Raw genomic sequence first — 143,866 nt, forward strand, 5'->3', positions numbered from 1 at the left:
CATTAGGGTGTGAGACAGAGGCCTGCTGAACATCTGAGCTCAGAACTCCAGCCCCCATCTCCCCTGGCAGATTAGGGGTGGTGATGCAAAGCAAATAGGCAGAGCTTACACCTGCTTGGGATAATCATTCTCCATCTTCCAGGGGTGTTTGCAGACTTTTGCTTCCCCACCCAGCAGAAAACTGACGTGCTCCTTCCTTGCAGCCTTTGGAACCTCCTTTGGGTAAAATGGGACAAAAAATACTACAGTAGGTAAAATAGCAGATAATGGATGATTTCCCTTCACCATTTAACACCAGGATCACTGGTGTGTTATTCTTTCACCACGATGGTCTGTCTTGTGCCATGCCAAGCACATGTGTGCTGTGTTAGTTAGTGGGGCAGATCCTCTGCTGGGGGAGCTGGTGTGGGCTCTACAGTTCCTGGGGACTTTAACTGCAGAACAGGGCTGGTCCCATCCCCTGGGATGAATTTCCTGCATTAGGTGTGCTCCTGTGGGGACATTTTCCAGTTTGTTTTCACCTGAGAGGAACCAGCTGGTGCAATGTGAGAGTTTTCCACGATGGGAGGTGATGGATCTAGGGGGTGATGGGGGGTTCAGTTTGGTGAGTGCAGAAGGGAGGTCCTGGCTTACAGACTGGTGCAAACATGGAAAGCAGGTCACCATAGCACTGCACTGCCCTTTTCCAACCCTCTCCCCTTTTTCCACACCTTCTCCTTTCCAATTTAGACATTTCATTTGGGGCAGCATCCTTCCTTGACTTGCTGCTATGGCCACTCACCAAAATATCTCTCTGAGGGATAACCACAGGCAGAGAGGACCCCAAAAAAAACTTCTCTTGCCTCCCAAGAGCAGTGTTTGAGGGAAAAGCCAAGCAGCTGTGCTTACAGGATCTCCCAGAGACCCCTAAAAGCTGATGATCAGTCATGTCATAATTGTCAACAATGGCACTGGAGACACGCCAACAGCCTCACACTGCTGCTGCTTCTGTGGCTGAGAGGAATTGCTCCACGAGTGCAGGTCTGAGAACCAAACTTGACATCAAGGGATGTTTATTGAGAGGATGTATAAATCCTGGACTGTATTGTTGCCAGATTGCACAGCAGCCTGGAAGGGCAAAGTAATGGAAGAGAAGAGGCTGCAGTGACACCACATTAATATTTGGTATTTCTGCTCTGTGCACTCACAGTTATTATGCTGTTAAGGCATTCAGGAGCCCAGTGGAGAGCCTGGTGTGCAGGTTTGGCAGAGGTGTTGGGCAGGCCCTGCTGGGAGAGGAGCAGTGATGGATTCACCTTGGCTGGGGTACCTCACCCCACAAAGGCTCTTCCCTGCTCCAGACACACAGCACAGAGAAAAGTTTCCAAAAGTGTGATTTGGAGCTCCTTGTGCTCCTTCCTGCACAGCCATCTGTCCTGGTTAACATGCACCCAATAATGTACCTGCCAGAATAAATCACAGCAAATGATACTTTTCCATGTGGGTGTCACAAATTTCAGAGCTCAGGGCTCTGGGATTGTTTCAGGCCGATGGAGGGGACCAGCTCCTTGTGAAATTTGTTGACCCTCAGACAGCTATAACTCCTAGCAACCTTCACTGTGAAAGGAATCAAAATACAAATCAACACCATAAAAAGTGGCACATGAGAACCATGTCCTTTCTGCCTGTGTTTGTAATTCCTTCTCAATGGCTCCATTAGAACTCGTATCAGCAAACCCATGCAGATCTCTGCACGAGCTGTTAATGATTATAGACTGTTGTTTACCTTATCAGGGAATCTGTCAATAGGCCTAGTTAATGAGTTGGGTTTTTTTCTTGTCATGGGCATTTTATTTAACAGTTTATTAACTCTCGATCCAATTCACTGGAGGTCTTGGCAGAATTCTAGAAGATATATTATGCATATGCTCATGCTTTCTTCTCTATTTAGACAATTCCTAGTCCAGAATTATTACATCAATTTCCCAGCACTGCAGATACAACTCTGACCACTCCAATTATCTGTCTGCTCCACACTACAGCAGCCATAACTTGGAGCCATCATAAAGAACTTTATTAATTTAGCTCCAGCTGAGTGCCAACCATTCCACTGCAGTGCAACAGAAAGCAATCTGCCCACGGAAGAAACCCTGCCCTGGTGGTCTCTTGGCTTTCCTAAAAGGACTTTTTAAAATTTGTGAGGATGAGCAGTGGCTCCAGTGCAGAATCTGCATGGAAGCTTCCCTGGATCCCTGCAAGAACAAAGGAGTATTTCAGGTGAGAAGCTGCTCTTTCTGAGCCTCACAAGTCAGGTTTGCTGGGACTGCAGCAGCACTGAGGCTCTTTTCCCCCTCATTTCCAAGGGCTGGGGTTTGTTTGTTTTTTTGCACTTATTGGTGTGTGCTGTTTCCTCTGAGTGAGCCTTTGCTGGAAACTCTGAGAGCAATCACTGAATATAAACCTCCAAATTCACTGCTAACCATACTCTCCCCAAGAATGCTCACAATCTTAATATCCTCAGCATCAGATACACCTGATCTTCAGGCAAAATTTGGTTGAATTTCAACAGTCACCTGGGATGTCCAAGAGCCTGGCAGGAAGGAGCAGAGGTGCAGCAAAAAGAAATGCTCAGAATAGATGAAGCTGAGCTCTAATGGTCAGTGTGTCATGGAGGAGTCACCTGCAGAGAGCCTGGGGATCACAGAGCAGGACTGAGCAGAGGGAAGGGAAGGGAGGAAAAGCTCCTGAAAGGGATAAAATGAAGAACCCTCCCAGGACAGCAAGGAGTGAGGGAGGCACAGCTCTCATAGGGGCTGCAGCTCCTGGCTGTGTGTGACCTCCAGCATGATCCTCATCCTCAGAGCATCCTCTGCCTCCTTCACATGACAGGAACGTTCCCAGGGGTTTCCTCAGCCAGGAGAGATTGGTCTGGGATGCAAAGGGATTGCTTTGCCTGCAGAAAGAATGCTATTTCTCAATGACAGGAATAGATTCTGTACTTCCCAGGGTACTGAAGCAAAACAAAATTCCCTGAGCTCATGGCAAGTCCAGGTGCTGCAGCAAACCCAGCCACTGAAGCAGGTGAGGTTCTGCTGCCTCTTTGGAAATGTTAGTTGTCATGGGCATTATGGTACAATTCCAGCCACCTCCTGTCTTCTTGAATTGCTGCTGTCACATACCTGTAACCCCAAACTCAGAGCCTGCCTCTGAATTACAGGAAACAGCTGCCAAAACTGGCAGCTTAAATACCATCCCTCCATCAGCTGGGCACCAGCCAGGGGTGAATGCCAAGGAAAAGCTCCTGCAGGGCCAGGCAGGAGCTCCACAGCCAGGGCAGAGCTCTGGGGATCTCCTGGATCACCCAGGCAGGGTGCAGGGCCCAGAACAGGGAACTGGGACTAACTGGGAGCAGCTTTGGTTTCCTTCACTGCTTTGGGAAGCCACACATAAACCCCTGACAGCCAGTGGAACACAGGACCAAAATCTGTGATTAGATTTTCTGCTGAATGTGGGGAGAGAAGGAAAAAAAAAAGCAATTTCTGTGCAGTGCTCCCAGAAGAGCCAAAAGTGACCTTGCAGAGCCTGGCCAGTGCCCAGGTGAAGGCCACACTCCATTTCACAGGAATATCAAACATGTTTGGCAGGCAGGTCTTTTCCTGGACTGAGAGTGAGCTGTTGCACTTCATGGATGGTTACTAGTGCAGATGTCTGGGGTTATGAGAGAGCAAAGACAGATTCCTGATCTTTAGGCAAGGCACAATGGAGAATGGAGGAAAACAGAGCTTTTCTCAGGTGCAATAAGGAACAAATGTGAAGCAACTGTTTGAAAATTGCTTTGAAGCCACTTAAGTCAACGAGAGGTTTGATTTCCCACTCATTCCAGTAAGCTTTTAATCAGGCCAATAAAGGGGAGACAGAAACAGACTGGTGGAAATTAGAGTGGTGTAATCAAAACACGTGTATCTGTTTGGAAATGGGACATAAAATGGACTTTTCCCTTTACACCATGTTTAATGCTTGTGCTTCTGAAGATATTTATTTAGAAAAACAATCAGATTCTCGTTGGCAGAGAACATAATAATCTAATAAGTTTTGCAGACTTATATGGAATGGTAGCTATAAAAGACACCACCTATAAATTAAGGTTCAAAAGATGAGACAGAAACAGAATATTAAATAACAGCACCTTTCCCTAAGTTGAGTTAACTGTTCCAGCAAAATTTATTGCCAATCTGGCTACAACATCTGCAGAACTAAAGGAATTGTTAGAGAAAAATGAAACTTGTCTTTCTGCCAAAGTTTGGAGAGGCTTAAACAGAAATTAATATCCATAAGAAATCCTGGAACATTTTTGAAAAATTATCTGCCTGGCAATTCCTGCTGCTTTTCAGAGAAATAAAAGCATTTTAAAAGGCATCTTTCACAGTGCAGCACAAACTTGCTCCACAGAAATGACGGTGCTTTGATACAACTGCTTTCAAATGTCGTCCCTGTGGAAAGGTAAATTTATGCTAATCACTCTTATTTCTATCAAAACAAGTCTGATGCATTCTCTGCAGAAACAGACACCAGGCTCCTGTATCCTCACAAATCGTGGCACGTGGTGGGGTATGGATGGCAGTGCAGGAGCCCATCTGTAGGAGCAGGTTCAAGGTGACACCTGGGGACAGGGCTCTCCTCTGGGTCATAAATCCTCTCTCTGGTGTGTGCTCTGGAGGAGAGCTGCAAAGGCCTAAAAACCAATCAACACTCACCCATTCCTGCCTATAAAATATCCAGCTGCTTATAGTTAAACATGCTAACAGCCCTTCCTTTCAAATTCTGGAATCCTCCAGTTCCTTTTAATGACTAGATTGGAAGAGATTAATGGCACCAAGAATTCAGTCACTTGGTGACATGCTGCCTCTCTTTTTATCACTGAAATCTGATGCCTACAGCCTCTATTATATGTGATAATAGACCATGGAAAAGGAGACAATCTATACTGTTAGATTTTTAAATCTGAATTCTCTCTCCTCTCAGGGCACCTCTCAGTGAACTGGGCTCTCTGGGCCATTAGCAGGAGGTACATGTTGGATTCCCAAGCAACACTACTGCTGAGGGACATGCCCAAATTTCTGGCTGGAGGTGCAGTGCCAGCACTGTCTGCATTTTTGGAAAACCTGGGTTTAAAATGGCAAGGCCAGAGAAAAACATCAGCTGTAACAGAGCAACCTTCAGTACCAACTGAGATCCCAGTGCTGGGCAAGGGCAGGGGCTGAAATTATGAATTCATCACCTAGAAAAATAAATTTTGATTAACCAGTAATTGGTGGAGGACAGAAACCAGGATTAAATCAATTCATGGATGGCAAAGAAGAAGCATTTGGATAGCACGAACTTGTCCAACATACAGAGCACTCTTCACTCCTGTCCAACCAAACTGGGAGAAATTCTTTCACAGCACTCCAGGATCGTCAGGACTGTGAACAATGATTTCTGTTCATAATGCTTTGGTTGTTATGACACCTTCTGGCTGTGCATTTCAGATAATTACAGTAATTACTTTACCCACAGCATCTTTAGCTCTGGTAAAGGCACCACCATCCCATTATTCATCAACATTTCTGCACAGGCCAAATTTGAGTTCCCCTGTGCCCACAAGGATCAACATGTTTGGATTTTCCTTCCCAACAGAGCATCAGGGATAGATCCAAGGTGCTTCTTGACTCTGGGATTTCAAACTTGCACAGTCCCCATGTGTAAATAAGCCCCTCATGCATATTTGATTGCTGCCTTGGGTGGCAATATCCCTGTCTTTAATGTATGTGCACATTGTGCAGTTGCTGTGGGAACTGTAACTTTGAGGTTCCACAATTTAAAAAACAAAATAGAAAGAATGTATTTATAGCCTTTATTTATTTGGCTTATGAATCAACATGTTAATATTGATGCAATGGAAGAAGAAAGGAAAACAAACTTCTAAACAGAAAGAGCAACATCAAACACTGATCTGTTTGTTTTTCTCTTCTGCAAAGTTCCCATAACAGCAAAATTGCAGCAGCAGAAAGGGAGAGAATTGTAAACCAGTTCAAAAGAGGAGAAAGCAGCTGCAGAGAGGTGAGCAGCTCAATTAAGCTCTTAGAGATGAAGTTTTAGCAGTCCCAGAGGACACTGCCTGCAGATGCTGTGACACATCCCAGGATTTGCCATCCCCAGTGCCCCCAGGAGCCCCAAAGCTGCTCAGGGGATCACAGCACTGCTTCCCACTCATCACTCAGGTCTGAGTGCTCACAGAATGGGGGATCTGGGTTTGTTTGTAGGTTTGGGATTGTCTGAGCTCCCTGAGGGGTTTGTCTGTCCCAGCCCAGCAGTGCCCTCGCTGCCCATGGCAGAGCCACTGGTGCTGCTCAGCTGAGTTCACATCACAGCAGTGCAGTGCAGGAAACAGGAAAGTGCCCTCCCAGGTGGCCCTGAGGGGTCTGTCCTGCCTGGGACTGAGAGATCTCCTGTGGTGAAGCCAGAAGAGCAAAGCACTTCAGTGAATTTATCACACCAGGGAATTTCAGGGAAGGATCCAGCTCAATCCCTCTCTGTGTCTCAGGGCCAGGCCACTTCAGCACTTCCCTCCCAGATGTCCTTCACCTGCATTCCCACCATGGGAGTTATGGCCACAGAAAATGCCTGAAGGAAGGGAAAATCTTTCCACTCTTGTTTCACAGAGGGCTGGGATTGTGCCAGAGACAAGGGTCTGGGCAGAGGAATGGGGAATCAGCTCTGGTGAGGGCATGAAGTGGAAGGAGTATCCATGATTGACCCACAAGTAACCAAGGGCCATCAAGCCCTGGCCACTCTGGCTAATTGTTGTAACCAATTAACGAGTTGGAGTCCACTCAGTGAAGCCCAAACTGCCCCATACAGCTCATGGCAGGAGCATGAACATCTGCATGCTGTCTGAACATCTGCCTGAAGGTCGAGAGACGGCCATGGCAAAAGAATTGGTTTTCTTCTCTGAGATACTCCTGTGATACATAAACAAATATTCTGCTTTCCACTGATTCAGCAAAGTCACAAAGGAGATTCCTAACTTAGAATATTAAGGGATGTTTTTTGTCCAGAAGAAGGTTCTGCCATAAAGGTAAATTTGTTTGAAATGCTCAGCAGTTCAAAGCAACAGTCATGCCTGAGACACGAATATTTCCTTCTGTGGTGGCACAGTTCAGCACAGAGGAGCTGGCAGAAGGAATTGTGTTGTAACACAAGCCCATCCTGTGCTTCCCTGTGTGATTACAGCTCATTTGGGCAGGGTAGTTTTCTCTGGCAATGAAGCCTTAATAGCAGCCTGATGTTTCTGAAGGCTGACCCTGTGCTATTTGTACCCACCTCATCTCCAGATGCAGGTCCTTATCAATAAAGCCACTTAGAGGGGACATTACAACTTAATTCTGTGATTTATGATTTGGATTCTGCTGGTAAACAAACTCCTTCCACTGCAGAGGGACAATGCTGGAGCCAAAGAAAGGGGCAAGAGTACACTGGCCCCTTCATCTGCTGATTATTAAGTTTTCTGGGATGTAATTATTTTTTTTCTTCTCCGATCTGTGTGGTCTGGTATCTATTTAATCTGCAGCGTGTAACTACATTTTATAAAAGGTGAAAAATGAGGGATCTGATGCATTCCTACAGGCTGGAAGAGAGGTGTGGAGCTGAGTCCCAGCACAGGGCTGAGTTAGACATGAGCATTATTGCCACAGTGTGGATGGATTTCATGGCATGGCACAAATCAGCCAGTTAGGATTGCAATTAGCATCCCTGACTAATCCTGCCCGTGCTGGGAGGCTGCAGCACACGAGCTCCTCACCAAAGGGGATGGTTTTGTTCCTCTGCTGTTCCACTTTAATACCAGTTGACAACTGCAGCAATGAGGGATAGGACTGAAAATCAAGTTTTCCTTTAAATGAGAGGTGAAGGGTTGATTAAACAGGTTTCAGCAGAGGGTGAGGTCTTGATTCTCCTGTATTACATGAAATTCTATATTCAAATTCACAATATGCATCAACTCCTACAGGTTTTCTTTAAAATGAATGAAGCACCAAAGTTGTTCTGAACTTCATAAAGGACTTTGTCACACAGCTTTGTTCTCATGGTCTCTGACAGCACAGCTCTTAAAAGTCTCATAAAAATGAAGTTATTATTAACTGTGTAAACACATCCTCCCCACCAACATATTCTTCTATGACAAAGCCTTTTTATATTCTCTTAACAGAATAAAGAGATTTTTTATTTAAAAAAATAATACCTGTAAGCAATTAATGTGCTAAGATTTAATGATGAAAATAATCTTCAAATTAAGTCTTCAAATGTGACTAAAACATAATTTTAAAAACCCCAAGGAACAAGAAAAAAATTGATATGGGCACTATGTTTTGGTACAACATCCAGAAACAAGGGATTTCTTTCTCTTTTTAATGATTTTCTTTATGCCAGTAGAGGGCACAACTGTTTAAATCACATTTATTTCATACACAGTGGGCCATAATAGAGGCAATTTAAAAATTCATAGGAAAAAAAAAATCCCATCTATTCCCAATAATGAAAATTTTGTGGCATTTTCCTGTGTTATCCAGGAACTGCTAATAGCAAAAAGAATGTTATTTAAATGATTTTGCATTCTACAACTGCAAGAGTATTTAAGTGTTTCTGTAGAGTTCACTATCAGAAAGCAAATTTTTGGGCAATGGGATTAAGAGAATGAAAGATAATGAGATGGAAGTGCATGAATAGAATAAAACCAGTGTTAATTTATACCCAAACACTCATTAATTTGCTGCTTTTAAATAATAGGAGTTGGAATGTTTGTGACTTTTTAATCAAATTTTATATAAAAACTTAGTAAACTTTCTGTACAAATCACCTCTGCAATGGGAAACAAAATCTTGGGGTAATTTTTCATTGTATTATTCCACCTGACATCCATATAAAGGGAATTAGAGAGGCTTGGGATAAACCATGGGCTAGAAAATGACAAAACAGCAGTTCTACTTTTCATGCATAGCTTAGGATCCTTTCATCCCAGAGTTTATTTCTGGAAAGGCTTTGAAAAATCCTCAAGTCAATAGATTAATAGCTTACCTGGAATTGCAAAGGAAAAATTAATTAACAGAAAGAGCACCCAGTGGGACAAAGTTTAATAAAACACAGAAAAAACAGTAACTTGTTTTCTTCCACTTTCTGGCCAACATCACTAAATTTTTGGAGCCAGCTCCGTGCAGGGTTTCAATGAGTAGAAAACCTGATATTTGATTGATTCTAATGCTGAAATTAGAGATGTTATCTTCCAGCCAACCAGCACTCTGCTGTCAAGGAAAGTTTGACAGAATTATTGGAGAACGTGGAGAATTGCCAGCCAGGGATGGAATTGGTGTTTGGGAGAGGGGCAGGAGAAGGATCAGCCAGGAAAATAACATATTATCAACTTGAATGCTCTTAGAATCTTCCTTTTATTTTAACATTCTCCAAGTGTTTTAAAGTCTGCTTTCAGTGTGTGGATGTTCACAAGTGCCCTCACGCTGAGCTGCAGGGATGTTCTGGCTGGAGGTCACTGCCATGCTGTTTTCCTTATTTTTCCTGCTCAAAGACATTTGCACAGGGTCATTTGTATTCATTACTGATGCAGAGTTTTCCCATCAGGCTATTTATAGATCTCAAAATTATTAATATTTGATTTAGGGATGGATTCTTAACCTGGGCAGGAATTAAGGCGTGTGTTTTCATGGAGACAAATGTAAATAGTGGCTGAAATACTTCACCAAATCCAACTCCTGGGGCCCTTTTTTTGCCTTGTTTATCTCTCAGGTAGGCTGGTTTTCATTTTGTTTCTTTCCAGGTCACTGTTATTTATGCTCCTTGTTTTATCTGGCTGCATCTGATCCTGCTGGCAAAGGATTAAATGCATTTACCTTTTCTTCCCCTCAGACATGTTTGGGATGCCTGAGCTAACTCATGAATGAAACTGCATAATGCCAGAGCCTGAACCTACTTTATTATATTAACATTTAAAGTGTCAGATTATTTTTAAAGTTCTGCAGAATTACTCCTTGGCTGCATGGAAGGTGCTGTGTAAGGAAAGGCTGAAGGGATGAAGGCAGTTCCTGGTGTTTGGCTGCCATGAATTCCCCAGCTAGAGGGAAAGCTTTGGAAAAGACTAAAATCCTGCATCACATTTGCAAGCAAACATTGTCCCATTATAGAAATCACTTTAAAAATATGAGTTAAGCTCTTTGGTGTAGAATGAAAAATCCCTGTGAGGCTAAGAAGGGAAGGAGGAGCTCTTTCCTCCTCTCCTCCTTGGCATGACAGTGCCAGTGATCACATTTCTGAGCATTTTCAGGAGGATTTCTTTGCTGGTCAAATATTTACCAACTACATTTTACTGGCAGTGACTGCCTATGCTTTGGTTTGTGTCTTCACCCCCTGAATAAAAAATTCAGAGTGGTTTTTTGGATTCATTTATCCTCATGGGCTCACCTCTTCAAAAGTCAGTTTGAGCCCAGAAGTGGAGTAATTTCTTCCCCAGAGAGAGACTCCTGCCCTGTGAGAGCTCCTCAACACTCTAAACAAAATATCTCATTTCTTTATTAAACTAAGCTGAGCTCTTGGTGGAATTAAATCCTCTCATTTAGAAAATGCTCCATATTTAGCAAACTTGAATAGTACATCAGGCAATTTGTTGGAACAAAGGATGGCAGGGGTGGTGGGAATAGAATTTTGTGTTTAATTGGATTTGATTAGGAAAGTTACACAGCCCATCACTCAGCTTCTAGGACAGCCATAAAATGTCTTTGCCTTCCACTGAATTGCTGGCCAGGCCTCCAGGCATCAGGCTGGCTCCTGCTGAACACTTCAGCTCAAGGTTGCCAGTTAATGGGTAATGATAAGAACTGATCCCTTGCATTTTAATGGCTGTGACAAAATCAGGCAGAAGTACTGCAAAAATAACTTGAAATATAGGGGAGTGATGGTATTTTAATGCCTGGTAGCTGCAGATGTTCAAATTACTGTAATGCTATTAAAATGAGTAGCTATTAATACACAAATATTTCAACGACGCACAAAAGCAGAGTCAAAAAAACCAACCCTGAAATAATGACAAAACTGAAATTGCCTGTTTCTTGGAATTAGCCTTCAATCACTCCTTTCTGATGGGCAAAAGGCTGCACATCTGACAGCACCACTCTCATTGCTCTCCTTCCCAGAGTTCATAGATTGCTTTAATGCCTCCATCTACCTATATGTGAAACCATTTCCCCATTTTAATTTTCTTTCTCTGTGATTTCAAGATATTGTATATCAGTTTGCACTCGCTGGGCACTTAACCTTCCTATTATCATTTTCTTCCTGTGTGATGCTCTCCAGCACAATTGCACATAATCCACTTTCTTTGATGGGTTTTGGAATAGTCACAGGTCCTGCCTGCATTAAGGACATTTGCATCCCCAGAACACCACTGGGGTTATTACAGAGGTGTAAACCCTTAAATGCAGACTCTGTCAGGGCAAAGTGAGGCTTCCAGTGCTGCACTTTAATCCAGCTACAGAATTAATTTCCTTAATACAAACAGGGTCTCTCATTAAGCCTCCCCCTTCTGGCCCTTCCCTCCTGCTGCTCCCAACACCAGTTGCACTCTCCATTTATTAGCACAAGCAGCAGCTCCTGGAGACAATGAAATGGGAATTTTTAAGATGCTTGGTGATTTAATCAATTGGGTTCAATGCCAAAAGTGCTACCATTGAATTCAGTGAAATTGAACCAGAGCTGTGCTGGCTGCTCCTGAGAACAGAATTATTTTAAGGTAACACCTCCCAGACCCGGGGAGAGCAGGATTATCCAAAGTGGGGGCAAAATCCAGCTGGCCATGGGCACGAGGAGCATGGCTGATGTTGGGGTCAGTGTTGGTGACCTTGGGCCAGGCAAGGGAGTGAAAGCAGCTGATCCTGCACCACCACTCCAAGAAACCTCCCCTTGACTTGTGATACAGATATTAAAAAAAAAAAAAAAAACAAAAAAAAACCCAGGTTTTCCAGCTGACCTCAATCTTGAAAGAAATGCACAACCTCTGTGCCTGCAGATCAAGGCCTCAGATTAGTTGGTATCAGTGTCAGCTTAAGGAAGGAAGCATCACTTAAAAATTAGGAAGATTAAATTGACTTTAAGCACTTCTCTTTAAATAAGAATCCCGTAAGTATAACCAGAAAGAGTCGATTTTCTCCTCATTTAACTGCATCCAAAGCTTCCTACATTTTGTCCATAAATTTTTGCCACTGACACTATTATGCCTGAAAGTGTGATTGGGAAAGGTGAGCTGCTCTAACCTTTGCACCTGGAAGAATTGAAAACTAAATTTTCAACAGGTTTTACATTTACTTTTAATATTCTACTTTCTATGGCTGTTTCAGTTAATTGAAACTGATAGTGATTGTCAGTGGTAAGACCAGACTAATGGTCCATTGAGCCCCATTGGCAAGATTCCACTTTGGCAATGTCCTAGAGATGGGTTACAAACCTAGTTCAGATTAACTTGAGGTGAGTTACTTGGTATTTCTGCCAATGGTAAGAGAAACTCTTCAAAAGCTAAAGCAGTGGGGAGAAAAGCACTGATTTTTTTTTTTTTTTTTTCTGGAGGAATTTACAGTGTATCTGAGTCTGCTCGTTGCTGGTGGCTAAATTCTCATCTAAAATTTGAAAAAAACAAGGTTTGTCAAAGCAGGACACAAAAGTTTTATGGGCAATCCACGTGGTGAAAACATGAATGTGGAAAAATTGCTTGGAAGTGGACACAGCAACTACAGCAGAGAGCAGTGAGAGGGTGTAGTTTATAGGAGGAAGAGCTCAGTTGATAGTTTAGGTCCACCCCAGCTGCCATCAGGATGGACAGGGGTAAGCCAGGTCTTCAAACAAACCACTAATTGGGAAGTTTAAATATGATATTTATATACCTGCTTACACCTGTGCAGGGCTTTTTGCCCACTTTGATTCTTAGGAAGAATTAATTAGACATCACTAGAGTAGAAGCATTGCTGCTCTTCACATGTAATTTCAGAGAGCTGCAGACAGTGATGTCTGAATGACAAGTGGGAATGAAAAAAACAAAACATCATGAGCTGGAAGGAGCGTGAGGCTGGAAATTCAGCTGTTATCATGGAAGGTGAATTTTGCAGTGGGTTCAGAAGCCTTGGGTGGCAGAAGGGCAGCACAGGCTCAGGGGCTGTGGGAAAACCTTCCAGGCAACCTCAGAGAATTCACTGTCTGCCAGTTGCTTCCCTTCAGTAAGAATATGGTGATGCTGCAGTGTTTTCTGAAATGAATACAGGAAAAGCACTTACAGACACACTATTTCTGCATGCCTGGTTTTGCTGGAAAATAAGTGAGGGGAAGAGTGGGTTTTGTCCTTTTAAACTTGTCATCTTAAAGATCAGTCATCTTTTCAACCTCACAATCTCATAAAGTGCCTGTCTGACAAAGTTAAAATAAAAGCATCTTTTATGTGGCCTAACTTGATACCTATGATAGGAATCTGAAGTCCTTAACAGAAAGAGGAGTTCACAGCCACTGTGCTCTACCTGAGCTGGGGTTTGCTGGGGAACTAAGGCTTGAGCCCAGCACTAGCTAAGGTTTTGTGCAATAATAAATGGAAATCAGTGTTATCTTCCAGGCAAAAGCCCAAAGTGGAGTTTCAGAGATGTGGTGGAGTTATACTGTGCTACACCAGCTCCAAAGAGGCTGAGAGCACCTTCCTGCTCCGTGCCAGGGCTGAGCTGGACCTTGCTGGTGCAAATCTCAGTGCTCAGCTCATGGGAACTCATTAAATCCCTGTAATTCTATCATCTCTAAGAGTCCTATTTGATCACTCTCTGCCAATTAAAAATGCATCTTGTTTTCCTGAGATAATTTATTTTTTGACATCCTTCCTCAGACCAGTGCCACATTTCATTACAGAAGTGGCTACACTTCTGTGCTGGACATTTCTTAATTATAGACCTGCACATGCATTGAAAAGTAAAAAATCTCTTCAGGTCAGGGCTCCTACACCAAGTCTGGGTCAACAGATGCTGTGTCAAGTCTGTGCCATCTCCAGAGGAGATGTCATTGTTCCTCAGCCAGCACATTTCAATAATTCATGACACTACTGGACAGAAAGGGAAACAGAGGTGGCAGTGACTTAAATCTTATTTGCTGAAGAAGCAAATTGTTTTCCTCATGTCCTTCTTCCTTCTGCCATGAAAGCAAAGCGTCACCAGCCTGTCCAGAACTCCTCTGTGTACAAAAGGACAGCCAGCAAATTCTTCCTCCCTTCTGGGAATGTCCCAGCACAGGAGGGACCTGGAGCTGCTGCAGAGCCCAGAGGAGGCTCCAGGATGGGCAGAGGATGGAGCAGCTCTGCTGGGAGGAAAGGCTGGCACAGCTGGGATTGTTCACTGCACAGGAGAAGCTTTGGGGTGAGCTCAGGGTGACCTTGGAAGGGACACAGGAAAGATGGAGAGAGAGAATTGACAAGGGATGGAGGGACAGGACACAGGGAATGGCTTCACACTGACAGAGAGTGGGTTTAGGTGAGATATTTGGAATAAATCCTTCCCTGGGAGGGTGGGCAGCCCTGGCACAGGTGCCCAGAGCAGCTGTGGCTGCCCCTGGATCCCTGGAATGTCCAAGGACATTGGGGTTTGGAGCAGCCTGGGACAGTGGAAGGTGTCCCTGCCATGGATGGATGTGGAACTGGATGGGATGGAAGGTCCCTTTCCACCCAAACCATTCTGTGGTGCTGTGATTGACTCGTCATCCCTGGCAAACTTCAACTGAGGCACAGGGAGCTAATGCACAGTTTATTATAACACATTCCCTGTGCTTTGGGATGCTGAAAGGTTTCAGGAAATTTAGTACTACCTGCCGCAGAAAAGAAAATTAAAAAAAAAAAAAAAAAAAAAAAAAAAAAAAAAAAAAAAAAGAAGGACTTAAAGGAATTCTGCTAAGCCCTAATTACACCACACAACTCTAACGCTGTGATCAGCCAGAGCCAGATCCAATAAAACCTCCATCCGGCTCCTGCACAGCGACCTACACGAACCTGACTCTTTTCCAGGGCTGCCAGCCCAGAAGCGATGGAGTTTTTATTTAACCAATAACGCCTCAACTTCCCCCTCCCAGCAGCGCTTCCACCCCGAGGGGAGGGTCCAGCGCCGCTCTCGGGGGAGCGGCAGCCAGCCGAGCATCCCCGGCGCCGGCGGGCCGGCTGTGTCCGGAGGGGCTGGGGCGGGCTGTACCGGGCTGTACCGGGCTGGGCAGGGCTGTACCGGGCTGTACCGGGCTGTACCGGGTTGTACCGAGCTGTACCGGGCTGTACCGGGCTGTACCGGGCTGTACCGGGCTGGGGCGGGCTGTACCGAGCTGTACCGGGCTGGGCAGGGCTGTACCGGGCTGTACCGAGCTGTACCGGGCTGTACTGGGCTGTACCGGGCTGTACCGGGCTGGGCAGGGCTGGGCAGGGCTGTACCGAGCTGTACCGAGCTGTACCGGGCTGTACCGGGCTGTACCGAGCTGTACCGGGCTGTACCGGGCTGTACCGGGCTGGGCAGGGCTGTACCGGGCTGTACCGAGCTGTACCGGGCTGTACCGAGCTGTACCGGGCTGGGCAGGGCTGTACCGAGCTGTACCGAGCTGGGCAGGGCTGTACCGAGCGGGGCAGGGCTGTACCGAGCTGTACCGGGCTGTACCGGGCTGTACCGAGCTGTACCGGGCTGTACCGGGTTGTACAGGACTGTACCGGGCTGGGCAGGACTGTACCGGGCTGGGCAGGGCTGTGCCGGGCTGTACCGAGCTGTACCGGGCTGTACCGAGCTGTACCGGGCTGGGCAGGGCTGTACCGGGCTGTACCGAGCTGTACCGAGCTGTACCGGGCTGTACCGAGCTGGGCTGGGCTGGGCAGGACTGTACCGAGCTGGGCAGGGCTGTACCGGGTTGTACAGGGCTGTACCGGGCTGGGCAGGACTGTACCGGGCTGGGCAGGGCTGTGCCGGGCTGTACCGGGCTGTACCGAGCTGTACCGGGCTGGGCAGGGCTGTACCGGGCTGGGCAGGGCTGTACCGGGCTGTACTGAGCTGTAGCGGGCTGTACCGGGCTGGGCAGGGCTGTGCCGGGCTGTACTGAGCTGTAGCGGGCTGTACCGGGCTGGGCAGGGCTGTGCCGGGCTGTACCGAGCTGTAGCGGGCTGTACCGGGCTGGGCTGTACCGGGCTGTACCGGGCTGGGCTGGGCTGTACCGAGCTGTGCCGAGCTGTAGCGGGCTGTACCGGGCTGGGCAGGGCTGTACCGGGCTGGGCTGGGCTGGGCAGGGCTGTACCGAGCTGGGCTGGGCTGTACCGGGCTGGGCTGTACCGGGCTGGGCTGTACCGGGCACAGCCCCGGAGCCGTGAGCGGCGGTGGGCGGGAGATCGCGCCAGGCCCGCCCCGCCGCCGGGAGCGCGGCCAGCGCCGCTCCACAAGAGGCGCCGGGAGCCGCAGGATTACAGCGCCGGCTCCGCGGGGAAGGACAGCGCTCCGGGGCCGGAGCCGCTCGGCTGCAGGTGGGCAACTTCGGGGAACAAAGTTGGGCAGCGGCGGAGAGGAGAGCGCCGAGCCCCTGCATCCCTCGGGGGGATGGAGAGGGGGAGCCGGGCTGGGGCAGCGAGCGCCGGGGGCACGGAGGATGGAGAGAGGGAGCCGGGCTGGGGCAGCGAGCACCGGGAACACGGAGGATGGAGAGAGGGAGCCGGGCTGGGGCAGCGGGCACCAGGGACACGGAGGATGGAGCGGAGGAGCCGGGCTGGGGCAGCGGGCACCGGGGACACGGAGGATGGAGCGGGAGAGCCGGGCTGGGGCAGCGGGCACCGGGGACACGGAGGATGGAGAGAGGGAACCGGGCTGGGGCAGCGAGTACCGGGGACACGGAGGATGGAGCGGAGGAGCCGGGCTGGGGCAGCGGGCACCGGGGACACGGAGGATGGAGCGGAGGAGCCGGGCTGGGGCAGCGAGCACCAGGGACACGGAGGATGGAGAGAGGGAGCCGGGCTGGGGCAGCGAGCACCGGGGACACAGAGGATGGAGAGAGGGAGCCGGGCTGGGGCAGCGGGCACCGGGGACACGGAGATGGCTCCGGGGAGGGTCCCTGCCCGTTCGGGGGATGCAGCCCCGGTACGCGCCGCTGCCCGCCTGGGTGATGCTGGCTGGTGGCATTTTTGGGGCTCCTCTCGTGCAGGCAGGGAGCTGCTGTGCCCCCCAGTCCGCCTGTCCCCGGGGCGAGGGCTCTGCAGCCCTCGAGCGCTGGGGATGCTCCCGGTCCGGCGGCACCGGAGCGTGCGGCTGCTGCCGGGCAGAGCGTTTGCACGGGGTTCGGGCTTTTCCTTCCCCCTAGAATTGTTCTGAGTCTGGAGTTACTCAAGTTTTAAAGCTGGGCGGCTCTGGCTTTGATTTTAATTAAGTGCTAATAGTCTGAAATGCGGGCAGGCGCGTACGGAGCTCGCCCCCGGCTCTGGTGTCGGGGATCCGGCGTGTTGGTTTGAACAACCCCCGCACCTCGCCAGTGAACGCTCATTAAAAAGCTTTTTTCTTTTCCTCTCGAATGACAATTTGGCTCTTTCTGCACGTCCCTCGCTCGGGGTTGCCCGAGTCCTGGCGACCGCGGGACTTTGCCGTGATCCGGGGCAGAGCAGGGCGAGCTGGCCACCAAGTCTCGGCGGTGGCTCGGTGCTCGGCACAGCCGCTGCTCCGCTCCCGCAGCAGCCTCTGCTGCTCCTCTCTGCCTCCTCTCTTGCAACTTCATGGTTCGTACCTGGCTGGGTGAGAGCCGCTGGTGTCCCCAGCATGCTGATGTGTCACTTGGCTGGCAATCCATCGTGGTGCCCGGCCGGGATTAACCCAAATCCGGCACCGTTCTGTTGGGGAGGGAGATCAGTTCCTCCCGATGGGGAATGATCCAGCAATAGCCTTGGGTGGGAACTGGGTAGTCAGGATTACCTAAGTGGTGCCACTGACACACGCACAGAATAAATACTGATAGCTGTCCTCAACCTGGGGGTTTTATACAAGAAGGAAGAATGTCACTATTTTTATTGCGAGTGCAAAAATCAAAACCAGGACAGGAAACTCTCCAAAGTATTGACTGCTGTGTTTTGCAAGAGAAACTTGAACTCTAGCTTAAACTGCACACCAGGCTTGTTCAGTGAGGTATTTTTTAAATGTACATGGGAAATGATGAACAAAATACTAAAATCAGGAGTGGAAATCACTGAACTTGTAAGCACTGAAAGTGTGTTACTACCCCATGTGGAATTGTTCCAGAAAGTTGTTTATTATGCAAGAGCCTTCCCATAGTAATCTGGCAAATGCATTTCTGGAAGCGTTTGAGGTAGTGATTGGTGGAGGTGTTTAACTCTTGCCAAAATGCTGCCGATGGGCTGTTGGGGCTGCAGCTCAAGGCACAGGGCGCTGTGAGCTCTGTCCTGCCTCGCTCTCCTGCCCCTCAGCATCCCCCAGCATCCTCCTGCATCTCTGCCAGCCTTGCCCTGCACTGCCGGGGTGGATGAGCTGCAGGTTTGGAGCTGGCAGCAGTGATGTTTTCTGGGAATAAAGCAGTGGGAGGTGCTGCTCGGAGCACACGGTCTGCGAGCTGCCAGTGGGGCTTTTCCAGAGTGGATTTTGGGGATGGCACCTCAGTGAATACAACAGGTAGGGGCTGTCTAGCTGATCTGAAGCTTGGTTTTTCTGTGTTAAGGAAGTTAAACCCCTGGATTTTGGGGGGTTTGGAGCTGCTGTGGGGTGATGACAAGCTCCTGTAGCTCTGTCACTCAGCTCCAATGCCAAGTTGGGATCTGGTGCAGGAATCCGAGCATGCATCCAGCTGGCTGCACACCCTGCAGATCCTGGAGCTGGCTGTGGTACATGGACCTACCTAAAGAACTTGTTCTTTAAATTCCTAAAGATCACGTCACCGTAGCTAAGGAGCAATGCCATATTTTCCTGTCACTTTCCTATAATGCTTCTCTTGGAGTTTCCACCCACAGACAAATGTTTCCAACCACTTCTGCAGAGGCGGTGGTTTTGTTGTTTGTTTTTTTCTGAGCTAGCCTCACTGTCTTTGATGTTGTTTATGTTTATGTTCTTGTGGTGTTTCTTGTGGGAATTTTCCCATTGAAATACCACAAGAACATCTTAATGTTGTTGTGATACAGTAACAGGAGATTTCTGCAAATAGACTCAATCTTTTTACTGTTCTTCCTGGAAGAGGCTGAGTCTTACAAGTGACATAAGCCAGTGGTTTTATATGTGTGGAAGTGATTGTCAGGATTTACTTTGATACCAGAAGACACAGATTAACTGCAGTCTGCAAACAGGATTTTTTTTTTTTTTTTTTTTTTTTTTTTTTTTTGTGTATTCACAGTGGTGTGAGCAGTGTCTGAGGAGGCAGCAAGCCTGCAGGGACAGGGAACTTATTAGTGATGAGGGATGATGGGGCTGAGTGTGAGCATCCCTCCTGACTTTGGATAACTTGGGAAATAATTATAAGCCTGGTCTTGGCTTAGTGGAAAATCAAGGCAAATGGGAAGTTTTTTCATCTATGAAGTAATTTTTCATCCTTCTTGGAGCTAGGTCTCTCTTGCTGTGCTGTCAGATCCACAACCTCCCAGTTCATGTTGGGAAACCAGGGAGCAGTGGATGAGTCCCCTGGGATGCATGCACACATTGAAGTTGAGCCCTACTGGAGATACAATGGTGAGAAATGACTTTTTCAAGGGACTTGTGTGTTGCAAGCATTGCTTAAGTTCCTGTTGTGCATGGGTGATGTCAAGATGGGTTAAATGGCAGGATACTCTGAAATTCACTTTTGTTTGAAGAAGCTTAGGATCTTAATACTTTGTTTCTTCCAAACTGAGTGAGCCACAGGAACTGGCTCTGGAAATGGACTCACCTTGGTGCTCGGTTGCTGCTGTCCTTAAAATGCATCTGCAGTGACAGCAGTTCTTTTTTCAGGGGTTTTAATTTGTTTGTTTTGTTTTTCAGCTCTACAGCTGAAGTTTCCCTCTCTCAGCCAAGCCAGGGGTGGTTCAGTCAGTGATTATTCCAGCCTTGGACAATCCCAGCTGCAGCTCATGCTCTTCTGGAGAAACTCATTTAATGGGAACAGCCAGGATTGGAAACCTGGACATGCATTTTAGTGTTTTCTTAATCCTGACTGCATGCAGGAGGAACTTTATCTGTGTTTGACTGAATGATGAAGTGCTTAAAATCCAGTCTGCAGAGCAGGCAGGGTGGGGGGCTCCCAGAAAATGAGATGTGGGCTGTAGAAGGCTTTGGAGTGAGAGGTAACAGAAAGAGAAAAGCAGGGATGATCAGACTTGTCTGGGGGGTTCTTTTTGTCTGCCAATCTTGGTTGCTGGAAAATACAAATAATGCATTTCTGAGCTGCAGTTGGATTGTGATGGCAGGGAGTGAATAGGTGTGAGCAGGAAGGAGCTGAAAAGAAACCTTTGTGCAGTGAAATTTGGCTTAGGAGAGAGTGCCACCAACCTCCCTGAGCCTGGGAGCCTCAGCTCCCTGTGTCTCTGCTTTCCTGATCCCAGCCCATTGGATGAGTCCAGAGTGGCTGCACTGGTTCAGCTGTTACAGATTAGTCCCTCCACACGGGGTTTCAATGAAGAAAACTAAATAAAGCAGTTTTCAACCCTGGTAAGTCACTTGTATGGTGCACAAAGGGAGCTGTGGAGGCCTGAGCTGTTCTGAGTCAGGGGTGCTGGGCACAGCTCTGCAAGGGGCACAGGTATGGGCAGGTCTCCCACCTGTTCCTATGGATCTGTTCCTGTATCCTGTTCCTTTGGTTTTGAGGTATGAGGTTGAGGAAAGACTTGCTTGTACATTCAGTTTTTAACAGAGAAGTGAGAACTCTTGAATTTCACTGTAGTTCTGAAACACTGGTTTGAGCCTTGTTGAAAATTTATGGTTAAATCCAGATTCCTTTTCACCAACATTGAGAGTAGTAATGAGCTACCCTGGTATTAACTATTCTAAAAATGCTCCTCTCACTATTCTTTTTTTTGTGACTGACTCTTAAAAAAAAAATATAAAAAAATCCTACTGCTTTTTTAGCACTGCTGAAATCACAGTGCCATGTTCCTGATGTGGGAAGCATATTTCACTTCAATAGGCCTTGACAATTCTGAAGAGTATTACTGCTCAACATGTTCAGGCCTTTTGTGAAATGTAAAATATAATAAATTACAGCTGTTTGTGCCTGTAAACCTCTCGTTGGAGTAAACTGGTGGGGAAAATCAACTGGTTTTCCACAGTCTGGCTCAATGTGAAGCATGTCCAGCATCCCTCTAGCTTGTGCTGAGGTCAGGACAGTAATTTCCAGCATACTGCAGTGCTTGACTACATAAGGAGCAATTCCTGTCTAATCCAATCCAGGGTGGATCAGTAAATGATAAATTCTGTTTAGCTTGCAAGCATACAGATTTTCATAGTTCATTTGCAGAAGGATCACGCATCTCTGCATGGGAAGACATTCCATTTGTTGAAGCTGGCATCTCTCAGCAGTCCTGTAGGATGTGCAAGATGAAGAATACTGTTCTAATGACTTATTACTGTGGAGTATTTTATAGGGAGAGACCAGCAAATTCTGGCTGGTGCAGAAACCACTGTTTATTTCCCTGGATAGTGCAAAAAGTTTTGATTTTATCCTGCCTTCTTAAAGCTCAGTGCAGTCACCTGGATGTGTCTGTCCCACCTGTCCATCTGTCCTGCTGCTTGAGGATGGTTGGTTTCCAAACCCATGAAAGCAGGGTCTGTTTTTGGCAGAGATAACTGCTCCAGCATCTCATAAAAATCAAGTGATAGCCCTTGGTGTAGTCCTGGGTGATGAAGTTTTCACACCAAAATCTCATTACTAAAATATCAGCATTCCTGTGGTGATTCTTCCTCTGTTTAATAGGAAGTTTTTGGTGCCTGCTGCTGTGAGTGTGGTGCAGGTTGTTGTGTGGGCAGAGAGTGGGAGGAGAGCTCTCTGCAGCACCCTGGGTTATTTATTTAACATCTCAGCCCAGTGTGTTGGTGCAGGCTGTAAATGACAATAAAAAGAAAAGGCTGTATATGCATGTTTGCTTTGCCTGGGTCATTTATAAAGCAGGAAATAATTGGGAACATTTCTGCCAGGTCACTGCTTGACCACCAGCACCTCTTTATCTTTGAAGTTTGTGTGCCCAAGGAGCAGACTGCTGGACAATTAAATAATAACAGTGACCTTTTTTTTCACTTTTTAAAAACAAATGCTCTAAAGAAACAGGATGAAGGAGCATTAGCAGCTACCCAGACATAGGTGTTTACCTTTCCACTGTTAAGATCAGTAGAAACCCAGGTTTCTGTGGTTTGCAGTCCCTCAGCTGCCTCAGTTGAGCATTTAAGTGAATGTTTTTAGAAGTGTGCACCTCCTTTGGATGAAGATTTATTGATGCTGCAGAGCTGTTACATCTGTGTGTGTGCCAGTGGTGTATGAAAAGCATCTATTTGCACACTGAGCTTTCCATCCCATAGAAAACAATTTGTTGTTTTAGACTCCAGATCTCATTATTAATCCAAAAAGAAGGAAGATGTGCCTTGGCTTGCTTGCTATAATGTCTTCCTGCTGAAAGTGCTAGAAGTTGGCTGGCTGAATTCCTGTTGGAAACCTCAGTGTTGTGTGTTGGAGTTGAATTCCAGTTTACCTGGACCTGTCTCAGCCCAGAGCTGCATTTGCAGCCCCAGGAGTTCTGTGCCATCACTGCCTGCCTGCAGGGGAAATGCACTTAAATGGGTTTTATCCTTCCAGACAAATGAGGGGCAGCAGCTGCTCAGTGTAACCCTTTCCCATTCCTGGCCATGGACTTGTTTCTTTTCTGCTCTTGGCTAGGCAAGAGTTAGCTTTCATCCTAGAAGGAGGTAAACTAATGTAAACCTGAGTTATTTTCCTCTTCCCACCCATTTTTGGGGGGGCTGCATTCTCAAACAGCATTATTCCTTTCATTGATTGTGTCACAATTTTCCTGGTGTAAAAATCCTGTTGAAATTATAGTGGAAAAAGCAATGAAGCCTTACAGAGGACTGGCAAACTACTTGTAGAATCAGATGCAGTTTTTGAAGTGGTTGCATACACATGGTCATTTTCCTTTTGGTTGTGGAGCTTAATCTGTTTATAGATCTTGCAGTTTTTCAATTTCTCACTATAATTTTTGTAGCTATTTGATTTTGAATCTCACATTGACTATTTTTGCTATTGCATTGCTGAAGAAAATAAAAATTGCTATGGCCCTGGCAAAAAGCAGTGTTTCTAATGCTTTAAAAGCTGTAGTTTATAGTCTCCTTGAGCATCCCTTTTTGTCAATAAGCTGAAAATGTAAACACAAGAGGTGCTACATCTAACAGTGCAGTTCTTCTGTGACTGTTAAATGAAGAAGTAGAGTTTTGTGTATAAGAGATTGTGGATTTTGTTTGGCATTTTTTTTTCTCTGTAGCAGCTTCTTCCCTGCCACAGAACTGTGGTTCACACACTAAAATCCCAAGATTAAAAAGTTCCAGTATTTCATCGGGTGTGCTTGGAGACTGGAAAGTTGTCCTGCAGATCTGTCCTCCTACAAAACAGCTGGAATAAGATGGCCCTTGAGGAAATGCCCCATCCTCTTCAGAACAGCCCTGGCAGCCCTTGTGGTGTTTGCTGAGCCCTGACCTGTTGTGTGACACCTCTGCAGGTGGTGCTGGTGGCATTTGTGCCTCTGCAGAAGGCACTGAGCTGAAAGAAAGGACTTCTCCAAGCTTTTTTCCATGTTTTCTTCAACACCTGCCAAGAGGACTGTAGTCTCTCTCCTGTTTGCTACTCATTCAATTCTTTGGGTGGAATTTAACCAAGCCTGTTGTTAGTCATTGAGGCTTTGACCTTGTCCTTGTGCTGTCCCATAAATGCCCTTGGTGAGGCCCATTGTGGGTTGGTAGGTTGATTTCCAGGTTTAATTCCAGGTTTATTTCCAAGTTTATTTCCAGGTGAAGAATCTGAACACCCCTGTAGGTGTGTTTGGTGACTGGAATGGCTGCAGTGTTTATATTCCTTTCTAAAGCTCTTCTCCTTTCCAAAGTGCCACCACAAAGCAGCTTCTTCATGGTCAGGCTCCACTTAGAGATGTGAAATAATCTCTGGCTCAGAAGCTGAGAACTGTGCCATGCAAGGAAAACCAACATGGAACTCATCTCCTCTACTAAACAGGACCTGACTTTTCCTGGGCAGATATATTTTTGGGAGAGGACTTGGGATTTTTGCTTTTTCCTGGATCAGAGGGCAGGATGACTCCTGAGGTGTCTGTCCCAAGTGTAACTTAACCTGAGCACTGTTTGCCATCCCTTGCTGGATGTTCTCCAGAGTTAAGAAAGTTGCATAAGCTCTTTATCTGGAGCTAAGCAGCTTAAGGAAGTTGCAAAGCTCCAGCACCTCGTGTTTCCATCAGCTGAGCTCTTTTAACACAGTTCTCTCCTCCCCAGCCTCTGAGCATCCTGATGTTACAGGTTTTGATAACCTGCACAGGTAACTGCTTGTGCCTCTGTGTCACCCTGAAAGGACAAAAAGCTCCCAGACCTTGGCATAGTTGGGGATGCAGAATGAAAACACAGCAGTAAAATGTGTGAAACAGAAAACAGTGCTGAGGTTTGGGATTAAATCTGGAGTTTTCTCCAGTCTGTCATCGTTGTGAAGTGGACTCTTGATTGCTTAATGCAGAATAGGCATCAGTTCTGAGTCACTGAATCCCTTTAATTCCTCACCTGGTACCTGCTGCTCTTTTGAGAACCTTGGGCATTGTCACAGTAGGAGTATCCAGCCTGAAAAAAATTGTATATATATATATATATATATCTCAAATTTATAAATCCCTACTGACACAGACATACTTACCTTCAGTGTCTGAGGATGTTCTCTGTCCAGCAGAAAATAGTCCAGAGTGACATTTTTAAGAGAACCAGGCTTGGAATTTTTATTTGGAGCATACAACAACACTCTGAACATAAAAATGACAATTTTTTTCCCTTGCAGTCAACCTAGCAAAACAAGCAGAAGAAAAAATTTTCCTCTGTCCTGATGCCCCTTTTCAATATTGTAACAAAGGCCATTTTCTCCCAGCCCTTGGCTCCCTGCAGCAGGCAGAGAGGAGTCAGCAGTTCCTCATATTTTCAGAAAAAAATTGAAGTGCATTATTCCCCAGAATAAGCACAGCAGACAGTTAAGTGCCTGTAATTCTGATGCAAATTTCTTTTAATTCTAGATTGGTAAAGATCCACATTTTTCTTTTCCAAAAGGCTCAGCAGCTTGTCCAATAAGCCTAATTAAAGGTGGTAATGGACATTCCATTCTCAGATTGATTTATTCCTGTGGAAAGTGATTTGAGCTGGTTAAATGGCACCTGGAAAAGGGACTGAGATACAAGCCAGGATGGCAGCAGAGAGCTGGTGTGGCTTTCTTACTTTCACAAAAGAAATGTTAATGTTGCACTGATGGAAAACCCATTTACTCTTTCCTTTTGTAAAGTTTAACTCATAGTGAACTTAGAGAATCCCAGAATGGTTTGGGTTGGAAAGGGACCTTAAAGCTCATCCAAGCCTCAATGTCCAGCCTGGCCTTGGACACTTCCAGTTCTGAGTACATTGATTTTTTATTTTTCTGGTTCCTTGCAAACCATCCTGAGGGATGCATTATTCTGATAAATTCAATGAATTCTCTTTGCATTGTGTGATTTCTAAAGAAATCTAGCCCTTTGTTTCACTGGGGTATGTTTTAGTACCCAAGACTTTTATGATTAACAGGGGTTGGTGCTTGCAGAAACAAAATCCCAGCAAGGCTTTATCATCAGTTGGCAAATCTCTGTGATTGTGTTCTTCCTCTCCAGGATTCCAGTATATGGAGATCCAATTAATATTATAGCAAAGTGAAACAAGTCTTGAAAATCTCCTTTAATATTAAGCTTTGAAAACTCTGCTTCTCTGATTCATTGTGGTCAGGTGAATTTAATGGTCTGCTTAGTCAAAAAAAAAAAAAAAAAGTTAAAGGTTCTGAAAGCCTTTGTAAAATTAAAATTCTTTTTTATGAGTTAAAACACACATTGCAGGCACAGCTTCAAGTACTCTTGTGCAAGGCTTTTTTGCAGATGAGTTTATACTTTGTTGTTGCATTAATGGAACCACTCCAAGCCAGGCACAATGTGTTCTTCAAGGCTCTGATTTTCACCTTCACTCTCCAGTGCAGTGAAGGATGCAGAAGTGTCCCAAATATCTTATCAGCTCCAGCCTCTTCCAGGCCTTGTGGAAAAGATGTGGCTACTCAAATTCTACATTCAGCTTAGAATAACTTTTCCCTGTGAGGAAGATGAGAACCCATCAATATATCATGTGTTGACACACACAAATATCCATTCTTCAGAGAGAATCTTTCCTCCTGGTGATGGTAACTCCAGAAGAACGAAATGCAGAAGATTTGGATTCTCTGGGAACATCTGGAAAGAGTTAAGGGATGCTGCCCCTGCATCTGGGAGGTTTAGGAAGAAGTATTAGGTAGGAGTGTCCTTTAGCACAGAAAAATGCAGATTTAGTGGTGGATTGGTTTCTGTAGCACATCTCCAGTCTCTGTTTATAAAGGACCTCTGGTGCCTTCTGGCCTGTCCCTTCCTTTCCTGGCTCAGAGCACAGAACTCTGTTAAACCACATGAACAGTGCCCACTCTGCTTTAAATCAAGGTGCTGGTGGATCTTGCTAAGGGAACAAAGCAGCTCTGTGTGCCTGGAGCCCACTGCAGAAGGGCTGAGCTCTCTGCTTCAGTGGCTTTATTGGTTTTTAAAGAATTATGAATTCAGTTTGAGGTCATTTCTGGAAAAGCACTTTCTCTTGGTCTGCACTACACGATTAATGGCGAGAGCAACGCCAAGTGCATTAAGACATGAAGTGAACCTTGGAGATCTGGAAGAAAAACAGCATCTCCTCAGGCCTGGGGCTTGCTGCTGCTTTCCTGCTCGACATGGTGCAAGAGAACTGTGATATTTGGGAAGTGGAGCTTTTTGGTTAGTAAAGCTCCCAGAGTAATTTGCTGGAGTTGTACCTCAGACTCACTTTGGTGCCACAATTAAGCTCACAATGTTATCATCATCATGGAATGAAGCTCCTGAACCTGACCATGTAAATTTGTGCTTGTTTCTCCATCCCCTTCCATGGGCTGTCTCTGCATCACCTTCTGCAGATTTATTTTCCTGCCAGGACATTTTGTGTCTTGGTACTTTCAATACTTTACAAACCAATTAACCTCTCTCCCCATCTTCTCTTCCTTCCGTGTTTTTCAGACCTTTGTCAGACAGACATTTCCTAATTTGAATTTAGTTTCTAAGTCAAGAAATTGATTTTTTTTTTTTTTTTTTTTTTAGTTCTTTAGATACTCTTAGGTTCATCACCACTGAATGTTATCTCAGTGGAGCTCTCTGCTCCTTCCAGTTTTGTTTGGGTTTTTGGTGGTTTTTGTTTTTTTTAAACCAAAGCTGTCAAACTTGCCCAGCAAAGCCAGTGGAGTCTTTATCACATCTAACCTTGTACTGATATTTAAAGAGATCTTGTTAGGTAATTTAAATACTTGGTAGTTTGGTTTTTTTTTCCCTGAAAGTGAAGCCTCATTGCATGGGGAAGATAAAAGAAGTGTTCCACAGTTGTTTGGCTAAAAAATCTGATTCTTTCTTTTTGCATTTGGTGGATCAGCCACATTTGCATGTATCAATCCTGGGATGGGCTGTAACATTCACCTTTTAGTGTCAGTGGAAGAAAACTCAGTGGAATTTAACCTCTAATTTCTGCTTTTTCCAAATGATGGTCTTTAGGCTGAGACTCATTTTCCTGAAGACACAAGGACCAAAGATACCCAAATAATAATAACTATAATATCTAGATTATACAGAAGTGAGATGAACTTTCCTCTCTATCACAGGGGTCTGGACACTGGCCTCCTCCAGCAGTGAGTTAATGAAGCAAATGTGTATCTAAAGTAATGCTGGAATTAAGTGGATTAATGAAGGGGAGCAGGGATGTGGGCAGTAAAACACAGAGAAAGTAAGGAGTGGGAGGATGTGGTGAAGTTTGTTAAAATGAAAATAATAGTTGAAAATAATATATTCTATGTTATTAATAATAACTATAAAATGAGTTGATTCTCTTGCTCTCCTGTCATGTGCACACAAATCAGCCAAACTCATCCCCTGAGCATCTCTAATGGTTTTCTCAGGGTCTCCTGTGGGTTTTGTTCTGCCTCCTGGTTGGGTGTTTTTTTCTCTTACAATCTCATTTTTTGATTGATATCTGTGCTACTGGTTTGAAATATGGCTGAAATGCAGTATTCGAGTTCTCAGGCAACATCTCATCGTTTCCTTTGTGAAAAAGAAAAGAAACTTTTTCATAAAAAATATTTGAGCATTTTATTCCTATTCATAAGAGAGGAAGCTCTCTCAGACTGAAGAACTTTTCAAGTGAAACTTCATAGACATCAATGCAGATTAAGCTGCCTTGGTCTCAAATAAGAAGTAGAAGGGGGGGGGGAAAAAACCTGCTGAAATGGGTTCAGCTCTAAGCATTCAGCTGTGACTTTGAGCTTTTCTTTCCTTTCACATCAGTGCTCCATGCTGCTGGGGATTATTTTCCTGCATGTGACTTGGAGGGAGATAATCACAGACAGGATGGATTAAGGGTACCTGTGGCCATATCTCCCAAAGCTCAGTTCCTTGCTGAAATTGGTGAATATTTCTATCAAGCTCCTCCATTCCCCCATATATATATATATATATATATATATATATATATATATGTTTGAAAATAATAAGAAAGAGCTGGCAAAGCTGTATATGGAATATGAATTTCACGTTTTTTCCTTTATTCCTTTTGTTTGCTTTCCCTGCTTGAAGCATCTATCCCATTTTTTTCTCTTCTTGGGAATTAATTGTTCTTTTGTGATTAAATACAGATAAAACATCTCCTTACCTGTTGCATGTAAACAAATGTGGTGTTGGAGCATCAATTTTATGTCAGCTTTGGTTTCACTGATGTTGGTCAGGAAGAAACAAATGTGTAATATAATAATAAAATATCAAATTCACACCATGTATGAGACCCTTTTAGAGGACAATCATTTGCCACTGTGTCATGTAATGCATTTGTTTGTTTGAGTTTTTGATGGATTAAGCTCTCTAATGTTAAAAACCCCAAATAAAAACCAACCCAGCAATCAGATATCTGCAGGGCAGTGGGGAAATGCTGTCCTGGCTTGCTCTGAGTAAATTGGCCAGAAAAGTCTGCATTAAAATGCATTATTAAAGAGTTTAAAATCTGCAATCTTGGAGGATTTTCCCATTTAAAAGCCAAATTGAGGCCAGGGCTTTGTGGGAAGCCCCAGTGCTGTGGTGGCATTTTGGGGGGAGAGGTGCAGATTCTCATCCTCACATCTGTTAGGAATTTTTTAATTTCTGTTGGGACAAAGAAATACCTGTACTGCTTTTCTGGAAAATTCCTGCCTAATGCAGTACACAGTCATGATTTAAGGTTGGATTGGGTGTGCACAGATGTGGTGGTGCATAGGGGATTTCTTCCTGTATTGGGCTGGTCATAGGACAAAAACTTCATTTAAATGGAATAAATTTTCTTACAGACATTTGGGCATTCTTGAGACTTGGAAGGAGGAAGGAGAGGGTGAGAAGGAGGAGGTTTTTCTGCCATTCTCTCTTTAGTATGCACCATTAAACAAACATATATATCAATATCTCTCTGTAAATACATGTACATATGTGTAGGTAGCAACACATTTTACTGTTTAACCTAAAAAGTCTCTGGAGTTTTTCAGTCCCAAAGTGTCTGACTGTTTAATTTGCCAGCTCTAAAGGCATTCAGCACAGAATGATTTTTCTCACATGTTGCAGTTTAAACTGCCAGTGTAAGGGAAGTTTAGTGGGTTGGAAATGTTGTTTCTGTCTGCTCTGATGGAGTTTGAGTCTCTCCTGCAGTGAGAGGACCAGGCAGGTGCAGTGCTCGTCTTGATGAGGATTTTTGGGACTAAGAGCAACAACAGGGAGCTCTGAAAATCAAAGTAACTTCTTAGAGAACTTAAACACAGGGCCCTGCTGATGTAAATTTCGGTTCATTTGGATGTTGGGAGTATTTTTGTGTTGAATTTTAGATTCTTTTAAGTTGCAGAGTAACATTGTCAGCACTTCTTAAGTGCAGTGTCTATGCCACTGTTTTGTGGCGTTTAATGGGCTGTCTGTGGTTGGTTTTTATTGTTTCAGTTTTAGATCTTTGTGTTGGGAGAGAGTTGGGGACAGGCTTCAGGTTTGTGTTGGATTTTTTATTCTGTTTATTCAAGTGCTTGCTGTCCTGTTGTCACTTTGCTGCTTGGATGCAGCAAAAATTTCACTTTCTGGGATTTGAAGCCCATTTCAGGTGTAGGATCTTGTCTTATCCTGTGATTTTGAGTAGAGACATGAGAGAGAACAGCACATTCTGTTAAAAATATTTGAGGTAGATGGTTTTACCATGAGCTGTAGCATCACTGGAAATTCAGCAGGCTCTAAATTTTTGATGAAGAGGGAACTGCTGACAAATTGCTGCAGGTGACCCTTGGAGCCAGGGCAGCCAGCATGGATCAGCATTCCTGGAGATCCTGCAGGATCTGGGTGTGAATTCTGGCTGGGACACCACCAGAGGCACAGATCAACTTTGTTCTGGCCAAGGAATATCAAAGTGGAATTATGTATGCAGTGGAAAGTGATGAGTTTTTATTGGGGCAGCCGTGCAGGATGAAAGAGGCTTTTGAAGTTGTGATTTGTAGGGGATGGAAGTGAAGGGGCTTGGAGAGAAATGCTGATGGTTGTGCCTCACCACAGATAAAGGAATGGATCATTAAAGTGTCCTGGGCTGGTCCCAGCAGGAAAGGGGGGATTGTCCCCTCTCAGGTGAGACCCACCTGCAGAGCTGCCCCAGCACAGGAGGGACCTGGAGCTGCTGCAGAGCCCAGAGGAGGCTCCAGGATGGGCAGAGGATGGAGCAGCTCTGCTGGGAGGAAAGGCTGGCACAGCTGGGATTGTTCACTGCACAGGAGAAGCTTTGGGGTGAGCTCAGGGTGACCTTGGAAGGGACACAGGAAAGATGGAGAGAGAGAATTGACAAGGGATGGAGGGACAGGACACAGGGAATGGCTTCACACTGACAGAGAGTGGGTTTAGGTGAGATATTTGGAATAAATCCTTCCCAGGGAGGGTGGGCAGCCCTGGCACAGGTGCCCAGAGCAGCTGTGGCTGCCCCTGGATCCCTGGAGTGTCCAGGCCAGGTTGGACACTGGGGCTGGAGCCCCTGGGACAGTGGGAGGTGTCCCTGGATGATCTTTTAGCTCCCTTCCAGCCCAAACCATCCTGATTCCTGGTCACCCTTCCTTTCAGGGACTGAGAACTGACTCAGCAGCAGCATCTCCTCCATCCCAAGGCTCTCTGTGCTCATGGCAGTGAGTCCTGGCAGCCCTGGAGAGTTTGGAACACAAATCCAGACATCAGAGTCACTCCTCTTATGGAAATACAGAAATAACAATCAGGTCTCACCCTTTCCCCCCACTGCAGCTACACAAGCCAGAGTTCAGCCAACTTCATATTTGATTTTTTGAAAATTCCAGCAGCTCTGATTTATTTATAATAATTCTCAAGCCCTACATTATTTTAAAGTAATTTGTGACATGCTGTCATGTGGGTTCACAGAATTCCTGACCTCTGGAAACACCTGTCTTGAGACGCCTGGTTGAAGGTGAGGACCCATAAATGTTGTCAGAAAAGTGTCTGGAATTGTAGGTCACAGGGGGAAAGCTTCAGGCATACAAATTACAACAACAGGGGCCTGAAAATAACAGAGGAAATACTTGACTTGTGACAGGTCACTCTTCTGGAAAAAAAAAAAAGAGTTTTTCAAGTTGGTTATTGATTTAAAATATTGTTATTCCAAGAAAGGAAGAATTAATGGGCAGAGCACAGGTTATGTCATCAGGGGTGCATTGCAGTTTTAACATTTTTGTTAGTCAGCATGGCTTTAAATGCACAAGGTTGTACTGTGATGGGTTGGGAAGGCATTTAATAATTACTGAAGTACAGAGAAATGTATCTGTCCAGAGTAATAATGGAAATATTTAAAGTAGCAGCTGAAGTTGGCTTTTGGCAGTGAGTGCTGAATATGAATATCTGCTTTTCAATTTTATTAACACTTGTACGGAATCTCAAACATTTCTTTGTGCTAAATATGCAAAATTCTGGGATACCACAGGTAAAGAATTCTTCCCAAGACACTGCAGCCTGAAAATATTTGGTTTTTAACATCCTTTCCTCCTATGTGTTTGGGGAGTTCAGTTTTGGCACTGAGTGGAGGTTTTGCTTGGAGCCTGGGAGTGAGTTTGGTGTTAGGCAGGGCACACAAAGATTTCCACAGAAGTTTGATGTGTGGATGTTTCACCAAGTAATGCTAAAAAAGGCAGTATAATTCTGATTTAATGTAACAGCTGCATTTTGAATTTGAAAAACTAACCTGCTCTAGCAGTGCAACACTTGCACTGCACCAACACCAAAAATAGTTTGCAGGAACTGCACATGGAATGAGATTTGGGGCCCTGGGGTGGGAATTGGTGCTCAGCGTGTGTTGGGTGTTGAGTTGTTTCAGAGTTACTAATTTTAAATTGTATTTTCTAACTGATTCAATGGCAAGAGTTTAAAGAGGGTCTGGTAAACACTTCCTGGCAAACTTTGGGAAGAGTGCAGGGCTCCCATGGGTGTCCCAGGGTTGACAGAGCTGAGCTGTCTCCACAGGGGCTGCAGAGTCAAAACCTCTGGCCAGATGTAAAGTGGTTGATGCACAGAGCTGTGGAAGGTGATGGTGATAAAACAGAGCAGGATTCCTGAGGACTTTAGGATAAATGTCACTCCTTAATGATTCTTTTTGCAGCTCTGCTGCTGTTGTTGAGATGGAATAACTCCCTGTGCTAAAGGCTGAGCTGGGCTAAAGGTTTTGGTTACAGCTCTGAGATGGCAGAAGTGCAGGTGGGGAGTTCAGAAAATATTTGCAGAAGATATTTGCAGGTACCTTTGGCACTTTAGAGTTGGATTCAGAAAACCCTGCTGGTGTGGGCAGGGGCTGGACTGTTCTGAGGAATGAGAGATAAAAGCAGATGTTCTGTGGCAGTGTGTGGAGGGATGAGGATGTGGGGACAGTGGCATTCATCACTACAAATGCTCTTTGCTGCAGTGGGAGAAGGAGGGGCTCAGATGAGCTCAGGGATGTTGTGCAGAGCAGAACCAGCTGTGTGAGATGTTCCAGGGAGTTTGGGTCAGGTGCAGAGGATGGAGGGCTGGGGAGGCAGGGGACCGTGCCTGAGAGTCAATAAATGCAGCCAGACAGGAGAGGTTGTAATAAAACTCTCCACAGAACAGTTGCTGCTTCTTCCATATTAAGCTGTTGTAAATTAATTTTGTATAAAATGATGCTTTTAACTAGGCCTCTGCTAATGGCACACTGGAGAGAGCTTTAGTCCTGCTTGGCAATGGAGAAGTGTGTGTGGCAGTTCCTGGCTGGGCTCTGCTGCAGCCGGGTCAGAGGATGTGCTGCTGTCAGTGCCCCTGCAGGCACAGCTGAGGATGCTGAGGAAGGGCCAGGGGCACCCACAGGTTCCTCCTGGGGTGCAGCTCCTGGCGAGTGATGCTGCCATGGGGCAGGGATCTAATGAGACCCCACAGGAGTTGGAGCAATCACATTTTTCCTTGGAGCACCATTCTAAGCTTGTCTCAGGAACAGGCCACAGCATTGCTTAGCAGGATTTTTAACTCTCCTCTTTGTCTTGCTGCTGGAGCTTTTAACTGGTCAATCCTTTTTTATTTACAGCCTTTCAGGTGTAGTGGATGCATTTGTGTTTCTTTCAGAAGTGCTGCCACTGTTGGCTCTGTGCTGGTCAATATTGCCTCTGTGTTTTGTTTTCCAAAGCATTTCCCATCTCTAAAAAGAAATTACTCTGATATCTTACTCTCTACATCTGCCTGGTGCATGATGTCAAATTGAATTAACTCTTTCCTTCAACTTCTAAATTCTCTTCTTAAACTGGCACAATTTCTGCTTCAGTGCAACCAATAACTGATCCCAGTTTGATTTCAGTGAATTATGAGTGGCCAGCTGTGGCATTGGACAGTCTGACCTTGCCTGGATATTTGTAGGTACCTTTGGCATTTTTGATTTGGATTCATCTCAACACAGACAGATCCAAGTGAACTGGGCTGTGTTGGTATCAGAGCAAGATCTGAAGATCACCTGGCATTAGAGGAAGACTGGCTTGATAAATCAGGTACAAATGGAGAATACCACAAGAGTTTTCTTTCCTTTGGGTTTTCAAACATTTTAGCATTTTTATAGTTATTTTTAGATTGACCATGGAGAGGTAAGTGTGGAGTTCCCATGCAAAACTGGAATGTTTTCATCATGGCACTGGTGCCTCCAGGCTTGCTCCTGGATTCAGGGAGGAGGGAAATGTCCAGCTCAGCCCTTTCCTCACTGAAACCACCTGCACTGGGTCACTTGTCACAGCAGCTGGTGTCATTTTGAGGGGAATCAGAAATGGATGTCACTGCCCTCCCTGAAAAATAAGCACAATGGGCTGCCTGAGCTTCTTGTGGAGTGTTCAGCAGCTCATCCTTTGATGCTGGAGATGACTTTAGCATTAACTTGAGTGCAAATCTCATCATTCATCCAGGTAAGCCCCTGGCACAGGGCCCAGAGCAGCTGTGGCTGCCCTGGATCCCTGGAATGCCCAAGTTGGACACTGGGGCTGGAGCACCTGGGACAGGGGAAGTGTCCCTGCCATGGGAAATGGGAATGAGCTTTAAGGGCCTTCCCAACCCAAACAATTCCATGGTTTTATGAGATTTTAATAATTCCCTGCCTTAGCAAAGATCTGCTGACCTCTAGTGTCAGGACATCACTTGATTTTCTGTGCTGTGCTTTGTGATCAACACAGAAAAATAAGTTCTGGGTCTCCAGAGCTCTCCTGAGTTCCAGGAATTTCTGATTCATTTAGACTTGGTGACTCTACAAATTCCTCCTGCTCAAACTCCAGTTTAAAATGAACTTGCCAGCCAGCTCTGACAAGTTCCAGTTCTATATATAGAAATAAAAATTCCACCTTCAGGGAACTACTGCTTTTTATGTTTGACTCTGTGTAGTAAAAATTAAGGTCACTGAATAAAATTACTGGTTCTTGAACCTTCCCCAAACTTTTTATTTCTTTCAGACATTCATGTGCATCACTTGCCATATTATATGATCTGAAAATTCAAAGGTCTGGAAGGCTAATTTTAAAGGAAAAAAAATGAATTTTTTAATATGTGTGTGCTCCCATCCTGCTTTATTTGTTTGGCTGGTAGTTTGTTTGGGGTTTTGGTGTTTTTTTTCTGGATAACCAATTGTTCCCATCAAAAAAATGGTTGGATCAACTCATGACTTTTCTCTCTGAAAGTTAAAGAAATAAATAATGAAGAAATCTAATCTGTTAATTTTTCCTGGTGTTTTTTACACCATTTCACACCTTTGCTTTTTTACTGCCTTGAAATAACTTTGTCTTCTGAAAGCAGAGCACTGCCTAATAATAGGAAATTTCTGCTTTAAAAACTACATTTCTATTTCCTTTTGCATATTCTGTGGATATTACTTTGTTTCTTTACAAGTTTTTCCAACCACACCAGGTGCTGTTTCTCTTTATTCTTTCTATTCTTTATATACAAAATGCTGAATTTTGGGGGGTAGCCAGTTTAAATCTTATTTCCAAAACCCCCAGAGGATGTTGTGGATCTGCCCCTTTGCTTCTCTAAAGGGGGACATGAAACAATTCTTAATGTGAAGAATAATGTTATAATAATATTTTATTAGTAGTATTTTAATATGGTTATTTTAACATTACATTGAAGTTTAATTTGTAAGATGGGACATTTTGAAAGCAAATCCCAGAGGCAACGGGCTGGGACCTGAGAAAGGGCTGGGGTTATGTGGGAGCTGAGAAGGAGAGATGCTCAGTGTTGTTCTTGGATTTTGGATCCCTGGATTTCTTTGATGCAGGTTATTTCCATGTGAGAAATAATTGGAACATGTATCTTCTAAAAAACAACCCACTGCAGCCTTTCTAATACAATGTTTTGGGGATTTTAACATCTTAATTTTTAGATCATTGCAGTAAGAAAGAAAAGTTTACAGCAGAGCTGAGCTGCTGTGGTGTTCAATATTTGATTTTTTTCTCTCTTTTTGGAGCAATTTCCAAGGCAGAAGCTTTCTCCAGTGCCCAGCATTGACCCAGGGTCTGCAAACAGCCTGATCCCACTGACCTGGCCAGGGGCAGCTCTGCTTTGTAGCCCTTCATGTGCCTCTGCAGAGAAAAACTACTCTGGGCTCCTTTTCTTTGTAGGAAATGAACTGAGGAGAAACTTCAATGAGTTCATGCTTTGGGTGTGCATCTGGGTTTGCATCTTTGTGCAAACAGCCATTGTTGAGCACAAGGATGCATTTATCTGGCTTGGAGCTGGGAGTTTGAGTGTGGTGCTCTTCAAATGAGGCAGTGCTATTCAGGGATGGATCCTAGATTAGCAAAGCCTCACAGAACACAGGGAAAATGAAGTGTTTAAAGTAATTTAAGTCTTACAGTGGTAGCTGGTAGCTACTCTTCTCTCTTTAGATATTAAAATTTATTAAAATATAATGCAGCCAGAGGTTGGGATGTATTTTTATGACTTTATACCCACATACAAAGCTTTCAATTTTTAAATTTTTTTTTTTTTAGCTTCTACCAAAGCAATTTTTTTCTGGCCTGAAATGAATCTATCATGTTCTGCTTTGCCCAGAGCACTTAGAGAACAAAACCAAATTAATTTAGCTTCTCCATATTTTTTTTTTTCCCTTGCAAGACTGCAAGAAAGCTGACACACAGGAGTGACCTACTTTAATATTCCTGCTGCACCTCCTCCCCTGTGCCCTCCCTGCCCTTCTGCCTCTGGGCAGCTGTGGAATTTTGGATTCCAGGGGCTGGGGTGGAGATGCTCCAGCAGGATTCAGCTCTGCATCCCCAAGGTGTTCTGGGCTGTTCCTGTGCTGGATAACATTCCATGGATAACATTCCCTTGGAAATTCCAGTGAGGAATGGCCAACTCCAAGTTTACAGCTTCAGCAAGAAGTTTTTTTGTTGTTGTTTGGTTTCTTTTTTCTGGTTTCAGTTTGCCCTTTTTTTCTGGGGGTTTGTTTTGATTCTGTTGGGATTTTTTTTTTTTTTTTTTTTGTGGGTTTGCTTTGCTTTGCTAAGGAAAGAAAAAATCAGAACTAAAAACCAAACAGAAAAGAAAAGTAAAACCTTGGACTGCAGATCTGCCACAGAACAGGTTTCTTTGTGTCCTCACTTTTTCTTTTTTGGCTCAAAGAAAAGTTTGGGCAGTGCTCTGAGCACAGGGTGTGATGCTCAGGGTGTCCTGTGCAGGGCTGAGGGTTGGATTTATGATCTTTGTGGGTTGCTGCCAATATTCTGTGATTCTGTGAACTGCACTGTTGCCAAAGCACTGCTCTGCAGCTTTTACCATGCAAAATTAACAGAGTTTATTGTGCTCCCATCACTCCTTTTGGAAACCAATGGCATTTTTCAATCTGAGATCTGGGTGAGGCTCCTGGAATTGCACCCAGGGAGCTGCCCTGGGGTGGGATGTTCCCTTTGGTCTGGGGGAATTGCTGCATCCCTGCAGGGAGCCTCCCTCTGTGCCAGCTGTGCTGGGGGACCAACACCTATCACATAATAGAGATGGGAGGGCTTGGAGCTGCTTCTTTTGTGGTTTGGAAGCACGTGGGGACAAGGAGAAAGCAGGAATTGAACACGGGGTGGAAGCAGGATGAGGAAAAATATTCTCCTTGTGGCAAAGGGTGATGTGTTCTGGAGGAGAGTCAGTTCTCCTAGCTAATCACAGGTTGGGGACGTTTCAGGGAGGACCCTCTAAATTCTTTTTTCTGGGGAGCTTAGCTAGAAATTCAAACAGTTGTTCTACAGCAGTATTAAACCCTTAATTAAAAAAAAAAAAAAAAGGAAGGTAGTTCACATGGAAACATCAAGTTCAGACAGCTCAGATTTGGCTCCTCAGAATTAGTAGTTGCTTTCTTGACCTTTATGTTGTTGTGCAGTGATCTGTGGGCTAATCATTTAGTTTGGGCTGTGTCCTGCCTGTCTCCCCTTCTCTCAAGGAAGAAGATGCTGTGGAAGTGACAGCCAGAAAATAAAAAAAACAGAGTTGTCTTACAACTAAAAAAAAAAAAAAAATTACTGTAAAGTTTCTTTAGGGAAAAAATACAAGTAAAATAATGCCCTAGCCAGGTTGGTAGGCACAGGGTTTATCATCTGGCCAGTGACAAAGGGGCAGTAAATTGGTTCATTGCACCTGCTGCAGAAGTCCAAAGAGAAATTAAAAACTGAAAAAGCCATCAGTGAGCACATCACACTCCAGTACATCAAAAAAAGGATGGGTTGGACATGGCTTTAATTGAATCAGTTACTGGTCTGTGTTGTTGCCAGCATGGTTTGCACAGGCTGCTCCTCCCAGATGTGTTCAGCTGCTGAACTGTGAATGGCTGCACCTCCCTTCCTTTAAATCCCCTGTATCTCACAAATAAATCAGTGCTGGAGCTTGGTGGGAAGTGGGAACTGCAAAATCAACTTAGCTCTCAGCTCTGCTCCTGCTGGAGAATAAAACCTCCAGCACCTCATGTACATGAAACAGATGAAATACAAATGTACCCTTCTTTTGGGGGATTAAGTCCTGGAAAAAAAAAGGGGAACATTAAAGGATCTGTCAACTTTGTATTTATTTAAAAGTGCATTAGCAAGGAAGCCAGTTCTTAAGGACCATCAAGGGATTCAGTTTTATGTCTGTTCTTTTAACAGGTTGAACCTTGCCACCTGAAAGACTTAAACACACAGTTCCTCTGAGACAAGCAGAATCACTGAATTCAGGGGACTGAAGATGCTGCTGCTGCTGTGGGAGCAGCTGTTCCTGGTGTCACTTGTGGGCTGCCTTGCAGGTAACAATGATCTCTAACTTCTCTTTTAGAACTGTGCACAAATTGCCAGATTCAAGGTTTCAGCTGCAATTGAGGAGACCCCAGAGGTTTTGAAATGCACAAGTTGTGTGCAGTTTAGAAGCCAGGCATGCAACAGATGTGTTAAATAATGCAAAATATTAAGAATGAGTGAATTAAAAGCACCTTTGCTAGGTAGGGATGTGCTTTCAAAGCAAGCAGAAGACATTTGAATGCATTCAGGATTTTGTGCTGATTGAAGAGCTGCAGTGTGTGTTTGTCTTTAACTGGACACTTCAGATTCTTGCTGTGGCTGATTGCTGCAGCTTTTCTCCAAGCTCTGCTTTAGAATGGGCTTTATTCCTGAGGAGCAGCACGGTGTTATTGCTGAACTGGTGCAGAGGTTTGCTTTCCTTGCTGTGCCAGGCAGCTCTCAGAGTCTGGAGCTGCTGGAGCTCCTCCCTGCTGCCAGCCAGCTCTGCAGTCACTGTTCTGAGCCTGCTGGAGCTCAGAGCTCACTCTCAGGGCTTGCCATGGGGATCTCTGCTCAGCTTGTTCTGCTCCAGCACCCCCAGTGATGCTGAGTGTGTCCTGCCCTCAGGGCTGGGCTCTGGTGGATTCTGTGCCCCTTGGCTTTGCCAGGCCTGCCAAGAGCAGGGCAGTGCCCAAATGCCCCTGGGCATCCTCCCAGGATGGTCAGCACAGCCCTGGGGAGGAGGGCAGTGCTCTACTTCATGTGGATGAAAATCCTGGTTTATCCCCAGCTCTGCTTGCATAGATGAGTTTGCTTTCCACGAGCTCCAGGGCAGGAGGGATGGAAGGAAATGCTGTGGCTGCCCTGGGCAGTCCCCTGGCTGTGATTTTATCTGGTCCTGTGCTGTGCCAGCCTCTCCCTCCATCCCCTTCCTCCCATGACCAGTGCTTGTGTCCTGGCTGTGCTCAGGAGGGTTGGAGCCCTGCACATCCAAGGAAGATGGATTCAGCTTTTCATGGAGCTTCAGAAGGCCAGGATTTGTTTGTGGCTTGGTCAGGAGCTTTAAAGAAAGGGAAGTGACATTGTTAAACCAGTGTCCATCCTCCCAGCCCTTCTCTGCTCCTATTTCAGGTCACTCCCTGCAGCTGGTACTTGCCAAACAAAGTCTGGTGGCCATGGGGAGTTGGTAGGTTGGAGGACCAGCAGGGGGTCAAGTGAAAAGCTGCTTTTCCTATTTCCAAAAGCCAGCTGGCATGAGCAGGGCTGCTTGGGATGACATCCCTGATTTAATGTTGAGTTGCTGTCACTGAGGAGGTTCTGTGGAGTCCCAGGCAGCACTGGCAGAGACAAGAGTTGAGCCACATACAATTTTCAGCTGCCTGACCCATCTCCTTCAAAACTCTGCAGAAGGGCTCGATCTGACATAAAAATCTCCTGATATTTGGAGCCTAGGTGTGTGCTCAATGCTCACATCACCTGTTTGCTCCAATTGCATGAATCTCCTCAGTGGACCTTTGGAACAGCTGGCTGCTGAAATCCACTTGGGAATCCTTCAGTTGAATTGATTTCAGAACAGATTCTAGTAAGAGCATGCTCTAAATGTAAAAACAAGTTGTCAGACAGTTTGGAGAATGTTATTTTAACCTCTTATTAAAACAGATCAGCAGGTATTCTGCCTCCCCAAAGAAAACCATTTTTCTTTTGCTTTGCCTATAAGCAAAAAGACAGTTCTTGTAAGAGCTGTCTGCAGTTCAGTGTTATGAAATAACATCGTAGCTGCAGAAAAGGAGATGATGCTGATCCTGGCTTATAAACCCTGACATTCTCTGTCTTTGCAGATAATGGATTTCAAAGTAGGCCCCTTATTGCAGTGTCCTATATTGAATTGCTTTTCCTTTATCTGTTGTGAATCTTCATAGTTCATCAAAGAGGGGAATGTGAGAGGGTCTAATGAAAATAAACAGTGACCCTTGGGTTTTTGTTTACTGAAGTATGATTGCATCTGTATGACTAATGATCCCATTTTTTTTTGTCCATTTACCTTGGGGAGCAAAAAGGTGATTACTGAGTAATTTTAAATATTAAATATATATATATATATATATATATATATATATATATATATATATATATATATGGGGGGGTTTCCAAATGTCTGCCTTGTTAGGAGAGGCATTTCAAAACACACACTTTAGCATTTTTATCTTTAAATTACTCTGAAGACCGACTTCAAAGGTAAAAATGAGTAAAATATGCAGAACATCATCAACAATGAAAGTGCCAGACTAAGCTGTGGTGAGGTCATGAATTAATTCCAGGTGTGACTTTTGCAACTTCTGATTCCTGTGGGGTCTTCACCTTTCCTGAGTGCCCTGATTGCACCTGGTGCTTTGGGGCTCTGGGGCAGCAGTTCCTGTCTGGAATGAGTGAGGGTGAATTTGTTGAGCAATTTGGTGAATTTGTGAGCCCCCATCACAGGAGTGTGTAAAAACTTCCCTGCTCCAGCCCTGCAGAGCACAGGCACTGATTTCTGTGCCTCCTTGAGATGTTCTGCTGCTGCTAAACCAACTGCTCTCTCCCCAAAAAGGGATGTTCTTAAAGCTTCTCCTGAGAATTAAGGGGAAAAACAACTTTTGAAGGGGAAGGAAAGCTGTGAATAAAGAGAGAGTTCAAAAGAAACAGAACAAGGAGGATTCTGTGTGTAAATACATAATTTTTTTCTCCTTGAGGAGATGAAAGGGCACGTTTCAAACACTGTGTCCAGGGCAGGACCTGGAGATTCCACTTGGGTTGACTCTCCTCAAATTCTGACTCCTTGCCACCACAAACAGGGTCTTTGCTGCACTTCACTTAAATAGAGAAAAACAAAAATAGTCATTAATTTCTTTTCCATCCAGCCATTGCAAGCCTTGGCAAAAAAAAAAAAAAAAACAAACCCAAAAACAAAAACACAAAGCCACAAAGAAAAAACACAGTCAATGCACTGCTGTAATATATAGAAACTATTTGGACATTGCAGTCTGGTTCCTGTTCTATCACTTTATACTAAAATTTGTCAGTAGGGAGATTTTTCTTCTAATTCCTTATTCAGCAGTCCATTTGAGTTTAAAACTAGATCATATTCTGTGTATTTCTTTATGTCAATTCAGGTGTTTTTATTGCTTTCATTTTCGTTTTTTCATTTTGTTTTCTCAGGCTAATGCAGAAATAAACTGTTAAACCCTCAGGCACAGCGATGTCATGTATCAGATTCACAGTTCTCCTCTTTTTTAGTATCAAGTTTAGGAGACTTATGAAATTGGAAAGCATGATTCTTTCTTTATTTTCCTGAGAGCATGAAAACAAACCTTCTGTGTTCTTACTGCTCTGATGTTGTGATTAAATCATTCCACGAGGAAAGCAGAAATATCCTCTTCAGATTTAGTCTTTGGTGGGGAGTTTCTCTTTGGGTAAAAGTCCATTTGTAAGACAAAAAAACAAACAGCATCATCTACTACTCTTGTTCAAATTCAGTTTTCATTAAGAGTTACAACCTTCAGACAGAGCCAGCCTGGCTTTTGATGCATAATGCTTTTGCATATTAATAATAATCTCCTTTTTGTGCATTATACATGCCCTGCCATCATGTTCAAGTGCAGCTATGGCAGCAGTGACTGTCAGAATTGTTTAGCTGGGATGGTTTGTGCAGCACTGCCAGGATTCATTGCACTGACAGAAAGTTTGGCTTCAGTTAGTGACAAAATGAGAAACCACTCTTAAGGGTCCTGCTTTTTCCTGAAGTGTTTGGTGCCCATTTGGGGAGCAAAAAGGGGATTACTGAGCATTTAAAAAAAATTAAAAATATATGTGTGTGTATATATGTGTACATATATATACATATATATATATATGAATATAAATGTGTATATATATTTTTGTGTATACACATATACATATTATATGTATTATGTATGTGTATATATATTATCTATATATATGTATATATATGTGGGAATTCAAAATGTCTACTTTGTTTGAAATTTTAAAACACACACTTTAGCATTATAATGTTTAAGTTACTCTGAAGTGCAACTTCAAATACAAAAAGGAGAAAATTAGGCACAACAACATCAACACTGGAAGTGCAGAACTCATCTGTGAGCTGTGGTGAAGTGAGGAATTAATTCCAGGTATAACTTCTTGCACTTCCCATTCCTGTATGGCCTTCACCTCCTGGTCTTTTTTAAAGATTTACTCTTTACCAGGGTAAATTTTGCCTTTCTCTGCAGCTCCTTTCTTCCTCCTGTAGCAGCCTTGGGCACTCCTGGCTGAGGTGACCATTTAATGCATTCACTTGGAATTAGGTGAGAGATAAAAAAGGGTTTCTTTCATGAGGATCTGTGTTTTCTGTCAGCTAAATATAAATTTGGGTATAAATTGAAGTCCAAAGAAAGAGCTTTGTTGGCATCCCAGCCTTTCTCCAAGCTCCTGCATTTCCAGGAGTTTGGGTTTCCATGCTGGACATGCTCTTACCAGTTACAATATTTAATTCCATAAGTGCAGAAAGTGCTGTTAGATTCAAATCCTTTTTAAGAGAGACCTTTCATAGCTTTTGAAGAGTCTCCTTGGTTTCTGCCTTATCTTTCAAGCTGAAGAAATCCTCCTCAAAAGCAGCTCCCTCGTGCTGCAGATACTGTCTGACCTTAAAGCTGAATCCTCACCTTCACACAATTAATGCTTCATTTCAACAAGACAAATGCTGCCCTCATCTTCATTAATTAAGCTTATGGCTGATTTGATGACATTGGAATGGAGAAGTTTTAGCTACTGGCAATTCTGATTTTCACATAAATTACCAAGAAAAGAATTTCCAAGCAGTTTATCCTGCAATAAAATTCTGTTATTGCAAATATTACTGAGCATGAAGGCTGTACATTTGTACTTAGACAGTTCTTCTGCCTACTGCAGTTTAAAGTGCAATACAATACAGAAAATAATTCCAATATATTTTTTGTAAACTGTTATGGAGCTTGAGCACATTGAATAGTAATCCCTGCTGGAATACTTACTCCAATCCACAAGCTAAATATTGATTTCATAGGAATTGTGATAATTCCCACAGAAGCCTCAGGACTTCTGTTTGCTGAATTTTTTGGTAGATCATTGCCTGGTGTTTTGTTTTTGGCTGCTTATTTGCTGTGTGACTTCAGCCTTTTTTCCCAGACACCTTGGAAAAAGTGACTTTGGAAGATTCCCAGCTTTCCCTCATTTCCCTTAGCATGAAGCCAGCTTGACTTGTGACAAGGACAGAGCAGGAGCCTCTCCACAGGTTTTTTGGGTTTTAATGTGGGCCAGCACTGCCAAAGCTTCATGGTCTGGAAGGTCCTGGAAGTTCTTGGAAGACTTTTGGCTTCCATCCCTTTATTTGGGAAGTTCAGGACATCTTGGAGTTAAAAAAATTCAGATTAAAGAGGCTGTGACTGACAGTTGAAAAACAGGGAAGGTACACTGGGTTGAAATCTAAAGCTGAGTCATTTGGCAGATGTTCAACAAAACAGCAGAACTGAGAATAATTCAGTTTTGTGTTTAAAAAAAGCTCTTCAGTAGAAACTGTTCTGATTTTTCTTCTTGTTCTTAATGATGATGTTCAAAATGAATGCTTTAGGTTTTTAATTTTTGGTGATTTTAAAAATGTGGCTGCCAGTGCCTTGGACAAAAGCTTTATTTGTGCCATAATTAACCTCTCAGTGTTTTGTGTAATAACACATGTGTTAATAGTAGCCTTTAGCTCTTCCAGTACAGGATGTACATATCAGCAGTGGGATTTCAGGGATCAGTGTTTGTCAGGGATTAGAACACAATTTACACACTGTTTTTTCAGTAACAAAATAACACAACATCGTGAAGTAGAAGAGCTTAACCTCAACCATATTTACTAAACGTGTTTGAAAACCTAAGCGAATAAAACTCATTTATATTCTTGTCTGATTAGCACAATCAGGACTTATTGATGCTAAAACGAGCCAAATTTCCATAACTATAAACAGAATATTAAAATGCAGTTGACTAGCAGAGCATGATGTTTTTCCCCTCCTTGGGTGGAACATGGAGTTGTGACTTTCTTGGTGACTTTTTAGGGGCCTTTCAAGAAAATCAAAGGCATTTCAAAGCCAGGCCTTTGGGCAGGGAGGCAGAACTTTCTGTAGGCAAGTGGAATAGAAAGCAGATGATGATCTGTAGGTAAATGTGTTTGTGCTTGGCTGTCCTTTGTTTCTGCATTGTTGGGGTCAGATGTTCAGGAACATTTGAATGTAGAAACCACTTTATTTGAAGCAGCCAACAGGAGGATTTGTAGTATTTCACTCAGGAGATGGGACAGGAAGCCTTGGTGAAGAAAGGGAGGTACAGAGTGATTTTGTGCAGTGATGGAAATTAAGGAATTCCATACTGGAGCCAACTGGGTGTTTCCCTGTGGTGTTAAGTGAGAATGACAGAATGGTTTGGGTTGGAAGAGACCTTAAAGATTATTTAGTTCCACCTCCTGCCATGGGCAAGGACACAGAAATGTGGGATAATAGCACAATGCAAGGAGATTTGAGGAGACCTGAGTTTGGGAGTGATGGCTGTGAGCTTGTGCAGCTGACCCAAGTTTCCATTTAAGTAGCCAGGAAAAGGCTCAGTGACACTTTGGAGGTTTTTGTGTCTGGGTTAAAAGAGTCCCAAAGCTGAGACTTGCCACATTTGCCCTAAATACACATCAGGGTTTGTTCCTATCTCTGAAGTGTCATTTTGTTGAAAAGTACCAGGTGAGGAACAAGCATCACTTTACTCAGCAGAGACAGCAGAGTGAACAGGATCCTGTTTGAAATAATCAGAAAATTTTGGATCTCCTGTGCTGCGACTGCCCCCTCACAGGCTGTGCCCCAGTGAGCTGCAGTCACACCTTGCACCTGCTCTGCAGAATGATGTGGTGCAACTTCAGGTGCTCTGCATGCACCAAAAAGCAAAGGACTGCAAAGGAAAGTGCAGCATTCCCCTGCCTTTGGCAATCGTGCAGTGAGAACTGGAAAATGGTCTAAACCTGAATTTGAAATAGCTTCATTTGCATAGTCAAGGGTAATTAGTGTGTATTTTATCCTGATTCCTCATTCAGCTATTTATAACTGAAAGCAATAAAGAAAATCCTCAGGTAGTTTGATGTTTGATTCAGTGAAGGAGTCTCCTGTAGCTCAGAGGTGGCACATAAAGATCTCACTGTTGGTAAACACCTGAATGGCAAATTTGGATATTGGAGATAATGGGCATAGCTTGGGAGAGAGAAGGTGAAATAAGAATTCCTCTTCCAGAGCTGGGCTGCATGTCCAGGAAAAATTTTTGGCTTGATTAATTCAGGTTACTTTCAGCCTTAATGCTGCCAGAGATCATCCACTGGTAGAGACTTTATGAACTGGGTATTTTAAAGTTTCATCCCATTTCCCATTTTTGAGGTTTGCTGAGTAGGGAGATCTTCTGGCCCCGGATTTATTGACTCAGGGCAGCTCTGGAGGTGTGGAATGGAAGGAAAGACATTTTCCCTACCCTTTACAGAATGAAAAGAAACATTTATCCTGTATCAACAGCTTGAAAATGGGACAGATTCATTCCTTGCCACGATGTTTTGTGCTGGCTGGGAAGTGATTCCAGCAAGCACTGATAAGAGACAGTGTTTTGTGAGATAACCAGCAATGGTGCCTGGACTTCTTGGGAGAGGGTGTGTGACACTTCTTTCCCAGATTGTAAGAATTGCCTGTGATTGCAGCTGTAAAAACCCCTAAATCTGAATTTGCTTACTAGCCTATGTAAAACTTTATTGTAAGACCAGAGGCTGTTAAAAGTAAGACATTTGCATGGCTGAATCTATTTTTTATGCATAATTTATATATAAAATCTAAAGATTCATCTCCAATTTCACATCTGCATCCACAGCATTGCTGCAGAGGGGACATATTTCAGCTTTTGCAAGAGTTTGCCTAGTGAGTGCCAGTAGTGAGCAACATATTGGAAAGTATTACTTCTAATTCATTTTTTAAAGTTTTTTGAATCTGAACATGAAATATTGTATTCTGTAAAGAGATTCTGATGAGAAAATGAAATTACATAAAAGCATGGAGGAAATGAGGGAGAAAAAGCAGTTGTTTCAGATCATAACCTCATTGGTTGGGGTGACAGTTTCAATCCCATCTGAGTTCTCTCCAGTTCTCATCCTTTTTATGTTGGATTAAGTAACAGTTTTTGTCTTCTTATTCCCATAGCAACCTTATCTCTCTTTATTTTTTTGATGTAAATCTGCTTGTCTCTTACTATCTTTCAAAGCTTGTGCATGAATAGCTTGTGAAGGAGTGTGGCAAGGAGAGAGCAGAGACTTTCTGGCATGGAAAATAAGGGGAAGAATGTTTTGGAGCTAGAAATAGAGAGCTAAAAAATACTTTTTTCCTCCCAAAGCTATTTATTGCATCGTGTCATTTTTTCATGAATGCTGAAGCTTTAGTGCTGTTTTAGGATGCTGCATGAGCTTATCTCCTCCAAAAAGTTTAGGCCAGCCTACAAGCTCAGCCAAAAATACAGATTTAGTGATCTGTGCCATTATGGTTTCTATAGCTTGAGCAAAGGCAGGTCTTGCCTTGCCATGATTTTGCTCCTCATGGAACTTGAATTCCTCCTGGAATCTCTTGGGAAAAGGTGGAGTTTTGGGCAGGACCCCCAGCTTTGTGTCCAGCCCTTCTCCTCGTTGGTCCAAGCTCCAGAACTGGGAGAATCCTGGTGCTTGAATCCTCAGAATCCCAGGGATGAGGCTCCAGATCACAGCATTAAACCTGTTCCTGCAAAAGGCTGAACATCCTCAGTGAGGCTGGATTCAGGCAGTAAATGAAGTTGAAAAAGCAGCTGTGGCTTTGTCTCCCCACATCTTTTTCTCCTATTAAATACTTCCCTTGATTGGACCTGCCTAATGTAAGATGTGTCTGAAGTGCAAGGGAGACAGTGGACACCAATATGATTTTATATTTTTAGACTTTATGCCTAAATTCTGAAATCTTTTTACCACAACCCTTTAGAAATGCTGGCTTCATTTCTGTAAAAAATATTTATAAATAACTAAAAATGTCAGCATTTCCTGCCCATTTCCTCACCTGGTAAAGCTCCAAATCAAAAATACTTAAATTCTTTTTTTTTTTTGGTATGTGTGTGCTTGGTTTCTTTGTTTAAGGAAAGCAGTGATGCTCCTTAGGATTTTTGCATTGCAAGACTATTCTCAAAACTCTGAAATATGGATTATTTAGGGAAAACAGAGCTTATATTCACTGAAAAATCAAAGCAAATCCTTGTTAAGGAAAGTATTTCAGCCCTTGATTTGTTTGTCAGAATTACCCTAATGGGGTCTTGTTAGCCCATTTCACATGCTACTGATAATATTAAGATAATACTTAAAAATGTTTACATTGCAGTAATACCCCATTAAGGGCCTGATCTAAAGCCCATTGAAGTTAATAGGAATGTTCAGTAGGAATTGAATGCTTTGATCTTTCAACTGCCGTTTTTGCAAGTTAAAAAAAAAAAAAAAAAAAATCAAACATGAAAATTGTTCCTGTCAACAGGAACACAGCATTGCTGTGTCCTACCCCACCCTTCATGGCTCATAAAGCTATTGGATTTGGAGCCTCCTCAAACTGAAATAAAGATTTAGAATATCAATTTGGAATGTGTTGTACAGCAGCAAGCTGTGATGTAGAAAAAAGGGTGTTGCTGAAAGGCTTTGGATGAGGACTTGAAATAAGGGAAAGCTTGGCTGGTGGCTGAGGGAATTTGACTTCATCATTTAGTAGGTGTAGGGTTGGTTTTCTTTTTTTTTTTTTTTTTTTTCCTGGAATGGTTTTAGACAGCATTATCTTATTGAAGGTGTTCTTCAAATAATGTAGAGCAGATGTCCTTTTCTTTTGAGGTCACTTGGAAGGTGTGTAGGGGGTTTAGGGATGTGGTTTAGGGGGACCTGGCAGTGCTGGGGATTTGAGGATCCTGGAGATCTTTCCCAACCTAAATGACACTGTCATTCTATAACAAGCACAGGTCTTGTGATGTACAGAATTACTCTGACATTCAGTGAATTTATAAGGAATACACAGCAAAGTTTGGCTGAATTAACCCTGGCTGCAGCCCAATAAATGTGGACAGATTGCAAATAACAATCTCAATGCTTTCACTGGGTATCCTCTTACTTTAAATATACTTTTGCAGAGCTCCAGTTTGCTGCCAGCCTGCGTATTTTGCTTTTTGATGTTCATTGCAAAGCAAAGCAAAGCAGGTGTCTTAAAACTGAAGCAGTGGAGTTAGAGAGCTGCTCCTGTTCCACTGCATTGCTCGTGCCTTTATTCTTGCATTGATTATGTATTTATGTCTTGTTTCTCATCCAGTGTGGCACTGAGTACTTACAGAGAGCACAGGCTGGGACTTGTGGGGAGTCTCATTTAATAACCAAGGAAATTCTCTGTACTTATGAGAAGAGATGCAGTACCTGATTTTATTTTCCTGTTATTGCCTCTCTCAGCCCTGTGCAGCGAGACATCTTCTCTCTTTTTTTATGAAACTGCATTTTTTCAGCCCATGACTTTTTATTAAATTGCAGTTAAGGATATATTTCTGAGGATTACATCACCCTGCAAGGAGCAGTTTGGCTTAGGCTGGGGATCAGTCTGCACATGGAGCATCTGTCACAGAGCAGTTCTGCTCAGACACCAGCAAAAAGATGGGAGGTCCCCCTGTGTTTTGGGGGTTTTCTCCTTATGTACATGTCTCAATCTATTAAACTCTCCTCAGCAGCACTGGGATTGTATTTGTTTCTCTAAATGGAGAAGCAGAACTCAGCTATTTCTCAGGAGTTGCTTTTTTTCCCCTCCTGCAGCCTGTGTTGTTGAATGGTCTGATGCTGAATTTATTAATCTATGCAGTTGCTTGCTCAGGTGTAATCCCTTGTTCAGCCACATTTATTCATCCACTGGAGGATGTGCACATTGGTCCATCATGGCATATTAAAGGTTTGCCTCCTCCTGCCACAGCTGTCATCTCTTTGACCCCTCAGTAAACTAACAGTCTTCCACATAATTTTGCTTTCATTCAAGTGTAATGCCATTACTGCAGAGGCAGACAGAATGCAATTCTCTCAAGATCTTGTCTCATTCCCTTCTCTTCCAGGGAGGTTAATGTGCTCAGATGATCCCTGCATTTTCTTTTTGCTCTCTTGCTGCAAGAAGAGCAAAAAAATAGAGTGCTCCTGGATAATGTTTGGACTGGCTTTTGGGGGATGGAGCAGACAGAACATGAACTCACCAGCTGGGTAGAAGCTCTCTTTGCCACTTGTGTTTCAGATGTCTTCATTTCTTTCCTTAGCACTCTTTATTTCTACAACCTTTTACAAAAATGTTATACAGATGTTTTTCCTGAAATAACCAAGTCAAAACCTCTTTACCCAAAACAAGCTAAGCCAGGTTTAAATATTAATGACGTGTGGGAATCACTGGAGTCTGAAGCTGAAGCAGTGTTTTGCCCACAGCTGTTTGTCATTTAGAAGTGGCAAATTCCAGAAAACACCCAGCCACTCCCTGAGCTTGTGGGGAATGTCTGCAGTGTCAGAGCTGTGTGCCTGCTCAGCAATTGCTGGTTTTGGGATGAGAGGATGGTCAGAAACGAGCCTGGGGACATCAATTCCAGCCCCAGCAGGAATCCTGTCCCTGAGTGCAGGTTCCCTGGATGAACTTGCTGTCATTGTCACATCTGCTGGCTTGGAATCGCATTGATTGCCTCTACTGCAGGCATTGCTAGTTTTTTTACTGGCTAATTAAGTTAAAAATCAAATGAGCCAGTGATTTGTTGGGTGTAGGGGCTGGGTCTGCACTGCCACAGCTTCTCATCTGCTGGCTGAACTCGTGTGTGATTTGCCAGAGGCTTCTCTGGATATCAAATGAGTGTGTGATATGATGCTTTTGATTTTTAATAATCTGATATTAACAGTGGTATTTTGCATTTCCTTATCTGTTGTTAACACTCCTTTGCATTCAGCTGGTTTTTGAACCTCTGATTTCTTACTACATGTCTCTTTCTGATTTTATTTCAGATTCTTTTCAGAAGAGTTTTATGCTGCTTTGGTTAGCAAAATGTAGCATTTTTCTCTTTAGTATTTCATAACTTCTGCTGTTAATAACACATGCTGCTCTTACTTACTCTTTCATCTTTTTGTGTATCTTTTTTGCTTCAATTTAAGAGTAACTTTAGCATCTCTTTGAGCCAGTTGCACCTTATCCATCCCTGATTTTTCTCCTATCTTTCCTGATGGGGATTCAGTGGAATTATTGTCTTTCTTCTTCAAGCAACCTTTTTGCCTCATAATAAATCCTTCTTTAGTGAAAAAAAAAAATTAAAAATCAGCTTGTCTTGTGATGGCAGATCTGAGCTTTGTATCTAAACTTGTGGGACCTTCCAGGCTCTGGTATTTCCTGACTCCATGGCAAGGGTAGGGTGGGTTTCTCACACCCCAGAGGCTGAAAGGGCTGCTCTGCTCCCAGCTGACAGCCACAGCCTGGTGTTCCCCATGCCCTGAGTGCCATTATCTGTCACTCTGTGAGGTGACTGAGCAGGTCAAGGTGCTGAGCTCTTACACAAATGCTTGGTGTAATGAATTTAATTTATTCCAAGTCATGCTTGCAAAGGTCTCCTGCTCTTCCTCCAGCCACTGCAGATCCCAGCCAGGCCAAATGCAGTTTTGTTATCTATCCTTTGTTTAATTTTGTAATGATTATCATCCCTGCCTTCATAAAGCAAAACACGGGATTTGTTATCTGCAGGGGGATTACAATGATTGGGTTTTAAATGTGTCACTATTACATCTGGGTCAGAGCAATGATTAATATTGAAAGAGAGGTTTTGTAACCAGGCTGAGGCTCTAGCACATGTCCTGAAAAGGCTGCTGTGATTTTAGGGAGGCTGTGAGGGGCAGGAGGGGATGTGTGGCAGAGCAAGTGGGATTTGGGCTTGGTTACAAGCAGGTGGAATCTGCCAGTGCTCTGCTGGGATGCAGGGCAGAGCTTACAGTGCTCAGCCTGGAGAAAATCAGCTGTGCAGAGGTAATTCCTGTGTCCCTCTGCTGAGAGGTGCTGGGGATGTCTGTGCTGGTCTCACAGGTATCCCATTTTACTGCATGGCCCCTGTGCTGGCCCTTCCCCACTGTAGCTGATCTGGGGTTGGCATTCTGGCTGCAGTTTGTCTGGCTGCAGCCTTTGGGGCTGAACTGCCTCAGAAATGCCCCAGGATCGAGTGCTTTGACTTGTGACGGGCAGGCAAGAGGGAGCATCCTGCCAAGAGCCCCTCTGGCATCTCCTGGGGCTGCCCCAAACCCTTCACCCTGCTCCAAGGAGCCTGTGCTGCCTGCTGGGAGCTGCTGCTGGGAAGTGCAGGTGTGGAAAGGTGTTTGCACAGCTCCAGATCAGGAGAGCAGCAACCACAGGTCCGGCTCTGCGTGTTGGAGTGGCCACTGCTCCTCTGGCTGCCCCAAACACCCCCAGGAGCACAGAGCAGTGCCTGCTGCAGCTCTGGGTGAGGAATATCTCACACCTTCCACCGAGCACTCAGGCTCTTGAAAGCTAATTAACCACTCAGCAGCACTGGAGAGGTTTCCAGGTAAGACAGGAAAGTGGCTGCTGTAATAGCAGGAGGCTGTGCTGTGAGCCCTCAGTGCTGAAATCTCACTGCTGGGGCTTTTGGTTTGTTCCTCTGCCAATGCTTGTGCTCTTAGGCAACCTTGATTCTGGTGTTTTCTGCCTCCAAATAATTGAGTTTGCAGCCTCAGTGTGTTCTTTTAATTTTATTAGGGGCTAGAGAGTAATGTGTTTGTGCAGTACTGAATAGGTTATGCAGTGGTTTTCTGCTTTTCATTAAATAATTAATTAGCAGCTCGTGCTTGTGCACAGGTTGGAAATGTGACTTCACTGGGAAACTTCATCATTTGGCTTCCATCTTCAGCACTGAAGGAATGATTCTGCCTCATGGACTCCTCCATGGTCTGCCTCCTAGAGATAAAGTTCTAATTTTCATTTTTGCATTTTTTATGTGAACCTGGCAAATTATTGTTGTTTTAACATCTCCTCTGTCCACATCACAGTAACATGGAGTTTCTTTCCATTTTTCTGCCTTATCTGCCACAGAAAATACCAGTTTTGCTTGTCAGCTGCAAATGACATCAGGGTAAGAAATGCCTTTCCCTGCATTCCTGTTCCCTGAATAGTGTCAGGAAATAACTCCAAACCTGCTTTAGCCACTTTTTGCTACTGTGAAGAAGGTGAACAAAATCTCTTCTGGATTGCTTTGATGTGCTCCTGAACATCCATTAAGCTCAGTGTTGCTGTATGGTGCTGGGATGGAAATAAATCATTTTTCTTATCTGTGCTGTCCTTCTGAGCCTGTTAATGTAGTCTAATCCCAGCGAGTAACCCCAGAGATTTATAGTCAGAAATGTTTGCAGCAATTTTCCAGAACCTGTTTTATGCTGTGGTGACATCTTGGTGCTCACTCAGATCCTGCTGGGGTTGGAGTGGAGCACATTATATCCCTCATTCAGAAATGGTGGGTTTGAACTTCACAGGAGCAATTAGTGTCAGCCCCAACTGCTGCATTCAGGATACTGAGGTACTTTAATTGTCAAACATGAAAATTCGCCCACCTCTTCCTTCAAATTGTGATGTGAATGGTTAATACAGTGAAATCATTTCTTCCTCTGCATGAGCCAGGCAAATGTGCTCCAAAAATTACTTTTATTTCTGCCACTTTTTCATCTTCAGTAATAGAATTAAGTTTTAATTTCTCTTAAATTCCTCTGTAAATATTATTTTTGTTACAGTATGAATCTATCCTTGCACTTTATCCTCTCTACAGCTTACTTCAAGTGGGTTATTGAATTCAGTTATGTAGAAATAGTCACCTTCTCCAGGTTCCCTTGTATTTCTTTTAATAAAGAGTTGAGGCATGACATACCTGAGGTTGAGAAGCAGCAAACTGGAGAATTATTAAAATAAATACAAAAATTTGAAGTATAGTAATGTTTAACATGTCCAGTTAAAAATACTGAACAGCAGCTGGAACTGGAAATAAAACCCAGCTGATTTTGGAGCAGAAGGTGGCCTGGGTGATTCTGGCAGGGTCAGTAATGGGTTAAGGTTGGGTCTCTTATTCCTGGCACATTATTTCACTTTTGTGGCTGATGGATGGGGAGATAATTTGTTTCATTGCACACGTAATAAATATTTCATATTATTTTGCTCAGCCCAGGTAAGGCCACCCATTTGGAGGAGGACACAGGTATTTGGAGGGGGTGTGAACATTGGATTTTTGTGCTGTGAACATTGGATTTTTGTGCTGACTCACAGTTGGAGGTTTGGAGAGCAGACACCTGTGGGCAGGACACTTCTCCATCTGCTGTGTCTGTCCCCTGTCACTGTCACATCTCTGCTGGCCCAGCCACAGCTGGGACCTGAGCCAGGTGCTCCACACCTGTGAGGTGAGGAAATGGCAGATCCTGCCTACCCAGAGCCCAGGAACCCCTTCTGGTGATGAAATATTTTGCAATAAATGGGGCAGAATCTGTCCATTTCTCTGTGGAAAGCTGGCATCTCTAAAAGCTTTAAAGGACTGAAGTCAGTGGCAGGAAAAAAACCAAATCCCACTGTCATCAGCATGTTCCCAGTGCTTTCAAACTGAGCTGTTGTAGGATGGTTTTCATTGATTTATTTATTGAGGAAAGGCTTTTTGGGAACACTGCTGCATATTTCATAAATAAACAAACCTTCACATAATTAGAGCTGGATCTGGCAGGGCTTTAGCCATCTGTTTAACTATTGAAATGTGAATAGCCTGGTGTTCTCCAGCACTAAACCTGCTTTGTGGTTACCAGGGCTGGTGCTTAGCACACTGTTAGGATGTTCTTAGGGCTTGTTTTGGGAAAGTGTTAGAGGAAAAAAAAAATCTGTGCTGCATCTGAGAAGCTGACTGTAGGATAATTTCCTTGAGCAAACATCCTTGCCTCCTGAGATGCTTCTCAAATTGCTTGAATTGCTTTGTTCAGTGCTGTGTTTGCCTGGAGTTGAGTGGTAATTCCCAGATAATAAGAATTTGTGAAAGGCATATTTTTGGAAATACCTATTGGAGAGCATTTTCCTTTCAAAACATGCATTTCCCCAGTAACACTCTTAGGGCTTGGCTTGGCTTTTTTTCCAGTTCTTTCAGTGCATTTTTGCCAGTGCAAAGTGTGGTTAAAAAAAAAAAATACTCCCTGCATATCGGATGTTGACTCAACTTTTATGCCATTAATATTCTTTTTCTGCCTGTTTTTTTTAATCTCTGCTGTCTCTGGTCCCTTCCTTCAGTCCCTCAGAGCCCACAAATCACCTCATCCATTCCTGTCCATTATTTCAAGCTCTTCTACCTCTTCCCATGCTGGTATCTCCTGTTCACCACACTCTGATACATCTGTGCCAATTTATTTTTTAGCTTTTCCTATTTTTTTTGTGTGTGTTTGTATAAAACAGGTTTTTGAATTATTCTCCTTTAATTGAGCATTTAATTTTCTCCTGTTTCATATTTTCCTGCACCTCAAGTTGATTGAAGGGAAGGAGGAAGAGTTTCCAAGATTTGTGAGGTGCTTTTGCTGCTCTTGGCTGGTTGTTCACTGCTCATCCCAGCAGGACTCACCTGTAAATATTCAGCATTTCCTGGGATGGAAACAACCTGCAGGGTCTGTTCTGCACTGAGGTTTGCTGCATTTTATTGGCAATATTTCCATGGTGCACCAACCCTCAGATGGGCTCTGCTGGTGGGACTGATGTGAGCAGGGATGGGGGCAATGTTTCAAACTCTCAAGTTGTCTTGAGAAGCATTTTGGGTGTAAAATGAGCCTTGAAGGGTGGGAGGTTGTTTTGCTCTCCCTGTCATGGAGCTTTCAGGGCATAAAATGCAAGTTCAGCCATGTGGCACGGCAGGAAGGGATTCTGGAGAGGTTGGTGTGGAATTCTGTGATTTCTCTGTAGCCTCTGGATCTCTCCTGGAGTGACAGATCACCCCCACCCTGCCTGCTTTGAGCAATGTTCACTCCTGCACTGTTCATATTTTTGTTCCTCTCTCTCTGCCCAGCAGAAATTGATTACAGAGATAATTTTTGGTCTCATCCCTCACTCCTACCTCAGTGTGATTTCCCAGGCCCTGGGAAGGCAGCAGAAGGTTTTTCACTGGCTCACCTGCAGCCCTGGTGTGGTGTTTGTCAAGGCAGTGTGTTGGGGTTAATCCCAGTTTATCCCAAATATCCTGGTGGAAATTATTTATGCAAAGTGCACGCTCAGTTTCGGGTGCCTGCCTAAAGAAATACAGAATTCCTGACCACAGCAATGCCTTGGTGTAGCCAGTTTTGGGGTTTAGGGTGTGGGGGAGGTTTGTTCATGCACACAGGTGAGTTAGGGGCTGGTGGTGAAGGCTGTTTGGTTTTGCTGTTTGTTTTTTTCTTTTTTTCTTTTTAAAGAAACAAATTGGTGTTAGTCTGTTTTGTCCAGCAGTTCTCATTACCAGCACAGCTATTACAACGTGCTGAGGCTGTTATTTGCCCTCAAGAGCTGAGACAGTGGAATTTCCCATCTTTTGAATAATGTGACTTTCACCAGGGAGAGTGGGCTGTGAATTAGTGCTTCATTATGGGCTGACATCAAACAGAGTCCCCACTTCAGAATTACCCACTCAAGAAAACAGCTTAGATCTGGTTGTCTGACTCATTTAGGCACTTGAACATCCTAGCAATACAGAATTATACCTAAAGTATATTAACAAGTTCTGCTCCTTTGAATAACAGTGGGTCTGAGGTAGCAATACAATAAATATTTTCATGGCTATTAAGGGACAATTATGTTTGTAGAGCTTGAATTCTTGTTCTGCAGTTTTCAAAACGTGGTAGAATTGCTAATAAACATGTGTTGACAATAAAGAGCAATTGATACAAGCCTGATGAGATGCTTGGGTGTTGCTAGACTTGGAATTGAAAACCTGAATTAAAAATAAAAACAAAAATCCACAGTTGGAAAACTGAATCCTGCTCCTCTCACAGTGAATGTGTTGTGTGTATTACTGAATAAATAGGATTTGGTGTAAGTTCTGCAAATCTTCCAAGGTTCCTGTGTACAGAATTGGCGTTGGGGGTGAAATATCACACAGCTTTCCTGACAAAACGCAGCATAACTCAGCATTCCACAAGCCAGCAGCTGTGTGTGTGGAGCAGCTCTGCCACCAGAAACACTCTGAATTTTTCATGGCATGATGTTCTGTGTCCTTCCAGAGCATGGCTGTGGTGAGTGATGTGATCTTGCCCCTTCCCTCCTTGATTACTCGAGATCACAAAACAAACATCTGGGAGGTGCTCGCAGTGAATGTGGTCAGTGGGCTCTACAGACGAGTTCTGATTTATCCTTTTATAAAAATGTCACTGTTTTCAGTCTGGGTTACCTTACAGAGCTGCTCCAGGTCGTGTTTTCCCCTCCTGAATCCACAAATCCATGTCTTTTAATTGTCCTGAGATCACAGGAGTGTTCAAATGCAGCTGTTACAGGTTTGATATTCACATTACTGTCACTCCTCCTTCTGAAATCTTCCTCAGCAACTTTGTCTCAGTGCTTGAGACTGAAAACTTGGCTTATTCAACAAAAGGAACCCAGTGGAATATACAGTTTTCACATCCTTTTTGTATGGGCAAGAATTCATTTTGTTGTTGACACTTTGGGTAAAATCAAAGACTTTTCAACAAAGCTGAATTGTGGATTTTTTTCTCCATTTTATTGCAGTGGCATGTGCTTTTCAGTTGATACAACTTTATGGACTTGGTACTAAAGCAATGAGGCAAATACATGTATTAGCAGGGGAAAGGAGGAGAAAATGCTGTTTCAGGAGTCAGAAAGCCTCAGTTGCTAATTTTAAACTTCCTTCTATATGGCAAACTATAAACAGGCAATAAAAGCATTTAATTTGCAAATTACAGTTCTAGCTGGTTTTATGCTGGATTTTTTTCTTTTTCCCTTGTAGTCAGGATTTTTGTAACATTTTAACCAAAATATTTTCAGTGTCACAATTAGAGCCTCTGCCTGGTAGGGTTAAGTAATTAAATTGTTAATTTTTCCATGAATGGTTGCAGTTCAGATGAAAGGAGATTAGAAGTGAGGTGTAATAAATGCAAGGAAGAAGTGGAAAGATTAAGGCAAGAGAAAGTAATGAAAGCACTTCAGTTTGGTGACCAGGTTGAGAGAGTTTTAAAAATCTGCTGATGAATGAACCAGTCCTCAGTCCAGCAGATAAAATGCAGAAATACTTCATGTGTTTCTGCCCTTTTTTCACTGAACAATGGGATATTGTCATCCCATGGCTGCTGAGAAGTGAATCCTGTTCTGACTCACCTCTCCTCAAAACCATCTTCTGTGCTGATCTCTGTTCTTTGTTTGCAGTTATATTTTATCTACTGAGACATTTCAGCAGGATAAGAGCCTCTGATTTCAGGGATACAGTTCAATCTGTAAAAATAAACAAGCTTTGCCATTATTAGTTCACCTTTTAAGGTATTTTATTTACCCTGAGGACTTAATGTCCCTTCCCAATGATTTCATGTCATATAAGTTTTGTTAGGAGACACAGCTCTTCTCCCTGCTGTTATTGTGCTTGGGATAGCAGCTTTATTAAAAAATCAAACAAAAACCTAACAAAGGAGCTCAAGGATAAACAATCACTCTTGATTTACTTCCAAATATGCCAGGGTTTGACTTTCAGCCCTCTGAATCTGCTGCAGAAACACCTGAAAATTAGCCCAGCATTGTGTTCAGCAGCAGCCAGTGCTCTACAGGGCCAGGGACTGGGATTCACTGTGTAATGCTAATAAAGGGCCCTGATCCTGCTCTGCATGTTGGCTTTCATTTTGCTCCAAGCTGGGTCAGACAAGAGAATGCAGAAGTTTGTAGAGAGATGAAGTGATGGTATTTTGGCAGCTGTGTGGTGAATCTGGCAGCTGAACTGCTCTGGAAGGTGGTGAGATGGGAACTTCCTGCTAATTTGTGGGGAATTGTTGTTTTATTGTAGTATGGCTTATATTCTCCATTTCTGGATGTGTATTCATTGCTTCTTGTTTCCCCAAAAACTGGTTTTCTGTGGCAACAGAAATCACCTGCCATCAGTGATTAATAATTCCAATTTTTCCAGCACTGCAGCAGCTCAGAGTGCAGAGCTGTGGTCCTGCCTTCCCAATCCTCCACATCCCACATCCCACATCCCTCCCAAGGTGCTCCCAGCCCAATCCCATCCTGCCCTCGTGATTTGTTGGACAACACAAAGACAAGGAAGGTTCTGAAGGGCTGTGGTTGCAATAAATGAACACATGGGCTTAAAAACCCATTTCAGTTATGGAAATGGTATTATTTAAGATTTAAGACAGGGCAAAATGTGATCTAAATTTTTTCTGTAAAATACTAATTATTTTGCTGTGATTCATCCTGATACAGAACAGTGTGTGTTCTCTGAGGTGCTGTCAGCTCCTGGTTCTTCCTTCCATGGCTCTGGGGAGTGTGTTGGGGCAGCTGATGAATGTATAATGTTATGGGGGAAAGAGCAAGATGCTTGAGAGGCCTGAAAAAAGAATTTAAGGCTGTTCTGTTTTAATCCCTGAATGAAATCAGTTTGGCTGGGGTTGTATGTGACTTCTGCATCATGTCCAGCAAAAGGATCTGAGTTTATTCTGAGCATACCTGTCTGGAAATTCACTTGGGAAGTTGCAAACAGCCTTTCTGAGAAACATTCCTCTGAACTTTATGGGCACTAACAAAGGGTTGTACAGCACTGTCTGACTGCAGCGTTTTTTAAAGGAAGTATTGAAATTCTAATCCCTCTTATTCAGTGTTCTCACTGTAACAGCTGTTGCTTTGCAGTAATAAAAAACATTAAATTTTGGGGAAATAGCTACTGTTGGTCAACTCACTGCTCCTATTATGCTTGGTTATAAAGACAGCCTTATTTAAAGACTGTGTTAGTTTAGTATCCTATAAAAGGTTATAAACAATTTTTTTTGTCTTCTGTTCTGTAATGGAAAAATATATGGTTTATTTATGGAAAAGTGTAGGACTTCAACTTGGTTTGTATTACATGTTTCTTTAGTTTAAGGGTGTAATAAGGCCCAACTTTCTTGGGTATTGGCTCACCAGGTAGAGGGAAAGCCAGTATAAATTTGTGATAAAATTCTTACATTTATGGAAACTGAACTTACTTCTTCCCCCCAAGAAGTGGTGGACAATGCCATGTGTGATTTTTGGGGTGCCCTGTGCAGGGCCAGGAGATGGACTCAATAATCCTTGTGGATCCCTTAAACTCAGGGTGTCCTGTAGTCCTTACACAGCCTAAAATAATCCCAGAGACCTGAGTCCAGGCAGAGCAGAGCACTGGGTCAGCAAAGGTGCAAAGCTCTGGCTTAGTGATGCTCCAGGGATTCTCCTGCAGGAATATGCTCCAGGAGGTTCCTTTCTCTTGGGAAAAATCCATATCTGTTTTCTGAATAGCTGTTATTAATGTTATTTTACATAGGACAGGGGAGCTTGGTTGGATCTTGATGCTGTGTTCATCACAGCCTTCGTTTGCAGAGAAACAGTGGCTTAAGGACCCATTTTTAAGTTGTTGGCTCCATTTTGATTATCAAAGGCAGAGTAGCAGAAGCCAGGCAGAAGAACAAAATTAGCCACAGGATCTGCCCAATTACCTGACTGCAGATTAGTTCCCTTCATCCCTAATTCTGTCCCCTTCCCTCGTGCCGAGCATCCTCTTCTGCAACCGCTGCTGGGATGTGCTGGGCTTAGCTGACACCAGGAGATGGGAGCTCAGGGTTTGGGGGTGGCTGCTGGGTTTCAGGGTGGCTGCTGGGTTTCAGGTGGCTGCTGGGTTTCTCCTCTGGTGCTGTCTCCTGACATGCTGCTCCTCTGTTTCCCTGCAGACGTGGAGAGCTCCAGGACCAAGATGAGGAGCGCGGTGTCGGTGCGGGAGGGCCAGGGGGTCGTGCTGCTCTGTGGGACCCCACCCCAGGCAGGAGGTAAGGGGCACCTGGGGCTGCTGGGCTGGGCAGCAGCCCTGCAAATGCTAAAAATCACAGTCACGACAAAATCTGGGCTCTGCAGTAAATGGAGGGAGAAAGAAACCGAAAAAAAAAAGGAGGGAGGAGGGAAGTGTTTAAGAGGATTTACTTTTCTCATGAAATGCCTTTCTGGTTCCTAGTAATTTCTGGGCACTTAATGTGTCTGATTTTTATGGGATTGCCTGCAATTAATGGAGTATCTTCTGGAGTTCCATTCTGCCCAATTTCCCAATTGCTGAGCCTCGATGAATGCAGTTTTCCCTGTGAGCAGAGAACTGCAGAGAGGAGATGCCTGTCTTTGGCAGTGCTGGTGTCTGCCTGTGTTCTTGCAATCAAGACATTCTGTGCTGGGATGGAATGATGCTGTGGGATTTCAACCACTGCTGCACTGAGGGGCTGAGGAAAGTGGATATAAGGATTCTTGGTGGACCAAAAGTTGCAAGTACCTTTCATCCCTCATTCTGCATCTTCAGTCTTTGACTAATTGCTACTGAGCCTCAAGTAATATCTGAAAGGAACTGGTTTTATTGTTTTTAATTGATACTGTGTCATTATTGAAGGGCTGTGATGTTAAACATTAGATTTGATTGCAAAGACAAGGTAATAGAAGCCAGACATTATATTCAATAATATAGGCGTTGTGGCCTCATAAATTTGGCAGAGTCCAAGCAGACACAGCCATAAAGTGGCAATTTTACAACTGTCTGAGCTTGCAGAATTTTTTCCCCTCTAAACTGATACATACCCTTAAATCATCTTTATGGCCTTACAACAGCTTTGTCTTTCAGCAGCTGAGAAAATGGGTCATTCTCCCAGCTATCTATTAGAATTAGAATGATAAAATTTTCCTTCTAGATGCAGTCCAAAGCCTGCACTGCCCCAGCTGTTCCTCCAGCTGTGTCCTGTGTGTGGGTTTACACCCAGAGGTGATGGCCAAGCTGAGGCAACGCTGCTGGCAAGGTTTGGGTTTGAGGTGTGGAGCAGGAGGTGATGCCAGACATCTCCTGGTGCTGGGAACAGTGGTGGAAGAGGTGAGAATTGCTCTTGCAGTCAGCAGATGGGAGAGGATTGACACCCCCACACTAATTGTGGTGTTGATGCAAAAAAAGCAGAACTGAGCACTCCCAGAGCTACCAGATGGGACTGAGAATGAGAACTGGTACCAGAATTATTTCAGATCCTTGAGTCTGTCTGAGAGCTGGAGGATTAACTTCAGGTTTTCAGGAGACATGGAGAAAGGTGGAAAAAAAACCCTCCTCCTTTCTTCACTGAAATGAAGCTGTAGCAAGGTGGCATCAAACACTCAGAGCCTCTGACAGGGTGGGATGCAGGGCAGGGAGTCTGGGATAAAACATCCAGCCAGGAAGCAGAGGTGGTTTGTTAGGAAGAGCAGGGATGGTTTAGGACCAGCTGACCTGGCCTGAGGGATGTTCAGCCCTTTCCAGGTCAGTGATCTGACTGTTTTTTTATTTCTTTATTTTGAGTCTGTATTTATTGTGCTGAGCTATTGAAGAATTCCAGACCATACTAATTCTAAAAACCTTCTCCACCAGCTTGTTTCCTCTCCCCCTGTAGCCCCCAAAACACTCTGCTTTTGTTTTCTGGCGTGTTGTGCAGTTTCTAAGATCTTGCTAACTTAATTGCACTTATTTCTTGCATTCTCTATAAAGAGTTTGCAAGAAGAGACTTGATTAAATAGTGATTATTCCTCCATGTACAGCATCCCAGTTACAATAGAAACCAATGTTCATCCCAGCTCATAGTATGGAAAAAGAAAATTGCTTCCCTTCTACAATTTGTCACATTTTTTTCCTTGCTTATCTTAGGCACAGATATTTACATAAGTCATATGAATGTCCCTTTTCAACAGGGAGCAAATTATTCCTGCTGCTAGCAGTGGTTTTGTCCTTTTGAGTGTGCAGTTCCAGCTCCACTGGGGTGTGGACATCCAGCATTAAACCAACAATGAAACTCCATTTACGAATCACAGACCACTCCAATATTTTCTTTAGAGCTACAACATTTCCCCTTTCTGGAAATTATATAAAATTCCCTTTTTTAGCAGTCTTGTTTGGGATTTACTGAGTGGAAAATTTGCTAAATGACTGGCTTTGAGTGTGAAGACTTTTTACACCCCCAAATATTTTCCTGATCCAGGCTGATTTTATGTTAAATACTCTAAGTTGTATCATAATTGAGCAGTGATGTTTGGATAATTAAAATGCTCATCTGCCATCATTCTGCATGCCCATACTTCTGGATCTTTGAATTCTATTGCAGGGAACCTGAAAAAATACCCTTTCTTTTCCACCAAAAATCAGTAAATCACCTCACCCACTTTCTAAAAAGATAAAATAACATCAAAAATGGGTTTGTGTAGCTGTCCTGCTACTTTTCCAGTTGTTACAACCTTTAAATTGCACTGGAAGCTCTACAGCTATTTTGACTTTTCACTGTGTTACTGTTCTGTCTTTAATGATTTTAAGGGGCTGTAGATCCAACAAACATCTCAATATCCCAAACTTAATGTTGGACACAGTTAATGTGCAGCTGGTTAAAAAACATTCATGTGATGCTAATTTTTGCCTGTTCTGCCAAGAATGGGAAAAGCTAGACATATGGAGATCTAAAAATGATTTTTCTCTGCTATTGATTTTGTTCCAAAATTGGTATCTAACAACTGACAAAGCCCTCAGTAAAGCAAATCTGAGTTCCTGTAGGGTTTTACCTCCTGTTACTACTGTACTGAATTGTGATTATTGTGTAGCTTGTCTTCTGCTGTTATTGCTGTTCCTGTATACTCTGATTTGTATTTGTTTAGTACAGTCAGTTTTCCTCATCTGACATTGATTTTGGATTTATGAGGTATTTCTGCTCTTCAAGAGAGGAGGAGGCAATGAGGCATAGACCTTTTGTGTTGGTTGGGGTGGTTTAAATCCACTTTATACACAGAGAAAAAGATGATTTTTAATGGTAGAACTGAAGATTTGCTTGATGCTTATTTGAACATTTCAACATTTAGTTAGCCTGGAAAAACTCAACATTAGTTTTGCATTGGTGAACTTCCTGCTGCATTATTCCCATGGGGAATGGGACCATAACCCAGGAGAACTGAAATAAATAACAAGGATTTTGTGGAGCTGATGAGCTGCTGCTTGGAAATGGCAAGGAAATTCTGCTTTATTCCTAATCAGCCTTGTGTGCTCTGTGCTCCTATTTCATGCAGGATGTCAGGGATGTTCCTACATGGATAAAGCAGCAAGGATTTGTCCTCCCTCTTCATGATAAATGTGGGTTTAATCCATAAATGAGGCTGGATTTGAAGGACAGGGATCAATTCAGCTCACAGCATATTGTGTCAGAGTTGTGACACGCTGATAGGAAATAATATTAGATCATGGAAAAACAGATCCCGGTTTATTGCTCAGTGTTTGCTATGACAAATCCTTCCCTGAATAATGGCATGTCTGCTCCAAACCAGTGTTTAGACTTGCAGATTTCTGCTCGTGTCTCTGGTGTTGCCATTTGGAGACCTGCAGGTTCCAGCAGGGCTCTGCTTCGTGGATAGCATGGTGTGGAAAGAGATGCCAAAAATGTTCGGATGCTTTGATTTTTCTGCAACTCTTGAATAGCAACAAAATTTTTTAGGGAACTATAAGTTGAATTAAATTTATGTATTTGGCTTTGGAAACATTTTGTACCTTTGAAGCAAAGGAAACTTAAATAGGTGCAACTCCAGATTATGATTTCCTTCTTGCTGCACATCAGTGTTTTGTGGAAAGCTTGGGTTGGAAGAGACCCAAAGCTCTGATTCCACCCCTGCCATGGCAGGGACACCTCCCACTGTCCCAGCTGCTCCAGTGTCCAACCCAGCCTGGGACATTCCAGGGATCCAGGGCAGCCACAGCTGCTCTGTGCTGGGGCCCCAGAACCCTCCCAGGAAAGGATTTCTTCCTAATATCCCATCCAAACTCCCCTTTCACCAGCCTGGTTCTGCACATTTGCTTCCTGCTCTCATTGCAGGTTGTGGATGACACACGTCTGGGCACCAGCAATAAATCACATTTCCAGAGCTTCTTGCACAGAAATGTATTTTAAGGAGAGTGGTACCTTGAATATTGTGGGGGCATTCTCCTTAAAAACAGCTCCATAGTGTTCCTGTGCTGTCTCAATCTGCCAAGGAGAAATGGCATTTTTATTTAAAAACATATTTCTCAATAGTCCTGCTGGTGTTGTCATCATCATCTGCACAAATTTCAGCTGACAGTTTGGAATCAAATGGTGCCTGAGAGACACCTCTGTTTGTCCATGTGAAGGGAGATAATACATGTTCTCAGCTGCATCTTCAGTGATTTCTATCTGCCAGGGCATTATTTTCACCACCAGCACCAAACCAGTGCTGCAGACACTCTGCTATGCACTTTGTCAAATTCCTGAAGCACTTTTATCTTTTGATAAACCTCTGTTTGTGTGGCTGAGGTAATCCAGGCTGGAATTAATATATCTTATTTGTATATTTGTGCACCATCTTTAATTGCTTTATTCTGCATGTTTTTAAGCTGACACAGAGGTGGGTAAGTGACCTAAGAAGCTTTTAGGAAAATCTTAGAGAACTCTTTAACCCCACATTCCATTGAGGGATATTTCTTGGAAGAATGAGGGGATGGAAAGAAAAAAAGAGAAGTAGATTAGGAAGAACCAAATTACAAGAAAAAAAATTCAGTTGAACCATTTCACTTACCCAGTGCCAGGTATCTCAGTTGTGCCTTGGGGAAAAGAGGAGAAAACTTGGAGACAATAACTGCATTTGGCTCTCCACCAAGTTTATTTTTATCCCTAAATTGTGACTGTGGGGTATTTCTCCTCCAGCTCTTTATTATCTTCTCTAGTAAAATATTTGGGTTTTTCTTTGGAAAGAGATAATTGATTAGGAGGAGGGAGGTGGCTGCAGTCCCAGCTGATCCCAGCACTCAGAACAGGAGTGCTGAAAGGAATTTCTGTTTTTCACAAGGGTTTTATCAAGTACCTTCTCCTAAAAGAGTGCAAGAGTACCAAATGAAAGTGTCACTAATTACTGCTTCCACATATAAATATTGGTGCTTTACTTTGAAAACTGACTCCTGGGTACTTCCATTAGTTTTCCTTGGTTTATGTCCCTAATATTTAACATTCACAAGAAATCAGATTTATTTTAGTTCAGCAATAAACTAAACTATTGCCTTTTTTATCCTCAAAATTATTATAGACAGGAAGCAATTTAAAATCCTTCCAGCTATTGAAAAAGCACAACAGAGTCCTGGAAACGCTCTCAGCAATTAAATGTAAAGTTGTAGGGAGGTGATTAAAAGAACAATTTGTCACTTGAAATGGATATGGCTAATGGGGATGTATTTACATATTGCTTCCTAAAGCACTTTCTGACTTTTCTGCTGCTTCCAGAGTGGGAGCAGCGTGCTCAGAGCCAGGAATGACACAGCCAGTCTGGAGCAATTAGTGCAGAGATGTGATGGAGAGGAACCAATCCAGCCCTTGCACAGCTCCAGGGGAAGGGAAATGGGGATTTTTGTCAGCACTGGGACCCAAGGGCAGCAGAGCTGTTCTGGCAGCTCTCATGAACATCTGGGAGCACCAAGGGATGGCTGATGCCATTGGGCATGAGGAGCTGCTCCTGGCTGATGGTCCCTGGGCTGCTCAGCCTTCTCCAGGGATGTGCTCTTTGCAGTTGGACTTTCAGGAGGGTTTGGTGGTGATAAAGAACTCAGCTGCCAGTCTGCAGCATCTCTGCCCCCCCAGGGATGAGTTTAGAAATGTTGGTGCTTTCATTCCAGTGGTGAGCATTGCTTGTGATACTGCTTTGAATGATTTAGAAAAGCTCCAGGAATTATGAGGTGGAACAAGGGACCTTTAGTGGCTCTTTGGCATCCCTGTGTGACAGATCATTGTGTGCAGTACCTCTTGGCCAGTTCTGTGGCTGTGGGGACAGCAGAAAAAAATACACAGTTTAGTCTTTGTGAAGAATTACATCTGGTTTTACATCAAACTAAAGCTTCCAAAATAAAAAAAAAGAACAAGTGGACTCTTACCCTGTTTCATTTAAAATTGAAAATCAGGTTTTAGCCTGAAGTAGGAACCTTGCAACTTCAGCTGAAACATTTCAATATTCTCATTAAACGAAAAGATTGGAATTGCAGGATACTGTGTGTGTGTCACTGCTCTCATTGTTCTGGGCTGTTCCATACACACCAGTTGCATGCCTGATGACCTGCTCAGCAGGCTGAAAATTGATCTGGTATATTTTAGCTATAAAATAATTCTCCTTTTATGCCAAAACCATTAATGTTATACATTAGTTTCAAATTAGAGTGTTGCCATTATACTCTGGAATAAAATTAACTTCTGGGGATTCTACAGTATTTGTAGCTGGATTTGCATTCCCATCAAGCAGTTTACATTTTGTATAAACAAAAATTCAGCTAAAAGAGTTCTGCAGAGTTCAGGTGAAATTTCAGATGTTGGGAGAACACTGCACCTATTTTAAGCAGATCTCACTGTCTCACATCACTCCTGGAGGCCATAATTCAAGCCCTACTATAATTGTCATTATTTTTATATGGAGAACATGAACAAAAAGTAAATACCAACCCAGTTTGTTCTCTGAAGTGTGACTGGAGCTAAAGACTTTTTCATTATCAGTGATAGAACTCCTTGAATGCCAAGAGCCCAGGATCCCCCTTGGAAATGCAGTCTGAGCCTTGGTTGGGTTGGTTTTTCCCAGCTGCACAACCTAGGTCAGCTTTTAATTCCTGGGCATTGACTGTGTACAAGAATATACCCTGAACCTTTGCAATTATGTACAATTTATCTCAAATCACACTCTAAACTGCTTTTTCATTGCCAAAATGCTTCCTTTTCTGACAGTGGCATTTGAAGCTGCAGTTTACACATTTGTGATGGGAGCACATAAACACCTTGTCCTACGCCTCCAGAGCAGGAGATTTTTATTTGGAAAGCAACCTTTAGCGTTTGCCAGAAGAAATGAGGGAGATGTTGCTTGTTTTGTGGCACAGAGAAGGTGCCACCAGGAGCAGCTGGTGGTGGGGGCTTGCCCAGGGGAGGATGCTCAAGGAACAGTGACCCAAGCAAGGAAAGTATTAAGGAGAATTGAGGGTAATTTATGTAAAATAAAGTAAATTATACCCCTGGGAGCACTCACATTGCAGTAACCCAGCCCCACAGCAGTGTAACCCAAGGATTTGCCTGCAAAGAGCATCCTCTGGCACCTTCATGCACTTTAACCTCATTAATTAATTTCCAGCTTGCAGGTAATTTGTTTGCACTTTGCCAGAGGTCCCTGCAGACAGCCAGTGATGGTAAATGGACATTTTTGTGGGTGATGATCCCACAAAACCCAAGCTGAGGGCTCAGGGAGCTGTCAGAGCTCCTCCCTCCTGGTGAGTGATGCTCATCCACAAACCAGAGACTCTGCTCCCTTTCCTGCCATTCCATCACACTTTGAGCTGAAATTGGGCCAAGTGAGGAACTAATTGGTTTCTGCCCTAATTTGGGAGTCTGTTATTATCCTCTCAAAATCAGTGTTACTTTTCTATTATTTTTAACCTAAGATAGATAATTCAAAATTGCTGTTTGCTGCAGATTTCCATGGTTTTAATTGCAGTTTCTGACATTGCTAAATTTTGTCTGATTACTTTCTTGGAAACAGTTTTCCAGGTGCCATCCTGTGGGATAAGCAGAAAGCCATTTGAAGACAAAATTCCAGAGTATTTTAGCTTCTCCGTGTATCTCTGCTACAGAATATTGTAAAATCAGAACTGGAGAAGTGCATGAAATAATTGGGATTTGGGTATCAATGATTGACATGAAACTTTTTTATGTTTTGGTGGTTGTTTTTTTCTGTTTGTTTGTATTTTTTGTTTGTTTTTTTTTTTAACCTTGTATTGTTCGGGGTGCTCCATGCTCCCCAAAATCAAGAATTTTCATTTCCTACCAGCTTTTTTTTTGGAAACACCCACTTGGCTAATTCAAACCCAGTCAGTTTGGATCATTTTAAATCTGTTTCAGGAGAATATTGTTCACATCATTTACTTGTGGCTATTTTAGAAGTCTCATTTAGGTGTGAATTGTGGGGCTGCAGTAAATATTGAGCAGGTGTAGAGATGGCCCAGAAGACAAGGATCAAGGGCTGACATTATTTATGCAAATAGTGGATAAAATGAACTTTCTGAATTGTCCTTTTCCATTTGATCATATGTCTGTGTGCCTTTTTATCCCCCCAATCTTCTGTTTTTCCAACTTCCTGAATTTAATTACAGTTTGGGATTTCCACCACTGCTGTTGTCACTTAAATTCAGTTTCCAAGCAGTAAAATCACCCTGGTTCTGTAAATGATCTCCTAGTGAAGTGTTTCAGTCTCACTTAGAAGGAATGTGTAATTTCTTTAAATTCTGTATTTCTGAAATTCTTTAAACATAATTTAAAGCCATATTTTCAAAAGGATGTGCATAAACGTAAGGCTTGACTTTGAACATAGTTAAAAACCAATAAATGTGTGGGTTTTACCTCATTATGTTCCTTTTGCAACAGTAATTTGGGGTTTTGTAAGGTTCATAAATAGCAGGAAATGACCCTGGTAAACCTCAAAGGCCGTGGTGATTTAATTGTTGAATTTCATAAAGAATTCAGGTTTAAAAATGGCAGGTAATTTTATAAGCATTTTTTTAATTGAGCACTTAGATGCACAAAAGGCCTGGAACAGTGTGAACATGCTGAGTGTGTTGGAGACTGCACAGTAAATAATAATCAAATAATGCAAAATAAAGAGAAGCCGCCAAGCAAGATGTAGCAAGCAAATAAAAATTGAGTAATAACTGTAATTTCCAATACCTTATCCATGTATGGTCGCCAAATAAGGAAAAAATGCATTGGAAAGCAAAAGGCTTAGAACTCAGAGGAAGCCCAGGAGAGACATATTACTTCCATTTATAACAGAAAATCAACTGAAAACTTGTAATTGACAGGAAGGGAGTGAGTTTGTGTCCCTGGAGGTGCCCTGAGATCAGCACCAGGCAAATGGTGTAAACATAATAAATCACAGCACAAGTTGTTTAATGTGATTTTATTATTATTATTATTATTTTGGAAAATAAGAATTCAGTTTTGTAAAGGACGGTAAATATAAACTGAGGTGGTGGTGGTGGGGCACAGGGATAGAAATACCCCAGAGATTTTTAAGAGAGTCAGTGAAAATCTGTGCTGAGTGGGGAATTGGGATTTCAGGAGTGTTTATTCACAGGCTGTTGAAGGACCCAATTAAACTGGAATCCACTTTGCATAATCCCAGTGACTGATTTCTGTGGGTTTATCTTGATTTAATCCAATATCATAGGAATGAAATGAAGCTTCTTCTTTTCCTGCTGCATCTCCAGATCTCTGCACCCCTCACACTGTTCTGGACATATTTTTCTTTTTATTTTCTCCTTTTTTTTTTTTTTTTTTTTTTAAGCATGAAATAATATTTTGAGCAAGGACACACAAGTGGTTCAATAAATACCAGAACCAGCAAAGCCTGGTGTCACCCACTGCTGCCTTGTGGGTGTCTGAGTTTGGTGTGGAGCTGAAAATTTTTTTTTTTTGATCCCTACCTTGGTGTGCAGCCCCTCCCTCAGTGCTGTCATCTCCACCCTGCTCTTCTGTACTAAGAGTTCTTCTCTATTTTCTGCCTTTCCCATTTAGAAAGACCATGTAGTCCCCCTCAAACTCCTCAGGTCGACTCTCCTTTTTCTTTCTTTGAAATAATTTAATATTCCTCACTGCACTAATTCCCCCATTGTTTCCTGAAAAATCCTTGCTGCTTTCCCTTGCATGAATTAATTCCACCTCTGCAGGAATTCTGGAGGAAGGAATTGTGCTAAAGCCATTGCTGCTCCTGAGGAGATGCTGCAGGTCCACAGGGTGATCATCTTGCAGGAATTTCCTCCTTGCAGTTCTGGTTTTGGCAATAAATATTTCTAAATATGACAGAAGTTTAACTCCTGAGCCTGTTAAGGGTCAGGACATGCCCCTGCTGCAAAATTCTCATAATGGAAGAGGTTTAAATATTGATAGAAGAAAATTAAATGCACTTTAATGATCAGCCGTTTCATTTGATGCCTTTTTTTTCATTAGGCAGCCCATAAATATCTTAATAATTTCATTTATTGAGTGGTTTTTTTTTTTCACCTGCACAATCTTAACTTGTGTTAAATTGTCCTGTTGGCTTTGGCAGCCTGGGGAGGTGTTGAGGGTTCAGGATGTGTCACCTTCTCATTTTGTGATGCACCCAAATTTGTGCACCTTCAAATTAAACCTGTGCAGGAAGGGCTGCTCTCCATTTCGTGGGGGCAGTGCCAGTGCTGCAGACACTGCAACACCAAGAGAGGTCAATCAAGCTGTAATCATTGCTAATTAGCACTTGCAGAAGCTGTAATCTTTGCATAAGTGGCACGTGGGTGAAAAATTATTCCTTGCCTAGAACACCATTAAAAATTTATTTTCCTTTGATCCTGTAGGAAATGGATGAGGCAAACACGTGGCCTTGCACAGGAAGGGGCTTTTGTCAATTAAAATTGGGCACACACAGCCCACAGTGAGGCTCAGAAAACAAAACAAATTCCGTGGATTTTTTTTTTTGCCAACTTTCTTAGTTTATCTTTTGAGGCGTGGGTTTGTTTTCTTTCCTTTCAAATAATCACAATGAATGGTAGTGAGGGCTGCTTTGCCCCATCATGCAGACATTTTTTAATGGAGTTTTTACAGAGTTTTGTATTAAAAATTAGTTTTGCTGTGTGATGAGCCCTACTGGGAATTTAGGCTTCTTCTGACATTCTTATCACGTGGATACTCCTGTCCTGTTTCTACCTGCTAATCATCTGGCTGAGGGGTTAAGCAGCTACTGAAGGAATAATCTTTCCATTTTAGCAAAGTTTGCTCTCATTTTTGCTGTCTGCTCCTTTTTCCATGCATATTAAATTTAGGAAAAAAAAAAAAAAAAAAGGAGATTTAAGGAGATTTAAAGAAACCCCCTAACATGCTGGATTTCTTTAGCCTTTTTTTTCTGCTGGAGGAGGAAAAAATGGGGGGTGTTGCTAGTTTGTGGTACTTTATAAAATGTGCTGTTCTCAGTCATGGGCTCTGTTTGTTACACAGTAAAGTGTTGTAAACAATGCAATGCTGTCAAACACACAATAAAGTGTCTCTGTTGAGCCAGGAGCAGCCAATAACAGCAACACACTCCTTTATTGAAAACCAACCCATATTTCTGGGAGGGTTTGTGAGCAGCAACACATTTCTTTATTGAAAACCAACCCATATTTCTGTTTGTGAACCTCAAGCAGGACAGGAGTTCATTGGGCAGTAGGAGAAAACATCCCATGTCACATACATCATGCACGGTCAACACCAGGTGCTGATCTGTGTTATTAATTAATTTATATTTGTAAGAAAGCGATCATCCTGGGAAAGTGTCACAGCCTGGGAAAGAAGCTCAGAACCTCAGCAGTGAGCACAGTTTTTGCAGGGGGGGAAAAAAACTGGGAAAATCCCACCAAAAAACTGGGAAAATCACTTGTGTGTGTTTCTCCCCACGCAGAGGTGTCGTTCGCCTGGATCTTCAACGAGTACCCGTCGTTCGTGCAGGAGGACAGCCGGCGCTTCGTGTCGCAGGAGACGGGGCACCTGTACATCGCCAAGGTGGAGCCGTCGGACGTGGGCAACTACAGCTGCGTGGTGACCAGCAGGGCCAGCAGCAGGGCCGGCAGCAGGGCCGGCAGCAGGGCCAGCAGCAGCCCCGCGCTGGGCTCGCCCACGCCGCTGGTGCTGCGCACGGACGGTACGGCCGGCAGCGTCCCGGGGACCGGGGCTCTTCTGTCAGCTAGGGCACAGTCACAGCGTGGTGCTGTGCTTTTATTGAGGGGCAATGACCAGGGGCACAAACCCACAGCTGGCTCCCACGTGGATTCCAGATGGACATGTTGTTATTCTAGCTAGAACACAATCACAGCATGGTTCTGTGCAGGTGCTTTTATTGAGGGGCAACGATCAGGGGTACAAACCCACATCTGGCTCCCACGTGCTATAATTTCTCACAATTCTTATTACAATTAAACAATAATTATATCCAGTTACCAAACAATCATTGTATTTAACAATAGTTTTATTTATCATGTGATGATTACACAGGTACAGACAAAGCTCAGTGTTTGTTCCCAGGGCCTGGTTCCCTTTCCCAGGCCCACCAGACCCAACCTTTCTTTCCACCCCCTGAATCCATTGCACACAATTCCCATGTTTATAAACATTTTAACCCTATGCTATCAGCACCATGATTCTTGTGTGTATTCTCATGTATTGGTGTACAGCTGAAAATGGGTTTTTTTGGTCCCTAACTCAGTGTGCAGCCCCTCAGCCCCTTCAAACTCCCCAGGTATACTCTCTTTTTTCTTTTTTTGAAATAATTTAATACATCATTGAATTAAAATACAAAGATAGTGTTATCTTTCTACAAAGATAAACTCTGTTGCATCCACACTCTGTCCCTGATCTCACTGTGCCTCCCTTTATAAGCAGATTGCCAGAGAAATAAACTTCATTTTGAATTGCAGAAGAGAGAAAGAAAGCCCTTTAAAAATCACCCTCAAAGTCTGACCTTCCCAATTGTCTCCCACAGGTGTAATGGGGGAATATGAGCCCAAAATAGAAGTTCAGTTCCCAGAGACACTGGCAGCAGCCAAGGGCTCCACTGTGAAGCTGGAGTGCTTTGCACTAGGAAAGTAAGTTCTCATCTTCACTGAAAACTGAAGCACCTTAGGGTTCACCTGCACAAGAGCTCTGGGGTTCTGGAAGTTGTTCTGTGTTTTCCCAATGCCTGATTTTTGTCATCGCAGCTCCTGCCTTCAATTAAGAGGGCAAAGACTCTTGGAGAGTATTTTGATTTTATTTAGAATTAAGATGTGTATGTTGGCAGCACAGGAATTTACATTTCATTTTGAATTGAGTAGATTCAGTGTGGTTTTGCATATGACCTTTTTTATTAAGTCTCTCTTCTCTGTGCAAGGTAATGGTGCTGAAGTCTGTGAGAATGTTGTCTGAATTCTCCTCTTAAATGTACTTGATGCTTTCATAATATTGTTCTTTCTTTATAGCCAGAATAAAGATTGAAATGCATTTCTCCTCTGAGTGATGCTTCACTCACAGCTGATACCTTTTCTCTTTCACAGATGATCTGAGAATGCATTTGTGTTTCTGTAAATGTATTTACTTCCCAGTGTGGGGTTTGCTTGCAGGCAGCTTTGTCAGGTGCCCATATCAGACTGATAACTTGATATTTCTTTGGCTGCTGGTGAGGGGAGGGAAAGTTTGCAAATCAGAGAATAAAAGGCTGCTGGAGGATGGCAATTCCAAAAGCATTGCCTGGGTTCTTCCTCCATGCTAGCCACTGGTAAATCTCACCCATCCTCTGGGGAGGCCAGTGCTGATTTACAGGAAATTTTGCAATTACTGGGCATTCACAGAGACACTCCTGACAAATTTGGTACCAGAAATGCAGCGTAGGAATCAGCAGTGAATGCAAATCAGGTGCCAGAGTGTCTGCCCATCTGTCATGTACAGTGTGGTTCCTGCTTTAACACAGCCTGCAAGCCACTGCTGAATTTAGTTTGCTTTAAGTATCTCATTATGACAATCAAGGACTTTAAGCAAAACTGTTTAAAATCTCATTACTCTCCCTTTAGCCCTGTGCCTCAGATTAACTGGAGAAGAACTGACGGGCTGCCATTCCCAAGTAAAATAAAGCTGAGGAAATCCAATGGCATGATTGAAATCCCTAATTTCCAGCAGGAGGACGCAGGGCTCTATGAATGCATTACTGAAAACTCCAGAGGCAAAAACATTGCAAGAGGACGTCTCACTTACTATGGTAAGTGCCTCTCTCCCACCTTTCTTTGCTCCTCAAACACAAACTGCTCTGGGGTGCTCTGGAAATTCCAGTTTCTGCAGTTCCATCAGGCATCTGGGCTTAAAAATCCATGGCATTTAAGTGCTCCCAGAAAATGAGAATTTCTGCAGGAGTTTCTTGGTAAGGTCTCTAAGAAATGGTTTAAAAGCTCACAAGGATTGCTGAGAGTAAAGTGCTTGTGCTTGTTTTTTCTGTGACAGACTTTTTTTTAAAAAACATTTCTTGGTCCATTGGTGAAACCTTCAATTTTCAGTCAATTGGATTTATTTGGGGGATCATTTAGGCCTCCCATCTATGGGAAGTACAAATTTTGTCTTGCTTTGTGAAAAGATTACTGATGGATATTCTCAATCCTGTGCTTTCAAAACAGCCAATTTTATTTTAAAATGAGTAAATAAATGGGAGGATATAATCCAGTATAGGAAATGAAATAATATGAAATTTTATAGCTGGAAAAAAGGCAGTCTCTTGTGCATTTAGAGGCTATAGAGTGAAATGAGTATCAGCAAAGCACACTGGTGGTGGTGTAAAGCAAGAGTGATTTGCAACAAAGTGGTAATTGACAATTTTTGTTAAAGCCAGATCTCAGCAAATATAATTTTCTTTACTTCAATGGCAATTTAAACAGTGGTTCTGACTCTGCCTTGGAATGTTTCCCTCATGGAGGAATGTTTGAGCAAAGAGATGTTTTTTTAGTTGGATAAAGGCACAGAACACAATTCCTTTGCAACTGGGAGCAAGTTCTTTACTGCCTCTCCACGGGGAGCTGTGGTTGGGAGAACTCACAGATTTTGGTCCATGAAGATTTTACTTTAAGGCACAGCAGAATTTTTTTTAAGGAGGAAGGAAAAGAGATTTCTCTCCTTACCAGCTTCCAAATTGATCTTTACACTGAATGAACATTGTTGGAAATGTTCATGGTTAGGACTTGAAGCAGCACAAATTTTCCATGCACTGATTGTAATTATGACTTTTTGAGAAATCCTGTGATTAACACAGGGCAATAAATCCAAGCTGCTTCACCTGCCAGTGTGCTCTGCCATTCCAAACCTTGCACTGTGCATTTGGTTTTATTAAGTGGCCTTTTTTGGTGCTTGAAAGTTCCAGAGTTGTGGTTTGTGCATCATTTTGGCTCAACATTCCTATGGCAGTGTTAAATTGGGGCAGTTATGAGATACATCAGCGTAAATTACATATTAAATAGAGTTTTTCTGATGGAATTACAAGGACTGATTAGTTCATCAGCCCTGTAATTCCAACATGGCCATTCCTGGGGTACGTGCCCTGCTGCCCAAATTCTTCTTTGCTCATTAAAAGGCCACAGAGCTGAAATAAAGGATGTTGCTGATCAATAAAAGCAACCCAGCTGCAGTTCTGTAACACTTGGATCAGTGTGAATGTTTCCATTGCAAATCTAGGCAGGGATTTGAACCCTCAGATGGAGTTCATATTCCAGCAGGAATGGCTGCCCATGTTAAGAGTCATCCCTGATATGGATGTTTATCTTCAAAAGAATAATGAGAGCTGTAATGGCAGTAATGGGACTCCAACTGTTTCATTTCATTTGTTCTGCTTCATGGAACCCATTCTGCAGAATTAAATAGATTTAAGTAATCTTTCTTATTTTGGTACTTGCTTTGTTGTTGCAGTTAGAATTCCAACAAGCCTGGATTCAGGATAAGAGCATTGAACTCTTTTTGATAATTTGAAGTTAGAGATAAGATATTCAGAAGATATTCTGATGGATTGCCACCTCATCTGGTGCCAAAGCCCAGAAATCTGTCTGGTGAGGAAACCTAACCACATCCCACTCAGCCTTCCAATAAAAGATCAATATTTAAGGAAGTTGTTCTAAAAGCAGATGAGGGTTTGGGGGAAACTAATGCAGTAAACTGAAGACAGAGTAAAAAATCTGCCAGAAAGTACCAATGCTGTCAAAAATCCACAGATCTGATGTTTTAGGGGATGGTGGCTGCTGTGGTAAAAGTTTAAGGCATGTCTGCTTATCAAATATAGAAAAATATAAACATTACAAAAGTACAAATATCTTTTTATTTCAGTAGTGACAACATTGATTTTCCTCTTGGCAGAACAAAGCAAGTTTCTGCCTGACCCACAAAACCAGTATGAGAAGGATTGGAGTTAATGTTTTGCAGGTTTTCATAGTGAAATAATGTGAAAAAGAAATCTTCAGGAGGAAAAGATATTGATAAAAATCTTTCATGTGCTGGAAAAATAGGTTTTTCTTTCTTTGCAAACTTTAAAGACTCTTTGTAAATGTGACATAAAGCTGACCCTAAACAAAAGCTTGAAACATGAACTGCTCTGCTCCTATTCTGTTTTGATTTATGAGCTGGAACTGGGAAGTTTAAAATCTGGAAATCAAGTTTTCCAGTGCAGAAATAGTTTGGTTAAAACTTTCTTTTCACCCAATAATGAATTATAGCCTAGAATCCACAAAGCCCTTGAACACAGGCTCAGCTTCACTCCTGTCCATGGTCAGTTTCTCAAGAATTCCTATAAATCTGTAATTCTCACCCTGAAAAAAAAAAAAAGAAATGAGTTTGTTTTATTGTAGTTATGGTGTGTTGTAACTGCAGCTCTCAACCCATCATTGCTGTTAATAATTAAAGCAGATATTCTGGGTTCATTACAATACTCACAGACTTTTAATCTTCCTTTTTTCTCCTGAAGGATTTTATCAAGAAAAACCTGACATCAAATGTTCAGTTTTTTGTCCTTTTTACAGTTCCAACATTTGTTAAATGCCAGGGGAGTTCAGATTGTGCTAAAAATAGGACAAGATTATCCAACTTCGATTGAGTGTAGAATCTGAATATATAAATAATTTGCTTTCCCTTTATTAGTGTGTTCATTTGTCATCGTTTTTAGCTTCCCATAAAAAGATAACAGAAAAAAAATAAAAGAATCCAGGGAGATGTTTCATGGCAGAGAAAAATGAGAGGAGATGAAACAATTACGTTTTTGTGTTTTAGGATGCAATTAAACATGAAGCACGGTAAAGATATGTAAAGCAATTAATTTAAAGTATAATTGAAGAAAATATATTCTTAATTAGCCCATGCTGATATACCAGAAGTCCTGCTTGGCAGCACCAAGGTAAAATGTTTGACAGGGAGAAGGAAATTCTGCTGCTGTTCTCCTTTTGCTCTGCAGTGCTGAGCTGTGATAACAAAATCCCCCAGGAATAAGTAGAATCTACATCATTTTTTTAGATTATTAAAAAATACTGGTATATTTTGGTGGTTTTTTTTTAATAATCTACCAGCAAAATTAAACTGAAGCTGTGTTATTTGTGGAAGAATATCTCTGCTTAAAGTTTTTATCTGACTAAGAGATGTCTTCAAACCATCAACAGCAAAGCTACAAACAACTAAATAATATTAATGAGTTGCTGAGTTTGATCAACCTCGAGTTTAATTGCTAATGCTAATAATATAATTTTCTTGCTACCCAGACAACTAATTTGTCCTTTTTTTACATGCTAAAGCTTTTCCCAGTGATTTGGAATTACCTGTTGCTTGAGGGTATTCTCATTTTCAAACAGGAGTCAAAAAATTGATATTTTCAGAGAAAATAAAATAAGGAAATGAGTGTTCATCCCTGCTGCAGTGTGAGTGTCAGAGCCTGACTTTGGGTCAGAACCTGCAGGTTCCACTTTGGGGTGGGTTTTCCCCCTTTTGCTTCATCCTGCATCCTCCTGGAAGTTCATCCTGCTCTGATTTTCTGCTGAGTTCCCCAGAGGTGTTTCAGAGATTTCCAGCCCATCTTTCACAGTGGGAATGTCCAAGTTCAAGTGTAAGAAGGCAAAACCTTGTGTGAATCCCTGTTCTGGGAGAGGCTTTGGCTCCCAGCAGAGCACAGAGCTCCCTGGAAGAGCTGTGCCCCTGGAGTTCTGCCTTCCCTTCACTCTATTCCCCTGGCCTATAGGATTAAAAACTGATTTTTGTTGGATTCTCTCACTCTGAAGGAAATAATAGATAAAAATAGGTGTTTTGATGCATTGTGTGTGGTTAGCCCACAAATAATTGACAAATCCCAGCACAGCCTCACTGCTTCCTGGAGCATCACTGCATTTGGTCCTCCTTCACATCAACCCCTAGAATGTCACAAAGGGTTTTGTAAAATCTGAAAAAAAAATGGTTTTTCCTTCCCTTTTGACCTACAATGAAGGCCTGGATTGTAATGAAGCAACAATTGTTTGCTGCAGGCTTAACTGGCTGGAAGAGAAGGGTCATCATCACCACCAAAGAAAGATGAGAGGGATAATCCCTGGGATGCTTTTATCAAGTTACACTCTTGTTCTCTCCCTGCCTCTGGGACCACGGGCACTGCAAGGCATGTTTTAGGCTAAAACAACTGAAGCAAAATCCAGGCTGGTGCTTTTCCAAGTGACTGGCCATGGAGCTGACAACTAACCTGCTTTAGAAAATCACTTACCTACAAGCATTTCATCCTGGGCGAGCTCCAGATGAATCTTTCATGAAGATTGCACAGCAAGTTCCAAAGAATTCTTAATGCTATCCCAAAATACTGATTCCTGTCACAGTCTCAAACCCTGTGAACTCCTTCAAAATTAACCTCCAGCCTCTCAGCTTACAGGACAATGTCTGTTTTGTTGGGTTTTTTTTAATCTCAGCAAGGATGTGCTGCCTGTTCCTTGCTTCAGGAAGAAGTGACTCCTCCTTCTCTCCTCAGGAAGATCCAGGTTTGACAATGGCTCTGCAGTAGTTCCAGGAGAAAATGAGGCTGTTACCAGGTACAGATGTGGCAGTGATGGTGGAATCAGATATTTTGGGCAGTAAAATTTGCCTGGCATTGACTAAACCCTGAGAGGAATAAAGCTGTTTATTCAGTGTCCTCAGGCAGAGCTCAACAGAAAGGGGAGTGCTGGGCTTGACAAGTCCTGCTCTGCTGTAATAGAGACAGATAAAAACACTTGTTCTTCATGTAGAACAGCTGAGTCTTTATTCACATAACTTATATTTATGTGATTGTTAGAAGGTGCTGTGTTTAAATCTAATTGGTCAGCAGTTCATTGAAACTCAGTCCATTGGTTGGTAATGGCTAGGGTATATATTCATCAAACTTTTCTCTTTTTAAATCTGTTTACATTCTTGTCTCTTGGCAAGTAGATATTTCACACGGGCAAAATCTTTCTCTTCACAGTTATAAACTGTCTTTCCACAAGAATAGATTGTTATTGAAGAGATTAGAATAGATTGTTAACTGATTTTCACTGTTACAATTATTTTTTTCATGGGGACTTATCAGGCTAGTTGTTAGCTTAGCCAAAGTAACAAGTTCTGATTTTACAAGGCCTGACTTTACAAGGACTTTCTTCTCTAAGGTTTTATCTATATGTACCACTGCTCCTGTTTTGAGAGGGTGTCAAAGCACCAGAGCTCTGGTGCTGACCTTTCTGCAGTGAAGCATCTTTATCCTGGCCAGGAGTCAGAGAATTCCCAGCTGGAACTGCCCCTGCTGAGCTGCCTTTTCAATTTTGAGCTGGTTGGTCAAATTGTTCTCTTTCAAAGACAGATTGAAAATGGTGCTTTTCTCCCTGCTCAACTCCTCCATCAGTAATTGGAAGGGAAAAAGAGTCTTCCTCCAGGAAATCACTGAAGTCTCCATCAGCACTCCCTTGTGGATGGACAAGCAGCAGGAATTTCTCACCCTGTGCCTTGGGAAGCTGTTCTGTGCATTTCTGCTTTATTTTATTGAGTGGGAACTTGGGAAACCTTCCCATGGAGACTGCCTGACACACTGTCCTAAAACAAGATTAGAAAGACAATGATCTTTTTATTGGTAGAATTGAATCCAAGATCTTTAGGCTTGAAAACAGATTATATTTAACCTACCTTCAGGTGGAGATAGGCAGCAGATGTTAAATATTCCACCTGTATGGATCCATCAGCAATTCAAGAGCTGCTGAATGCTGATAAATATTTAGGTGTGCAAAGTGCTCATTACATGGAGCCCTGGGCTGGTGGGGCAAATCCTCCCAGTGACAATGTGAGGTGAAGCAATGGCTGTCCTGAGCTCCAGTGTTGTGATATCAACTTTGAAGATTTAACCCCAGTTAATACCAGTGAAATTGTACATCCATGTGACACAAAGATCAGGTCATCCTGTCTTTTGCAGCTGAGGGTGCAAAAATTAAAATATCCCCAAATCAGTGAGAGGTGTAAATCCTCATGGGGATGTGAAAAAAAAGTAATATTCAGAGAGTATCACTGTCAGCAAACATTGGTTGAATTCCAGTATTTATGAGTAGTTAAAACCTCAGTGAATACATTTTAGGATGTTCTTCTGTAAGAAGTTAACCCTAAATGTGGATACATTAATCATTAATGGATCAATAACCATTCTCATAAAAGCCTGGTGCTGTACATGGTCATTGAGGTCTTTTCACTGCATTGAGGAACCTGGGATTGAGAGATTTCTGTGCTGGGAAACAAGGAATCCTCTGGAATGGAATGATTTCCAGCCCTGGCCTGGGAAGGTTCAGCCCTGAGCTGTGCCCACCTCCCTCCTGCCCACGGACAAATCCCAAATTTCCCTGGCCTGAGTTAATTGCTGGTGGAATTCCATTGCAGTGGGAAGTTCAGTGAGGATTTACCTGACCTTCTGTGCTTCCTGCACTCCTGCATTAAATAATGTTTCCTACATCACCAGGGACTTGTTTTCTCCCAGTTGTTCTCATATGAGGATGTTATGAGATTTTCCTGAATTACTGACTTAAGATAAGCAAATGAACTCTGGAAAATTCCTTGCCCATAGCTAAGAGTTTGCAGCCAAGTCTCATCCTGCTTTTTCATCTGTTTTCTACATAGGCAACGTTCAGGATTTATCTTTTCTTGGAGAAATAGCATAGGCTGAGATTATGAACTTTCCAGTAAATTAAATAAATACAAAGAAAATTCACAAATGACTATAAAACAGTGTTGAACTGATGTGTGAAATAGCACTAAAGGAATAAAAATAAATTGCTGTTGTCTTTCATGCACTGATGTTTATTTTCCAAGTGAGCTTTCTCCTTCCTGTGAAAGCTGTAACAGATGTTTTAAATATCTTTACAGTTTTAACTGTATTTTGGGTAATTCTGAAGAATGTATGGCATTATTGCATCAAATTTTGGCTTAAAAAATGGTGATTTTTATGGACTTTATTCTACTGGTTTGCATTACTCAAATTCTGTGCCAAGACTTCTGTTTTCAAAAACAATCTCATATATCCATGTTTTCACCCAGTTAAGTGCTGCCTTGCATTAGAAAACAATTTAAATGGTATTTAGCACCAAGGCTGACATACCATTATTTTTTTTAGGACTTAAAGGATTCTCTTCAGCATTAATTTGATGATTTAGCCACATCACTTATTTAATTTCAGCCTCACCATTAATGTCTTTCTCTTACATTTGCCTCGATTGCAAAATGATGTTGTTTAATCATTAGTGACTTTAATATTGGTTTCACAATAGTCCAGCTTTAGTGATCTGTGCTCTCAATTTTCTTCTGGCTTAGTGCTCATAATAAAAATGTATAAGAGGAGTAATAAGTTATTTGTTTCATCAGGGGGCCTGAAGCAGGAGCAGTGGGAAGCTCTTTGGTGCAGATCAGTCTGTGCAGAAATGGATGAGCTCTGTGCCAGTTAACCCTTTGATGCTGGTCTGGAGCAGTAACTTGTGAGGTCTTTGTTGTGTGTTTTATCTGCAGCAAAGCCTCACTGGCTCCAGACCATACAGGATGTGGAGGTTGCTGTGGAGGACACCTTATTCTGGGACTGCAGAGCAAGTGGGAAGCCCAAACCATCCTACAGGTGGCTGAAGAATGGAGAGCAGCTGGCAATAGAGGTAACATTCTGTTTGGGAAAAGTGCTGCTGTGTAAAATATCTGTGCAAATGGGAGAATCCAAAAACTCCTGGCATTAGTCAAGAGAAACCTTTGATGCTGGGTTTGTATTTTTTGAGAGCATCTTGATGAAACCTCAAGAGCTGCAAAGACAAATTTATGTTGTACAAAAATATTCCAGCTAAAAGCAGATTTGAAAATAATAGAACCACAAATGAAACATGTAAGGAATGACTGGGGAAGGAAGTTTAATAATGTTATAAATAAAGGATGGAGAACTTGAATTATTTTACTATATTTGCAGCTGGCATTTCATTAAAGGTAGTAAGAAAATATTTTCCAATTTCTTGACAAAACTTCCTGAGGTTTCATGGGTTTACCACTACTTGTTGCAAAGAATGGAATACAAACAGCAACATAACATAGATATTTGCTTTGATGCAGTTGTCATAGTAAAATAATTGAAAGTAATGCATTTGGTGACAGGAAAAAGAGGTTGAACTTGGAAGGTGAAAGGTCTGAAATGCAGAACAGGATCTGATAGCCTTTATTTATTGATGTTAAATGCTTCATTGGAAAGCAGCCCCATTCAGGCCATCAGGAATATGAACTCCAGGCACTTTGCAGGAAGGCATTTTACCCTTGGCCTGTGTCTTGTGCTCAACACTGAGTTTTTTGGGAAGAAAGGGACTGCTCAGGTGAATTCAGTGGATGAAAAATTCTGACAAATGAGCAGAGCACTGGGGAGCATTTCTTACATCCGTGCAGGCTGAAAGGAATGGTGGTGTTTTGTGGACAGGTGAAGTGAGGGAGCACAGACTCTCTTCTGGGTGATTTAAGAGCATTGTTGCTGTGTCACACAGAGTCACTGAGGTAATGGGCTGGTTTTTACCTCAGGAAGTACAAAAATACCTTGGAATCATTCGGTCTCCCCGTGCCTCAGTTTGGAGTGTTGCTGTCCAGCCTTGTGGCTGCTCTGGGAACAGTGCAGGAACTCTTTGAGAAATAGCCCTGAGCAGAGCCAGGGCAGCTCTCTGTGAGCAGTGATCAGGTGTCTCCTGCTCCTTCCCTGCACTAATCCCTGTCTCCTTCACAAACATCTCCTGGGGCTGTCCACTCAGCTCTCCCCTTCTCCATGAATCCATCTTTTCTCAGAGCAGCAGCCTGGGGTGCTGCACAGGAGATGAAGACATGGAGACTCAGGTTTTTTCCTCTTTGGGGTTGTTTTCTGTCTCTCAGCTGGGACAGGATTTGTCAGGGAAGGAGCTGAGCTGAGCTGGGACCAGCACTGGGTGCTGCCCTTGGCAGGAGGCAGGGAGGGAGTGATTGCTCTGGGGCTCCTTTTGGGTCCACACCCAAAAACCAGCCCTTAGAAAACACTTTTGGGCAGGTAGTTTGGGGTTTAGTCCATTACTGTCTCTCTGGTTTCCCCCAGAGGTTGCTCCCCAAAGTTTGGTTTTTCTTTCTCATGGCTCCTTTTCTCACCAGCTCTGCTCTCAGATTAGTCACTCCCTGCTGTAATTGAGCTTTCCAGGAATGAGCAAGGTGGGAAGAGCCAGATCCTTGAGGAGCTGTGCTGGCTCCAAGGCACTTCAGTTTGTGGCTTTGGTTTAATGGCTGGTGGAATTTTCTCTGCAGTGTTGCAGAGAGCTCATTAGCAAGTGGCACATGTGAAATCCCTAAATAGTGCAAATGCCAGTGCCATCTGCACAGTTTGGTTACTCTGCTCTGTCTGAGGGGCTGGGAGGATTCTGGAGAAATAAAAGGGCATTTGAGATTGCCAGACCTCAGTGCAACTGGGAAAGTTTGAAGAATGACTTCATACACTGCACTGATCTGCATATCTGATCACCATTGCTGTACCATGATGCAGTTGTGTCACTTCTTTCAGAACTGTTTTCATTATTATACTTTTGCATTTGCCCTATTCATTGTATTTATGCTGTCCTATTTCTACTCCTTACTTATTTTACATTTTTCACAGGAAATATATCATCAATAAAGATATTTTTCTTAATATTCAGGGAAGGATCCAAATTGAAAATGGTGCACTTACAATATCAAATCTAAATCTGACAGATTCTGGCAGATACCAGTGCATAGCTGAAAATAAACATGGTGTCATCTCTTCCAGTGCAGAGCTCAGGGTTGTAGGTAAGATGTTCCTTTCTTCACTAAAACACAAACCTCATTATCCCTCTCCACACCCCCTCAGATTTAACTCACTCAGCTGCTGTCACTGAAATAAAACATTTTTGTCAACCTGATGTCTTTATCTGCAGAGCTGAGGAGTTGAGTCATCTGCTGCCAGAGGATTTTCAGGCCAATCACTCATTTAAAAGAGAGCAGGATAAATTATTCACAAGGGGAAGAGCAGGGATGGGGGGTTGGGTTTGGGCCAGAGGATTAAAACCTCTGGTGTGCTGTGGAGGTGGTGCTGGCTCCATCAGCTGCTCTCAGCTCTGTGTGGGACCACATGGGGTTAAAAATCTCAGTGTGCAGCTTTTCTGGAGCAGGGACAGGCAGTGGCATCCAGCCATCCCCACCTGCCTGGGCTGGAATAGTGCCAGCTGTGTTTGGGGGAGCAGTTTGGAACTGACACCCTCCCACTGGGCATTTCTCATTTGGGACAGGACAAACTGAGCCCCAGCAGTGCTGTGTTTTGGGACACAGGTTATTTATTTCCTTTGTGCTGTTGGTCAGCTCCTGCAGCCTTGCTCTGCTCAAACACTGAATTTCCTTTCAAAGGCCACGAGCCTTTCCCAAGCTGTTAGCTCATGAGAACTTCACCCAGAATGAGCTGCACTGACATTTCTTGTCATCTGACACAAGGAGCTGGGAACCTTCCAGTTCCCTGGGGTCCAGGGAGGCTCCTGGTGTGATACAGATCAGAGTGATCAGATAAATCTGCTCCCTTCAGCAGAGCATCAGCTGGGCAGGTGCTGAGCACTCCCTGCTCATTGAGCTGAGATCCTCTGTGCTTGCCCTGCTGGGTGCTCACCTGCACAGCTGAGACCTTTGGTAGCAGGATGAGGTACAAAAAAGGAGGAGAAAATGCCTAATTGCCCAATAGAAGATCTGTCTGAACTAATTAATGGTGTTAATTATGTTTGGAATCTGAGAAGTGCCCGTGCAAGTGCTAAATAGCAGTATCATTAATCTCATTAAAAGTGCTTTATCTCACTACTACTACCCCTTCTGTTTTAGCCTCTGCTCCAGATTTTTCCAAGAGTCCAATGAAGAAGCTGATCCAGGTTCAGATAGGCAGCACAGTTGATTTTGAGTGCAAACCCAAAGCTTTCCCTAAGGCCAAATGTTCCTGGAAGAAGGGAGGTGAGCAGCTACACGAAAATGAAAGGTATCACGTTACATTGGTTTATTTGTTTTAATCTTACAAGAAGCTTTTGTGAGTCTTTTTATGCACTAGTGTCAGCTGTAGATCCAAACACTTGTAAAGTCTCTCTGAAGTCTGCCTGGCCTGGGGTTCTTTGCTTGTTTTTTTTGTTGTGATGGTATGGGAGCACTGAGAGTGCAAGTGTGGTGCTTTCTCTAAGGTCAGGGGGCAGATTTTGTTTTCAGTTTAATGTAGAGTTGGGCTTGATTTAGAGAGAACCAGGTAGAAAACTGGGAATGCAAAGCTGTCAAAAGTACTAAAAGGCTTCAGCAAAATGCTCTGAAAATGTTGGCAAAGGGGCATTTGAGGTGTGTTACAGCCATGGGGATGATACAGCTGAGAAGAGAAAGAAAAGTTAATTGGGAGGTCAAGAATAACAGATGAAAAGATGAAAAGGAAAGTGCAGTTCCAAGTTCTTTTTAAGCAGCCATGATCCTACCAGGGATAACAGATGTCATCATTGTTTGTTTATTTGTTAGGGTTAGAGTGAGACTGGATGTATTTTGGGATTGTAATTCTCAGGGGAGAGTTTGTGATTCACCCATACCCCCAACTGCTGATTTCCAACAACATGTAAATGTTTTTTTTTTCCCAGAAATACCCATTAAAGCATAATTGAATTAATCACAAACTCAAAGTGCACAATTGTGCTGGTTAAACTGTATAAAAAGACAATTCAGGGCTGTACCTCTCTGCTCTGGGGCTGCCTTTGGGTTTGCATCTCTCCCCACTGGCACTGCTGACTTTCCAGCCTTTCTGCTCTGCATTTCAGTATTTACACAGACTGGGAGTTACAGAGAGGAACTGGGGCAGCAAGGAAGCTCCCTGGGGGAGAGGTGTGATTGAGATAATTACAGGTCTGGTTCAGCATGGGTAAGGCCAGTGTGGCACTCCTGTGCTCAGGACGGGCTGTGCACGCTCACAGGAGCCAGAACTGGTTTTTGGGAGCTCTCTCTGGCACCAGGTCAGCTTTCCTGTGTGAGCCAGACACAGGCTGAGCCCCAGCACCAGCCCTGGAAGGTCACAAAAGAGCCCAGGAGGCCAGATGTGAGACTGAGGAAGCCAAACCTTTGGGGCGTGAAGGAGGATTGCCACGGCAGTGTGGTGATTTAAGGAACGTGCCCCTGCTCCTCTGGGACTGGGTGTTGGTTTGTACAAAGCTTAGCCTGGCTTCAGGAACCTGCTTCTGAATCAGACAGAATTCTTCTGGTCCTGTTCCTGTAAAACACCACCTTGTGCTTTCCTTTTGCAATTTCTGAGCACAGAATCTGCTCCCAGCTGGATGAAACCTGAGAGATTTCAGTGGGGACTTTATTTGTTCCATCCCCAGGCTGGAGCTGTTCCTTGTACCCTGAAGCTTTGGGCACTCTCATCTTTGCCCTGGCTCCTTGTTCACAGGGGCCACAAGAGTTTCCCTGTGTTCTGGTGTTAAGTGTTGTCAAATGTGACAATTTGGCAGAAGTTGACAATTTTGCAGAGCTGGATGTGGTGCCACAGCCTCACTGGCTGCCTGCCTTCCAAAACAGCACTTCTTGAATGCTTCTAGCCTTTAATTTAACAATATTAATGTATTAAATTAAACTGTGGCTTCTAAAATTTATGTGAAACTTCTTGTCTTTTGATGGATCTCAATCGGTTTTATTTTTATGGCTGCTTTTGTAAAGCACGAGATAAAAATGCACAGCACCTGATTTTGTCCATTTAGGAAAATTCCTAACTTTTGTCCCAGTTCCATTTCCATAAAAAGTGGAATCATCTGGGGGGATAGTACCAGGCTGAAGAAATCCACACTCAGCTTCCAAAAATGAATTGAAAATGATGCTGCCTGCTTAGGTTTATGAACATAAATTACAGCTGTTACTTCTGCCAAGTGCAGGTAATTCCAAAATATGACCCAGAGTTTTATTTTTGACAACATATTGTAAATGGCTTCCAGAGGAAGCACAATAACAAGGCAGTAATCCTGAATTAATCCAAATGAAGTAAAGTGGCCTTTGGAGAAGAGCAGAGTGTGGTTCTTTGCACAAAACCCTGGAGTTCATTACTGTCTGCTGTGAATAATTGCAATTCATGAATTTCATGCAGTTCCACAAATTCCTGCAATTCAGAAAAGGGTTTCAAATTAGCAGGACATTTTTTAAGCCATTAGCTCCCATTTCCAGTGGAGAAGTCTGGTGGGGAGGGTTTGCTCTTTTTTTAATTGCAGCAAACAGGAGGAATGAGTTCCTCCCACAAGGGAGGTCCAGCCTGGACAACACCTGGGAGAGGTGGGGAGGAGAGAGAGCTGAATTTTAATTACATTTGCAGCAGCATGGGTAGGATTGATATGTCTTGAGGAAACTCCTATTTGAATAATAAAGATAAAACAGAAATACTTGAATTTCTTGTATTCAGAGAACTTGGGTTTCACTGAGGTACTGACCACAGTGCTCCAGTAAAGCCTCAGAGAGTTTCATTTTGATGGCACTGTTGCTCGTGTTCTTAATTTATTTTTAAATGGTGCTGCTTTTTTCCTATGTAGAAGATTTGGATAATGACTCAGTAAATTTTAATTAAATGAGCTGAATATAGTGTGTCTTGTGGAGGGGAGAAAATATAATTCAAAATGGATTCACGAGCTCTGGGCTGAGAAATCGCTCAGCATTGAAGAAAGCAATCTTGTTTCTTGTTAATTTTGCAAAGTGTGTAATTTTTTTTTTTCCTAGAATATCTTTAATAAAGAGAGCTAAACATTAAAGAGCAGTGGAGTGCAGAGAGAAGTGAAAGCATAGGATAACATGCAGAAGGAAAGACAGAAAAAGGGAATTAAATTTATCGGGTGCCGAGATACTCCACCTCCAGATGGATGAATTTTTGTTGTCTTTTTATCCTCCAGAAAAGGAGGATTAGATGTTTAACCAAGGTTAACACACCAAAACCAGAATAAATACTAAAATAGCTGCAACCCAGACATAACCCCTTCCCAGATTTCCTTAATGTTTTATGGATGAACATGACTTTTCATTTTCAGTTTGTACTTGACAGTCGCTGCCTGTGGGCTGCAGTGGGTCCTGAACTCCTGGCTCAAATACCTGCTGCAAAAGGGTTAAAACCAGGATTTTGTTAAAATACAGAGCAGCATTTCACCTTTAAACAAACTCACCTTTATTCCTAGATGTTTCTAAATTTGCCAAGACTAGAAAAAGATGAGGAGATGCTGCAAAAACTTCACTAAAAGACTTCCCAGTGCAATTCCCTTAGGAAAACTCCAGTTTTAGCAGCTTTCATTGTGGCCAAGTGATGGAAAATTAAGGGAGGAAAGAAATTATTCCTGTTAAAAAAACTGTATGATATTTAGAAGTGTTAGTTAATGGCTTTAGCTTCCGCGCAATTTAAATTAAATATTTTTATTCATTTTGTATTACAGTTTGAAATGCTGTGATGTGAAATGTAATGCATTTACTTAGCAGCACTTGCATAGGATTTTTTTTTTTTTTTTTTTTTTTGCTGACTTGCCTGTTAATTAATCTGCTTTAATTTAGCTGGAATTTGATTGATACATTAAAAGACAGTCGTGACCCACTTTTCCACTGTTCCTTTGCACTGAAGTGTTACAGGCTGGAATGTGTTTGTGTTTATTACCACATCAACAAGGATCTAAAGTAGTTGTGCTTTTGTGATTGCTGAGTTTGATGGTGTCTGATAGCTCAGGAAGGAAGCATTGCCTTGGGAGGATGAGCAGGTTTGCAGTCATTAACACTTGCATTAATGACACCGAGCTTCAGGGGCCTGGGGCACGTTCTGTCTGCTCTCTAAATTCAATTTATAAAGAGGTACCATTTTTTAAATAGATGTATAAAGAACTATCATTACTCTCAAGTTGGGAACCCCAAAGTCCTGAAGTTGTTTAATCCTCCTCCCCATCCTTGACCTCAGTCAGGGTGTGGGTGTGAGTTAAGGGGAGTTTATTTGTCTGTAGAGAAAAAGAATTTTCCCAAACATCAATTTCCCCCAGTTTAGCTCAGGAACTAGTGGGAGATGATGAGTTTGTCAATGATGTTTGACCAAACAGGTCCTAAATCCATCTCCATCTGGAACTGAGGTGGATTTAGGACCATCACTCCCCCATGGTCCCTTTTAAAGGGGTTTTTCTTAAGGTTTTGTGCCATTTGCCAGGGTATCAGAAGGTTGTGGAAAATGGAATTTCCATGGAAAATTGCTGGCCTTGAGCAAAATGTTTTGGAAAATCCCCTGCAGGTGCAGGGAACGCCAAAGGCTGGATTGTTATTTTTGTGTGTCACAGCTCTGGGTCTCTCCCTGGCAGTGTTTCAGCACCCTGGGTGAATATTGAATAATTCTGAGTAAACTAAGAGCTAAAAGTTTGTCTCATGTTTCAGCAGGAGGGGCAGAGCTATTTTTGGGTTTAGGGTTTCCATAGGCTCTGAGCTGCATTTATTGTTTGGTAAATGGAAAAAATGGAGCATTGGTCTTTTTCTAATTTACCAGTAAAGATTTTATTTCGATTACAATATTTTTCTCAAATTGATTTTTTTTTGGTCTATTGTTTGCTTTTTGTTTTTAATTCTAGAAAAAAATATTCTTAATTATATCTGAGTTTTAATAAGCTTTCTGTTTAATTATTTTAGGCAAGCTAGGCTTGCAGGTAGCTCAGAGCACTCTAAAAGTGATTCATTTTAATTAAACAATAGACATTTCCAGGTTTATTCCCTGATCCTGCTTTTTCCTTTGTTTGATCTTAGGCTTTTTCAGCACTTGGGGTTTCTTCAGTTTTGTATTTTTTCTGTTGGAAATTGCATCAAAGTAGATGAAGCCTCAGCTATAAAGTGCAACAGCATTTGCTTGTAACCATAATTGATATATTTTAACACCTTTTTTTGATGTCATTCTAATTACCTATAAAATGTATCACTCATGTCTTTAACACATTTAAAATACCTATAAACCATATGGCACGGCTTAATTAATTCTAAATGTTCCATCTAACATGAAGTGCAGCCAAATATGACTTAGGAATTTTCCCCAACAAGTTAATGAACCTCAGGGAAGTCACTGGTGAGGCACATCCTCCCTTGAAAAAACACCTCAAATGCCACCTCATCAGCTGAGCTACCTCAGGATGCTTTGTGGTTAGAAATGGATTAAACTGCCTATTTATAGCTCTCCTTCTCACCCCAATAAGATGCTTTTGTCTGTTGTTCTAGCAGGGTGACTTGTTATCTCTTGTAATTTGCATCTGCTAATTTCATTATTGCACTGCCTTTGCCCAGAGGGAGAAGAGCTCAGCTACAGCACTGAGAGCTAAAACACCTTTTTTAAGGAAATACAATACAAAAAATGCAATTTCAACTAATTGAGGAAAAAGCATTTAAAAGCTGTGCATATTTCTGTTTATGGTGTACATTTTCTGTATATGGCAGTCCCAAAAATCCAGTTTCCTCGTGCAGAGCAGTGCAGCTGTGCAGGAGTCCAGGTTCTGCTTTCAGAGGTGTGGAACAGCCCCACGGGGCTCTGAGGATGGATTTGCAGCTGGGGCAGTGGAATTCCAGAGCCCTGCTGGACTCCCACTGCTAAGGGAGGCATTTAGGGAACGTGGGTTTGGGTCAGGGTAAGATCACTGAACCCTTGATGACCCTTTGATGAAGAAATTTCCCCCAAAATCTCATCTAAGCGATGTTGGGGACGGAATAGAGAAATATTATAAGTACCTAGCAAGTAGGTCTGAAACAATAGATGAAATAGAGATGTAAGCATATTTTGATATCGATGCTGAAAGTAGTCATTTAAGGTTTGAGGCCTCTTCCTTTGTTTAGATGATGCCAAATGCCACAAATACCAAAGAACCAACAGACATCCTGTCCCAAACCTGGCAGGAAAGGTCTGAAGATAAGGGTTACAGATAAGAAAGCCAGAAAACATGGTAATTTAGTAGTTCCTATAGGTTGCATGCAAATATTAGGAAATTAGTATATTGTACTAGATTGGTTATTGGAAAATTAGAATATTCATTGTAGAAGAATACTTATTGTATTGTGAAAGGGAAATCTCTCTCTGCTCTCTGCCCTCTTATCTCTTCTCTCTTACCCCTTAGCTCTGAGCTCTAAGCTCTCTCTTGCTCTCTCTCACTCCCTTGCTCTTCTCTCTTATTCTCCATGCTCCACACTCTTTCTTATACCCACACCCTCATAACAAACTGCAAACCTGAAGAACAGATAATAGTGAGCTCTGAGTCTGTCCAGCGACCGTCCAACCACCCGACCCCCACAAAGCCTCCCTGGCCATTGCTCTGCTCCTTGTCACTGGGAGAAGAGGCTGAGCCACCCCTCACTGCAGCCTTGGGGCAGTCCATCCCATGCTGATCCCAGCACAGCAGGGTTTAACCCCAGAGCTCACCTGGGACAAGTGACAGGGATCTGCTGACATCGTTTTACCTCCTGAGTGTTGAAAATAAAAAGAGCAGCAGAGGTGTGTAATTAACTCATTCCTTTTGTACTGGAGAAAGCAGCAGGTTAATAACAGGGGGAAGTGAGCACAGAGCCCTCCAGCTCTTCTGAGGGAGGGCAGGAGGGTGGCAGGGCTCAGTCTGGGGACATTTCAGCCTTTTCAGCTGAAAACCGAGCAAGACCCCAGCTGGTGCAGGCAGAGCTTTGCCTGGAGAGGTTCTGTTTGCTGCTCAGCATTTCCACATCACCCTCCAGCCAAGGTGCTGTGCTCCAGCTTGGTGCCTCCCATGGGATGTGAGAGGAAAGCTCTCAAAGCTCATGTGACTTGGGCATATCAGGAAAATGGCACCTTTTGTAAATTACTGTGGGCATTTTTATACAGATGCAGTTATTTTGCTGCTGCAGGTTGTCTTAGGGTAGAAGTCCCTGAAGCTGTGGGTAGAACAGGTGGGAGGAGGAGAAATAGGGAGAGAGGGATTCAAATCAGCCTTCCCTGTGCCTGCTGTCTGGGATGTCACCTCTGCTGTGGGGACATTGCTGCTGCTGTGGGTTTTCTTCAGTCCACATCTTTTATAAACACATCCCTGCTTTTCCATGCTCCCACTGCTGGAGGTTGTGTGGGGTAAAGGGAATTTTCTGTCCTGCAAGTCCTTCCACAAAGGAACAACCCCATGGAGTTGTCATGGTAATCTCAGTTATTTCAAAGTTGCTGTGCAGGATTGCTTGAGGTAAACAACAAGAGCTGAAAATTATTCCTGTTTCAATTGGTGCAGCTGAGAAAGGTGGAGCTCATGTGGGATTTCTCTCTTTCACACACTGCATGTGCCCACATCTCTTCAAACATTGGTTCTACTGGTGTCCAAAGTGATATGTGGTTGGGTTCAAGTTTGTTGTGTACTGTCAGTGGATGGTCACAACATTTTCAGACCCCAGGCTGGTAATTATCCTGGTTTCAGCTGGCATAAAACTCATTTTCCTCTGAATTGTTGGTACAGTTTAATATGTCTGAGATAACAGCATTTTGTCTACAGAAGAAAATCTGCTGGTGATTTTGTAGGATCACACTGCTGAAGGATGGAGGACTGAGGATAGCCAACGTGACCAAGGGGGATGCTGGCAGCTACACGTGCCTGGCCACAAACCAGTTTGGGACAGCCAGGGGCTCCACCAGCCTGGTAGTTACAGGTGGGTGAGCTGGGACAGGGGCTGCAGCTGGAAATGCAGACTCAGGGGCCTGGCAGAGTGTGAGAATTATTTATTTAATGTATAAAGATAAAAAGACAGCTCTTCTATTAGTTGAAAAGGCACTGAGGGATTTTTCTGTCTTTGACAGAGATGTTTCTCAGATGTGAGGGAGTTCTGAACACTTCCCTCCCTCCTCTCACTTCTCTAAACACTAAATAGTGCAATTATGCTTTTAAGTTCGTGGGGGTTTTTAATTTGTTATGAAAAAAACATGTCAATCAGAAAAAAATCTTGGAGGTAATTTTATATTCCATTCGAAAATCTGTTTTGCCCAACTGAGGTTTAAATGCTGTTTGCTTATGGAAAAAGATGTGGTGGAAACTCCAGCTGCAGGGCAGCGTTCAGGGACTCCACAGGCAGGAGAACAGAGTCTTTCAAAAGCAAATTTTTTACAGAATTACTGTTCAGAGGGATCCTTCCTCCAAGTCATCCATTCCTGGCTGCTGCTTGAGATACTGGATGAAAAGAGCCAGGAGTTTGTGAAGTTTATCTGAAAAATGGCTTCTCTCATAACATTCTTTTTCAAAGATTTTAATACCTGAAAGATCTCCCAAACTCAGAATGATCTACTATCCCACTGCATTACATATCCTGTATATCTCATAGGCCCAAACAGAATTATTTTGTTTGGTGAATTAACAGCTTCATGTTTTCAGCCTGTGCTCCTAAATGATTCATATCCCTTTATATACAAATAATAGAATTATATACAGAGAATTCCTAGAATTAAATTTTACTTTTACAGTATTTACAGTAGCTAAAATTTTTCTCTGTTAATGTGATTCTGGAATAACAAACAGCTGTTCTTGATGACACTATTTATGTTCTGTGTGATGTATGGACCCAAATATCCAGTGTGTTCTTCCTTAAGTGGATTTCCTCCAGTTTCTGAGGTTTATTTACTCCCACCTCCTCATCTGCCCAGGGGCTGCTGCTGCTTCAGAGCTCAGTGGGACTGTGAGAGCAGGCAGCTGTGGAATGGCAATTCCTGCCTGGGGATTCAGCTTGGTACAGTGGGTGGGCTGCACCCAGCAGGCTCCAATTCACCTTTCCAGTGGCCAGCAGCTCCTGCTGGGAAACGCAGGACACAGAGCTCCAGGCAGCATTCCCATCACTGATCCCATCTCAGGAGTGTGGGGCCAAGCTCAGCAGTGCAGAGAAACCCAATAACCAAATCTGTGCTCCCTGCAGAGCCAACCAGGATCACCTTGGCACCTTCCAACATGGATGTGACCGTGGGGGAGAGCGTGGTGCTGCCCTGCCAGGTGCAGCACGATCCCCTGCTGGACATCAGCTTCACCTGGTACTTCAACGGGACCCTCACCGACCTGCAGGGGGAAACCTCCCACTTCGAGAAGGTTGGAGGGGTGAGCTGCAAATCCTCTCCTCTTCTCTTCTCTCTCTTCTCTTCTCTTCTCTTCTCTTCTCTTCTCTTCTCTTCTCTTCTCTTCTCTTCTCTTCTCTTCTCTTCTCTTCTCTTCTCTTCTCTTCTCTTCTCTTCTCTTCTCTTCTCTTCTCTTCTCTTCTCTTCTCTTCTCTTCTCTTCTCTTCTCTTCTCTTCTCTTTCCCTTCCCATTTTTCAGGACTCCTCTTCTGTGTTGGAAGGGAATGGTCCCTTAGCCCATCACTTACTGTTCCTGTGCCCTGTGTTTTAGACCTGAAATGTTTAAGTTCTTCCCTCCATTTCTACCTGATTTTCCTCAGGATCACATGAAACACAGCACTGGCAGACAAAGGAGCTTGGCACAAAGAAATTCATCATGAGGGATTTTATAGACTAGACATTCAGGGGGTTTGGGGTTTTAAGCTGTTGTTTGTGTAAAGAGGAATTTGAGCTCATTTGTAGAAAACTCCACAGGTTACCAAGAGATCCATGGAAATATTTTATGGGTTTTGTATCACATTAAGGTCAGTGGAATAATTCAGTCTAGAGTTACATGCAGGTTGTGGTAAGTAAATAATCCTAAATATCTTCTTATCCTTCCAGTAGGTACAGTGTGTATTTATTAAAAGAAAGTATCATTGCAAAAATAACTTCAGTTTTCTTGGTTGGAAATTATTTTTTTTGATGGATAGATTTCCATGTACTCACATCTGGGAGGCCTGAGATCTCTGACATCCTGTAGTTATTGGGATGTTCTGGGAGCACCTCCTGATCTTCCAGATGGTTGGAAACCTGGGGGATGTGAGGCTGTCTTGCTGCTTTTGTGGATTTTTGGTCAGCCAGGTGATTTATTAAAGAGCATGGCAGACCAAGCCCAAACTCTGAGCAGACTTGTCCCCAAACTGGGGATCACCAGCGATGCCTGGGGCTGTGCTGCAGCCAGGGCAGCCCTGAGGACTCCCAGCTGCATGGGACACTCTGTGCTTGTGCTGCAGGCAGCTGGGGAAGGGCTGAGGGAGATTTCACTGTCACCTGGGCTTGTCCACCCTGCCAGAGGCTGCTGTGAGCCAGCAGTGGGACACCCATGGAAAGGGGTCCCTGCTGCAGGGGAGCTCCCCCAGCCCCTTGAGACATCCCAAACCCCCAGATAACTGGAATGCACTGCCAACATTCTGCTGGGGGCTATTTCAAGTAAAACTGCTCCATTTGAAGCCCCCTCCCCTTTGCTCAAGTTGAGTTTGCTGAGCTCAGTTTGTGCAGGATGCGATGTGCTTGCATTCACTGCTGGTGTTGGGCATCCCCTGAATATCCACTTCCAATCAAGGAGATGGATTTTAGATTGCTTTTGACTCAACTTCTAATTTATTGTAAGCAATCAGCACTGAATTGTCCTGCAAACAACTTCCATCTGTGCTGTCACAGAAGAGCAGGCACACACATGGAAGGGAATCAGGCAGAATTGGCTTCAGCTTGTGTTGAGTGAAGAATTGAGACATTGTAATGCTGAAACAAAGAAAAATAACCAAATGTTTTGAAAGGTTCCTGTTTTTTCCAAGAGTAAAATAAGCTTCAATGTCATGTTTTTGCCTTTCTCCCAAACTACTGTTTGCCCATGAATCAGTGGCCAAAAGTAGCTGAAAATACCCAAAAATTAGGGTTATGTCCTTGAAGAAAATGTTGCTTCTCCAGAAATTTAAAATTTAAAAATTAAAATCTGACTGAGACATTTTTTCACCTGGAAAATTCAACTGGAACTGAGTTAGTGCAGTAATTCAGCTGACACAAAGAGGAGATTTTGGTTTTTTTTAAGGGACATTGTCTAGCAAAGGTTTAATATCAAGTTCTGTGTTCAGTGGTGTGGAAAACAAACAGTTCACAAAGAGCCCTAACATGATAGGAAGTTATAGTTTTATTCAAGTTTTATTTCTGTTTCCCATGATCCAGGAAAAAAACCACAGGCTGTGATCTGAGAGAGAACAATGGGGGAAAACACTAAAGATTAAATATTCAGTGAATAACAAAGAGCAGAACTTGGGCTTGTAAAATGGGAAATTTAGAATGTTTGCCTAGAATATGCAACCTTTAAATGAAAGTGCTCACAATAACCTGGAGAATGGACTGAATTCAACTTTCCTTTTACTCTTTTGAACTCCTTAAAAATCTGTCATGACTTGACAGACTTGTTCTAGATCAAAACTCTGTGAATTCTGTCTAGAAATCAAATTGGTAATGGCCACAGAAAACACATTTCTCTCTTTTTAGGGCTTTGAGACAAATGGTCACAGGGCACTGAGATTATTGGGGGTTCCAGGCAGGAGGTGCCTTCCCAGTATGAGTATGTTGGAGCTCATTTCTCCCAAAAAAAGGACATTACCTCATGTTTTTTTGGGAAAATTCTCCCAAACAAGCATGGAGCTGCTGATGGGCAGTTGCTTTTGTGCAACTTCACGTTTTTTCTGCATTTCTTTTCCCTTTGCAAAGAAAACACTGCACTGCACAGGAGGTTTATTTGCATTAATGAGTGTTCTGTGTTGCCCCAGAGTGCCTCAGGTGATCTGATGATCAGGAACATCCAGCTGAAGCACAGTGGGAAGTATGTGTGCATGGTGAAGACAGAGGTGGACAGTGTGGCCTCTGCTGCCGACCTTATTGTGAGAGGTAAATCCCAGCCCAGACAGGATCCTTTTCCACCTTATTTTATATTTATAGCTGTAGAAACAGCTGATCTTGGGGGCTACAGCACCAATCCATGGCTTGAGTGGGGTGATGAAAGGCTGTGAGTTGAATTATGCCATTCTGACTTGCAACTAGGGAGAATGACAGCCCAGGTTTTGGGTGAAGCCTGATTTTTGTCAGAAAAATGAGGAGCTGGAGGTTATAACAGTGACTTCACATCTCTTTTCACTGCCAGTCCTTCAGGTCAGTGCCAAGAGGAGCTCACTGGCAGCTCTGAGGGGCTTGGAGCTGCCTCTGCAGACTGAAGTGCTGGGGACTCCAGAATCCTTGCTGTGAGATGGGCAGTTCTGCCAGAGCCCAGGAGAGGCTTTGCCCTGGGGTTTAAAGCCTATAATGCAGGATTATTCCTTTTCATTCTGAGCTGGAATGCTCACAGCTGAGCCAGAATTGTGGCTGTCTTTGCTGATCTTACAGCTACATTTATTGCAAGGTAAAAGCTTTGATCTAGAAAAGCATATTTTGCAATCAGCACTTAATCAATAGATTTTAAAATATTTTGGATATTTTCTCATTGTTCATGCAGTGTTACTCATTTCAACCCCAGAGCCAAAACCCAGGAAATGCCCAGAATGAGGATTTTCCAGAAAGCAGCAGGAAGTTTGTGTGACTGAATTGCTGCTTGGGGTGCTGAAAAATTGTTCCAGTGCCTTTTACAGTAAAGAAGTTGTAGGTAAAAAATGTCCAGACTTACAGAGATGTATCTGTAGATTAAATAGGACATTTAGGACTAAAGGAAAAGACATTGGAAAGACAGAGGGATGTGCTGAGCAAAGGTTCTTGTTAAAAAAAAAAACAAAATCCAGTTGTCTGTTCAGTTTAATGAATGTAAAACCATAATTACAGGTGTTCTTATTTCAGACTGAATTGTTTTCCTCCTCCCTGAGGAAGAAAAAAACCCAGGGAATGCATCCAGGCTGCCTCAGGGCTTGCCCCAAAGCTGTGCCTGGTTTCCATGCCTTTGCAGGCTCCCCTGGGCCCCCTGGGCAGGTGAGGGTGGATGAGATCACAGACACCACTGCCCAGATCTCCTGGCAGGAGGGCACAGACAACCACAGCCCCGTCACCACCTACAGCATCCAGGCCAGGACTCCCTTCTCGGTGGGCTGGCAGAGAGCCACCACAGGTGAGCACAGCCCCAGCCCAGCCTCTGGGGATGCCTGGCACCTGTTCCTGAGCTGCTTTTGCCTTTTTATCTCCTAGTTCCGGATGTGATCGACGGCAAAACCTTCACGAGCACAGTAGTGGATTTAAATCCTTGGGTTGAATATGAATTTCGTGTAGTTGCCACTAACAAAATAGGAGGTGGAGAGCCTAGTTTGCCCTCAGAAAAAGTAAGAACTGAAGAGGCAGGTTAGTGGGTCCTTCTATTTGTTTTTAATTCAAGAATCTGGAATATTAACAAAGAAAAAGTGTGTTCATGACTTTGGCTCTTTGCAGACAAGCTTGGAATTGCCATTTGATATAAAAGCATGTAACAAGCTCATTTATATTTTTCCACTGAGCTGTGGTACAGTTTGTGTTGCATTACTGAACATCACAGAAGCATAACATCTAAATCCATTTAAACTGCATTTACTGTGCCAAAATCTGCCAGTTCAGGCAGTGCTGCAGAGTCTGAAGGTATTAATGGATGGAAAGAGGTTAATTTTGACAGGGACTTTTCATTCCTGGTGTTTGATCAGTGAAACCCTTCCATCTAACAAGCATGTGGCTCAGAAGAACCCATCAATTATAACCCCAGCTCACTTGGAATGGGGCCATTTCCCAATTTATCTGCATAACACCCCCTGAAGTGTTCAAGGACATGGAATTCTGAGCAGCATGGTTTATTGGAAGGTGTCCTGGAACCAGATGATCTCTGGCCATTCTCTGAGTTAACTCTGGAAAAATGAAGCTTGTCTCCAGTTTTTCCAAGTTCCTAAACACAGCAGATGTGGTTTTATCTGGGAGCTGCTGAGGAGCTCCAGGTGCTCTGAGAAATCCCAGCCTGGCCCAGGGGAGGATGAATGTGGGTCAGGGCTGGGGTTTCCTAGTTCTGCCCCAGAAACATTTACCCTGATTGCCAAAGGAGTGTGACTATGTTAAACTCATGCATGGGGGTGATGTGCTGTGTTCTCCTGTCTCTGCTTCCTCAGACATCTCTGCATTTCCTTTCCACAGTTCCTGAAATTCCCCCATCTGAGGTCAGTGGGGGAGGAGGCAGCAGATCTGAGCTGGTCATAACGTGGGATGTAAGTTTGCTGGGGAGAAGTTTTCTTCACAGAACTTCTTTCTTTTCTTTTCTTTCCTTTCTGCTCTCTCTGAATCCCCTGGCTGCAGCAGCTTCTCCTCTGGGATGTGCACGTGCTCTGTCCATGTGGGATGGGAGCACATTTGCCTTTTTCTTTCACTCTCATGTGTCCCTGTGCTGGATGGAAATCCCCAGGGAATTCAGCTTGGCTGGGATTGCTTCTGTTCTCAAATGTTAATGCTGAAAAGGAGGCAGGAGGGCAGGGCAGGAGAAGGGGGATGGTTTAGCAGAGAATTGGGCTTTGCAGTGCAGATCTGCAGTTCTTCCTTTCCCACCATTAAATCTGGATGCACATGCTAACCAATACAGTTCATATTATGTATCCCTTTTTTAATGATTTAAAGAACTGTTAATATTCTCTTCCTAGCATTGACTACTCTGTGTGGTTATCTAATCATAGTCACATCAGAAGGAGGTTTAAGCCACTGTATAAGGTGGTATTGGATTCTCTAATAGCTGACCAAGCAATTATTCATTTTTTATGAACTGTGGATTGATGAAAGAAAAGTTGTATTTACTGAAGAGTGTCTTGAAGCAGAATACTTAGAGAAAACCAGAGGTTATACCTGAAAGTTGTTCTCTTCTTGAAATGCAGACCTTAAAATAGGTTGAAGGGAGCACATTTTGCTGTGCTGTAGAGAGGCTGACCTGGAGCAGAGGCTGGACAGAGTTAAAGGAATAAATTAGGGATTTATTAAAAGCTTTCAAAGGTTTCACCTTGGGCAGTGCAAGAGCCTGGCCATGGCTACACCCAAGATGGATTCCAGTCATGAGTTTTCACTTTTATAAGTTTGGATCCATTTTCATATTGGGTTTAATTGTCCAGTCCCAGCTCCAGGTTCTGCAGTCCCACCCTCCCAGATTCTCTACTCAATTCTCTGTTTGCACTTTTTGGGGCTGGAGCTGCAGCCTGTCCTTGGTTCTGGGCTGGACAAGGATTGTTGTGTGTGCTGAGCTGGGAGGAGAGCTTGGGACACTTTACATGGAGTTCAGAGTCACCAATGCAGTGCAGAGTCTGGGAATAGGAAGGCTCAGACTGCAGGCTCAGTAGCAGAGGTCCCTGGCTGAGGTTCGTGCCAGCTGCAGTGGCAGCCCCTGAGTCCCCCCTCTGTGTGTCCCAGCCCGTCCCTGAGGAGCTGCAGAACGGGGAGGGCTTTGGCTACGTGGTCGCCTTCCGCCCCTCGGGCACCAGCACGTGGATCCAGACCGTGGTCACCTCTCCTGACACCCCCAGGTACGTCTTCAGGAACGAGAGCATCCTGCCCTTCTCGCCCTACGAGGTCAAGGTCGGCGTCTACAACAACAAGGGCGAGGGGCCCTTCAGCGCCGTGGCCACCGTCTACTCTGCCGAGGAAGGTAACGCTGCAGCCCGGAGCTTCGGGCTGGGGGATGGAGAGAGGCTCAGAAAGTATGGGGTAGGCCTTAGAAAGTATGGGGTAGGCTCAGAAAGTATGGGGTAGGCTCAGAAAGTATGGGGTAGGCTTAGAAAGTATGGGGTAGGCTCAGAAGGTATGGGGTAGGCTCAGAAAGTATGGGGTAGGCTCAGAAGGTATGGGTAGGCCTTAGAAAGTATGGGGTAGGCTCAGAAAGTATGGGGCAGGCTCAGAAAGTATGGGTAGGCCTTAGAAAGTATGGGGTAGGCCTTAGAAAGTATGGGGTAGGCTCAGAAGGTATGGGGTAGGCTCAGAAAGTATGGGGTAGGCTCAGAAGGTATGGGTAGGCCTTAGAAAGTATGGGGTAGGCTCAGAAAGTATGGGGCAGGCTCAGAAAGTATAGGTAGGCCTTAGAAAGTATGGGGTAGGCCTTAGAAAGTATGGGGTAGGCTCAGAAAGTATGGGGTAGGCTCAGAAAGTATGGGGTAGGCCTTAGAAAGTATGGGGTAGGCTTAGAAAGTATGGGGTAGGCCTTAGAATGGGGTAGGCTCAGAAAGTATGGGGTAGGCCTTAGAATGGGGTAGGCCTCAGAAAGTATGGGGTAGGCCTTGTATAATAGGGTTTAGTCCTTATATAATAGGGTTTAGTCCTTGTATAATAGGGTTTAATCCTTGTATAATATGGTTTAGTCCTTATGAAATATGGTTTACTCTTAAAAATATGGTTTAGGTCCTGGTATAATATGGTTTAGGTCCTTATATAATTATGTTTTGGTCCTTATAAAATATAGTTTAGGTCCTTATAAAATACGGTTTAATCCCTATATAATATTGTTTAGTCCTTATATAATATTGTTTGGTCCTTATAAAATATGGTTTACTCCTTATAAAATATGGTTTGGTCCTTATAAAATATGGTTTACTCTTATAAAATATGGTTTTGGTCCTTATAAAATATGGTTTAGGTTCTTATAAAATATGGTTTAGTCCTTCTAAAATATGGTTCAGGCCCTGCTGCTCTAGCAGAGCTGGCAGTTAGCTTATAAATCCCTGTGTGAAAAAATCAGAGGAATGAGAATCAGTTTGTATAGCAATCTATCCTTGCAGAGAAAAGTAGGTTGCACCTGTAATGACAAAAGATCTGTCCCGTGAGAATCTGTGAAGAAAATATGTGAACTAAGCAGAAATAGAGAGATTTGATGGACATATACACAGGCCAACAAGTAAACTGACTTTCAGTGTAGCCATTAGATTTGCCACGGTGCCTTCTGGTATTTCCTATAAATATGAGCTTTGTGAATACAGAATTGGCTTTTCTGCACTAAAGTGAGTCCCACCTGTTTGTACTGCCACCCTTCCAAGGGCTGTGCCAGCAGGGAGGTGGGTGGCTGGGATGAGGACAGCTTTGATCCCACAGCCACCTCTCCCTGCTTGGTTCCCCAGAGCCCAGCACGGCCCCCGCGGGGGTGTCTGCCACCAGCCTGTCCTCCTCGGCCATCCAGGTGTCCTGGGCTGCCATTCCCTGGAAGATGAGCAATGGAAGGCTGCTGGGCTATGAGGTGAGTCTGTGGGAATTAAAATATTGCAATTAATCAACCCTATCTGTTCAATGAAATCCAATCTTCGTAAAGGGCTGTGGGCCAGAAGGGTCCTGCAGCACAACCACACAGATTCACCCCAAATCTTCCTGCCCCACCTGCAGCCTGAAGAAGGATAATTTTTACTATCTTTGTTAAAAAAACCCACAGAATGAAGTTGTGTTTTGCTTCTTGTGCTCATAACTCCAAACTAACTTTTTTTCAGAATTACATTTACTTCCAAAGAAACTTCTTTATAAGGTGCATTTTTGTGAGCTTGTTTCCTTCTTAATGAAGTAATGTTTTTCCTCTTGTCATTCTTTAGTTCAAGCAAGATCTAATATTTCAATTGCCTTTTTCCTGCAGTCACACTGAAAAGAGCAGCAAGCCTGAGAAGCAGATGGATAAGAATATTTTATTTTTGCCCAGTAAACATATTTCTGAAACTTGAATGTATTTCTGCCATTTTTCAGCTGAAGGAAAGAAAGGAATGCACTGAAAAGAGTCGAACAGCAAGCTTTAAATGGTTCTGGTTTTTATCTCCTAGGTTAGGTACTGGAATAATGACCAAAAAGAAGAATCTTCCAACAGAGTGAAAGCAGCAGGGAATGAAACATCAATAAAAATCACGGGGTTGAGGAGCAACTTGGCTTATTACACAGCAGTGCGTGCCTACAACAGTGCTGGAGCAGGGCCCTTCAGTGCCACTGTCAATGCCACCACCAAAAAGCCACGTGAGTACCTCACTGGGGGCTGGGGACAGCCACAAAGGGTGTGGCAGCACTTGGAGGGGGAAGAAGAGCAGTGGCATTCCTGGGAATCACAGTAGGAGTGACCCAAATTTCCCTGCAGGCAAGCACAGAGCTTCAGCAGGGTGAGTAAAACCCAGCCAGGGAGCCCAAGGAAGAGCTGTGATTTCTGCACAGAACCTTTATTATGCTGCTAATGACTGGGAGAAATTGAAAAGAAAAATCTCTGTTATTTAGAAGGGGGGGAAAAAAGAGACTTGTTGAATTTTTCAGTGTTCTATAACATATTTATAAGCTCTCTGGGGCATGGCTTTTGAAATGCAATGAACCTCATGGAGTTCATGCAAAACAATCCTTCATGTCCACTGCTTCCCCTTGAATAAATTGCACAGGAGGCCACTCTGCTGCTGCAAAGGCAAAATTAAACTGGAGAACAGATTGTCAAAGGCTGCACTAATTTTTCTACAAGTGGAAATATTTTTAGTGTGCTCTTCCATTGTAATACAGCTCAGAATCAGGGTCATCAGTCTTGAAGTGTTTCTGTCAGAGGCACAAGAACACACAATTAAATCTGTCTGAAGGGTCAAATTCCCTGCAATAGTCATTAACATCCCCTGAGCAGACAGAGTTGTAGCATTAATATTATGAAATAAGCTAGTTTATCAGAAATTATTATATGCAAAAATGAGTGTCAGTCTGTCACTGAGGACTAAACCCACTCAGATTTGCCAAAGTTTAAATATATTATATGCACAATTACCATGAACTGGCTGAAGTGACTGACTGCCTGCAGCCTGGACAGGACATGGGAAAAGGAATTTTTTTTCTTTGTGGTGCTCACTGGAGATGGTGCCAGGCTGGTCAGCTCAGGGATTTTCAGTCCTTTTTTAGTGTGCCCCCCACTTTTGGGGTGTGTGACTGATGGCTGGACAAGCCCCTGATGTCACTGGTGTGAACAGGATCTGGATCAGGCCCTTGGGTAAGTCACTGCTGTTTGAAATAATTAAAAAGGAAAATTAATTGCATTATGTCCATGGATCTTTCTGGTGAATAAGGAGAGCACGACCATGTAATGTCAGTCTGAAGATTTTGATAAATTAGTTTAACTGCTAAGAGAAATAATTCTCCGTGCTGTTGCAATAGAAACTGATTTTTCATTCAAATGTGTGATTTTTAATCAATCCCAATTTGTAATTTAATTTGAATATTTGTGATTGATGTGGTTTTCACTGTGAAGGATTTGTATCCCCCCACAGGACCTGCCAGGTACACCTCAGAAACCCTTGCCATATCAAGGAATACAAATAGTTCAGTTCTACTGGCAGTGTATTTCAAAATTGATATTGAGCCTTTGACAATTAAAATATCAGTGCTTTTAAATTTGAAATACACATATTTACAGCCCAGAATAACAAGTGGAGATTTAAACATTGCTGTGTAAAATGCCAAGTGAGTGGGGAAGACTTGCCTAAGTCGTTACAATTATTTCACATTTAGAAAGTCTTCAAATAAAACCCAGTGTTCTGTCCATCAGCTCCTGATTCTGGGCAGGGCTCCTGTCTGAGAGCAGCTCTCAGCACCTGAGCAGCTCAGAAATCCCTGCACCTGTCCTGATGTGACTGAGGATCAGGACCTGCCACAGATGAAGTTCTGAGCACTGATGATTGCTGAGATTTTGGTGTCTGCAGCAAATGGAGTTCTGAATCCCACAGACAGAGGCTTGCAGTTCTTAGAGATAATTACTCTTCATTTTTTTTCCACATGTCATCTTAATATTTTGTTGTGGATTTCAAGGCTGACTCATTTCCTTTGAAATTCAGCTGTAATATCTCTGTGTGAAAACGATTCATACATGCTGTAACACTTCATTCTCAGGAGTGAAACAATCTCCTCTTACATTTACAAGAAGTGGTTATTATTAGAACATCAGGTTAAATCTTCCTCAGTACACAGAACAAGACAAATAGTGAAAAAAAATAGCTGTGGGTGGTTGGTTGACTTTGGAATATTTTTTTTAAGCCTCACAGGGGTTTTTTTCTTTTTTTTTTTTAGTGTAATTAGGTGAATTTTGATCTGACTGCTTATGGAAAGAAGGCAGGGAACTTCCTGTGAGAAAGAATTGAAAAGAGGAGGGGAAGAAAAGAGAGGAAAAAACCCATAATCACATGGATATAAGTGTTCCAAAGCACTCTCAGTGCTCAAAGCTCAGTCCACCTAAGCAGCAGTTGCCTCCACTAGGTGACAGCAACAGTAAATTGTTTTCCTTAACACATTTAGAAAAGATTTTAATCATTGATTTGTGTCACTGCAGGACCCATTTTCTGGGAAACCAACCTGAGGTGTTTGAAGAGGTTTGTTCTTCCCTGCAAGCTTGGCAGCTCCAAGGTACACGAAGGGGCAGAGCCCAGAGCAGGCAGCTGCTCTGGAAATAACAGGCTGGGGCTGCTAATGAACAAAAAACCCCAGCAGATCTCCTTGGCCAAAGCCAACTTTTGGCACAGGCTCAGTTCAGAACCACGACTCGAGTTGGAAGAAGCAACAGACAAAAAAACCTTCAAATCTTTTACACAACATCTTAAAGTAAATCAACATAGTGGGTAAATTGGAATATTCACTGAGACTAAATTTGTCTAACCATCTATTGTGAAGAATTTTCTTGTTCTTGGCACTGTACTAAAACTAGAAATTGTCTGTTAGCATCATTAGAGTTTGTTCTAATTAATCACCCATGTCCTAAGGCACATGCTTCTGCCTGTCTGTATTGAATGAAGGACCAGCAACAGATATTTCAACTTCAGAACCAACATTTATGTTCCATTCTGGCTTTTTCCTCCCTCTGTTTTTGGAGTTTAGCCTCTGAACCATAACGTGCACTGAGAGGAGCCTGCACTGGAGCTGCTTTTGCATCCCCAATGTAATGACACCAATTACCTGAGCTGGTGGATCAGTCACCAGTGCCAATTAAATAAAATCCTACTTTTGTTGTGTGTTTGAAGCACCCAGCCAGCCCCCAGGAAACGTGGTGTGGAATGTCACAGACTCCAGAGTCATCCTGAGCTGGGAGGAGGTCAGAGCCATGGACAACGAGTCCGAGGTCACGGGCTACAAGGTGAGTGGGGACCGAGCTGGGGCAGCCCAGAGCTGACATTTCCTTGTCTGTTTGAATGTTCAGGGCATGCTCAATACCACCCTCTACCATTTTTAGGGATTTTAAATCACATTCTAACAGTGTCTCACCATTCATGTCCCCTGCTCCCTTTCCCTCCCCACGCTGGCATTGCTCAGCTCTTGGGATCCCACCCACACCTGGATCTTAGAACATTTAAACACTTAGCACATCCATAACACTGATTTGAAATGGGTAACACCCACCCAAATGGATAAAACTTTGAAAGAAAGATTTAGCCTGATGGATGTAGCTTCCATTGCTGGCCAGGTACATTTATTATATTTATTATATATTATCACATATATTAAACTGATATTTGAAAACCCTTTCACCTCTTACCTGCTGTGGGCCATGCTCATTTCCCTGGTAGAAATTACACTGTTACAGCTGCTCTAAATCTGATCAGCATACAAATGTAGAAGTGTTTAAATATGTCATATAAGGGTGTAAAAAATAGCTGAGGATGCTGCTGATAGCTGGATCCTACATGATGTATTCCTGAATAAAAGATTTAGGCTGAAGATCTGATTACCCACTGAGTTGTGCTGGCAAGAACAACATGTTTACAGCTTGTTCCAGTGTCCCACCACCCATTATTTCATATTAGTGTAACAAAAATAATCTATAATAGGTATTATCACCCATTGTGCCATTTTAAATTAAATCTGGAATAAAGGGCTGTGACTGATGTTCCCTCCTGTAAATGTAACTCCGCGCTGGGCTGTTAACCAAACACCAGCTCTTTTCTTCCATCCCATCACCTGTAAAAGCTCCAGCTGTGTTTGTGGGGGTGTGAGGGCAGTGCTGAGCTGGGCTGTGTTGCAGGTTCTGTACAGGACCAGCAGGCAGGGCAGGGAGGAGGTGCTGAGCACGGCCAGGACCACGGCCGAGCTGTGGCTGCGGCTGCAGGACGATTATCTGATCGAGGTCAGAGCCACCAGCGAGGGGGGAGATGGCACCAGCAGCGAGCAGATCCTCATCCCCAGGCTAGCCAGTAGGTTCAACCACTTCTCCTTTGTCCCAGCTTGCTTTTGCTTCCTTTGTTGATGAAAAAAAACTTATAATTAATGGTTCGATATTGTACGGTAATAAGGTAATCAAAAGGAAAGTTAAAATCCTCATGCCCTTATGCATGGCCAGCTCCATTCTGCTGAACTGGTAAATGAACATGGAAATTGGTATTAAAAATGTTAAGTTTTTTACTTTTTTCTCCATTTCTTTTAAAAAAACCCAACCTATTACCTTGACAGTAGACTCAAAGAATTGTTAAGTTTGGAAAAGATCTCCAAGATCATTGAGTCCAACCTTTGACCAAACACCACCTAGTCAGCTAAACCAGAACACTGAAACTGTTCATGGTCACAGCATTTTGCAAGATATCTCTGTAATTTTAAAATATTTACTGTATTTTTGTAGATATCTAGTGTTTGCAAGAAAAAAAAATTACAGTAATTTTTTGCTTAGCATCTAGGAAGAGTAATAATGTGGCACAGCACATACTTATGCTTTCCTTTAATCCTCAATTCATTTTTTCCTTTGTCACAGGTATGGATGCAAGAGGTTCTGGTCCATCAGTCTTGAGTATCTTCACTATCTCCAGCTTCTTAGCAACAATATTTTCCTTGACCCTTAATTCCATGTTGTGCTGATCATTTGCATTTGCTGGGAGGAAAAAAATTGGTTACTAAAGTGCTTTTTTTAAAAAAAACTGCAGTGGTTAATGCATGTTTTTTTCTTCTATCCTGACGTGTTTTTAAATTCTTTATATTTCACTGTAAGTTGAAGTAAAAATACCATGTAAAGTTTAGCAAATCCTTTAAAAAGGAATCTAAAATGCCTTAATACTTGAACCAAAGGAGTTTACATGTTCCATACTTCAGATCCAGTGTGAGAGAGAGAGGGGGAGGGATGGCACTGTGAGGTCAGGGCTAGGAGGGAGAGTGAAAAACTCCATTGTTGCAGCAGCCCTGAATTGTTCTGGGTCTGTTCTGCATTGCTAAAATGACATTTTAACATGGAAAAGCTGAAATCAGAGACGTGGCTGTTTCCAGTGGGAGGGTAACACAAGCAGTGGCTGCTGCCAAGGCAGTGCCAGCACCCAGGAGTTTGGATCATTTTCCTGTGGGAGTTGCTCTAAATGGAAGGAAATCCCAAAAGAAATCCCTTCTGGAGCAGGGCCCTCCACTGCTGCTCCTGAGGAATGATCCCAGCTGTGTTCTGGGATGTTTGCACCTTCTCACCCAGCCACCCTCCAGCAGTAAATTCTGCCATTCGTTTCCTCATCCCCCCACCCTGCCTCTCCCACCCAGGCTCTTTGCTCACAGCCAGGCTCCCCACCCTGAGGATGATGTGATTTCCCTCCTGGCAGTGTTTCAGGAGCTGAAGTGCCCAGCTGGCAGCACTGGTGAAGTGCAGGGGCACCATGGCCTTAGGGAGAGGGACAGCCACCCCCTGTCTGGTGACCTGAGCCCCAAATTCTGCTCATTTCTGGGTTTGCCACACTGCAAACACCCTGAATTCAGACTTAGAGTCAAACCTCTCCTTCCTGCTGCTCTGGAACCAGTTCTGAGCTCTTCCACTGCTCTGGCTCTCAGCTGCTGTCACATGAGTCTGGGAAGTTCATGACAATATTAGGATATTAAAAAAAAATGGTACAACAACTCTTCAGACTTGCTGTTGTAGAGAAATCTGTGCTTTCTTTCCTGGCAGTAAATTAAAGATACATTAAGCCTGGTCCATTTGACTTGCAGAGTTGTGGCTTCAGTCAAATCAGCCTTTTAGACACTTTTTAGAGAGGTCACAGCATCCCTGTTCCAGCACGTGTTCACATGGCATACAACATCTCTTAAAGACTGCTTTTTTTTGGTTGTTTTTTTGTTTTTTTCATTTCACAATACTATTACAACACACAGAACTACAAAGGGAGAACCAGGATTAATAAAATGATGGTAGCACTGTAGAAGAAATACCTTGATGTACCTTCAGCTGATGGGCTCCAGATGAGGCAAAGTGCTGCTGAGGAAAGCAAGAGCTGTATATACTGTACATAGAGAGCTATAAATGAGTCAAAAATTAGTTGTTTTTCCATGTGGCTGACCAGTATTGTTTTCAGACACTTGCAAACAGGGGGGTGGGTGGGACATGGAAATCCAGGTGTTCCTAGTGAGTAAATAGTAATATTTCATGCAACAAAGGGTGACTCTTGTTTCACAGAATTCTAGTCCAGGTTCCTGTACTGCCCATTTTTCATGAGCTTACATTGTATTCTTACTTGATTTCTAGTTCTATATCTCCATGAGATATGTACCCAGTACCTTGTTTCATATTGAAAAGGTTGAAATTTATCCTTGAACTTCCAGTTGTGTGTGTATCCTATGGTTATCTGTATGCATTCTTTTCTATGGCTCTAATAAAATATTTATTACATTGAGGGATAATAGAATATCTCAAAGTGTTATTGCTTGTTCCTATTACATATTTGCACATGTTGGGGGTTTAATACATCTGAAAATGGCTGTGCCCAAGCTTCTGCCTACAGCTTTACAGCAGGATGGGCAAAAATCTACCTCAATTTACTGGCTTCACTTCCCATCTATCCAATCAAGCTGTTTCTTCTTCCCTTAAGTGGAAAAAAAACTCCAATATAATTATACTGAAGAAAAGTTAAATTTTTATAATAATTTCTTCAGTGTATCACTATTTAACATTAAATTGCAGGTCCTGTTTGCTGCTGCAGTTGCCTGTTCCTTACACACTGCAGCTTCCCATAAAACCTGAGATTTCCCAGCTCTAAAACCTTTTCCTTGGGAACACAGGCACAGCACAACTATTTATTTAAAGTTTTTAAAGTTTTACCTGCATAAGAGGGAGCTAAACCTATGCTGCAATAAGGGTTAACAATGATCCAAACAAATCACAAGTGTGGACACAAGACTGAAGTAATTTTTCTTGAGTAAATCAGGTTTTTTGCTTTCAGATGGTTGTAGGTGGACACTCCTGCCTTACTCTGCTTCCCCAATATCCAGATTAGTCTTCCTTTAAACTGATCTCTCTTTCTTTCTCATATCATGTTAATGCAGCTCAGGGTTATCTGCACTAATAGAAGTGGCTTGGGTCTAAAAAACAAGCTGGCATTGGGAAAATGCAGGAGGAAAGGGTGGAGAGGCAGTAAGGAAGATTCCTACCTCCTGCAGGCATTTCCAGAGCAGCTCCTGTGACCATCCCAAATTAGCAACTCAGTCCTGGGGTGGGAAAAAAAAAAAAAAAAAAAAAAAAAAAAAAATAGTTAATCAAATTCCTTAGACAAGAGCTGCAGGTGGAGGGGAAGGTGGTTCTATTGTACTTGTGCTTCCCCAAAATAACCAGCACTTTGTAACAACTAATATTTGAAATCTCGTAAGGAAGAATGGAAGGCTTCAGTTACAGTTTGAGAAATTGCATTCTTTTCAATTCCCCATCCCAAACCAGAGCTGTATTCTAAAGCCTGAATTTCTCAGAGGTACTTGGAGTAATGATTTTTTTTAAAAACCCAACTTTTCCTTTGAACAGTTTACTGTGGGATATGTTACAAACACACAGGATCCTCTATGAATACAAAATGAGTTTAAAACTAATACCACATTGGGCCAAAGAAATATTGGAGATCTCCATTTTCAACTTAATTTGCCTTTCAGTGGTGGCAGGCAGACGTGGGCAGAGCCTGCCAGGTTCTATCTGTTATGTCTTAATAACAGGCAATAAAGCAAGCTGTCCAGCATGAGGGAGTGCATCCATCTGACAGCTCTGTCTGAAATAAATAACAATGGAATATTGTGCAAATAAAACGAGTTTGTAAACAGGCCCTGGCTCTCTTAGGGGAAACAACAGCCTGGATTGCTTTATGCTAATGCTGTGAAGTGCTGAGAAGCAATAAAAGGTTTGGGTTTGGCAGAGACAGAGCTGGGTGCACCTTGCAGCTGCTTTATCAGGGGGATAAAAAGAGGCACTTGGAACCTGGGAGCTGCTCTGGGAGCAGCCTTGTCCTCTGGGAAAAGCCTTGTCCCTGTCCTCTGGGAAAAGCCTTGTCCTGGTCCTCTGGGAAAAGCCTTGTCCTGGTTCTCTGGGAAAAGCCTTGTCCTTCTCCTCTGGGAAAAGCCTTGTCCTTGTCCTCTGGGAAAAGCCTTGTCCTTCTCCTCTGGGAAAAGCCTTGTCCTTCTCCCTGGGAAAAGCCTTGTCCTTGTCCTCTGGGAAAAGCCTTGTCCTTCTCCCTGGGAAAAGCCTTGTCCTTGTCCTCTGGGAAAAGCCTTGTCCTTCTCCTCTGGGAAAAGCCTTGTCCTTCTCCTCTGGGAAAAGCCTTGTCCTTGTCCTCTGGGAAAAGCCTTGTCCTTCTCCTCTGGGAAAAGCCTTGTCCCTGTCCTCTGGGAAAAGCCTTGTCCTTCTCCTCTGGGAAAAGCCTTGTCCTTGTCCTCTGGGAAAAGGGATTCCTGGTCTCTAGAGGAGGGAGCAGCCTAGGAAAGAGGCCAGAATTTCCTTTTTTTCCAGGCTGAACTCCTGCTCAGCAGCCCCAGCAGCTCTGGTGCAGTTGTTCAGGGCTCACCTTTGGTTTGGAGGTGTTCCCCAGGTGGCTGAGGGTGACACCTCCCTGGCATCCCCTCCAGGACAGTCCTGGGGTGCCACTGTCCCTGGAGAGGCACCAGTGGGGCTGTGCACGAGCACTTTGCCAAAATCCTGCCCACAGTCACTCCCAAATAACCCTGGCACCAATTTGGGATCTATTTCCCTGTTTTCCTCTCCCTGGCTGTGACTGCCAGTCTCTGTCCTGCCTCCAGGTGCACCCCAGAGCTGTCAGCAGAATTTTGGGGTTTCAGTAAACACTCACCTGTCCATCTGTTCCTCCTGCACAGCCTGAGTCTGCACTGCCCTCGTTGGAATTCACTCCCTGCTCTTGGTTTGCTTTGGGTTTGAACTCTGTTTTCAGACTTCACAGTTTGTGCATGAGAGTGTTTTAGTATTAGAATTTCACAGGACCTTCATGTGCATCCTTCCTTTGCTTTTTCCATCCTTAAGGGTCAAGAAAACTTGGTAAACTCACTTGGAATTAAATTTCTTTTCTTGAACTCCTCACTGATCTTTTTGAGGTCAAGAAATGTCTTTGAAACTCTTTTTTTTTTTTTTTCAAATGCACAAATAGAGGAGACCTGCCTGAAACCCCATGCAGTATTACTGAGACATTTTCTTCCCAGTGTACCCAAGATTATTTTCCTACCCTTTAAGAGCATAATTAGTCCTGTGAGGTCTGGGCCATGCCTGCTCTTTGTGCTGTGCTCTTCCTTCCTTCCCAGCCATTTATTCCCTTTGGGGGGAGAACATCAAGGCACTGGCAGAGGCTGAAAAAGGAAAAACCAAAAGCATCCCATTAGGAGCCTGTGAAAGGATGTAACTTCAGGATGTTCATTAATTCAGCCCATGATAATTTAAACTCAAAACAGCTCTGAGGACAGTGGGGCAGCCAGAATTGCCCACCAGGAAAGGGAAGGTTCTGGGGGAGCCCAGCTCCTTGCTGGGTGCTGAGCCCTGGATCCCCAAATCCTGCAGTCCTGGGGATGCAGGGGAGGGACAGGGACAGGGATTTGCTTCCTCACTCCATGAGGAGCCAAGGCTGCAGGGCTGGACTGGCCCAGCAGCACAAGGGAGGGTTTGAGTGCCCGTGGGCAAAGGTGGGACCCAAACCCAGCTGCCACAGCAGGAGGCCAGCAGTGGAAATGCACAATACAAGTGATTCCTTAGGACAAAAGCCACGGGCAGCCCCAGAGGGACTCCTGCTTCCACAGCATCCTCCTGCTCAGGGCTTTGGGAGTCTCCTGATCCTGCAAAGGAGGCAGGAACTCCCAGGACATGGGGGACAAACCCTGAACCCTGCAGGAGGATTTTGTCACCCCCAGAGAAGATGCTCTGAATGTTCCCCTGAGACTGGAGCACCCAAAGATTCTCCCTGAGCCAATTCCCTCTAAAATGGGCAGGGAAGGTGTCCATTGGGACTGCTGTCCCTATTTTGTGCTGGAACACAAGCAGTGATGTGTTACATCAGGTAAAAACACAAAAAAGAGTCAGAACACGGGAAATCCCTGTTGTTCCTCCCCTGGTGATACAAAGAATAAATCATTTTCCCAGGACCTGTAGAGGAGTCAGAACAGGACATGTGTTTAACAAGAATTTCCCTCATTAGCAATCCAAAGAGGGCCATGCTTAAGGCAGACAAATAATTTAATTTTTGTCACACTTCCTAACATTGCCACCAAACTGAGGCACTTACAGTCACCCTTGTCACAACACTAATTATCTATTTGAATAGCAGAGCTCTCAGCTGATTGAATGAGTTCTGCAGTGAGAGCAGATCATCTCAGCAGCAGCATCTGATCATCATCACTTTTTGGATATAGGATGTAGATGGACTATAATGACAGAAAATATGGCTTTGGTACCTTTGCAGCAGCCTCAGACGAGATGGGGCAGCTTCTGCAGCAGCCAAAACATCAGTTCATGGTCTGGAAAACAATGTCTTGGGGGTTTGTGTTGCCGTGGAAACACAGAAAATAAAGCACCATTAATTACCTATTTTGAAGCAAGCAGTGTATCCAGTGCTGAGGGCCTGATCCCAGGCTAATGAATCCCTCACCCCAATTCCAGCAGCTTGGGCTGCTCAATCAGCCCTGCTGAACCAGGGCAGGGCTGAGCACAGCAAAGCTCTGCCAACTTCTGCTGTGCCTGTCATCCCAGGGTGTCACCAGCAGGCTCCAGGCAGGCACTCCCAGGGCACTGCTTCCTCTTGTCTCCACATCCATGACCTCAAAAACAGCTTCAGATGGCTGGTTTTTATAATAAATGCACTTTTTCTTCAAGGAGGTGCAAGCAGCAGACCTGATAAATGTCCAGGAAAACACATATGCAAGCCCTATATAAATCCCACACATATATATACATATATATATATATATATATACATATTTATTTATTTATTTATTTATCTATCTATTTATTTATTTATTTTCCCTCCATATAGAAACCATTCTGGTAGTCCTGGCCATCAGCACAGAACCAGGAGTTCAGCCAGACCTTCTGTCATTATACCCAAAATACTGCCAAAATCTTTGCTGTTATATCTTCTGTATAACAACTTCTAAGTGTAATTAAACATTTTTATCTACAGACTGCATGTGCTGTTTTTCCTCCCTCTAATAGTGGTGCTTTGGTGCTAATTTTATAATTAGGAAATAGAACTCTATAGGATAACTCTGAAATAACTCTAATAATAAATAACTCTGTGAAATCAGTCTCTTCTTGTAGGAGTTTGAAGTTGCCATAAAAGTTTCTTTTGGGAATGTTACACCCCCCTGCAAACACAGCCCAAAGCAATCAGGAAAAACTTTAGGCACAAAAAGTATGGCAGGATAAAAATAACTCCAGTAATTCTGAGATCTTGCCCACAGCCCCAGTCTGGGGCAATCCACCTCCCAGGCTGCTGGAAAAGCACCACTTTCATCTTGTACCACACTGCTATTTTTATATTGGTCCCAGCTATTTTAAGTGAAAATTTGCTTAAAAAGGACACTGAAAGACAACCTTTCCCTTTGGTGAGCATCCATTTCTAAATGAGCTGTTTACAGCAGTAATTTGGAGTTTTCTTTTCTCTCTCCAGTTTTCCTCAGGACTGATGCCAGTGGCAATCTCTGTGAATCTCTTGATTCTTTCTGGAGGTTAAACTGGCTACAAGAAAAGCCGGATCAAAGGGAAAGAAAAACTTTGTTTGGGAAGCACAAAAATATTTACATAACACAAGATAAGCCAGAACTCCTCATTTCTACCATGTAGACAAGCTTGTAAAAAGCATGTTAGAGAATTGGCCATTTTTAGTTCAGCTGGGGAGGAGAGAAGGGATTTTATAACTCATGTAAGAGAAGAGAGACAAGGCTGGAAATCAGTTTGTGATGCAGCTAATTGAAAAGATCCAGGGTTTCCTGCCTGGAGGAGAAGAATCTTTTGGAGTCATTTGGATGCACAAGAGGAAAAGAGAATATAGTTTCCCACCAGAGACAATTGACTGGGAAAGGGCAGCCAGGAGCAGCTGGGTTGGAGCAGGCAGACCTTGGAAAGCAAGACAAGAACTGTGTTTCAACCTTCTCTGCAATCACCAATTTTGGCAGCAGACTATTAATAGAATTTGTGAGAGATAACACAGATTGAATTGGGGCTGGCCACTGCAGTAAAAAATTAGAGACTTTTTTTTTTCACAAGATGTTTCTCCAGAATTCACCTCCTTCTGGCCAGCTCTGCCAAACTCAGACAAAACAGGGAGTTCAGAACATTTATTGATATTTATTCTCCCGAGTTCACCATCTCTCCTCACTGATGTGCTGGAACCAAACCAAACCATGAATGTTTTGATGTCAAATACCCAGAACTCAGAGTGCTCCACAATGATTGTGTGGATGGAGGAGGTGGCTGGGGGTCAGAGTGCTGCCATCTGAACTGATGGAGCCTGAGAGAAGCCCAGGTGAGGGGCAGGCATTGCTCCCAGCACCTCCCTTTCCTGCAGAGAAGTCACTCCTGCTGCTGGAAGATTGTTCTTGTTTCTCATGTAAAGAGATTCTGCTGCTCGGGGCCCCTTCCCTGCCAAACTGGAGTTTGTGCTAGAAAGTGTGGGACAGGGTCAGGCCTCTCCTCAGGGGGTTAAAATCAAATATCTCCTAATTTTCTTGAAGCTTTATGGATCAGAATTCTCCCTTACCCTGGGGAGCATGAACACCCAGCTGCATGTTTGGGATTTTAGAGATTTTAGAGACCACGGTTTGGTTTCTAGACCTGGATCATCTACTAATGGGCTCCATCACATCCAGCCACAACTTCAAGACTGAATTCATGAAAAACAGGTTTAAATCTCATTTTTTCCCCCAATTTCAATTAATTTCCACTATTCCACGTGCTCTTTTCTCAGGTCCCAGCCCAGCTGAGGTGCAGCCATTCCCAAACTTACTGCTCTTACTGGGGCAGCACAGGACTCCCAAGCTCCCAAGGAGAGGAATTGATGATGGAACTCATGATGTCTCCAGTGGCCAAAATAACCAGACAAGCTTATAAATATAAGCAGATTCTATGAGGGACAATATGCTTGAAATGTTGGATTATATGGTAGTGGCATAGAATAGGGAAAAATTGAAATTAGAAGAGAATAAAAAAGAGCAATAGAGAAACATTGAACATTTTGGCTATTTCGCCTGCCAATGATGCCTCATGTGTTGCTTTAAGGATTCAAAAAAGGTTCAAGGAAGATATTTGAAGTGCCAAGAAAACAGTTATTGGTGAGTCCCACCTGCCCAGCAGCTGCTGTACATGGGCTGGAAGGGCATTTTTCATTGGTGATAAGGAAAAAAGCATTTGAACAGAGAACCACAAAATCATTTAGGGTAGAAAAGACTTCTGAGATCATCAAATCCAACCATTAACCCAGCACTGCCAAGGTCACCACTGAACCACATCCCCAAGCACCACATCTACACCTCCCTTAAATCCCTCTGGGCTTGGTGACCCCAGCACTGCCCTGGGCAGCCTGTTCCAGGGCTTAACAACCTTTCAGGGAAGAAATTCTTTGTAATATCCAATCTAAACCTCCCCTGGCACAACTTGAGGCCATTTTCCCTCTCTTATGGCTCGTTACCTGGGACAAGAGACATCCATTTCCCTCACTGGGTTTTGTGAGCACAGGAACTCAAAGCAGAGATGAACACACCAAAGAGCACTGGAGCATCACTGCTCCAGAGGGAAAACCTTCCCCTGCACACCTGTGGCAGGAGAGGGCTGCTGGCTCACAAATTCAGTTCTTTTTCACTTAAACATGAGAGCAAATATATAAAATACACACCCAGAAACCTGAGGAGGGAGGGGCTGGTGTCTCCACACGCCAGCAGTAGAGCTGCTGCTGATTGCCAGGCTGCAGACAGACACTGCATTCAGAAATTAAACCATAAGTGAATGCTTGTTGGGGTTTTTATTACAGCATCAGTCAGATTTTGTGTCTGTGGGAAACTTTTCCTCAGAGAGGCTCTTTTCACAGACACAGCAGGGATGGAGGTAACAGCATGAAATGAGAGAGCTGGAGAAGCCAGGCGTGCTGCAGGAAGCAGCATTTGCATGTTAAGCTACATCTATTCCCTGAACACTCAGACACATGAAAGCAAGCCTGGCTTTTTGGTTAGCAGCAGATCTGCTCGCTGCAGCCCGAATTTAAAGGTCAGGGATGTTTAGAGCTGGGTGGGTTTTGCACTGAGCTGGGGCAGGGTTGCAGGCTCTCCTCGGGAGCAGGCGCCGCGCTGGGACAGCAGGTCACAGCCCTGTCTGCAGCACAGTGCCCTGACACCAGCCCCTGCCTCCCCGTGCCACTGGCCCTGAGTCACTGGCATGTTGTAGGAGAGACACTTCTCTGATACCAGTGACCTTAACAAGAGCTTTTCTGCTCCTGTCAGGCTGTGACAGCTGAATCCTTTCAGGCACGTCAGTGCCGCCTGAGTGGAAAGCACTGAACAAAACCTTTTTCCCAAAAACACAGCCCTGAGGAGAAGCACGAGACATTAAAACTCAATTCAAACCTGCCTCACCTTCAGAAATGAAACAGGCTTTTGACCAGGCTGAAGGTTTCCTGCCTGCCATGGCAGTTGTGCCCTTTGGCTTGGCAGGGCTGGCAGCATCCCCTCCCTCCCAGCCCAGGATGCTCAGCTCTGCCTCCCGCTGCTCCCCATCCTCCTGTGACACCCTGAGAGCAGCCAGGCGTGGCAGGGCTGTCACCCACACCCCTCAGCTCCCCAGGATGCTGTTTCCTGCCTTGCTTGGGCAATCAGGAGCAGGTGAAGCGGGAGATAAAGAATAAAATGATGACCCTTGTCATGGCCCTCCAGACGAGCAGCACAATGTGGCTGAGTGTTTGAATAGCCAGGGCAGGGGCAGACACACATGCTGGATTTGCTGAGATAAATGTTGGTCTCAGCTGTTGAATTCCTGGTGCTGATGAAGGCTGCAGAAAAATTGTGTGTATGCAGAGTGGATAAGAGATGAGGGCTTGCTGTTGCCTGCCAATAGATAAAGGACTGGAGTGACTGCTGCTTTGTTTGGGTTTGTGATTAGATTGATAGGGCTCATGTCTCAGAACACTGCTGGGATAGGTGAGCAATTAAACAGCAGTACAAGCCAAGGCCCTTGGGTTCACCTGCAATGCCCTGGGGAGCTGGCAGGGAAGGGCCCTGGAGGGGATCTGGCCCCAGGAAGGAGTGCACACCCTGCAGAGGGTTTTTATTTCAGCTCTTCTGGACCAGACATTTATCCCACGCTGGTGAGGTGGCACATGGCTCCATCTCCTCTGGAGAGGGGACACAGCTTCTGAAGCCACAAGGGAGGGAGAGGTGGGGCAGGTTTGTGTCACACACACCCAGGTATAAATACAGCTCCACCCAGCCTGGACAGGCCCTGCTGAAGAGGGGGACAGGAAATTCTCCTTTTCTCTCTCTGCCTCCAATAAATCCACACCTGATGCTACTTGCAATCCCCTCTTACCTGGACCTTTCACCTGCTGGGACTCTGATCCTGCCAAGGACAGCTGAACTCCCCAGAACTCTTCTCCTCTTCACCTCTGCCCTCTCTGTGGGGATTGCCATAATTTACCTAAATTTTACTGCTGCTTTCAGGGTTCAGAGCAGAAGTTACATAAAGCAGCAGCACCTCTGTAAGGAAGAACTGAGATCACTTGTAGCTCTCAATAATCAGCTGAAATGGGGTTTTATGAAATTGCAGGTAGTACCAAAAATTTCAAAATACAGAAAGAAATCTGACATACCTATGAGTGAAAATATTGCCAATTACTTTAAATACATTATTCCATGAAAAATGTGGTCAAACTCCATTTAAATGTGTGACTATCTCAGGATTTAGTGCATCCGCTGAAAATTGTCATCACAAAGATAAAAAAATGTGAAGGCTTTGAATCAGATTTGCTTACCTGTGGCACCCTGGGCTGTGCTCAGGATCTCAGGCACCAGCAGCTCCATATCCTCCAACACCTGAGCATGAACTCAGGGAAAGTTTCCTTTGGGAAGAGGTGAGAGAAACAAGCTGAGTCACAGGTTGAGTTAGAAACTCTAATGTCTGCTTGATTTTGGGCACGTTTGTAATTCATGTTTAGAATTCAACTATTTACATAATTGACAGAAATGTAAAAGCAAATCAAATAGAGTGAAAATATTTGTGGTTTTTTATGACAGCAAAAGACAACCTTGAAACAGCTTTAAAAATGAAGGCCAACATTATTTCCAGATTTGGAGCCTTTAATGATCTTGAAAACACACACTCACAACTGAATCAGTGATAAGCAAATGCTGGAGGAACATACATAATATTCTGCACTAACAGACATGCAGGACCATGGTCTGGACTGGGAATCCTTGTCCTGACACCACCTTGCCTTTGGGAGGTCACAAGGAGGGCAGAAAATGCACCTGAGTCCTTTCCCAATGCTGCCACAGGCAATGGAGATCCCAGCCCCAAGGGTCCCCCAGTGACCATCCACATGACCCATTTTCAGAGATATGGAGCAGGGCAAACAGGAGACAGCCCTGGGGCTGATGTGTGCTCTGCTCATGCTGCACTGGCACCTCAGTCCTCCCACCACACAGCTCTGAGTGCAGGAGCACGTGGGGCTGAAAATTACCAAGCAGGTGTTTAAAAGACATCTGTAAGCAGTTCTGCTATAGTCTAATTAGTGCTCTAATACAGATTACAGTGCACAGTCATCATTATTTCCTCTTCATTAGCTGCTGAAATATAATGCATCTTTAAAAAAGAAAAAAAAAACAACCCTTTTTCCTTCTTTTTTTAATTAAAAAAACGCCCATGAGCCTGTTTCTGCCATTACCATAACAAAGGCAATAGGAATATGATTAATGCTTCCATCCAAGCTATGTGCATTGTACATTAAACACCAAGGCACCATCCCAGCCTAACGTGAGCTCCCACACTCTGAGACACAATTGTGAATATTCACACTTCCACCAAAGGAAATGTTTGGAAAGGAAACAACAGAAGAATGAATCTTTTCTCCTAGCAAATGCAGAATTCTATTCTTTGCAAAGAGGGAGGCCACAAGTCCAGCAGAATGCACCCAAATTATTCCAGGCGTGGTGTGAGTGCTGTGGTCACTCCTGGGAGGGTGCTCAGGGCCAGCCCTGCTCAGTTTGGAAGGGTTTTGGCTGCTGATGGCTCTCTCTGCCCCAGCAGGCAGCTGCAGGATGCAGAAATTGCTGAAACGTGGCCATTGCTCCCAGTCCCACACAGCACAGACACAGCTCAGGAGCTGCTCTGCCCAAAATCCCCAGGAACATCTCCTTCCTTTGGATATTCCTGCTACACATCCCCACTGGGATCACCTGTGCCAAGGAAAAGGTCTTGGGCCAGGATTTCTTTAGTGGTGCAGCAGATGTGGTTGTTCCAGTCATTCAGCTGGTGCAGCCCATTTCCTGCAGAGCCTTTGGGATAATTTGGGGGATTGGCTGGTGGATCAGGGACCCTTTCCTGCACAGCATCCCTAAGACAAGTCATCCCCTTTTCCACCTCCAAGTTTAATTCTCCACCAAAGGCTGGAAGTTAGGATGAGCTCACCAGAGGGCACAGCAACTGAGGAAGGAACATTTTTCTGCCTGCTTGGCCTCTGACAGCAGCCCTTCATTTACAGCAAATCTTCAGCAAGTCCCTGATGGTTCCCAATCCCCCAAACTCAACTTGAGCTTCTCTGCAGCTCCACTCTCCACCTTCTGTGACAGAGCAATGACAGATGTTCCCAAACTGATCCCTAATGGAACATAACACCACGTCTATAATGAGGCTTTACTGCAACAACAGATTTTACTCTTCCTCTAGAGATCTACAGAAATCTGGTCAATTTTTAGACTAATTCAAGCTCTGGGGAGCAAGCAAACCCCAAAGTCGATGCTGCTCATGGAGCTGGGGAAGCAGCAGAGACATCAGTGCCCTGTGAGCTGCCCTGCTCCAGCAGCCAGGTGGGGATTCACACCTTGAACAAAAGGGAGAGAATTCACTCCCAGCTGAGCCAGGGATGTCTCAGCTGAGCCTTGGCACTGTGGGGCCACAGAGCCTGGTCCCTATCAACACCATCAACCACCTGGAATTGCCCCAGGATTCTCTAGGGGTGTTTCTGGCCCTGGGCTTCCAGAATCCCCCCAAAACAAAAACCAACACCCCCAGTGATGGATGCCAGGACAGGGAAAGTTCCATGTGCCTTCCCTTTAAAGGCAGGGGAGCAGCAGCAAGCAGGTTAAACAATTTAGCCCAGCTTGTTCAATAAGTGCTTTGCAGAGCCTGGGTTGGGATCTGCAGATCTTGTCTCCTGCTATCGACTTGGTTTAACATTGCTGGAAACACCTTAATTATTTTGTTTTGTTGTTCCAAAGAGCTGAGCATAGGAAACAGTCTAAAGCCCCTGCAATGCTGAAAGGAAAGCTTGATGAGATTTTGTTTCTTTTGCTGAGAATACAAAGAGCAAATGGTTGAAAGTAGATGGGCCACTGAGTTCTTTTTTTTGCTTTTACAGGTTGTTTCTCCTTATTTTCATTATTAATCAAGACCACTCTGAAGTTTCCTCAGGAAAAGGGTAATGGTGTCAAGAATATTTAACATGTGCCGGAGATTAATTCAATGCAGCTCTATTACCTGCAGGTCAGCTTGTTTTTTCTTTTAGAGACAAGTTTACATCTCAGCTTGGGGAAACTATTGAAGCAAGCACAACAGGAGCCCTGTGCTGCTCCCTGAGCCACGTTCCAGGAGCTGAGGAGCACAGGAGTTTGATAATGTTTTAATGCAGCACAGACAGAGTGTTTGATTTCATATATTGATCACTCTGTGCACAATTAGTGCAGTAAGTGCAAGTTTACAGCTGGTGAAGCTCCCTGCTCTTGTTTTTGGAGTGAATAAAACTGATGAAGCTGAAGTGAGGGGAAGCAATCATGTTCCCTGACCTCAGCAGTGACATCCAGCAGCAGTCATGAGGCACAAAGGCTTTAAAATCATGCAGGAGCTCAGTCCCTTGGAGTTATGCTGATTGCTCTCTCACCTGTGATTTAAAATTATTTTAAATAGATGCTTATAGAAACATGATTTTTAAATATATTTTAAATTGATGTTAACCTCCAGCTTTAAAAAGCCAGAGGAAGAGGACTGCTTGCTGGATTTCAGTTCCAGGCATTTTTCTATTTGACAGGTAAAAATTGCAAAAAATATTTCATGTATTTAAAGGCTTGTTCAGATGAAAGGGCTCAGATATTTGTGTTGTGTTCTAACTGCTGATTACTCAACAGACAGAGGGAAATGTCTTTCACCCCTGAGACTTCTGAAGATGTTATTTTGACACGTCCACACAGACCAACACCCACTCAGCACATCAGGATGTAACTGCAAAATCAATTAATTCAACAGCTATTTCTGCAGCCTGAAGTGTAATTACCCATGAAATGTTGATGGGTTTCAGGATAGCAGAAATTCATCATTTGTGCTTAACCTGGGTTGTTTTCCCCTCCCTCCAGGGAGGTGATGGATGCAGCAGAGCTGGGTCTCACCCACCCTGGACCATTTCACCCCTCAGGAAGGTGAGGGGGAGCACAGGCAGCTCCTCCAAACCAGCCTGAGCCCACACCCAGCTCCCTCCCAGTAAACACCTTGGCAGAGCCTCCTCCTTCCCCTGCTCCCCTGGCTCTGCTGCAGCTGTGCCCATGGATGGTTTCCTGATTGCCCTGGGTAGGATGTGACAGTGTCAGGATGCTGGTGACAGGCAGAGAGATCTCTATAAGGCAGGTCTGGAAACTTGTGGTTTATTGCACAGGGCTTGGGTAAAAAGGGCCCTGCAGGAGCTGCCAGCCACAGCTGGAGCAGGGCAGGGAGAGGGGGGTGGTCAGAGTTCTGAGAGGTAGGAGAGGGAAGGAAGTAAGAGAGGGAAGAGAGTGATTTCCCCATTTACAATACAATAAATCTTCTTCTATGTTGAATATTCTGATTTTCACTAACCAATATAATACAGGATACAAATCCTATGGCATTTACATACAGCCCATAGGAATCATTACATTACCATGATACTTTAAACCCTAAAAACTGCTCTTTGGACCCTTCTGCCCAGCTAGCAGGGTCTTCTCTGACCTTTGGACCATTGTTCTATCAAGAGAAGATTACTTTTAGTGGCCATCCTATTGTCTTCTAGTTATTTACTAACCAAGATTTGGTATCTCAAAGGTGACTTTCATTTCAATCTCACTTATGGTTTCCATATTCTCAAAATCTTTTGCTAGGCAATCATATTTATAAGGTTTTTCTGATTCATCCTGCCCCAGGAACACCTGCTTGCCCAGCAGCAGTTCCACCACAGCCACTCCCCACCTGCAGCCCTTCAAGGGCTTCAATGAGGCTGCCAAAAACAGAGCACAGAGCTGGCTCCACTTATTGTTAACAACAACTCTAAACACAATAATTAATTCATTTATCTCCAACTTACAGTAGCCTGGGTGTAAAAAAAAAAGTGTTTTACGGTTGAATAATTTTATTTTTTTTTAGCTCTATGTAAAACAGGCATCATCAGTATAATCCTTAGAATCTAATAATGATTCCATCAGTGTAAAATCATTATCCTTAGGCAAGAAGGAAACCAATTCAATTATGATGTTGGTTGAAAAATCGAGGGTGAAAAGTTGTAGTACATATTAAACTTGAGGCTGGAAAAGTTGTAGTACATATTAAAATGGTTACTACAAAATTTGTGCATCCAGGCTAACAAATGCTAATATGTTCTTTTGTTACTTTCTAATTTATATGATTCATGTAAGCCTGCAGCAAGAGAAACTTGTTTTAAAATTCATCTACATTAAAAAATAGCAATGCAATGAATTGTAAAGTTATTAGCATTCATGTCTAGTTGTGTTATTAAGCTGTACACATCAAATCGGGTACTACAAGTACAGAAATGTCATAATGAAGTAGAACAGCATTTAATCAGAAGAATTTCTAAAGGTCATCAGAGCATCATATAAATTCATCCATGCATGACAGCGATATGAAATAAATAACTGCAAGAACACTGTAAGAATAAACCTCATTCTGGGAGCTTTGTTTCCAATAGTAGAAGAATTAGCTGAATTTCATGCTGAGAGAGCAGCTCACAAAAAATACCGAATTCTGGAGCTTTAATTAATGAAAACTAATAAGAGGCAGATAAGGAGTTTTCCAGAAGGCAGCTAAGGAGGTGTGCTCCCTGGTAGTTTCCTGCAGTGATCTCAGACATTTCCCTACAACTCAGAGCAAGTGTTCAGCTCCCTTTTTTCTTCCTCATTAGCCAGATGAGCCCTAAATGATTCCCTTTAAATAACCAACTATTTGTTAATATTTTTGCACTCACAACAACTCTTTAACTGCTTTAGGATGTGTCACAGGCCTGACAGTGGGCAGCTCCCAGCCCTGGAGCTATTTTGGTGTTTCATGGCAATGCAGTGGCTGGGATGCTCCAGATGCTGTGGCCACCCAGAGCCAGGCTCAGGTACCTGAAATCATGTCCAGGTGCACCTTGGTGTGCTCAGAACCCAACTGGTTTCACTGGGAACCCTCCCAGAGCAAAGCTCAGCTCTCAGGGGTGACAGGCAGCAGGCTCTGGGTCATTGCCACAGGCCAGGGAGGGGATTCCACACGGGGGTGATGAGACAGGATAAACAATTCACCAAAGCCTCTTTCTGGGGCCCTGCATGCTTCAGTGCCTTTCCCCTCATCGGGTGTCCTGGCAGAAGAAGGAGCCCTGTGTTTCCAGCTGCTCCCCAGCCCTGGTGCTGGAGGGACCTGGGGGATGAGGAATGTCCCCTCTTGGAGTGGACCAGGAGCCCTGCACAGGGGAGCCCACCCTTTATTCTGTTTGAACAGGATCCCTGGTGAGTTCTAAAGATAAGGATTGGGGGGTTTGTAGTTTCGGTCCTGTTAGGATCCAAGCAAACCCTGCTGCTCCTGCTGCTGAGGACAGAAAGCAGATAAAACCCTTTTCTGCTTCCATGGATTTCAGCTGGACAAAGCCCCAAGCACTGAGCAGCCCTTAGAGGGGATGTCTCAGCTTTCCCAGCCTAACTGCAAGTGGGAATTTCTCACAAAGCAGCATGGAGGTCTCACTTTCCCAGCCACTCCTCTCCTGCTGAGTTCCTGTGTGTGCCTGAATCTGTGCTGGCCCTTTCCCTCTGAGAGGAGCACTGCAGCCATGGAGGACTCCTGGAATTTGGCATTGGAGCAGAGAAAAAAAATAGAGATACTATATACTTCTACAGTGGCAAACCACTTGGATTATCTGAGTGATTTTTGTGCAGCACCAAGAGGAAAAAAGAACATGCTTTTGTACATGTCAGACTAATTTGGAGAATCTGCTGCTGTCCCTGCAGAGAAGTGCTTGTTTGTTCCCCAGATCTCACAGAATGAGCCTGTTCAGCACTGCCTCCTCTCCTCCCAGGGCTGTGCTGTGTCCTCAGCACAGGGCAGGGGTGGCTGAACCTGCAGCAGATTTGAATTCCCTTCACCAGAGCAGTTCCTTCCCTGGGGAGCAATGCCAAAATCTCACTCACTGGGTCAGAACCTGCTAAGGCAGGACGTGCCTCACTGCCACACACAGAGGACTTCATTCTACCACTTTCCATCTCCTCATTTCATATACCCCATCAAAAGAACAATTTCTTTTTTCTTTTTTCTTTTTTTTTTTTTTTTAATTGTAGCCAATTACTGCAAAAAGCAACAGACAGCTCCAGAGGCTGAGCACAGGCTCATGCATCATTTTCATATCTTTTTTTTTTTTTTTAATTCATTAATGTCTGCACTGAATGAAAGAATTTATAACCACACTCAGGTTTCCCAAGAAATCATCCTAGCAGCATGTTTACTGAATCAGCAGGAAAAACAAATAAACAAAATGAAATCAGAAAAGAAAAGCAGCATCTAAATGAAAGCCAGAGGAGCTGAAAAGAACCATGAGATTATAATCTTAAATTAAAACCACAGTGAGGGCAATATAAAAGATATTCTAATCACTACATCCAATTAAATGAAGTAAATCACTAAAGCATGTTAAGTGCCTTAACTATTATAATAATTAAGAATCAAACAGAAATCAAGCATCTCTGAAAGACTGATGATGCACATTAGTGCACAGGGAATGCAGTTTGAATGCAGGGGCAGAGCAGAACACAGATTTCCTGGCAGCCAGGGTGAGGATGGGGGTCCAGAGTGGGGGTTCCCAGAGGGAGAGGGGGTGTCCCCAGTGCCCTGCACAGGAGCAGGATCCATCCCTGCTCCCTCAGGGACAAGCCAGCAGGAATCTGATGAGAACTTCCACAAAAAGGATTATTCTGAGACCTCGAGGCTGTGGGCAAACAGAGCTTTGTGAGTTCTGTTGTTTTGCTGTCAGCAGCTCCAAAGCATCAGAACCAGAGAATCTTGGAATGGTTTGGGTTGGGAAGGAGCTTTAATGGTCATTTAGACCAATTCCATGGGCAGGGACAGCTCCAAGCAGATCAGCTGCCCTGCCCAGCCTCATCTTCAACATTTCCAGGGATGGGGCAGCCACCACCATTCTGGGAAACTCTTCCAGTGCCTCACAACCCTCAATCCCCAACAATCCTTCCCTATATCCAGTTTAAATCTACCCACTTCTAATTTTAATTTAAACCATTAACTCCTAAACTCATTTAATTTAAAACCATTGTCCTGTTGTCATTGGTGCCTCCAATGTAGAACAACCCCCTGTGCCTCAGGGATGACATTTCGTGGATATTTCCACAAAAATGTGGATTATTGTCCAAATCCACCCAGCACACGTTTCACACCTCAGCACAGGGATAAATTCCAGCACAGGCAGGAACCTGAGGATCATGCACAGCTCCTCATTAAATTACAGACAGTGATGCTCCTCCTTTAAATCCGTCTGAGGCCGTGCATGGGTGATAGATATTTTAATTAGCAAAATTAGCAACCAAGAAGTACAATTTAGACACAAGATTTATCTGCAAGTGGTAATTCCCCAACTTTTCTGCAGTAGCTGGGGCTAAGCCTTCTGAATACAAAATGGAAACAGTGAACACACAGAAACCTCACTGATGACTTCTCTGCTTCCAGAGAGATTTCATAAATCTTTTTTTTTTATTTTTTATTTTTTTTTTTTAGTTCAGATCATTCCTGCTTTAACAAGAGCCATTTTAACTAAATCACAAATAACTGGGATTTCCCTGCCTTCAGAAAGACATGCTTAATATTGCAGGATAGCTGAAATGGGGTGAACTCTAAAATTAGAGTCAAAAGTGAGTTTTGTCTAGACAAAATTACTCATATTTGGGGAAATAGCTAAAGACAGAATCCAGGGGGGAAAACTGGTCCTGCTGGAGCTCTCTACTGCACAAAGAGACCCTGAAGGGCAGCAGGAGTGATCAGGAGATGCACTGAGCACACCTAGGAATCATTTGCACTGTGTTTTATCCTTTTTCCCTAATAATCTGGAGAGTTAATTCAGCCCCTTTTGCCCTGCACTTCAGGAAGCATCTGAAGGATCAAGACATGTTGGATTTTATAAGCAGTTTTTTTAAACAGTTCTCCCTCTACTTTCACTTTGCACCCCCCTTTTGCTTGGCAAAAATTGCTAGATGAAAAACTCTCTAAGAAAATACAAAACTGAACAACTGAAACATGATTTTTTTTTTTTTTTAAATCACATTCTTCTTCATATTTGTTTTCTCTGTAAGAAAAACACATTGAGGAGCTCAGTGGGGGATTTCATGTCTGTCTCAGGGGAGTAATCCCTCCCACACACTGTAGGAAGAGAATCCAGCAGCAGTGCAGGGCTGCTCGTTCCAGTGTATTGCTGGCAAGGAAATAACAGCTGCACATTGAGCACAACAACCCATGCTAAAACTACAAAATACCTGCAGTATTTCTTACTCTGTTTGAGAAAGAAAAGGGAAATTGTTAGGGAGGGTTCCAGGCTGTTTTGGCAGCAGGGAAGGGTTTGGGGGGATGAGCAGCCTGCAAAGACCAGGGCACCACTTAGCCAGGGAAAGGTTTAATTAGCAGGGTGTAACACTCCCAACCCTGCCATTCCATTTGCAATATCACTTTTAAGAAGCTCATCTTCACCAAGTCCAGCTCATAATCACTTTTGTTTCTTCAACCATAGAACTATTAAAATTTCACAGTATTGGACCAAGTGCAGGTAATTTCATTGTCAGAACTGATCCTTGAATCCTTCCTGTGCTACACTCCCAAAGCATAACCTGCTCCAGTCTTGATGCTGAGACATCCTGGCAGCCTTCAGCTCTCTCAGAAATCAGAAGATTCCCCCCAAACTGCTGGCACTGTCCCTCAGCACCCCCAAGGCACCATTCCCCCAAAACCCATCTCTCCCAACCCAGCCAGTGATGTGAGCCCTGTCCCACCACAGCCTCTTGGTCCCTGCACAAACACCAGGGTGAAAATGCTGTTCAGTGCATCCAAGAGCAAACCTTGCCCAGCCCAGGTGGGCACTGAACCCCCCAGATGGCAGGAGAAGCCAGCACTGGGCAGGAGAATCCAGTACTGGGCAGGGGAATCCAGCACTGGGCAGGAGGATCCAGCACTGGGTAGAGAAATCCAGCACTGGGCAGGGGAATCCAGCACTGGGCAGGAGAATCCAGCACTGGGTAGAGAAATCCAGCACTGGGCAGGAGAATCCAGCACTGGGTAGAGAAATCCAGCACTGGGCAGGGGAATCCAGCACTGGGCAGGAGAATCCAGCACTGGGCAGGGGGATCCAGCACTGGGTAGAGAAATCCAGCACTGGGCAGGAAAATCCAGCACTGGGCAGGAGAATCCAGCACTGGGCAGGGGAATCCAGCACTGGGTAAGGGAATCCAGCACTGGGTAGAGAAATCCAGCACTGGGCAGGAGAATCCAGCACTGGGCAGGGGAATCCAGCACTGGGTAAGGGAATCCAGCACTGGGTAGAGAAATCCAGCACTGGGCAGGAGAATCCAGCACTGGGTAGAGAAATCCAGCACTGGGCAGGAGAATCCAGCACTGGGTAAGGGAATCCAGCACTGGGTAAGGGAATCCAGCACTGGGCAGGGGAATCCAGCACTGGGCAGGGGAATCCAAAACTGGACAAGAGAATCCAGCACTGGGCAGGAGAATCCAGCACTGGGTAAGGGAATCCAGCACTGGGCAGGGGAATCCAGCACTGGGCAGGGGAATGCAGCACTGGGCAGGGGAATCCAGCACTGGGTAGAGAAATCCAGCACTGGGCAGGGGAATCCAGCACTGGGTAGAGAAATCCAGCACTGGGCAGGGGAATCCAGCACTGGGCAGGGGGATCCAGCACTGGGCAGGGGGATCCAGCACTGGGCAGGGGAATCCAGCACTGGGCTGTCCCTCAGAAATGAGGTGGGCAGAAGTTTAATAAAGGACAACCAGCTAAAACCAGGAGCATCTCCCAGGGGAGATGGAATATTGACACCTCACCAACCATGTGCTCTGAGCTGGAGCCTCCAGACCAGGCTAGAGCCCCACTAAGAGGATTTACAGGATGATGCTGCATTAAAAAACTGCAAGTTAAAGACAAAAAGCAACAACAAAAAAGTGCCAGCATTAATCCATAAAGGCTTAGGGGAGGAATCCCTTCAAAACAGATACCCACAATCCAACTCAGACCTTCTCAGTTCTAACACAAAAATTTGCAAACTACAATGGAGAGAAAAATCCCAGAGCCCCTGGAGACAGCCTTGGCCTCCAGTGCTTGTGTCACACCACGAGCAGGACTCCACTGGGTTTTAGGGTTATTCATGGGGTTGTTATTCTATAACTGGGTACTCTCCCCAGTTACCTGCTGCTCCTCCAGAGATGCTTCACTCCCTGCTGCATTTCCAGACCCCCTGACCACTGTGGCAGGTGAGTTCAGCCTCCCACAGGCCCCTTCCCAACCCTCCTCTTGCATTATCTGCATCATGTAAGGCTTCAAACGCTCATCCCCAAGGATTTCTCCAGCCTCCCAGCCCTTTCAAACACTTCCTCTCTCAAGAGCCTCCACTTGTCTGTGAGAATATTTTACCTCTCACCACATAAAGCTTAGATTTTTCTATGTTTGAACTTCAGTCTGCTTTATTTTATCTTTTAATATATCTGGGTGTCTTTTCCAGTTCCTGGTTATATTATTATGCGTTTGAGCAGGTCTCCCCTAAGGAATGACCTTATCTGTGGGTATTAAAGCCTGACAGCTTTCAGCTGTTCTCTTACTGCTGGATTTGTTCTTTGGGCTGGGGAAGGGCAGGTTCAGTGGAAAACCAGTAAAATTCTGCTGAGATCTCCCTGCCCAGATTTAACTCCTTGCACAGGCTCTGACTACAAAGCCTCAAATAATTTCTCTGTCTTTTCTTTCCCTAAATTAGCCTGAGAAAGAAAAAAACCTGCATCTCCAGCAATATTCTGTAAGCATGGCATTTCAGAAATGAGGATTGCTTGCCCAAAAGCAGAACAGGAGGATTTGGCCATGTGTGATTACTGCCCCAGCTCAGACACACCAACCAACACTTCAAATACAGATGCCAGCAGCAATAAGGCAGTACCCAGCTCCTAAATGTGTTCCCATTTAAATTACAAAATGTTATTTTACATTTAGCATTTCACTCCTCAGAAATACATCCCTATTAATGGGATTCCAGGCACCCTCATTGCATATTCTGCTTTTTAAGCCCCGTAAATTGCCATCCTGAACGCTGCCTGGTGACGGGGAGTTCTTTAGGGTTCCTGTGTACAGCACTGCTCTTCCCATTAAATTTCCAATAAAGCATTTCCATTTTTATATCTGAAACCCCCAGAAACAGCACTGGAGAAACCCAGCATTTAACTCTTAAATTTAATACAAACTATTTCGCTCGGCGTGAAAGCATTTTAAAATTACTCCAGTGCAGATTGTGCTTCACTGTTGTACTTGGTGAGCTTAATATGTCCATGGCAACTGATGAATATTCCTGCTGCTCCTGCTATAAATAACAAACCTATTTGGCAAAGTCTGGCATGTAAATATTAAATCTTGCACAAAGGCAATTTTCTGTTCTTTCTTTTGCTCCCTTCTGAGTTAGGAGCAGGTTATTTCCAAGTAGATCACAATATTGCAGAAACCACCCATTTTGACTGGCATTGCTTTCAGCACCAATCACACTTTTGGGTGATGCTGTCCAAGGCCAGGATGGCTGCAGCAGCTTTCCCAGAACATTTGGGGTCAGGGGATGCTGTGTGAGGTCAGGATGGCTGCAGCAGCACTCCCAGAACATTTGGGGTCAGGGGGATGCTGTCCAAGGCCAGGATGGCTGCAGCAGCACTCCCAGGACATTTGGGGTCAGGGGGATGCTGTGTGAGGCTGGGCTGGCTGCAGCAGCTCTCCCAGAACATTTGGGGTCAGGGGGATGCTGTGTAAGGCTGGGATGGCTGCAGCAGCTCTCCCAGAACATTTGGGGTCAGGGGGATGCTGTGTAAGGCTGGGATGGCTGCAGCAGCTCTCCCAGAACATTTGGGGTCAGGGGATGCTGTGTAAGGCTGGGCTGGCTGCAGCAGCACTCCCAGGACATTTGGGGTCAGGGGGATGCTGTGTGAGGCTGGGCTGGCTGCAGCAGCACTCCCAGAACATTTGGGGTCAGGGGGATGCTGTCCAAGGCCAGGATGGCTGCAGCAGCTCTCCCAGAACATTTGGGGTCAGGGGGATGCTGTGAGAGGTCAGGATGGCTGCAGCAGCTCTCCCAGAACATTTGGGGTCAGGGGGATGCTGTGTAAGGCTGGGGTGGCTGCAGCAGCTCTCCCAGAACATTTGGGGTGAGGGGGATGCTGTGTGAGGTCAGGATTGCTCCTCAGTCCCAGCACTGAGGTGGCACCACCAGAGCACAGCTTTTGGAGAGCCTCTGCAGTCTATTATTTCCCAGGCAGAAGGACAGAACACATTCCAAGACCCTGACTCTACCTTGGTTCTCCTAGAAACCAAGGCTGAGACCAGCTCTTGGAGACAGATTTTGCTAAACAAAGTTTAGTCCTTGTTTGAGGGGGGAGGATCTAGAAGGTGCTGGATGGAACTGGGGGTGAATTCACCAGCTGTGCTTCTAACTGGGGACTCCTGTCATTATGCTAATTTGCAAAGTCTATAAAATTTGTACACACATTATGTGGTGTGTGCATCTTTGGCATTTTCCACCTGACCAGTTGTGCCCCTGAGGATCCTCACATAAAGGTAACCCCTTCTTAACTCCCTAACTATGTCTGGCTCGTGATTCTAGGACAGAGAAAAAGGCATCATCCCCACTAACCCACTCTCCAGTGCCCTCCCAATGGGATCAGAGTGTTGTGTCCCACCCAGATCTCACCAAGACACCTCAAATTCCCTGGGACCTGCAGCCCCTCACTCTGCCCCACTGAGCCACTCCAGAGTCCATGCCAAGACACCAGATACAGCTGCTGCTACAATGGGAAGGATTAAATTGCTTGAGAATAATGTTCTTATTTAAAGCCATTTTGAAATACCCTCTGGCACAGCATCAGAAAAATCAGGATTGAAATGGTTTGATTTAGAAGCACAGCCCTCCCCTCCACCCAGGAATTTGGGTTTAGTCATATTATCCAAATCTCATGTTGTAGGCACCGTGGCCTGAGCTAAGGGGTGCAGCTGTGGCTAAATGAGGTAAACATGAGAGTGGGAGAAATAAATGGGAGTGCTGGAGAATTGCTGCTCAGAGGCAGTGCTGAACCCTCCAGCTCTGGCTGCTCCAGTCCTTGCTCACAAACACATCAATTCCAGCGTTTCTGTCAAAGCCCTCAATAGATTACACCATTAATATCAACCTGACAGCTGCCATGCAGCTCATGCAGCAGTGTCACCACTCCAGAGCCTGCCACAAAAATATGGGGTTGGATTCTGCAGCACTCAGCTCTGTGCTCAGGCAAACCATTGATTACAGATGAGGAAACTCCTCAGCTACATAAATAAAGACCTCAGAACCAGTGCCAAAACCACACTTGTAGCACGATTTAAGGACATCATTCTCAAGCAACTTAACTAATTCTTTACATCAAAATAACAAGTAATTAAACTGTAAAGCAACTGTAGATTTCTGGCTGCAGGTAGTGTGAGATTTACAGCACAGAATTGCTGGGAACTTCACTGGACCCATCCATAACCTGGGTTCAATGGACTAATAAATTTAAAAAAAAAAAGTGTCTTTTTCCACAAAGGTAATTGGATGGACAGGGAAAATCCCAACTTCCCTTATAACAATATCTCTGTAAACCACCCCAGTGGAATGGATGGGAAAGTTCAGGAATTCAGACCCTGTTCTGCATGGCTGAGGGTTGCAGGGTCTGGGAACTGCTTGGGCAGCTGGCCCTGGGAAATCAAACACAACTGAAGATATTGGGGTGGAGAAGAGGGGAAAGATTTCATCCTATAAAAGGGAACAGCAGCTAAAGACCATCATGAAAAATATATGCATGAAAAACTTCTGATTTTGCATATTTCATTGGTAGTCCCTTTCCTACATAGCCTAAACAAGGATAAAAAAAGAGATAATAATTCATCCACTTTTAACACCAACTTAATTTCTTACAGAATCTTTTACTAGAATAATTTATTTTCATTTAAGAACAGCATGTGGGAACCTACTGGCTACCAAAAGCTGAAAAAAGCTGTTCTTCAGCTGCTTCTCCAAGTTAAATCCTTGCAGTAATGGAGCATTCTGAGAAAAATAAAACTCTGAGCTGAAATTTCCCTCAGGAAAAGCTCCTGCAGGGCTGTTCTCACCAACAGGAGCTGTGTTGAAGGAGAGGAGATGCTGAACAAAAATGGATTATTTCCATATTCCAGACTCTCTGCCTGAGAGCAGAAGACTGGAGGTGTTTTACAGCACAGCCAAGGAAAACATGAGATCTGCTCATTCATTTAATGACAATTACAGGTAATTAATCGAAGAGAACTCTCACCCTGCACCCAGCAGGCAGCTGCAGGCTCAAGGTGAGGATGAGCTTCCTAAATTCTGCTGCACTAAACAAAGCTGCAGCACTTAAATCCTCCTCTGAATCTTGCCCTGGGCCATCTTAAATGTACCAACAGATGCAGAATGAGCCTTTCCAGGGTGGAAACACCTCTCAGGAGCACCTCCACCTTCCAAACAGATTTGCATTTTGTTTACTGAGTTTTATTGTCCCTGCTTCCCAAGTGCCTGCTTGGGATCTCTGCTGCTTCCCTTACTGTAGCTAATTTCACCTGTTTGGGCTATTTTAAGTTTCTTTCTGCCAGCAACAGTCTTTGAATTCTCTATTAAAGGTAAAATGTTCACACCATTATCCCACAGGCATTCCCAAATCAGGCATTTCCATCCTTCCTCCTGGCCCCACCAGAACCCACTCCCACCTGCTGGGGCTGGGGGTGCAGCTCTGAAACTCTGCTGAGGTGTTTCTCTGAGACTGCAAGAAAGTCTTCCAGAGAAAAGAGAATCTACTGCAACAGTCACGAAGAAAAACCAATTTATCCTTGTTCTTATCTACAGCCTTACCTGCAAGAAAATACCAGTCCAATATTTCAATATACTGCTGCCAGTTCTCATTGCCTGCATTAAACAGCCCCATTTGTCCCTAAATTGCCAGACTTCAAATATTTTAAAAAAAAAAGGAGGAATCATTGTTTTATCAACTGAAGCAAGACAAGACAGAAAAATTCCCACTGTCCAGGACACCTGCAGCAGAGACCTCACCCCCCAAAGGCCAAACTCAAATCTTCTCCAGCAGCTTGTAATTGATTTTCTCCCCTAAATTACCAGGCCAGATTCCAGAAAGGAATCTGAAAAGGCAAGAGCTGCTGCTGGCACCTCTAATTACTGCAGCTCAGTTTTGTTTACCTGGTATTTCCATAGATGTGATTAAGCATTTGAACCCAATTAAAGGGCAACATCCACTGGAAAATTCACAGCCACTGACCAGACTGCTCCACGTGGAGCACCTGGGGAAGAGATTTAGACCAGATTTTAGGGAGAATTTTTTTACCATGAAGGTGCTGAGGCCCTGGCACAGGTGCCCAGAGCAGCTGTGGCTGCCCCTGCATCCCTGGATTGTCCAGGGACAGGTTGGACAGTGCTTGGAGCAACCTGGGACAGTGGGAGGTGTCCCTGCCCATGGAAATGGGATGAACTTTATGGTCCTTCCCAACCCAACCCATTCTGTGATGGTTTCATGTTGTTTGCCACAACAATTCTGCTTTCAGCTGGGGAAGGGGCTGACAGCACAACACCTCTCCCAGCACAAAACTCACCCATTGCCTTGCATCTCCAGATGCACAATGTTTTCTGATCTCTGCACTGTCACTTCTGAAACTGTTTTACACCCCATAAATTCCATGGTGTGCCCGGGCAAAGATCTACAAGCCCTCGTTATTTAGGACAGCAGACACTGAATTTCATGCAGTTAAGCTGCTAGCACTTTTGACAGTGCCTTTCCTAGAAAACATCTCCATGTCATTGGAGCAGGGTGGCTGCAGCTCCCACCCAGCACGGGGCTGGAGCTGGGCTGGAATCTGAGCCAGGAAAACACAAACTCTGCCAAGGCAGCAGAGCCACAGCTGCTCACGCTGGGCAGGAGCAGGCAGGGCTGCATCCCTGAGGCTGCCCTGTGGAGCAAGGCAAGGTCAGGGAGCTCTGAGGCAAATGGCCATGCCAGGGTGCTTTGGAGGGGATGGATGGCTGTGCTGACAGCTCACGCTGCAGTCTGAGTCCAGCTGTCAGCCGTGCCCGAGAAGGGAAAAATCTCAGTACAAGAGATGTTCAGAGCTCTCATCCTCACAAGCTGAAAGCTGCTCCCACTCTCCACTTCCCTGGATGCCTTGTGAGCATTCCTGGCTGCTCTCCTGACCATCAGTGGGCTCTGCAGGGTGAGCACAGCAGGTTTCTCCTCCTCCACGACACAGATGCTGCAAAACCCACGCCCTGTGCCAGGACATGGCAGATGGGGCTGCAGCAAACCAGACACACTCCAGCCCTGGGCACTCAAAAGACCCTGAAATCTTCCCACATCCAGGACTTACACAGGCAGCAGATCCTCTCTCTGCCCTTTTTCTTGTCCCATAAGCAGCACAGCAAGCAGGAGCACAAGCCAAGCTCCTGGTCCAGGCAGGAGTGGCACAGAGCTGGGCACTGGGGCTGCCAGGCCAGGAGCAAACACTGCTGTTCATGTGAGCCAGGGACAAATAGCCAGGCCAGACCCTGATGGATGAATGCACAACAAAACAAAGCCCTAAGCCCATGTCCTCGTGCTCTGCTCCTCCTTCTCCAGCACAGCCATTCCATGACAAACCTCTGCTTCCAGCACACTGTTATACCTTCCAGGCCTGACTTGCACTCAAATTTATTTCCATAAATCCACTGAACTGCAGATTTCTTTGCAGTTAAACGTTTCCTTTGCTAGCAGACATCTCCCATGTGTTTGAGCATTTAAAGCCACTTCCAAGCAGGCTTTGCTATCTCTCCTTAGCACGTGCAGCCAAAATCCCAGCACGGGGTTGGGGAAGAGCCTAGCATGGAATGAGGCTGAACAGAGAAATGCTGTCACAAAGAGAGAAAAATAAAAAATAAAAAAAAAAAAAAAAAGAAAGGAAAGAAAGAAGAGAAAAGCTGACAAGAAGAAAAACTGACACTGGAAAACTGCCAGCCTGCGACAGTCAATCTTCAGACTGGCAGCAGAAATGTGATTAAGGGCAAAAGGAAGAGGGTCTCTGATGACAGAGGTGTGCACAGGCTTGCACAGGGTTGATTTAAAAATAAACAACAATAAAAAAGTCACATTTCTCTCTACTTAGAGTTGGTAACAATTTATAGCTGAGCAGAAGTTTGCATCCTGCAGTAGGGAGAGCCAACCCTTCACTGACCACACAGATCAGAAAAGATGTAAAACTACCCAAGCACCTGGATTTTTTCTGTTTGAGCTTCTTCCCCTCTCAGGGGGGAATCCTTCTCTTGGCACCAAACTCAGCCACCTTTTGCAGGAGCAGGTCCCACCTGGGCAGTGCCAGGGCCCTGTGGGGCTCCTCCACCACGGGCATCCCCTCTTGCCATGATGGATCCATTGGCACTGGAGGCTCCTAAGAGAATTCAAACTTGAGTTCCATTCAAATAAATTGAAAATTAGGGTCTTTTCACAGTGATTAGAATCACAGAATCACAGGTTGGAAAAGACCTCCAAGATCACTGAGTCCAACCCAGCCCCAACACCCCAAACCACAGCAGCCAGTGCCACATCCAGCCTGTTTTTAAACACATCCAGGGATGGTGACTGCACCACCTCCCAGGCAGACCATTCCAGTACTTTATCACTCTTTCCACAAAAAACTTTTTCCTAATATCCAACCTAAATTTGCTTTGTCTCAGTTTGAGGCTGTGTCCTTGGTTCTGTCAGTGTTTCCTGGAGAAGAGACCAACCCCACTGAGCACAGCCACCTTTCAGGGAGCTGTAGGCAGTGATGAGGCTGCTTAACCTTTCTGCAAAAACACCTGTCTGAAATAAGATCTCAGCAATGTGGACTCATTAAATTATTTCAAACAAATGAGACTTGAAAATTAAGCCTTTAAATGCTAGATCTACAGAAGAATTTTGAAGTTTAAGGATGCAGGCAGTCACCTAGTAGGGTTTTTATTCTGAGTGCTTCTGTCAGTATTTAAATATCTATGAAAACTGGCTCACTGACACATTTTAGGAATAAGAATATGCAGCAAGGTCTTTAAATGAACTCAGATACTCAACTCTCATCCATTTTTCCCACAGCTCCTAAATCATTGTGTGGCTATGCAAAGTTTATCTTCCAGCTAAACAGCATCAGCTGTCTGAAAACCATCAATGCAACAGCAACCTGCCATGGCAAATTACCCCCAGCCCAGCCTGTGCCAGCCCTGTGACTGAGTTCCAGGATTAACAAGCAGCTCCATTTCACTAAGCTGGCTGTACCAGCTCTTATTCCCATGCAAATGAAGAAAAATGTGTTCCCATAAGTGCATTTCAGGGGGTGTGAGCCTGTATTTGTCACAGGCAGGGGACACAGTGCACAGCCACTGCACTCCCTGGCTTGGCCTGGGAGCTCCAACAACTCCATCAGTGGCATCAGAAACCAGAGAGTGGCAAAATCTTTCAAGTGAGCACAGAAAAGTCATCAGATACTCCTCCCAGCAAGTCCAGCCTGCAGGGGGAGGAGGGAGTGGATATCACACATTAAATAATCCAAAACAGCCCAGGAATAATGGGCTAAAAATAACTGAGTAAGCACACTGCCTGTAAAACTGCAAACTGCCTGCCAAGCCTCACAGGACACGCACTCCTCCCCCTTCCCAGGCATCTAAATAGATATTGCAGAGGCTTGGAAAAAAACCCCAGTGGATAGGTGACACATAAATTTCCATGTAGGGGGAGAAAATTATAAATCCCCTACAGATTTCCCTGGTTTTCTCAGAAATCACTGCTGCTGGCCACTGTGAGGGAAGGGAGGTCTTACCTGGCATTGCAATGGGTTTGTTCCTGAAAATTTGTCAATATTCTGCTTTTGATTCATTTATTGCATCTGTATAAAGCCTAGCCCCTGACCTGAGCAGCACAGGATGGCTGCTTTATTCTCACCCTGTTTTCTGCACAGACATTTATAAATGAGGGACAGAGGCTTTTCTGCAGACAATTCCTTCTCTTGCTTTGTTTTCCTCCCCATCTGAGATAAAAGATGTTCTTGATAAAGTGTATTTGTAGAGGTTTTGTCAACAGAGAGCCACAGTTTGAGCTGGCTGGGTGACAAAACCTGGGCTCTCCAAAACACACTCATGTTTTAGTGGCTGTGATTCTCCTCTGAGAAGGATCAGGGGGTGCTGGTCAACAATCAGCTCAACACTTTCCTCTCATCCACAATCTTCTTAAAAAATTATTGTAATCATTAAAGTTTGAATCCTGATCCTCCCTTTTTCCTCCTCTTTTCCCTACAAGTTTTATCCAAGTGTTTCAGAACAGCTGGGGATGCAATAGTGATCCCAAAACACAAAGAAATTGTCAACTCAATGAACTGCTGGAGGAGCTGACAGCACACATCCCAAGGGGGAAGAGTCTCATCCCAAGTTTTCCAAGTGGTGCAGGGGCAAAGACAAAGTTTCTATGTCAATCCTCACCTTGGAAGTAACTCCAAGCACAATTCAGGCAACACAGAATTCAAGAGAAAACATTAAATTACAAAAAGAAAAAAAAAAAGGAAGACAAAAAAACACAGAAGAAAGATTTGGTTTTGGGAAAGAGAGGGATCTTAAACCAAGAGACAGATTGTTAGTTATGTCCATTCTGGAAACATCTCAAACCTGCCCAGAGGCAAAACAAACCAACCCAATTCTTTGCTGGCATTTGGGACACTTGAATGCTACTTGCCCTGGATACTTAATTTACATAAAACAAATCACCCTGGAGCAACAAACAGAAAATTTGCTAGTAAACAAGACAGCTCTAATTATTTAACAGTGGAATCCAGAATAATTAAGCCACGGTATTCAGAGCAGCTAAAAGCTAATTATATAATCAAGTATCCAAAATATTTCAGCTCTCTTTTGAAAAAACACAGAAAAACCAGGTTGTTTCATTTCAAGACAAGCCAGCATCTCCAAGGACAAGCCTTCAAGGTGATGCAGCTTTGCCTTTCCCAGTGGCTGGCTGGGACTTGGACTCCTTCCCTGGAGGCTCTGGCTGCCCACTGCAGCAGCTGCTCTCCCCCCAGGCATTGCTGGCAGCTGGGGGGGCTCTGCTCCCTGTTCCCTGCCCTGACTTTTCCCTGGGATGCTGCCAGCTCTGCTCTGCCTCCCCAGGGCAGCAATTCACCCCCCTGCCCAACCCCTGCTCCTGTGGGCTCCAGGTGCAGGCACAGGGGGATCAGAGCTTTCCCTGCACGTGGTTTTGGGAAGCTGCAGCTGTTTGGAGTGGAGGGGTTGGGATGGAGGAGCTGGCAGTGATGACTTTTTGGGATTACCTAAAAACAGAGGGCAGACAGAATAAAGTAAATAAAAAGTTGTTATATTTATTGAAGGGTTTTCAGGTACATTTAGGACAAACAAAGCCCCCCAGGGGCTGCACCCAAAATGGATGATGGGTCATGAGTTTTCACACTTTTATAAGTTTGGTCCATTTGCATTTTGGGGGTTAATCTCCCAATTACAGCTGCAGCTAATGAAGTCATTTACCCCAAGTTTGCTCCCCCAGCTCACTGCTGTTCCCATCTCTGGGCCTGAGGCACTGAGGTGTCCTTGATTCCAGCCTGGAGAGGAATTGCTGTGTCTGCCCAGAATGGGAGAGCAGCAGCCAGCACTGAATATGGAGTTTGGGGTATACACTAAAGAACTGCAGGATTACAAATACATGAAAATATAAAAGCTGAAATGCTGAGGCACCATCAGCAGGAGGCACAGCACAGCCTTGAGCAGACACCTGGGAGCTGGCAGCTCCTCTGGCAGGGCACAGAGCCTGGAGCCAGCCTGTGCCATCAGGCAGCCCTGGACACTGCCAGGAGCACGGGAGGTGCCAGGAAAGGTCCAGGCTGCCACCTGCAGCTGGGATAAAGGAGCCCTTTCTCCTGGTGCTCCTTGGTTAAAAGAGCCAGGACCAAGGGCTGGATTTTGGGATTGAGCTCCCCCTGTGCCCCATTGCTCTGCCAGCTGGGCAGTGCTGGGTGCTGAGACACCCCAGGGCTGGGACCTGCCTGTGCTGAACCTGCTGGGGTCGGGTGCCTGAATCTCTGAGGATGCAGGACTCAATTCCCAACTAACACAACACCCCAAATGATGCCTTGGGTTTTAGCTTTTATATTTTTCAGAATCTCTGCTGCTTAGTGTGTAACTCTGAAACTTCATGTTAGGTGTTACTAAGTTCTCTTCACAGGATAATTAGGCAAAACAATTCCTTTCTAGCCAGAGAATCAAGGACACCCAGTACCAATAAATCAGAAACAAAAGCAAAGGAAAGGAGGCAAGCCAGAGGGCTGAGACTTCACAGCCTGGGGCTGTGGTTGGATAATTGACCCCAGTGTGTAGATGAACCAAAACTTATAAAAGTGTAAAATTCGTGGCGAGGATCCATCGTGGATTTGATTTGGGTGCAGCCCCAGCCAGGCTCTTGCACTGCCCAAGGTGGATCCTTTCAATAAATACCTATTTTATACTTTCAATAAATACCTATTTTATCATTTCAATAAACATCTATTTTATTATTTTTCCTCTGTCTAGTCCCTGTTCCAGGTCAGCCTTTCCAGGCAAGAGTTCTGGCAACTCTGCTGGGACATGAAGGCATCAGGAAAACCCCTGGACTGCAGGAACACCCAACTCCTGCCCCAAACTGCTGCTGGCACTCCGTGGGGGCCCAGCTGCAGTCCAGAAGGTATCACAGCCAAAAACCACTGGGACTGGCACAGAGACTCATGAGAAACTGGGTAAAAGGAGTGTCCATTCCATTTCTGCAGCAATCCCAGCTCTGATCAGCCAGTGACTCTGGTTTTTTGTTAATGTCATTCCTGGGACATCCCAGAGTGGTGGGGGATGGCAAATCTCTCAGAGCAGGCACAGGGGGCAAAGCAGCTGCTAATGAGCACATCTGGATCCCCAGCTCCTCCTCACCCTGCTCTCAGCAGCCACCACAGCAGCCCTGCAGATGTTTTTGGGTAGCTGGGCCCGGTGCCAAATCCACGTCCTGACCTTTGCAAACAGCAATTTTTCCTGTGACTGTGCCAGAGCTTCAGCTCTGCCGAAACCATCAGTCTCAGAAGTGATGATTCAGTCTCTGTTTCCCTTCAGACTTCATCATTACAAGGTCATCAAGCACAGCATGGTTTAAAACACACATAAAACAGCCACCAGAGTTCTTAGGAATATCAAGCAGTTTCCCTATCTTTCTGCAGTGCTTCAGCCTGGCTGCTGATTAACTCTCGCTTTATATTTAAAATTCCACTTGCCAAAAGAGTGTCTGAGGGGGTGTTTGAAAGCTGAATGACACGACTATAATTACAGGCAAATGGATGTTGCATGGCTAAAACATGATGGCTGCAGGAAGACCGAAGGGTGAAATTAAATACTTGAGAGAAGGATTTTAAAAAAATTAATGAAAGACCCCGAATTATGAGGATTTTAGCTAAAAGCTTTTCAATGTCTTTGCCTCCTGGCTTTAGACTGCC

At 43.8% G+C, this 143,866-nt stretch overlaps 1 protein-coding gene across 2 annotated transcripts; it reads left to right on the forward strand.

Annotated features, from left to right (window-relative positions):
* Positions 1–16,459: 16,459 nt before the first annotated feature.
* On the forward strand, positions 16,460–111,108 carry CNTN3 (contactin 3). Of its 2 annotated transcripts, XM_056501849.1 has the most exons (21): positions 16,460–16,573; positions 39,037–39,173; positions 61,187–61,282; positions 72,969–73,208; positions 74,046–74,148; positions 75,109–75,293; positions 83,072–83,208; positions 85,231–85,360; positions 86,414–86,564; positions 94,098–94,225; positions 95,477–95,652; positions 98,210–98,327; positions 99,370–99,528; positions 99,606–99,755; positions 100,566–100,636; positions 101,817–102,051; positions 103,511–103,626; positions 104,192–104,378; positions 107,390–107,502; positions 108,388–108,556; positions 109,108–111,105. In XM_056501849.1, exons 2-21 carry the CDS (start codon positions 39,116–39,118, stop codon positions 109,209–109,211), a joined length of 2,826 nt encoding a protein of 941 aa, XP_056357824.1. In that variant the 5' UTR covers positions 16,460–16,573; positions 39,037–39,115; the 3' UTR covers positions 109,212–111,105. The 2 variants fall into 2 exon arrangements, with proteins under 2 accessions (XP_056357824.1, XP_056357825.1); XM_056501850.1 differs by lacking the exon at positions 108,388–108,556 and having other exon boundaries at positions 109,108–111,108.
* The last annotated feature ends 32,758 nt before the right edge of the window (positions 111,109–143,866 follow it).

This window comes from Oenanthe melanoleuca, chromosome 12 (genome assembly GCF_029582105.1).
Source record: "Oenanthe melanoleuca isolate GR-GAL-2019-014 chromosome 12, OMel1.0, whole genome shotgun sequence".
NCBI classification, from domain to species: Eukaryota; Metazoa; Chordata; class Aves; order Passeriformes; family Muscicapidae; genus Oenanthe; species Oenanthe melanoleuca.

Coding starts and splice junctions, on each gene's coding strand:
- CNTN3 (XM_056501849.1), top strand. CDS start 39,116: ATGCTGCTGCTGCTGTGGGAGCAGCTGTTCCTGGTGTCACTTGTGGGC. Junction 85,361..86,413: donor TGCAGAGCTCAGGGTTGTAG/GTAAGATGTTCC, acceptor CTTCTGTTTTAG/CCTCTGCTCCAGATTTTTCC. Junction 99,529..99,605: donor CTGGCAGAGAGCCACCACAG/GTGAGCACAGCC, acceptor TTTATCTCCTAG/TTCCGGATGTGATCGACGGC.